Below are 144,179 nucleotides of genomic sequence, written 5' to 3' on the forward strand. Positions count from 1 at the left end.
CACTTGCTTTGCAGGAGCGCATCCGCAAGAATTACATTTATTTCTATCAGGAGGTGCATCAATTTTTGGTCAAGATCTTGTATTGACAATGCAAGAGTCGAGCACTCTGTAAAGTCTATCCCAGCACATCCCAAAGACTTTCAATGAATTTAAGTTCTGGACTCAGATTGTGCCAATTCATGTGTGAAAATGTTTCTTCATGCTCCCTCCCAACCATTCTTTCACAATTTGAGCTAATGAATCCTGACATTGTCATCCTGGAATATGGCCATGGTGTCTTTCTACATGCGGGTTAGAAGAACTGTTGCCAAAAATATGCAATAACGATCCAATCATTGACTCTTAAGCATTTGCCTATTTAAATCCAAACAGCGACTTTTTTTGACCGGGCAGTGTACATTCCCTGTGTGCATTCAATAAACCTGAAAATGTGAAGAATACCATTTTGCGCATCTCAATCTTCCCATGTGGGCCCGCATGAAAAAGATCTGAAGCAGCACGGATGGAACAACAGAGCAAAGTTTGTGGGAAAAGATTAACTAATGAATTAATATTTCATGTATTTTTTTCTCTCTCTCCATATAATGGCAATCAATGAAGTCAAAAACAAAACTGGACCCCACTGACTTCAATTGTATGGATTAAAGACTTGGTAACACTTTAACTTCTTAATATTAGTTATCTAACAATGAGCAATACATTCTTAAAGAATTTGTTAACCTTTTTTAATGCTAATAAAACTGTTCATATTAGGTTACAGCGCATTTACTAATGTTAACCTACACTACCAACCAACTTTTGATCTTAAACATGTATTAGTAAATATTGAGATTAATGCTAACTGAGATTAGTGTTGCTCGTTGTTAGTGCATGTTAACTTTAGATAACTAACAAATGATTTCAAATCATTTTTTGGGTGAACTATCCCTTTAAGAAATACCAGCTAGTTTCGCACTATAATAAAAAGTGGTATGTGATGAAGGGCTAATCTAGAGGATTCTTTGAAGTTTGACACAACACAGATAGCAGAGATGCCTGTTGTTTATTGAACCCTGTCTTGCTGGAGTTAATGGTTAGCCATGGTATAGGATGCCAGATTTAAGTCATTTACAAGCTGAATATTTATATATATCATGTGTTAATTTTGGTTGTAAAATAATTGATACGTGGAACGAATCAGGTACACTCACACACAACATCATTTCACATTAGGTCCTATTGTAATTAGTATATGAATACATGTTTTTCTGTAAAGAGAAATGGAACTGTTACAGACAATACACAGACTTTTAAGCTTTTTTGTCTTTGATTGCTTTCATTTTACATTGCTGTTGCTAAACACAGTACATCATGTCAACTGTGTCTAATTGTTTGCATGTTGAGATTGCAACTACATAGTCTAGACAGGTCGATGTCCTCCATAAAACTGCATGTTCCCCAGAGAGTGACCTTTCCTCGGGAACAGGGTCTCTACAGGATTTCATACAACACCTTGCACTTCCAGTTTTCATGTCAACATGTGCTCTTTATATAAAACCCTACGAGTGAAGATGAAAACAAAGCTGTTAGGTGTTTCAGGTCAATTGTCTCACACCTATACTCTGGCATTTTGTCCTTTCTTACTGTCCACCATTGTGCAGAAAGCACTTTTTTTGCATAATGTGAAGCTTCATGAGTTCACTATACAGAAAGCGTAATCATTTGCCATTTTATCCAAACATTCCAAGCAATCCGAGAACAATTGAGAGGGAGAACAAAGGTCATAAAAAAACTAGGCTAGATAAAAGAAAAAGGAAGCCGAAGCATGAGTGCTTCCAGTTAACATGACGGTTGTGAGAGATTAAGCAGTTCTAGGGAGGCCATGGGGAGAGATGAGGTTTTTTAATTCTTAAAAAAAGTATGCACAAAACCCTGATGTTCTACATGTGACCCGTATAGGAAGTAACGTTTGACACCACAATCCTATTTTTATTTTGCAGAAATAACACATTAAAAGGTGAGACTTTCTTTGAGTTCATAGACAAGCATTCTGCAGTCACAATAAGGAAATGTATTGAAATATCTTGGAAATCAGCAAATAACCATCTCTGGATAAGGAAGAAAAACAACCGGAAATATGATTGTTAGGTTATAGGGAAAAGTCGATGATTGCAATGCATATCAAACACATCTTAACAACTGTTGTGATTATAGAAGCTCAAATAAAACCAATGCTTGATATGTGATATAAAAACATTTTACAATAAGGTTCAATTTATTAACATTTGTTAAAGGGATAGTTCACCCCAAAATGAAAATTAGCCCATGATTTACTCACCCTCAAGTCATCCTAGGTGTATATGACATTTTTCAGACAAATACAATCAGAGTTATATTAAAAAAGTCCAGGCTAATCCAAACATTATTATAGCACTAATAGTTGCTCTGTTTTTGAAGTCCATAAAAAAATGCATCTGTCCGTCGAATAACGTGCTCCACATGGCTCTGGGGTGTTAATAAAGGCCTTCTGAAGCGAATCGATGTGTTTGTGAAAGAAAAATATCCATATTTAAAACTTTATCAAGTAAAATTCCAGCCGATCGCCTTCCGTGGTAAAGTGTTGAAAAGTGCCATCTCGCAATTCAAGATGCGGACGCAACATCATGACGAGCGTACCTGGACGCGTTTGTCTTTCGATCGGCAGAGGCACTTTCAACAATTTTTCCATAAATTGAATACGGAAGGCGATCGGCCGAAATTTACTTTATAAAGTTTTAAATATGGATATTTTTCTTACACAAACGCATCAATTCCCTTCAGAAGGCTTTTATTAACACCCCAGAGCCGTGTGGAGCACGCTATTCGAAGGACAGATGCATTTTTTACGGACTTCAAAAACAGAGCAACAAATACTGCTATAATAATGCTTGGATTAGCCTGGACTTTTTTAATATAACTCCGATTTCCACTGATCTATGCACCCAAACAAATTTTTTTGATTTGTGAACTAATGAACAATACGTTTATTAAACTAAGTTAATGTTCACTTCTACAATTTTAACATATCATTGACATCAGTAAATGTATTATGAACTAGTATATTTATAAATGAACACGCCGGGTTAGGGTTTATTCCTTAAATATTTCCTGCTGTGTTCATTTAGAGTAGTACCTTTTTAGCAGTTGTAGCAGGAGCATCACAATTGTGCTAGTTTGAATGCGTTTACTTTGAACGTGTGATGTGTTTATAATAAGTGATGAAACCGTGCCAGCTCATGCGCTAGAGTCAGGAGCTATGAGTTCACTAAGCTGTAGAGTTACATCAGCCATGTCTGTATTACATTTCAGCTACCTGGGGAAGCAGCACCAAGGGCCTGTCAACAGCCCCAAAGGACTACAAGCAGGAAATGTGACAAGTGTTTACTCAACCTTAGTGACACCTCCAACATCAAGCAATCAGCTGGGGTACACCTGAGCCCCGGGTGTGCATGCAAGTCCTTTGTGTGTGCATTTTAAAATCATAAATTAGATTTTTGATGATAAAACATAAGGTTCACTTCATGCATGGATAAAAACTGCAATAATGTTGATTGTTATATCGAGACGAGAACAGAAGTGCGCAAGAATTGAGCAATAGATTAGTTCTTGATGTTTCGCAAGACATTTCCCATGTTGTTTCCTGTTACCCCCTCCACAAAAAAGCTTTTTAGTGAACTGACCTAGAGTAACACAGATCAGTGCCATCTACACCCCACATCATGTGACTAAGAATATTTTATTCTCATTTAGCCTGCCAAGAGATTGGAGCCTCCTTCACATTATGCTCAGTTGAATTCACTCCCTTCCAGTACCTGCTTGATAAACGTTTCCCCTCCTGCTGGAGTGCATGTTTTTAAAGTCTGACCTGGCAGCCAATGACAGGAGGACACCACATCAGATAGGGGATTGTGTGTAAAGCAGCACTGACTTCATCTGATGACAACACCTCAGCTGATTTGCTTAACAAATAGGGATGAACAAGTGTTTTGATTAAATGATCAAATTTAATGTGCCAGCATAATTTTCCAGCCTGACTGGACTTACACGAAAACTATTGATTCTTTGATAAAATGCAATTTTCCATCATGCAACAATGTTAATTTCTATATTTTATTTTAAAAAACTATTGAACAATTACAATATGCCCAAATGGTAGGACATGCAAAGAGGTAAGTTGTCAATGGAAATCATTAAACAGCCATTTCCTGCACAATTTAAACATACCGGTAATGATTAATGTAATAGTAAAAATGGAAAATGTAACAAAATATGAAGATATTGCATTGGCAATTATATTATAAAAGTTATATACACGAACCAGCCTCTTTATTAGGTACACCTGTAAAACTGCTTCTTAAAGGGATAGTTCACCCAAAAATGAAAATTCTGTCAACATTTACTCACCCTCAAGTTGTTCCAAACCTGTATGAGTTTCTTTGTTCTGCTGAACACAAAAGAAGATATTTTGAAGAATGTTTGTAAAAAAGCAGATAGAGCAACCATTGACTACCATAGTAGGGAAAAAAATACTATATGGTATTCCATGGTTGCTCTATCTGCTTGGTTACAAACATTCTTCAAAATATCTTCTTTTGTGTTCAGCAGAACAAAGAAACTCATACAGGTTTGAAACAACTTGAGGGTGAGTAAATTATGACACAATGTTCATTTTTGGGTGAACTATCCCTTTAACGCGAATATCTAATTAGCCAAACGCATGGCAGCAACTCAATGCGTTTAAGCATGTAGACATGGGCTGAATCTGAAATCGCCCCCTAAACCCTCAATCACTATTCCCCACGTTAGTCCACTAATACAGTTCACTTGAAGGAATGAATGAAAACGAGTGCGTGAATTCGGACAGCTGTTGAGCGTACATCGACTGTACGCTAGTTATTGCAGTGCAATGTGGGATAGAATAGGACACTCGATAACGTCCACTATGGTTTTGGACACCACTACAAATGGCTATCCTCTAAAATAATGCCCTATCTGAGTGTATAGGGGACAATTTCGGATTCAGCCATGGTCATGGTGATCTGCTGAAGTTCAAAATGAGCATCAGAATAGGGAAGAAAGGTGATTTAAGTATTTCAGAAACTGCTGATCTACTGGGATTTTCTCACACAACCATCTCTAGGTTTTTACAAATGGGCAGAAAAAGAGGAAAATATCCATTGAGCGGCATTTCTGCAGGTGAAAATGCCTTGTTGATGCCAGAGGTCAGAGGAGAATGGCCAGACTAGTTTGAGATGAAAAATCAACTTAATGACATCACTGAATAAGAGACAAACCTTCGCCAATTGTCTTTATAAAGATTTATTTTCTTGCAAGAAGAGTCACACAATCATACAGGACGCCAGCAGAGTGTGCACTAACTAGACACAACATCTTCTGCTGTCTTTATAGGTTTCTCTAACTCAAGGTCTCAACTGTTCCCCTTTTGTAATTTTCCACGCTCAGCACACAAATAACATAATTTGTCTTTTGGCCCAGGCCCTCGAAATTAGATCTGCTGACCCTAGGGTCAGGAAAACTCTCAAGTTAGATGTCCGGTGACCTCTTATGGTCAAGCTAGTCACTGGGTCTGTTAGAGTTTAGAAAAGTGTCTTTGTGGCAAAATGTTAACTCATAAAGATGAACTGTAGATGAACTCAAACATACATAATGATTCTTTGTTGTATGAATATATGTAAATCAATCAACTTAAATGCATAATTCTTAACCTCCTTCTATTATTACATTTTCCCACCACAATAGAAAGGCACAATAACCACTTGTTACAACCGAGGTCTGCAGAAGAGCATCTATGATGTCGAACCTTGAAACAGATGAGCTTGAGCAAAGTGTCAATTTGCAACATTCAGATGGTAGGGTCAGAATATGGCATAGAAAAACATAAAAAGCATGTATCCACCCTGCCTTGTATCAACGGTTCAGGCTGCTGATGGTGGCGCAATGGTGTGGAGGATATTTTCTTGGCACACTTTGTGCCCCTTAGTACCAATTGAGCATCATTTAAATCCCACAGCCTACCTGAGTATTGTTGCTGACTATGTCAGTTCCTTAATGACCATACCATCTTCTGATCATTACTTCCAGCAGGATAACGTGCCATCTCACAAAGCTCAGATCATCTCAAACTGGTTTCTTGAACATGACAATGAGTTCACTATACCTAAATGGCTCCAGAGTCACCAGATCTCAATCCAATAGAGCACCTTTGGGATGAATGGGAGATTCACATCATGGATGTGCAGCCGACAAATCAGCAGCAAATGTGTGATGCTATCATGTCAATATGGACCAAAATCTCTGAGGAATGTTTCCAGCACCTTGTTGAAGTTATACAACAAAAAATTAAGGCAGTTCTGAAGGCAAAATGTGGTCCAACCCGGTACTAGCAAGGTGTACCTAATAAAATGATCGGTGAGTGTATATATAAAGGGTTCATTGCTGTTCTATATTGATTATAACACCCAACATGACTCTGGTCCAGAGAAAGATGTTTTTGAACTTTGTGTCTCTCAAAAACAGTTTCAAGAATTGTATAAACATGCATATAAGCGGTTTATCCCTATACACACATTAGCAGGATGTTATCTATCCTTTTAAACCGTAATGACACAGATACACCCTTTGTTCTAAACCCATGCACGTTGACCAGACATTTTTAAAAATCTTTAGCCCTGAGAAAGAGAAACAAAAGAAGAATGATCGGGATGAAGGAAAGGTTTATGTAGAGAAAGTAAGTAAATGAAACAAGAGCCATAAAGAGTACATGCCATGGGGGACTCTCCAATACTCCAAATAAAGGGATTTTTGAGTACTAAATTTGTATTCAAAAAAAAATATTTTCTGACTTGACAATTAAAATGTGCTAATACTGACTAAAATTATTTCTGATCTCTAATCTATGAGAAAAAAATCCTATAAAAACTGTAAAATGCTTGGCATGATGTTAATGACAGCAATATTGGGGACAGTAATTGTTATATTACACAAAATAATAAAACAGTGTTGCTATTACATTTATATATATTCTTTAAAGCTAGAATTTTTTTTTTAAACTCCTTGAAAATCTTACTAGGGGATAGAAATGTTTCCCTAATTGAAGAACCACCCATATACTGCACTCAATAATCATTCAAACCCTTCAGATGAAACTTTTGAAATATTATTTGAATCCATATCTAAGGTAATCATATAGTATCTATGCTAGTCCTTTTGGTCCATCTTGGCCAAATGAGAATATAGGTGGTTAACCATATATGAATAATAGATGGAACCCATTTCTAACGGCAACCTGCAAACAGGATATGTATCAGAAAAAAAACAAGATATTTGGAGGTGTTAAGTGCATCAGTATCTCCTAGTACAACCCGAGACTCTTTTCATGACCGCTTGCTACTGTTGCGGTTAGAGGCCCCTCACTCCACCTCTGAGTCCCTCGCTTAGAGGTGTGAGTTCACAAAGAGAACATGCATCCCAAAACTAGGTCACACACACTTCAAACATTTATCAAGTAAACTACACCAAACATGAATATGTTGTTCTGCTAAATAGCATGTTTATCTCTCTATTGATCATAAGTGTCACATGGCTTTTGTGGTCAATACTGATGACATTAAATGACCAAAAAACAACAACCAATTTTCTAGGTTACAGAATCTTTTGAGTTACAAATATTAAGAAATGTGACCATAAAAACCTATGTTAGACCAACAGAATTCCCCCAAATGTTGTACCAACTAGTCAAACAATAAAGAATTTCATATTGAACAATATTTTTGAAATGTTAAGGGCTCATGAGTTCCCAACATGCATTAAATTGTACACATTTACTGTTATAAGAATATTGTTTTGCTGTTTTATATCTTTATTTAAACTTTTGTTGGTGTTTTGTAATTATTGTTAGTTACCAGTTGTGTTGTGATGTTAAGAGCTCATCTTTTTGCATTTGTTGTAACCGTTCTTGAGGTTTGTGTGTCCAGTGTTGAGGTCCTGAATATGTTTGCTTTGTAGGACGATTGCTCCTTCACAAACAAAGATAGGATGGTTCATTTAACATGTTAAGTGTCCTGTAAGTCTATATATACAAGTATTAAAATGTTCGATCAATTTATTGTGTTATTAATTGAGAATTTGCTGTACAAGAAATTGTCAAGAATTGTGACTTTTTTAGATTGACAAAACAAAGGACTGTTACTTAGGACAATTATTAAGAGAGAAATTTAAGTTGCCTTGCATTTTTAACTGTTCTCAACAGTTTTTGTTTTCCAGTGTAGACATGTCAGTTTCTGATCATCTATCATATTAAGTTACATATTGAGGATAAGCTACCAGTGAAAAAGAGATCCAAAGATTAAACAATATTGACATACAGCTAAGCTGAAATGTGGCACTTACTGAAAAGGGATGTTTTCAATATCGAAAGAACAATTTATTTACAACCACTACAAATAACTATAAATGACAGAAAAATAATGTTTGTTGGATTATCAATGCTATGCCAGCTTTTCATGGCAAAGTCCAGGTTAAATGTAATAGAAGATAGAGTACAAATAATAATAATAGCGATGTGTGGATAACCTTGTGTCTCTTGCCCGCTGGCCCTAGTGTGTTTAGTCTGAGGTCATTCAGGACGGTTCTGGATGTGCTGTTTGATAGTTTCAACAATAGTTGAAACCTCTGCCATGGCACCTTTACCTGTGAAGATACAGAGGTTGGAATGAGGGTCAAAAACACAAGAAAAATTAATTCATTAAAGGGATAGTTCACCCAAAAATGAACATTCTGTCATCAATTACTCACCCACATGTCGTTCCAAACCCGTAAAACCTTCGTTCATCTTATGAACACAACTGAAGATATTTTTGATGAAATCCGAGAGCTCTCTGACCTTCCATAGACAGCAATGACACTGCGTCAACAGCTTAAGAGTCTGACAGATTGTTGAATAAAGTCGTTATTTTTGTTTGTTTTTTGCGTGCAAAAAGTATACTCGTCACTTCATAAAATGCAGTAGTCACATGGATGATTTTAACTACATTTCTGGGCCTTGAAAGTGTTAATTACATTGCTGTCTATGGATGGTTCAGAAACCTTTCGGATTTCATCAAAATTATCTTAATTTGTGTTCCGAAGATGAACGAAGGTCTTACGGGTTTGTAACGACATGAGTGTGAGTAATGAAATGACAGAATTTTCATTTTTGGGTGAACTAACCCTTTAAATCCTTAGGAGCATGCTAATAAAAGCCTGTCAGATAACATCTGTTTGATCTTCAGTTAACGACTAATGCATGAGTGATTTTCACACACTGATGCTAATTTTTTTTTATCTGTTCCATTCTCCCTTATCAATGCAATTGCCTCGTAAAGAACACATGCTTGGAAGATACCTTCGTCTCCGCAGACAAGTTTTTTGGCAATGCATGGTATCTCAACGTAGCCAAAGCCTTTAAGTGTGGCCACTTGCTGTGAAGTGACAGGGTGCTTCCACATGGCTGTGTTCATAGCAGGACAGAAGAGCAAAGGACGGCTGCAGTCCCAGGCCCGCACCACACATGTCTGTCATCAACAAAATGAATAAGCATACTTATATAATAATGCATCTAAAAGAAAATCCATCTAAAATGCCCATTACCTACCAAAAGGTTGTCACATATTCCACTGGCAATTTTGCCAAGTGTGTTGGCATCCAGTGGAGCAATCACTAAAAGATCTGCCCAACGTCTAAGTTCGATGTGTAGCACAGGGTCAGAGCGCTTTGTCCACATCTAGCATAGAAATACAAGGAAAGCCTTTCATGTCGCCTATGAAATTTCTCTTATCAGGTCAGTTTTTGGATTTAACGTCACAGCAGGAAACAATATAACGTTGTTGTTTGATTAGTGAAAATGCATTTCTTCCTCTTCAAAGGCTGTACTCACCTCCCATTCATCCTTATCTCTGTAAACACAAACAGGGACTTCGCTGATATCGTAAAAATGAGTTGCATGATCTGTGGTGACCACACGTACATCAACCTAGAGAACAGAAAAGAAAAAAAAGAATCTGTTCAACCTTAAAAAATTCCTATAAAACGTATGCCATCTTTTAACCTTGACTCATAATTGACCAACACTTAAAATCATTAAAAAATTCACAATAAGGTATGAAGAGGGCTAAAAACTAATGCATTTTATTTGATCAAATGGTATTCATTCATGTAAAGCCAATAAATACATAAATATAGTAAATGTATTTGTAAGCCAAATAAATAAATGGCCAACATCCACTCCAACCTAATGGGCGGAATAAAATTAACCCCTATATTCACTTAATTGTGATAAAAACAAAACCAATATGATTTCTACTTTTGAGTTTATTATTTATTCAATAAATCATGATGTACGTTAGTCATTATAAAATAACTTGCATTGTTTAAAAAAACAGCACTCTCTGGTGGACAAATATGTGAAATGAAAATGACATTGGAGGACATGATGAACTCAGCGACAGCAGTGGCTCTGTCAGCTTAAATCATGCACACACATTTTTGAACAGTCGGAATATAAATACACTTACCCCTGGAATCTCAAGTAGTTGTGTTACCAACAAAGGCGCCTTGAGAGCAGCTACACTGCCAGTCAAACCGACCAGAACATTAAATCCTGTACTATTTGTTTGCAAGTCTAGTATATGATTAGATGGATTAGATTCGGAATTCTGCTGCATTATATTTAAAAACAATCTTCGTGTAAACTATACAGACCTTTCCTATTTGGTTAACTCCCCCTTGCTAAACCATTTCTTTTGTAATGCATGATATTTGTATCACTCATATTTAAATTGTAGTACGGGACGAGGAATTTAATTGAACACTTAAATTGCAAATTTAATGAGCAGTGTTTAGAGTCCGTGCAAGTTAACAGTCGCTCATTCTTCAGGTTATATTTTTGTCTACTTCCGCAAACACAGTGGAGCAAACGCGACGTCACAGCGCCGTCGATGGCTGGAAGTATACACAGTAAAATGCTCTATGAAACAAACTGATAATGTTTCTGGTTTCTACATATAAGAGGATTTACGCCTTTATCTATGGAAATAAATATGATTTCAACTTTGCTTAAAAAATCGTGCCAAATAATAATACCAATAATCCAGAAAGGGCAGGGTAGCTCAATTATATTATATGCTGTATTTCATGCTAATAATAAAAGTCTAGAAATTCATAGTTCAATTGAAATTTTCACATTGGACATTTTCTTGCACATTGTCGTTCTTTTTTTCGATTACGTCATTCCCAGTGCATCATGGGCAGCGTAGTTCATTGGCCCATATATACGTTAATAGTCCAAATGCTGTTTTTTTTTTTTAAACCAATGTTTGAAAATGTATTCGTGTGTATCATGGCTGGGTAGATTGGTTCAAGGGTTAGAACCTATTATTGAGGAGTTTTAGAGAAAAATGAATGGAATATTTCCGTATTATAAAAAAGTGGGCGGCGAGTGTTGCGTTCACGTGCGCGCAAGCGCACGCGCATTCGAAGAATATTCTGGACAAATGACAGAATCCGTGGAAACGTCTTCCGGCTGCTTGTTGGAAGATTTACATTGCCTTTCATTCATTGTTAAATCTGAGTAAAATACATTTTAATGTGAATATTTGCAATGCAGACTCTCACACCTCACGTGTACTGGGCACAGCGGCATGGGGAGATATACCTGCGAGTGGAGATCAGTGATGCAAAGGTAAGAAAAACTTGCCTTGGGGGGTTGTTGTATCATAACAGGCAAGGCATTTTTATCTTATTTTTTCTTTTCGCATTTACTGCATTTAATGTGTATGCAAATACAGGTTGTATGTAACAGAATCCTAAAACTGGATGGGTTTAGGTTAATATTCTTTTGAATAACAAGATCTTCTGTAGGTCTGATCAAACCTAGATCACAGAGAATAAAGATGATTACGGAAAGGGACTTGATCCTAGTGGACCACTAGCCATCTGGTTTAGTTACAATGGCAGGGCATGTTTTATTTACAATCCAGTTTCTGACACAGGAGGATCAAGTGCCCCCTTCCCCCTCATTGCTTTCTCAGGGCAGGATAAAGCATGTTTGACCTGTCCTGTCATTAAGGTAATGAGAGAGAATAGCATTTTGCAACTGAGAGCTCTGGAACAAAGGTGGTATTGCTGTGGTGTACTAATAAGGTTGCTATGACACCTCTTTTATGCAAATAAATTTGTGTATGGTACATCTAAGTTGTTACATTGTTTTCAGTTAGTATGTCTCCATATAACTCACAAGGGCAAAATAAAAGAATAACATATGCCAAAACATAACATCCGACACACTTTTTAATTGGCCATGCAATTAAAGGGACAGTTCACCCAAAAATGAAAATTAGCCCATGATTTAATCACCCTCAAGCCATCCTAGATGTATATGACATTCTTCTTTCAGACGAATACAATCGGAGTTATATAAAAAAAAAAAAAGTCCTCCAAGCTTTATAATGGCAGTGATCTGCTGTTTCTGTTTTGAAGTCCATAAAAGTGCATCTATCTATCGTAAAAGTGCTCCACATAGTTCATGGAGGTTAATAAAGGCTTTCTGAAGTGAAGGGATGCATTTGTGTAAGAAAAATATCCATATTTAAAACTTTACAAATCGCAATCTCTAACTGTCGTAAGCGCGTTCACGAGAGACTGGCGTTCCAGCGTATGACATAGGATGCAGGTGACAAGTGAATTTAGGGAAGTTCCGAGGATTGAGCAAAACAAAACTAGCATATTCTCACCGGAGCATCCTACGTCATACGCTGGAACGTCAGTCTCTTGTGAATGCGTTTACGGGATTTAGCAGAATCCTTAAATTACAGTTTGTTAAGTTTTAAAGGAACATGCCAACTTTTTGGGACTTTGGCTTATTCACCGTATCCCCCAGAGTTAGATAAGTCCATAGTATACATACCATTCTCATCTCTGTGCGTTCCTTAACTCTGTCTGATGCACCCACCGCTAGCCTAGCTTAGCACAAAGACTGGAGGTAAACGGCTCCAGCTAGCCTACTGCTCAATAAGTGACAAAATAACGCCAACATTTTCCTACTTTCATGTTGTGATGTGTATAGTTAAATCTTGTACTAAGACTGACGGAAAATGAAATGTTGGGATTTTCTAGACCGATATGCCTAGGAACTATACTCTCATACCTGCGTAATAATCAAGGAACTTTGTGCCGTACCATGGGTGCTGCAGGCACGATGATATTACGCAGCGCCAAATTAGTCCCCAGCACGCTCTCTGTGCAAGCAGGTTGTCACGTTGGTTATGTTGATGGAAGTTAGCCTATTTTCAGGCGCTGCGTAATATCATTGCGCCGCTGCACCCATGGTACGGCACAAAGTTCCTTGATTACTAGGCTACCTGGAGCCATTTACCTCCAGTCTTTGTGCTAAGCTAGGCTAACGGTGGGTGCGTCAGACAGAGTTATGGCACGCACAGAGATGAGAATGGTATGTATGGACTTATCTAACTGGGGGACACGGTGAATAAGCTAAAGTCCCAAAAAGTCGCCGTGTTCCTTTAAATATGGATATTTTTCTTACACAAATGCATCGCTTCGCTTCAGAAGGCCTTTAATAAACCCCTGGAGCCGTGTGGAGCACTTTTATGATAGAAAGATACCCTTTTATGGACTTCAAAACATTTTTAATATAACTCCGATTGTATTTGTCTGAAAGAAGAATGTCAAATACACCTAGGATGATTTGAGGGTGAGTAAATCATGGGCTAATTTTCATTTTTGGGTGAACTATCCCCTTAACCTTTGCTCCCAATTGTCCACAACATTTTTCAAAGGCACCATGACTTTTCCAGTTTGTTATTTCCTGGATACAATTTTTTTAATAACTTAATTTATACCTGATAAAATTAAAGCTTGGCAGAATAATCATTTTCAAGGTCTAGCAATCATACTTTTATCATTAAAAGGAAGAAAAACAGTTGTTGAGGGGTGAATTCAAATAATAAATATATTCATTTTTAGTAGCGTTGTAAACTTTTGTCCAGAGTCTCTTATTGAAACCTCATAAAAAACAGCAGGATTTTCACAATTGAGGGAAAACTTGCAAAACCAGGCTTGTAAAATATAAAATCTCCTGGTTGAGGGTTATTTGTACACTTTAAATATATTGTTTTCAAATATTGTAATCACTATAAAATTATTAAAAATAAAATAAAAATGTTTTCCAGTAATCATGAACGAAAGTCAGTAGTCAGAAAGTGTGGGAAGCCTGAAACATTCATGCATTATTATTATTTTATAACTATTTGAAGGGATTGTACTGATAAAACAGGCAGTGGGAGGAGGAACTTGAAACTTCACACGTTATTTTCGCTCTGTCTCTTACCGCAGAATCTCAATATTGGTGTAGAAGAGAACATCCTGCACTTCAGAGGTACATTTCACGACTAACCATCGGCTGGACCCTCTTTCTCTTCATTTGTGTGACTTCTGTTTATTTTTCTCTTTTTGAGGTCAAGGGCATGGAGCAAAAGGGGAAAATGAATACGAATTCAGCCTGGAATTCCTAAAACCAGTTAAGCCTGAGGTAACAGCCATCTATGTAAAATGTTTGGTTGCACAATGAAGATTTGCTGTTATGTTCTGCTTATGTTGGAACCACATGAAGATGTTTGTGTCCACAGGTGAAGCATAAATCCACCCAGCGGCAGGTGAATATCACGGTAAAGAAGCAAGAGCACGTCTGGTGGGAACGGCTCACTAAGCAGGAGAGGAAGCCTCTGTTTTTAGCACCCGATTTTGACCGCTGGCTGGATGAGTCAGATGCAGAAATGGAGCTCAGAGAGAAGGTAAAGAGGTTTACTTTTTAAGTTGTACTTGAGGAGCTTCACAGTCTGATGTGTTAAACGGCTGTTTTCTGTTCACAGGAAGAGAAAATAAACAAAGTCAGCATTGAGTCAAGGGTTCGTAAGGACCGTGAGTATATTTTTAATTCTACGTGTGTAAACACATTGGGTCAGCTAACCAAATAATAACCGTGCATTCATTACTCCTTTTTGTGCAGCTTTTCTTGGCTTGAAAAAAGGTTTTCTCTTTATGTACAACTTGGTCCAGTTCCTCGGCTATTCCTGGATCTTTGTCAACATGACTGTACGTCTGTTCATACTTGGGCAAGGTTAGTCTCTTTCTTTCTTTGTTTGTTTTATTTTGTATGCTGATTAAAGATGCATTTCTGTTTGTCACTGTCAGGAAATGCATTTCATTTGAATCTGTATGCAAATGTCTGTATGAACATCTCATTGCACATGAAGTGTCACAAAATTCAGTTTGTTTGGTGTAAAGAGGTTCTCTGAAGTGTGAAAACAGTCTGAGTGTTCAGTATGATCCTTACAGTTTTCTGTCAACCCAACAGATTCTTTCTACGACACATTTCATACCATTGCCGACGTGATGTACTTCTGTCAGATGCTGGCAATTATGGAAGTGATCAATCCTGCTGTGGGGTTGGTTAAGACTGGAGTCATGCCTGCTTTCATTCAGGTATGCCTAGCGCACGCCATGTTTAGTAGTTTTCTTGAATATAAACTTTCATGACAGTGAGAAATATTTCAATGTCTCTTGTTAAAGGTGATGGGGAGGAACTTCATCCTTTTTGTCATATTTGGTAGCTTAGAGGATATGCAGAACAAGCCAGTGGTCTTCTTTGTCTTCTATCTTTGGAGTACGATTGAGATATTCAGGTAATTATGTGATCTGATTGTATAATTTTTAATTTGAGCAGTTTCTGCTAGTGGTGAGGAAATTGGGAGGGAGTTGGTGTTATGGTGTAGTTCGAATATCTTTATCTGCAGGATATCCTCTTCTGTGTATGGGACAGATGTTACTAATAATTCAACTTCATATATGCAGTCCTTAGTTTGTTAAAGTAAATGCATTTTATCTTTCCTAAATATACTGAAATTTAGAACCTAAATCATAATTACAGAATACAAACTATATTAGAAAGCCATTTACAGGTATATCCTTCTGAGCTGCCTTGGTCTTTGAGGCTAATGGTTTTTGCTCTTTCAGCAGTGATGATGTGTGTGTGTGTGTGTGTGTGTGTGTGTGTGTGTGTGTGTGTGTGTGTGTGTGTGTGTGTGTGTGTGTGTGTGTGTGTGTGTGTGTGTGTGTGTGTGTGTGTGTGTGTGTGTGTGTGTGTGTGTGTGTGTGTGTGTGTGTGTGTGTGTGTGTGTGTGTGTGTGTGTGTGTGTGTGTGTGTGTGTGTGTGTGTGTGTGTGTGTGTGTGTGTGTGTGTGTGTGTGTGTGTGTGTGTGTGTGTGTGTGTGTGTGTGTGTGTGCGGTTTACAGCCGCAGTGTTTCTACACATCTACTACTACGATAAAAGAAGTAGCTTTCTTCCTGTGAGCTCACACAACATATCAAAATAAAACATGCATCCGTGTGCCAGTAGGGAAACGCCACACTCATTAACTCAAAACTGTGTTTAAAAGCAATGTAATTAGTTCATATGACAACATAAATGAGAATACATATCTGCAGCTGTTTTGAATGTTATAAAGTATTTTTAAAAGATGCTTATATTTTTTATTTCTAATTTTACACTACCGTAAAAGAAAAAAATATTTGAAAGAAATTATTTTATTTAGCAAGTATGCATTAAATTCAGCCTTGAAAGACATATAGTATTTCTATTTCAAATAAATGCTGCTTTTTCCATTCATCAAAGAATCTGACTTTTGGGACTTTAGCTTATTCACCGGATCCCCCAGAGTTAGATGAGTCCATACATACCCTTCTCATCTCCGTGCGTGCCATAACTCTGTCTGACGCTGCACCGACCGCTAGCCTAGCTTAGCACAAAGACTGGAGATAAACTCAATGTGTGACAAAATAACACCAATATTTTCATATTTACATGTTGTGATGTGTATAGTTAAATCTTGTACTAAGACTGATGGAAAATCAAAAGTTGCGATTTTCTAGACCGATATGCCTAGGAACTATACTCTCATTTCTGTGTAAAAATCAAGGAACTTTGCTGCCGTACCATGGGTGCAGCAGGCACGATGATAATACGCAGCACCTGAAAATAGTCCCTAGCATGCCCTCTGTGCAAGCAGGTTGTCACGTTGGTTATTTTGACGGAAGTTGGTCTATTTTCAGGCGCTGTGTAATATCATCGCGCCACTGCACCCATGGTACGGCACAAAGTTCCATGATTATTACGCAGGAATGAGAGTATAGTTCCTAGCCATATCGGTCTAGAAAATTGCAACTTTTCATTTTTCGTCAGTCTAAGTACACGATGTAACTATACATATCACACAACATGTAAATAGGAAAATGTTGGTGTTATTTTGTCGATTATTGAGCAGTAGGCTAGTGTTGTGAACTTCTGTTGTTTCTTGAAGTAGAGACCAGGAGAACTTGGATAGGTTTTTCAGCAGGATTCTTTATTGAGAAAAAACTTGCTGTCTTTCCACTGAGGTTCCAAGTCTGACTAAAGCCAGTTGAAACATTGTATTTGATATACATTTCAAGGGGAGGGATTATACGGCAGGGGAGGAGACATAGGAAAATAGAGACACACCCCAAACATTCCTGTCTCATTAGCCGTAATTCAATTAGCATAACAGTGTCATTCAAATGCATAGATGCTAATCCAATCACTCAGGCAGTATTGCTCTAAACTTGTCATGGTAAATAGTCAGGAAGTGCATAAAGACAAAATACTTAATGTCTCAACCACTTACACATCCTGACGTAATCTCCTTAGAATTTCCTCAAGTTTACTTCAAAATGTAAAACACAAATATAGATAATGTTTTCAGTTATATTCTATTACATTGGAACCTAGATATAACAATGTATAAATTTGTAATCAAACACTAGCTGGAGCCGTTTACCTCCAGTCTTTGTGCTAAGCTTTGTGCTCAACATTGATAATCAGAAATGCTTCCTAAGTAGCAAATCATCAATGATTTCTGAAGGATCATGTGACACTGAAGTCTGAAGTAATGGCTGCTGAAAATTCAGCTTTGCAATACAGGAAAAAATTACATTAATAATTACATTATTAAAATAGAAAAAGTTAATTGTAGTACTATTTCACATTATTGTTTTTATTGTATTTTTGATCACATAAATGCAGCCTGTGTGAGCATATGAGTGAGCCCTACAGCTTGGTCCTCCAAGTGACTTCTGTTGGATAAAAATTGATATATCTTATCCCACTTTTGTAAAAATGTACCATAGGTATCCTTTCTACATGTTGGCCTGCATTGATACAGAATGGAAGTTGTTGACTTGGTTGAGATACTCCATATGGATACCGCTGTACCCTCTTGGAGTGCTAGCTGAAGGTATGTGGATCTGTAGACTAACCCCTATCATAAGGAAAAAACATAATGGTCTGTTCATGAGATGGTGAGAACTGACAGCTTTTCTTCTGCTCTTTTATGTTGTGATCAGCTGTGGCAGTGATCCAGTCCATCCCAATCTTTGACGAAACCAAACTCCTCAGTATTCCTCTGCCTAAAGCCATCGGCATGTCGCTCAGCTTTTCCTACATCCTGCAGCTCTACTTGGTGCTCATGTTCCTGGGTAAGCTCCACAAAATACATACTACAAACAAAACTAGGGGCCCTATCATAAACCCTGCGCAATGTGTTTTTTGCTAGTTTCAGCCCGACGCAGTTATCATTTTCACATCCAGCGCCACGTTGTTAAAATAGCAAATGCACTCGCATCCATCTGTTTGCTCATGGGTGTGCTGGTCTGAAAACAAGGTACATTGTTGACACGTTGCTATTTTGAGGCAACTGAAAACGACTGCGGCATTGGCCAACAAAAACCTGGTCTAAAGTCAGTGCCGCAGTATTTTTTGTTAGTAATGTGCGCTTATAGGCGGGTCCACAACGTGCATACACTTACAGGGACGTGCAGAAGCACACAAGCATTTTTAAATATTACAAATAAAAGATTACAATGTAAAAGATTAATATTATGTATGTAAAGATAAAAATGCCTACATGTCATAATGAATAGTCATTGCATGTATCGGAATTACCTATTTGTTAGACTGGGTAAATCCAGCCTGATCTGCCGGAGATTTGATTTTCGCCCTGCAACTCAGTCTGGAAACCTGTACATAAATTTCTACTGCTTCTGTTACACTTTTGTGGGAACCAATCACAGACTGGCTTATCCACCTGGCACGCTATTGGTGGGTTTAACACGGTGACGGATAGAGAAGCAATGGGTCGTTGCCCATTTATCACGCCTCTTGTTGTCCGATAGGACTATCCAGTTGCGTACAGAATCATTTGAATAATGCTTGTTTATCACGCCTCTAGTGCAGTAGAAAATACATAGCAGACTCCCCAGACCAATGTTCAGTCTTAAATTGAGCTTGGTCTGGTGATAGCCAACCTATTTGCAGTTATGACGAATTAAATTGGTTACTTTTTTAACCAATCGTGGCAATACACTTGTGTATTTAAACTGACTCGTCAGGTTCAGGGTGTCTATATTCCACCATTTAAATAGCGAATCTGCCATGGTGCAAGCGCAACTGGCTTTTAAAGGGAATGGGAGATGACACTCTGATTGGTTTAATGCATGTTATGCCCAAAACACACCCATGACTCTTAAAGAGACTAGGTACAACTAGGGCTGTACGATTAATCGAAAAATAACCGAAACCGACATTCAGAACCTCTAACCGACATATTTTTCCCATGTCGGTTATTTCGGTTTTCACGTGACTCTGCCCCGTCAGTCACATCAAGTGCAGTTTGCAGGCACACAGAGAGATGGAGCAGTTATCTGTGTTTATAGATGCCCAGAATCACTATAGTAGCTGCATGTTTTACACAGTTTATACTGGTCAGTACAGACACACACGGCGCGCGCACGCCCCGAAGCCGCTTTCACTTTCGTGCTCATAAAGTTTGTCAAGTATGCGTTTAAGGCTTGCCAGTTTCAACATTTAAAGCGATTGTGCACTATTCAAAAACAACAATACGTATCCGTTCAGTGCTCAGCTTCTTTCTGTGACACAGAGAGCCGAGCCGTGTCTCTGACAACACGCGCGCGCGCCCTGAAGGCAGACCTTTCACCTGCGTCACGTGAAGATAGGGCGCAGAGCAGCGCAGAAACGCAGTGTAAACGCTGTCCTGTGACTAAAGTAAAGTCACTAAAGTAGCTTAGAAACTCAACCGTTATATGCATATATTTTAATACCTTTGCAGTAAGTACACACCACATCTTAATAATGAATAGAGACGCTATGAGTAATTCACACACACACCATCACTCTCTCATTGATGCATTCAGATAAATGTAATGTAGGCCTACAGTGTTAATTTATCTGTATCTGATGTACAACAAACAGAAATCTGCCCTATAGACAATAACTGCTGAAAGTGAACCGTTTCCTTCAAGTATTTTAAAATCATAAAGAAATGCACTTTCATTAGGAAAAAAAAATTAATAGTAGAAAATATTTACAGTACAAACCTTATCAGGAACTTACTCAAAAACCTTATGAGGGCAAAAAAAAAAGCAAAAGCAAAATAATCGTTCATTAATCGAAATCGAGGTCAGATGTTCAATTAATCGAGGTTTTTATTTTTGGTCAAATCGTTACAGCCCTAGGTACAACCCTTTTGGACCATTTTTCCCGTCATTTGGACATGCCCTAAGTGCTCTTGCGCTTTAGACCATGTGCTTAGATTGTCAAAATAGGGCCCTAGGGTTCTCTCTCAAAATTGACCAATGTATATCCATCAGTTGCTTGTGATTACTACAGTAGAAGAGGGTCTTTAAAAATCATTTTAATTTTAAAGAATGGTAAATAGCCATTGGCCTTACATGTCCTTAACATTAAATTGTTTGTAATTTCAGGCCTCTTCATCAACTTCCGCCACCTCTACAAGCAGAGGAGGAGACGGTTTCGCACAAAAAAGAGGAAAGCCAACTGAGGGGAAGGGATGCCACATGCTTCATTTCTCCTGCATCTCTCTTTTCTTATTAATTTGCCACCTCCATTTTCTCTCTTAATATTTGCCCTCTCGTCATTGCTGAGGCAAAAATCTCTCTTCTCAGCCAACAACTCAAGTGCATTTACTTTCTAAATACTGAAATACTAAAGGTGACCTGACCATGACTTAGCTGTGTAGAGGATGTAAATGATTATTATAAAACACTAGAAGAAAAAAAAGATCTTCCCAAAATAATTCTAACCAGGACCATGAAGGTATTTATAAATTTCATCTATATGCAGTATGTTTGCAGTTTGTGTGTTTGATGTTGTAGATTAGCTGTATAATGACAGGCTTGCTTTACTGAAACGCAAGCAACATTTTATCCTCCTGTCAATACCTGAGATGTTGTAATAATCATTTCTGTTGGCACAAAGCACCGCTAACAAGACAGACAGACCATTAACCTCAGGGAAAACCTCATAAAGCATTCAAGACACATGTGGGATCTGGACATGAATGTGCAAATGCAACTGAAAACGTTTAATTAAATTTCAGTGAAACAAAACAGATTTTTCAGATGACTAAGCATAAACTACAGACAGTTTTCTATTAGTCAGTGTTAGAAAATGTTTTATTTACACGAACGATTGCTGGTCTGAAAATCCAAAGCCTCTAAATGCATTTTCTTGGAAAACTGATGGTTTTTTTTCCCTCGAATTGAGTGCTCAACGTCATAATTTGTCTCAAAGTCCAAGGTTTCCTCTCGTTTTCTATCTATCCAACCTTCGTGGCACTACTAAAACATTGTAATGCCACATTTGTGTGATCCTGCCGTAGTAACCCATTTTCCTTGGACAGAGTTTTTAGATAAAAATACATTCCTCAGTAACTGATCTGGCGGTTGTCCATTGAGTATTGTTCATCCATCCTCTATATTCTCTCAGCCCCTCCTCCCCCTGAGAAATCAGTGAGCATGGGGGTGATGTTGTGTTCGAAGGCTGCGTATTTAGAGTCTCCGCTACTGGCCAGTTTAAGCTGCTGGGCAGCGTGTGACAGCTGGAAGGCAGCATCAGGGTGGGCGGAGTCAGGCAGCAGAGTGCACTCCCTCTCCAGAAGTTCAGCCATACTCTTCAGAAGCTCCCAGAAACCAAAGGCGAGAGCGGCCTTCCGAAGACGGTTCAATTCCTGCAGTGATGAAAATACAAATGTCATACAAAAACGTATTTTAACTAATTAAAAGGGTCATATATCAGCCCATAATATTCTTACATTTTATTTTTCAATGTTTATATATTCAATTAAATGATACATATTCAATGTATTAAATTGAATCATAATAATTACATATATACCCACCTTATAAAATGTTTGCGTTTTTTCTGGCAATTTCCTTGCATTACGGAGAATTTTCTGTACATCTGTCTGTAAATGTGATTATTAAAAAGTTTAGTTTATGATGACATTTAATCACTGTCCTGTCAGATATATATCATTTGTAGTGTAGTGTTCAGATGTATACCTGCAGTCCACTGGCTTTAATCCAGACAGTAACATTCTGAGCATAGCTTCTCTTGTTTTTCGGCTGTATGGGAAAAGGACTTTTACTGTCATCTTCACCATAGGGATTTTCAGCTGCATCTGTAGGTCACGCAAACAAAGAATCATAGTGAATAGATATTTATAACGTTGGCCAGTAAGCAAAACCTTATGCAAAACAATGAGCAAATGTTTTTATCATCTGCATGTAGTCTGAGAACATCTCTAGTCTCAGAAGGAAGGAAAACATGAGAGAGAAAAAATAAATATTTAATCATGCAAATGTGTGGTACTACCGTTCTCCCTGACCCATGTGTATTTACCTACAGGTTTCCTAACTGAACTCGGTGAACCGTCTAGGTTACCATCTTTTGTTTCAGTGTTTTAATTATTAACTACTTACACACACTGCATATATCATTTTCATTTCATTTTTACAGGCCTTTTAAGTGTGGCTGTTACATAACAATACTGAGCAAAAACTTGCTACCTGAGGCAGGTCCAAGCTGTGACATTCTGCCCAACCAGGGCAGAGGCTCAGAGCCGAGCTCAAAGAGTGACATCATTAGATTGGACTTCTTCTTACTGTCTGCCTGGGAATAAAGCATTCCGAACCAGTCTGGCCTGATAGAGAATTATACACAGGGAAAACTTTAATTTCAGAGTAACTAGATCATATACTCAAATATGTTGGTAAAAAATGAAAAGGTGAAAATAAACCCCTTACATCTGACAGCGCAATTCACTGAAAGCAAGTGTAAAATTTGGAATGCTTATAAAAAGGCAGAGGCGTATTTTTATATTGCTCCTCACCCTAGATGTACAAGTGCCACCATTCCTTCCACCTTTAGGCTGCCATGTAGAAGAACGCAGAAGTTTGGGCTTTTGCCAGCCATCTGATTTGTGGAGGTCTCTTCCTCTGTCTCATCAGAGGTCCCTGTACCCATCTCATCCCCCTCTGCCAATCATAAGAACATGCCCACATATATACACATACATTATTTATACATTCATATAATATATATATATATATATATATATATATATATATATATATATATATATATATATATATATATATATATATATATATATATATATATATATATATATATAAATAAATGTACTTCTCATTTTATTAGATCCCTCAATAATTGTCATTTTTATTTATGAACCAAGATTCCCAGGGTTTTGGAAAACTTAGATATACAAGAACATTTTAAAAGTGTGATTTCTAGACCTGGAAAAGTCATGGAAATATTTATAATGAATATATTTTTATAATATTTTATTGGGTAGAAATGGCGAACTATTTTATTTGTGCGTAAAATAGTAGTAATTAAAATAATCACAAACAACCAGAAAGTTGTCAAATCCATTGATAATAAAAAGTATAAATGCTTAAAAACATTCAGTTATTGAAACTTCTGAAATTATGGAATTACATTAATCATGTTAATTATTTATAGTTTTAATTATACTGACCTTTGTTCACAGCGATGGGTAGGACCAAGTGCCTGGATATAACCGGAGGGCTTGAGATGTCTCCAATCTCAATAAAACCCACAATCTCCAAGTCTATATATAACACAATAAGGTAACTTTTTACCTCATCTAGAATCTAGCATGATTAGCAACAAATAAAAATAACATTTATTTATTTACATTTATTCTGCTAAACGCCTTCAACGTAATATATACAGTAAACCAGCTTACATAAAACGTGTTTGTACTTATTCATAAGAAACACATAACTTGAATAGTTATACGGTGCATCCGGAAAGTATTCACAGCGCTTCACTTTTTCCACATTTTGTTATATTACAGCCTTATTCAAAAATGGATTAAATTCATTATTGGAGTCCACCTGTGGCAAATTCAGTTAATTGGACATGATTTGGAAAGGCACACACCTGTCTATATAAGGTCCCACAGTTAACAGTGCATGTCAGAGCACAACCAAGCCACGAAGACCAAGGAATTGTCTGTAAACCTCCGAGACAGGATTGTATCGAGGCACAGATCTGGGGAAGGGTACAGGAAAAATTGCAGTATTAAAAGTACCAATGAGCACAGTGGCCTCCATCATCCATAAGTGGAAGAAGTTTGGAACCACCAGGACTCTTCCTAGAGCTGGCCGCCCGGCCAAACTGAGCGATCGGGGGAGAAGGGCCTTAGTCAGGGAGGTGACCAAGAACCCGATGGTCACTCTGACAGCGCTCCAGCGTTTCTGTGGAGAGGAGAACCTTCCAGAAGCACAACCATCTCTGCAGCACTCCACCAATCAGGCCTGTATGGTAGAGTGGCCAGACAGCACATGACAGCCCATTTGGAATTTGCCAAAAGGCACTTAAAGGACCCCCAGACCATGAGAAACAAAATCCCCTAGTCTGATGATACAAAGATTTAACTTTTTGGCCTGGATGGCGAGCGTCATGTCTGGAGGAAATCAGGCACCGCTCATCACCTGGCCAATACCATCCCTACAGTGAGGCATGGTGGTGGTGGCAGCATCATGCTGTGGGGATGTTTTTCAGTGACAGGAACTGGGAGACTAGTCAGGATCGAGGAAAAGATGAATGCAACAATGTACAGAGACATCCTTGATGAAAACCTGCTCCAGAGCGCTCTGGACCTCAGACTGGGACGAAGGTTCATCTTCCAACAGGATAACAACCCTAAGCACACAGCCAAGATAACAAAGGAGTGGCTACGGGACAACTCTGTGAATGTCCTTGAGTGGCCCAGCCAGAGCCCAGACTTGAACCCAATTTAACATCTCTGGAGAGATCTGAAAATGTGCACCGACGCTCCCCATCCAACCTGATGGAGCTTGAGAGGTCCTGCATAGAAGAATGGGAGAAACTACCCAAAAATAGGTGTGCCAAGCTTATAGCATCATACTCAAAAAGACCTAATTGGTGTCAAAGGTGCTTCAACAAAGTATTGAGCAAAGGTTGTGAATACTGTACATGTGATTGTTTTTCGTTTTTTATTTTTAATAAATGTGCAAAGATTTCAAATAAACTTTTTTCACGTTGTCATTATGGGGTATTGTTTGTAGAATTGAGGAAAAAAATAATTGAATCCATTTTGGAATAAGGCTGTAACAAGGTAGCCTGGCTCCGTCCTCCTACGTACTTCTGCTCAATTTTCATTTTCCTTCAGTACTCCGTCTGGGATTGCGGTATATTCTCTGGCTTTCTCCGATCAAATTTTAACCGGTCCAATCAGCGAACAGAGGGAGTGACTGAGAACGATGACGTTGATGTTGTGCGCTAGTTTGAGATGACATACGACTCACGACCAAACGTTAGCGACTGGTTATGACAGATCCAGAGTGGCTCTGGGCAGATCCCATAGTTTTAAACTTCAAGAGTACCCGCCTTCAAAGAAGTAAAGGCTTGTCAATGGAGAGTGGCCAGACTCTCTGTACAAATGAAATGTACGAGAGTCTGGTAGGACCAGGCTAGTAACAAGGCTGTAACATAACAAAATGTGGGAAAAGTGAAGCACTGATAATACTTTCCGGATGCACTGTAAATGCTAACATTACACAGTCCCTCCAGAAAAACGCGATTATGCGATCGCGTGATTTAACGCATAATCAGCCAAAGTCCGCATATTCATGCGGGGGCCGCATTTTTTCAAATATGCCGCACTTTCGCCGCATAAATTGCCTATTTCCGCGTGCAAAATATGCGATGCTAGCATGATTTCATAATCCCTGCATTTTCATTGCAAAAAAAGTCATATATATATTAGTAGAAAGTTGAAAAATGTTCGTTTACTTCACACAAGAGCCTCCATTTCCCCCCTATTGCCATGGGAACGCTTTAAAGTGACGTAATTACCTGACGTGAAAGTCATCGAAAAGCTGCAAACCCCGTGGAGAAACATGGATATCGGTGAAACCATGATGAAGCGCAAACTCCCATTTGCCAACAAAAATAACAGCAAAAGACGCGCAAAGCAGTTTCCCAGTGTGCTGACCGGTTTCAAAACACAGCATCATCATGAAGCTTCGAAGCGTTATGAATCAAAGAGTCGATTCAGCGGTTTGAAGCGTTTAAATCAATGAGTCGATTCAGCGGTTTGAAGCGTTTAAATCAGTGAGTCGATTCAGCGGTTTGAAGCGTTATGAATCAATGAGTGGATTCAGCGGTTTGGATCGCCAAAGTCATGTATTTCAGCAGTTTGACCCGCGATCCGAATCAAGAATCGACTCGCTGATTCATAGCATCATGATGCTGTGTTTTGAAATCGGTCATCACTATATAAGTCGTTATTTAGTTTTTTTTTGCACACAATAACTATTATCGTTGCTTCATAAAGTTATTGTAGAACCACTGTAGTGAGATGGATTTTGTAACGACATCTTTAGTACCTTTTATGGGTCTTGAGAGTGTACATTGTGCCAATGGAGGCCTTTCGGAGCCATTGGATTTACACTAAAATATCTTCATTTGTGTCCAACGACATGAGGGGACGTCATTAATGACAGAATTTAAATTTTTGGATGAACTAACCCTTTAAGAGATTGCACTTTGTGCATTGGAAGCACTCAAATGTCTGTTTTGTAAAGCTACCTCTGTAAAACAGGAAGTTATTTATTCATTTCTTCAGAAGTTGTAGCATATTCCTTTTGTAAAGCTACAGAACTTGTTTGACTCAATGTTTTGTAAATTTGAGCCATTATTAAGGTCTTCAATAAAACAAGATGAGAACTTAAATATTCCCAGCACTTTCTGTGATGTAGTGCTTTTTTTCTCTTTTTCATCAAACCGCAGTTTTTGCAAGTTCCCGCAATTTCATCGCATAAAATTGCATAAATATCCCGCAATTTCCCGCATTTTCCCGCATTTTTCATCGCATTTTTTAAGAAAACATGCCGCATAATCAAGGATTTTTGCCCGCAACAATCACAAAAAAAAGCCGCATTTTTCTGGAGGGACTGATTACAACAGCATGGATGGAGGTAATATTTAGAACATGATAATTTCATTAGATTCTCTGGTCGCACCTGTTTGCACTGTTCTGGGCATGGGATCCACTTCCTCATCTATAATCACTGGCTCTGGCCTGGGAAAGACCTGCACATCAGAGGTCAGGTTCCCACAGCGCAGCACCGCATGGAAGGGAGAGTACGCCTGGTCAATCAGCTTTCTGCCAACACAAAAATGCAGTGATGCTGTTTATCACAAGATGTTGCCTAAACAACAATGTGCACTTAAAAATACAAGAACATATTTATATAGTATTTATGCAACAGTAACAATCTCACTCACCCAAACATAGACTGGACACTTTTAAGACAAAGGGGTCCCTCCATAGTGTATATCTGACCCTCTGCGCCATTCAAATGAATCAGCTGCTCTAAGTTATCCATACCATCCGTAGCTTGGAGCTTCAGGGGATATCAAAACAACATAGATTAAAGCACATAAAAGGAAAACGTTATTTCATTACTATCGTTTAAATATGATGTAAAATGACTTAATTTAATACAACTTTAACTAAAATTAAAATGGAAATGATAAAAATAAAAACCATTTTAAAATATTAAAGGTAGGGTAGACAATGTTTGCTCGCACAGACATCAGTGTGTTCCATGAGACTATGCAGAGTTGTAGACAAAATACCCATGACGTTTAATGTCCCCGACAGCCTCTGAAGTCCCATTTAGCCACTTGTTAGCGACTGCCTTTTTCAAAACACGTAAAAGCTTAAAAAAAGATCACAAAGTGTGAAGTATTTTATGTTGTAGAAATGGAATAAAATGTGATCTTGAGCTTGTGTTCACCACAGACCTTATTTCAGTCATTTATCCAAAATCCTATTCAAAAAACCCATTGACTTCAGGGCGATGGAACCAGAAGTGCTAAAATGCCTACTCGTTTCCGCGTTTTGGCCTACAAATTTACGTCATACCTGCACCACTCTATAGTTTCTCAATGACACTAAAATAACACTGGTAAGGACACAGTGAAAACAGACTGAAGTACCTCCTCTGCATTGGCAATGCACATGACATAGAGTTTGGAAGGGAATGGGAAAGGAAGTGGGAATTTCTTGTCCTCCAGACGTTGTTTCACTGTTTGCAGGGAGTGACGCAAAGATCCACGACCAATGCCCAGTGCGCCATCAGTAACCAACACCACCTACAGGCCACCATTAAAACAACATAAACACTGATCAACAATGTAATTGCAGTCAAAGCCATAAATTCAGCATTATATATAAAAAATATTATCTTCTTTTATTATAAATAGAAAAATTCAATGGGACAAACTCTACTGTATATTAAAAATGTAATATGTTTAGACCCCGCTAAGGCGGTTATATGCTCCACTACCATAATAATCTACCAGCATTATAAAAAAACCCTTCCTATCAATTTACAGAACAGATCAATCAGCCATAGTGCTGAGAAATCTTGGCACATAACATATCTTCAACTTCATTGTAGTGTACAATCCATGAAATATCATGGTGTATCAATATTTAGCAGCAAAAACTGTTTTTAATAATAATAATAATTAGAAATGTTTCTAATGCACCAAATAAGCATATTCGATTTTTTTGTAGGATCATGTGACACTGAAGAGTAATGATGCTGATAATTCAGCTTTGCATCACAGGAATAAATTATATTTTAAAATACATTAAAATACAAACAGTATTTTTTAAATGTTATTAATATTAATGTTGTTTATACTGTATTTTTAATCAAATTAAAATAGAGACTTCTTTCGAAAACATTAAAAAATAACTTTATTGTTGCAAACTTTTAATCGGTAGTGTATATGTAAGTGTATGCATGATTCACATTTTGCATATTCCATATAGTATTTTGAATAATTTGATTTTTTTTTTTTACCTGGCATGGGCAAGCGGTTCCCCACTCCTGCTGTACTACATTACTAACACCTTGTAATGCAGCTTCCAGGCAGGTTTTATCATAGTCTTCAAGGTTGTTCAAGGCTTCCTGCAAAACAATGAATGAGAGATAACAATAAGACCCAAAAAAACTAGGCTCTGGTGATGAATTAGGTTTAAGACATTGCATTTACATTGTATTTGATGTAGACAGCATGACACCTGGTCTGTTTTTACCTGCAGAGTATTGTAGTCTCTGGTGAATGGCACCATGAGCTCCCAGAGCGAGGAGAAGGCGACAAGTGAAGTGAACTCCATTCTGTAGTTTGTGGCCATGTGTTCAAACAGCATGGTCAGTCCATGAACAGCCAGGTTCTTTCTCTGAAACTCTTCACTGCCCTCCACTGACACCGGTCGTGTCATGGACAGCGACGAGTCCAAAAGAACCACAGTAGGCATGTTTGCAAATTCTTCTCTTTACACTTTGATACACAGTTATGAATGAACGCTTGAGATATCTGTGTAAAATCAGGAACATGGTGTGTTAGTGTGACAACAGAAGCTTCTGCGGTGGGCATAAAAAAGAACCCACACACATAAAATACTCTGACTTTGTTATGGTTACACTGCTGGAAAAAAACATCTAACCCCCCTCTAAAAACCAGCCGACAGAGCTTTTTTTAATAATTTCCCCATGTAACAGAGCAATCAATGTAAATCAAGTCTGTTGTGTGTTACTGTTGTTGTCAGTGTCCAATCAAGCATTCGTACTTTAAAAATGACAGGAAAAAATAAAATATTCATAAAAGTCTTAAATATAATATGATCCTTATATTTAACAATACAACTCGTAGGCTTGCATACCAATCTTTGCATATTTCAATAAAATGTTAACATTTTACCCATCGCTGAAAATCCCTTCTTCCTAACCATGTGTGCAGCGTGATAAACGGACCGTCTGGAAACAAAAGAAACATGCCACCTCGTTCCTTGTCAAGAACGCGCGCGAGAAAGGGATTTTTAAAAGTTGTATCCTAAAATAAACTCCCTTAAAATAAAGGGGAAAAATAAAGCTAAGTTCAAGAGAGAGCATATACATAAACCTACAAATCTAGATTCATGCCGTTTATTTAAAATCAAACTGTGGGTCAATGTATCACTAATCTGTAATCCATAATATATAACCATAGTTATGCAATAATACAATAGGCTCAAAAAGTTGGTTTAGACTTTAGTTTGTATTTTTAATTAACCAATTTTCATGTGTATTCACTTTTTAAAATTATGAATGAGACATATATCAGCTAAATAATTAGGATAAAACGGTTCAAGACGTAATGAGAGTGTGGGGAGAGAGTACATCTAATCCTCTTAACAGACTTCAGGTATTAGGTATTGTGCTGATCCACGCTGAAGAGCTGTCCTGCGGTGCGTCCTGCTTGACCTATAGCAGCGCTCACAGCATCCGTGCCTCTCCCGACAGCCCAGCTGTGAGACAGCAGCTCCACTCACCGCCGCGCGCATCGCCCTGCAACCGGTAGGTTTCTCTAGCGTGTTCTGAATTATTATTATTTTTTACAGCAGAGGAAGTTTTAATTTAAACTGTTAACTGTTAAAGATTAATTTATCCATATTAGGATTTTTTTTATAGCCCAATGCTGATATAAAAATAGGCTAGTCTGCTGCCAGTCACACTTTACATTTCGGTGTTCATGCTACTGTTGTTTTCTTTTCAAAATACTTAATGTTTTATTGTTTTTAAGCTGCTTCTTGCAATGACACTGCTATTCTTATTAAGGGTTGACAGAAACTATAATAGAAATTAGACTGATATTTTCCATGCTATTAGACTGAAATGTTTCTTAATAACTAATTCATTTAGACGTAGTGTCAAGTTTGTATTACTATTATTAAGGGACGATATTCGTTCATTGGAATGTATTTACAGGGGCACTTTTTTGCCTTTTTATGGCGAGATATTTTTCCTAACCATGTAAACCACGCAGTGTGCCACTCGTTTAGATTTTTGAAAAGCTAGAATTGATCAAATATTATTGATTTAATCCAAATGCAATGTGTTGGTTAGATGAGATAAAAGTATTAGAAGAAACTGTAATCTGCTGATCCTACATTCAGTGTTGTCTGTATACAACTGTTGCACTCAGTATTCCTCCTTTTATCTACTGTAAGGTCTGTGAGAGGAAACCTGCACCACAGAGAAAATGAGATGAAACGGTCTGAGAGAGAGTCCTGCATACCCCTGCATCTTTTGGGGGGAAATTCTGGATGTTCTGGGTGTCATTGCCCTAAAAAACAACTCAGTGCCCTTTAGGAAACATACTAGAAAATGTTCCTGACTCGAAGAAAGAGACTGCAGCTCAGCCGGATTATATTTCTTCTGTCTGGGGTTTTCCTTTGTTCTTTATATCAACTCACTATCAGAGCCAGGCTTCCAGAACCCTGGCCAGAGCCCCAGATATCAGGGGAACCTGATGAGGGCTCTGGACTTGTTCCGGAACCAGGACTGTTGGAGATGACTAGTTTGACCACTGTTGAGCCAAAGAACACCAACCACACAGATGGGGTCCAGCCGTCAGAGTCAGCAGCAAATATACCCGTCCAAACAACATCTACAACAGAGACGCCTACAACAACCACAAACAGGACAATTGTCCATTGCATTTATGTGGATCCAAACCTCCCAAAACCCACCCCAGTTCCTTCTCCAGTAACCGAACCGACCACTCAGGTGCCCAACACTACAGCATCCAGTCCTGGAGAGGCACCACACATAAAGGGCGAATACCCGGAGGACATCTTCTCCATTGAGGAGCGACGCAGAGGCTGGGTCATGCTCCACATCTTTGGAATGATATATATGTTTGTTTCTTTGGCCATTGTCTGCGATGAGTTTTTCGTCCCTACATTGGGGGTTATCACAGACAAACTGGCGATCTCAGATGATGTGGCTGGAGCGACCTTTATGGCAGCTGGAGGCTCTGCCCCCGAACTTTTCACTTCCTTGATCGGTGTCTTCATTTCTCATAGCAATGTGGGCATTGGGACCATTGTAGGCTCGGCTGTCTTTAACATCCTGTTTGTGATCGGAATGTGTGCGCTGTTTTCCCGGGAGATGCTTCACCTCACCTGGTGGCCTCTCTTTCGGGACGTGTCATTCTACATCCTCGACCTCATCATGCTCATCATCTTCTTCTTGGACAACACCATTATGTGGTGGGAGAGTATGATGCTGGTGTGCGGATATGCTCTCTATGTTACTTTCATGAAGTTCAATGTTCAAATAGAGCATGCCTTTAAATCTCAGCTCAGGAAGCACAAGAACATTGTCAAAGTCATCGCGGTGGAAGAACCTGAGAAGGTACGCCTCATTACTTTTGCCAATAATACATAGGATTAGAATTAGTCTTTGGGTCAGATATTTGGGCCAATAGCACAAAACCCTACTGAAAAATCAAACATACACCAGCAGGAATTCCATGTTGGTCCATGCTGATTTATGCTGGTATAGTGCTGGTCAAGCTAGTGGACCTGCATAGTCATGCTGACAACTGAGGTGGTGTAGCTGGTCCTCCAGAACTCCCACTACCCATGCTGGGGACTAGCAACCAGCATCCCATTCAGGTCCCCCCTGGGCGATTAATCGATTAATAATTTTTTAAAATGTGGTTGATTTGAATCATTCTTTTTCCCGTATTTATTTATGCAAACATTGAAAATAATATCTGATTGACATTACTCTTATTTCTAGTCTTCTTTACTACATGTCATCCTTTTATTTACTTTGCGCAACATCGGCGACCTTGTCATTCATTCAGTGCTTAACATGGCGGATGCAGGGGCGCCTTTCAACGTGAAAGACGTTTCGGACAGTTGAAGGAACAAAAGTGTATCATTTGCATGCGTTTTCAAGCCAATTTAAGCATTCAAGCGAAAGATAACTTGCGCGCACCATGTGAGAAGTTTTGTGTGCGCATACATCCGAAGCACACACAACTGCGTGCAAATAATACAATTAATTCTCTTTCACATCTTCTTGCGCCTGAATGGACAAATTCACACAAATTTATCTCAAAATGCTGTCTTTGCGAGTATCCAAGTAAACAGTTATGGCTTAAAAGTAAGCAGTAGAGAAAGAACACATGTGTATCATTATATTGGATCCATGCATTAGTCAGTGACAGCAGCCTAACATTTTTGCAGCTGTCTGTGTTTTTAATGTTAATCAAACTATAAAATACACAGAAATCACTCCCTGCTCTTCACTGAATAACATTTTTGTAACTTTAATAAGGATTAAACTTTATTTAATTTGAGTACTTTATTATAAGTGTGGGGGACTTGGCATGGAGAATTTGTTGTTTGCAGGCTTGCTTTCAGAGCACCAAAATTCACCCTTAGCATTGTCCTAATCTGCCACCTATATATATATATATATATATATATATATATATATATATATATATATATATATATATATATATATATATATATATATATATATACGGAATAATAATGAAAGGTTATGTCAAACTACTACTAAGGTTTTCTTTTCAGTAATTTCATTCTTTTAATATAGCTTTTTCCTGCATTATGTTATCAGGACATTTGTATAACTCTGATATGATTTTATGCACCAAATCAAAATTCATTTTAATTCAGAAATGACAATCATGCTCATGCTCATTGAGTTTGTAAATTATAAAGAAAAAAAGAGCACATTCAGCATTGCTGGTCACATTATTTACAATCATTCATTTTGGAGACCCTTATTTGATTTAATACACATTTTATCAGCTGTGGGATTCAAAACCAAAACACTGTGCATAATTAGCACCATGCTCTACCTTCTTTTGCTTCAAGAACATGGATTTGCATGTTAGAAATGTGCATAGCATTTTAATAATAATATTTATCACAGAAACATTTATTTCTGTTTTGGACAGTGTTGATGATTTCTGCTGTGGTATACCTTCTAGTGATGAGGAACCACTATAATATCTGCTCATGGACGCGGTAGCAGAGATATAATAGCATCCCACTCAGGTGAATGTGAGTCACTTATGTTTATTCATTGAACAGATACGCATGGGTTTGCGTTTTCCTTTGATAAACAGAAATGAAAAGGATCTCTTGTGTCTGCTGGGGCCAGACGTTGTTAATGAGTTGTCTTGTAACAGGCGAGGTATTTGGAGCAGGTGCATTTGGCTCACAGTGACAGCCTCATCTGATTTAGTGACACTATCGCATCACTTAATAAAATTGTGTAGTCATTTTCACAAGTTCCTTTCTTCATCCTGAACATCCCTCAGCTTAGAAGCTGTGGTGAGAGGGAGGTTTAGAGAGATCAACACTTGATAATCTGTCATAACATCTCTGTGATCACACTCACCTGAGAAGGAGATTTAAGCTGCAGTGACAGTCTATGGGTTATTGTAAATGTGTCTCATGCTGTAAAAAACGAATATTAATAAGTTGAGGGATATCATTAATCATCCATGTGATCAAAATAACTGTTAGAGACCCTCTGGACTGGTAAAATTATGACACTCTGGCTCTCTGATCCAAAGACTTTCACTTAATCCTATGAGGGTCTGCTGTGATGTACAAACTGTGTAACATATAGAGTGTTTAAATCTGATAAGTGTGATTGAAGCTTATATAGTGTAAGACGGCTTACTAGACCAGAGGACCTAGATCTCTGTCAAACTAAACCCACTAAATTGAATTTATCACAGATAACTAACAAGTATAGCAGTACTGATAAATTGCAGAATTTCATATATTTGGTTGCTCACGTATGTTGTTATTGTTAACTATTAAATTAGTTTTTGCTATAAATAAAGATGACATGAAATGTAAATATTAGAAAATGTAAAAAAAAAACAATTGGTCAAATTAGAATGTTGCCTTGGCAATTACCTGAAATAAAATCCAATAAAAAGTTTGAAGCACTAAAAAGTGGCTAAAGACATAACAAAATTACTAAAACAAACTAAAATTAAATGGAAAATATAAAAATTAAAGATAATTTACAATATTAATAAACCTGTATGCTACACGCTCTTTGTTAAATAAATGAAATATATTGATTGGTCTCCTTTTAGTCTATGAGGGCATGTGAATGAAAACTTTATCAACTTTGCAACAGAATAGTCACTTTTATTCTTCAAACAGTAGAATGAGAAGTGAAAGTCAAAGGTCAAATCAATCCTCGGTAATGTTTCAAATTGTTTTTGCACACAGGACAATGCGACTGCAGAGGAGGAGAACAGGCCGCCTGAACCAGAAGACAAGAATCGATTAAAGGTTATCAAAAATATGCAAATACATGTTAATGTATGAATAAACATAGCACTATTGTCACCAAATGGAACTTGACTAGGTTGAGGCAGTGAACATAGCAGTGTTTTAATAGCCAACATATATGAACTTTTCTGGGAAACCAGTCTACAAATGGCTTTTTATAGTTGTCAAGCTAAGATATGAGGAAGCATTCTAACATCCCAAAAATGACACATCACCTTTAACAAGAAGACACAACAGATACACACATGATAGTATTGATAAGATTGGATGCATTTCACATGTCCAGTCAAATGAATATGGGATTATTATTTTAAGCAATATACTTAATAACATACCGTTACTGAAATAACATATTTAAATGATTTTTATTCTGAAGTACACTTTGCAAACAGAATTTGCAGGTTCAGATATGAATTATTTCGACATGATCATTTAGTGTGCGATCCTATTTCCCCTGTCTCGTGTAGCTGAAGCCCACACTGCAGCGCGGGGGCAGTTCTGCCTCTCTGCACAACAGCACCATGAGGAACACCATCTTCCAACTGATGATTCACACACTGGATCCTCTTGGAGAGGGTAAGAGCCCTTCAGTGTCTGAACCCTCATAATGATAACTCATTAAGCAAACACTGCACGGAAGCGTTACAAAATTCTATTCTGGTGGTTTAAAGCAATAGTCCACCCATAAATTAAAATTCTGTCATTATTTATTCACCCTCACGTCGTTCCAAACCTGCATGACTGACTTCCTTCTGCAGAACATTGGGAACCAAACCATTGACTTCCATTGTATGGACAAAGAAACACAATTCTCAAAATATAGGTTATCTTCTGTGTTTCACTGAAGAAAGAAAGTCATACAGTTTTGGAACAACAGGAGGGTGAGAGGATTATGACAGAATTACATTTTTTTTATGAAACTATGCCTTTCAGAAATGATGTGAAAGCTGTTCACAAAGATTTTCCATATGTTTTTGAGTAAATGTTAACATTAAAAGATCAGGAAAAGTATATGATAAGAATGTAGTGCTCATTTAATACTTGAATACTCAAAGTATGCTATTTGTACAAAGTGATTGATTGAGCACTAATGGTTTAATGGAATTGCTTCTGAATTTTTTTATGGTTACTCCCCCTTTTACAGACTGTTATGTATATCGAAACAGAAATTGTATATAGATCAAATTCCAATCATATGATGTAGGCCTATATTCACACAGGCATGTGCTGTAAGAAGTTCAGAACTGTAGCAGGAGAGTCCATTTGTCCTTCTCCTAGTACAAATGGATTAGCAAAGCGTGTTCCATATGATGACAGCACTAAATCCAGATTGATACTAAGAAGATAAATAGCTCTTTCTCAGTCTATGGAGTGGAGAGTGATTCATAGTAGTGAGACAAGGGATGGGCCCACCGCAGTGGCTCTATGACATTTTGTCAAGTCAAATCAATGTGTATGTCACTATTTAAGTAATGCACTATATTATTTTCACATTGCACATATGTTCTCTAACAAGAGAAATTGTCTGCAGAAACTGTAATTTTAGCATCACAAAAATGCATACGTGTAAAGCAGAAGCCCTGGTGCTGAGGTCCCGGTGGGTCAGTGGTTTGATGGCTGGGGTTGGTCCCCTTGACCTTCAGCCTGTCCTCAGGTGGCTGCGCAGCACCTGCGCTCTCAGGGTCCTAACAAAAACCTCCTAGTACTGTGCTGCTCCATCATTAAGCTGCTTTTGATTGAGCTCATAAAGGCTGGATGAGAGACAGGCTCCAGCAGCTCAATCCTGTTATTGTGATAGGGTCCCTGCTGTAGTCAATGAGACAAATGTAAAGGTTCATTAGTAGATATCCTCAGTTGGGTTCAGAAATAACTGACAAGCACTTAACATCTAGTTTAAAAGGACCTCAATTGCACTGCCTTAATATACTCTGTATACTCTGATTGAGTCATTTAAATCTCACAAGAAAATGTCTGGGTCAAATTTCACCCCCAAAATAACCGAAAATATCTTAATCTTAAATAAATAAAACTATTGGTGAGATCTATTAGATACATTTTTATTGTTTGTTTTCATGACAGGCAAAAAAAAATAATTCTTAAAAACATCTAAAAATACATATGCTGCATACTCTCAAAAAATGCATACAGTAAACAGTAACTAACTGTCACACACTCACAATATGTGTAGTAATCCAAGATGCGTAACGTAGAAACTAAAGACAGTCTGGGTATGTTTATATGGCAACGATGTACTAAAAATGGAAACGTTTTTCCATAGCATTTTTCGCGTACAGGCATCAATCAACATTGTCAAAATGATCCGTTCACAGTCACACGGATCCACGAAACGACTACAAACGCTGTATTATGCATGACAGGCCAGTAGTTGGCGATGTCACTTTGTGAAGAAAGAGACTTGCAGTTTGAAAACTTGCACTTTAATGCTGCGTTCACACCGAACGCAAATAGAGCGTCAAAATCGCATCTAGTTGGACGCTTGAACATTTTGAATCCATTCGCGTGTCCACAGCGAATTGAACGCACGTAAAAATTGAGCGTTTGAAGCTAAATAAACGCGCATTCAAGGTGCTCCAGGAGAAATATATGTCATAAAACACCTCTGCCTCTTTTCATTTTCTTTAAAAATATATATTAAACATAAATAGCCATACAAATGTGGTCCAGGCAACTCCTACATTGTCTTCACTGCATGTATATTTAAATATCCTTAAAAAAATAAAGTAATGGAACATCTCTTTGCCCTCAGTCAAAACGATTTGGCAGACAACAAATTATAGATTCATGACACCAAAGATTGCCCGTTAGATCCACACAAGACGAACCACTACAGGACATCAGAGCCAGCGGCAAACATCAGAAGGACTGGCCTAGGAAAGGCTGCTCTCGCCGGGGTTAATGAGCGCTGAGCGCCCGGTGATCGCCTGGATCTCACAACTCCAAAAACTAGTGCTGTCAAACGATTAAAATATTTAATCGCGATTAATCGCATTAATGCCATAGTTAACTCACAATTAATCGCACATTTTTATTTATTCTAAATGCCCCATTTCTTTTTGTCCCATTATTTTTTCTTATTTTAATGCTCTTATCAACATAGAAAAGTGGATCGGCTTGCTTTGTTCAAATGTTTGTTTTATTGAAAACAACATTGGCATACTGTAGTGTTCGATTTCACACCAACATTCTCACTTGAAGCAGTCATTCACACTTGGAGCAAATAATCGCTCACACAATGTAGCACTGTCCATCAATAAAAGGGTGAAAAAAATACTTTGTTGCACAAACAGCCCCTTCAACAGCCCTTTCTAAGGGATCAAAACAGGGTGATACAAAATAAAATTACAAAGTGCACATGCAAGGTAAACTAGGACTCCGCCTATAGTGCAGTTAAACCAGGGGTCGCCAACTAGTGAACTCCGGACCGCGAGATGCGTCCATCCGGACCGCGAAGCCTTTTGACGTTATGAAACAGTTAACGTTGCAATGCTCACTGTTACTACCAGTGTTGCCAACTCTCGCGAGACAAATAAGCAACCGCAGCTTCAAAAACAAGCCCAAAACAAGCCCAATATTATTATATTATTTAATTAATTATTTTTTTTTTATCAATAAATGAGCAACATATGAAACTGAAACCTCTCAGAGTGTGAAAAGCAAAAACAGATGTGATTTTACAAAAATCATCAAATTGCAATAAAGGACACACAATATCCTCTGATCAGATGTGAACAGAAGAGGTTTGGAGATGGAAAAAGCGAAAAAGTGACATGAAGGCCAATTATGGTAACCCATAGTCGGAGTTAGTGCACACATATTAGGGGCAGTAATGTGAACACACACACTGCAAACCGTGAAAAAGACAAGCCCTGCGTCTCATTGTGCACACTATCTGCCCTAAATAGTAGGCTACTGAAAATTACTAATGTCACACTATTTAGGATGGATAGTACATTGGGACACAAGCACTAAGGGAGCGCTGCAATATAGCCACATATTTAAAATAAAATAAATTCGAACCATACCTACTGTTATTATTAGTAGACTTGTTTTTTTATAATAGCCTGTAATTTTAAATACATTACAAAAATATTTGTTTAATTAAATTATAGGTGCCTCTCCTCCCTGTTTCCTCTCCATCTCTGTACACTGCTGGTGGTATTGTTTGTAAAAATGTATACGTCTATTTAAGTCTACTAACTATCATTACGTGCATTTATAACGTCACATACCTGCACGTTGAATGTAATTTTTCTTCAATGAAGGGGAGAAGGAAGCGGGATATTTGAGGACGGATTATTACAGCACTTGTATCGTTGCACTGAATGCCTATTAGCTGTGAGAAGACAGTGTCAGTCAATGTATTGGACAAAACAGCGACCATAAATGTAAAGAAACGAAGTTGCTTATTATATTTTCCTAACAAGCAACCACATTTTTTAAATAAGCCCAAAAAACCGCAACCCGCGACTCGTGATTTCTTAACGCGACTTGCCAAAAAAAGAAGCCCAAAGTCGCGTGTTATACGCGGACTTGGCAACTGAGGTTACTACGTTCAGACCCAGACGCGCGGTCAAGCATGCAGTGAAGAAGAGACTGATGGTGCGCTCACACCGGACGCGAATGACGCGACATGCACGCCGCTTAATTCGCGCCGCAGAATGTCTATTTGCGTCTTTGCATTGACTTAAATCACTCGCGCAAAACGCTTCATTCGCGTCCGGTGTGTAGGCTACGCACCATCAGAGCAGAAAGCAGCGCTCAAGACAAGCACTTTTAGTTGAAGACCGCTGAGTTAAACCATGGCTTAATACGTTTCTCATTTCGGCATCTCACGCTTGCCATCCACGTCTACTCTTTTAATGGCCCAAACAAGTGTGGGCAGCCGCAGCGTGCCTGATGTTTTGTTTCCGGTCTAGCTACACCCGGAGTGGTGTTGTAGTTTTTCTAACGTTACTAGTTGTTGCAACAGCATGTGAAAAAACTACAAAGTTTGTTAGACCAAAAAGAACGTTAATCTCGCGATAAAAAAATTAACGCCGTTAAAATAGGTTTGCGTTAACGGCGTTAATAACGCGTTTAACTGACAGCACTACCAAAAACACAAGATTATTTTTTTTAAATAGGCGCTCTCTTTATAAATAAACCACAGATTCGAGCTTTAAACAACTACATTCTCACCTGAAAAAGTCTTAAAACTACATTTTGTGACACAATAGTAGTATTTTTAAATTATGCAGGGTTTCTCATCACGTCACTTTACCACGTGACAGGAGCAAGCAGGCTCTTGATTGGTTAATGCGGCACGAATTGAAGGCAAAGTTCAGATTTTTCAACTCGAATTAGCTTCAAACGCGTGAATGCACAAAAAGCACCACTCGCGCATAACGCACGTATCGTGCAAGACGCTCAATTCACGTCCATCGCGCCGCGCAAACCGCGTCTAACGCGCCGCAGGACCTCCAGACGCGCATCAACGCGCCTTTCCATTGACTTAACATGGAAATCACTCGCGTCAGACGCTCTATTCGCGTTCGGTGTGAACGCAGCATAAAACCCATTTTTAAAAGTTTGCGTTTTCAGGCCCCCAAAATACTGTTGTTGTGTAAATAAAAGACCAAAACACATAAAAAAGTTTTCATATTTTTTATGAAAATGGTGTTGCGTAAAGTTGTAACGCCCCCTCAGTTCTTTAATCAACGTTCACACATCAAACAAATACGATAACCAACAAAGGACAAAACCAAACAGGGAGCATAAATAAACTGAGAACTATATGAGACACAGTTGCAAATCATAAGTAATATAGAAACAAACTAGGGAGTAATGAGCAACCAGGGAAACTGAAACTAAACAGAGCGGAAAAACAGGAAAAAAATTAAACAAAACAGAATGTCAAAATGACATAAACCTGACAATAACAATCAACAATCTTTAAATATAAATATATCAAATAATACTATAGATTTACGGATTGTGAAATAATTTGTTACAAAAAATAATGTCATAATTCAAGAAATCAGACCCAAACATTTCTTGACATTTTTCATGAAATTCACACTTATGCATTTATTCTTTGACCTGTCCACATTTTTCATGCATAAATCCAAGTATGAACTTCTAACATTTAACAATGCCGCTTGTTGGTCAGTGCAGACGAGAAGTTTTGAAGGGCATTTGAAGATGCATTTGTAAAACTCATCATGGTATTTATTGTATATGAATCTACTTTTACTCATTAGAGTCAGTGTTTAATGGAGATGCAAAGGCTAGAAGCGCTTTGGAACGTAAAGGTAAGGGGCTTAGTGTTTGTGATGTTATTCTTGTGATGTGATTGCTTTCTCGTAGTAGCCAGTGAGATGACGTGAGAAAGTGACGTTTTGTATTACGTCTGTGAAATTAGGGCTTTTGTAATTTGTGGTACTGTTATTGTTGACCCTGACAGTGTCAGTGAAAGTATACATTCAAGCTATATTCTTCCTTTCCTGGTTTGCAGTGAAATTTAAAGACAAGGCTCAGATTTTGAACGACATGGCCCGGGGGAAAGTAGAGAACAAAAAGAAGGAAAAATCTGGTGAAGGTGAGATTTTAATAATCTTAGTCTGTTCTATTATGATTGCACAGAGCTTTGTAGACAGGATGGTGCATTGTCCTACCTCACAGATGAGCTCCGTTGCATATTCAAAATGGTTATTAATGTTGCATTTCCACAAGCGCTAACGTACCAGCTGTGTGCTGGATGAAAGGTACAAAGAGAGGGCACGCTGCCAGGAGTTTGGCCCATTTTACCCTCTACACAGCATCCCACATTCCATATTTCCACCTTTTGTTTCTACTTGAGAGCTGCTTTACACATTAGCTGACATAATGACCAAGCTCCATCTCATGAATTAAGCATGAATGGCTTGGAATCAAAGCAGATTATCTTGTGAAGCAACTGTGGCTTTTGAAATTGCCGCCAAATGATATAGCAACATTACTCACTCCTATTGAGGAAATCTTCACTCCACATCTGAGAGGAGCTTGTAGTATTGCTAAAGTAAACGCTAACTTGATTGATATTTTATCATCCTGGGTTAAATAAGGTGATATTCAGACGGTGCAGCCCAAGGAAGACGCGGCTCCAGGAGCCAAGGAAGAAGATGCCAGTCAAAAGCCTGAGGCACAAAAGGTGGGCCAATTGCTTCTCAAAAAAAGTTATGAAGATGAAGCAGGAGCTCTGAGACGCTTGTGTGCTTTTAATGAGCTTATCAATTCTTTACCTTGTTGTAAAGCGGACAAAGATGATATGTCAAACATAGTATGTGATTTATATTTAAGGAATAGTTCACCCAGAAATGAAAAGTCTGTCATCATTTACTCACCCTCTTATCATGACTTTCTTTCCTCTGTGGAACACAAAAGGAAAAGCTTTGAAGAATGTTCTAGAATGCCAATACAATAACGGAGAACTGGAGCTTTCAAGCTTAAAAAAAGGACAGAAGGAGTTGTTATTCTCCATGTTGTGTTTAGAAGAGAAGTATAAATGTCTACTTAATGACCTAATCATTCTTTTCAGTCAGATTTTTGGATAAATCAGTTTTCAGTTTCCAAAACTGGTCTGAATTATTCATTCACAATTTGGACCTGGTTCTCATCTCGAACTCTAAAGCTCTCGTCCCTATTTATTATAATTGCATGGAAAAGAGCGAGCCGTCTGTGTTCCACAGAAGAACGAAAGTCTTAGTGGTTTGGAACAAATTAAGAGCTAAATGAGTAAATTATGATAAAACTTCAATTTTGGGGGGAACTATTACTTTGTTCTCCTTATTCTTTATTTTCTGTGTGGGTATTATGTTATTATGTCTCTTTCTTGCTCTGTGTTAAGGAAGGAGACGCTGCAGCAGAAGGAGGCTCAGAGAAGCCAGGAGGTTCAGACAATTCAGAGGATGAGGATGAGGAAGATGACAGTGATGAAGAGAGCGATGAAGACAGTGACGATGATGATGATGATGATGATGATGATGAAGATGAGGAAGAAGGAGAAGAACCTCTGTCCTTAGAGTGGCCAGACACTAGACGCAAGCAGGCCACATATTTGTTTCTGTTGCCCATTGTCTTTCCACTGTGGCTGACAGTTCCAGACGTCAGAAACCCTGTGAGAACCAAAAGAAAACATCACATGTTTTTCATTTATATTTGTTCCACTTTTTCACATGTGATAGAACTGACATGTATATTGTGCTTTACAGGCATCCAAAAGGTTCTTTGTCATTACCTTCCTTGGCTCAATAGTATGGATTGCTATATTTTCCTATCTTATGGTGTGGTGGGCACATCAGGTCAGTGTAGAAACCAATATTTGTTCAAATGTATCTGGAGACACTTAAATGTCACTGCATTAGCAAATATAACATCAAATCAAGTCAGCATTTATCAAGATTTTCTCTCCTAGGTGGGGGAGACAATTGGCATCTCTGAGGAGATCATGGGTCTTACCATTCTGGCTGCCGGAACATCAATTCCCGATCTAATCACCAGTGTGATTGTGGCTCGAAAAGGCTTGGGAGACATGGCTGTCTCAAGCTCTGTAGGCAGCAACATATTTGACATCACCATGGGGTAAGACTAATTAAATATTAAATATTCAGTGAATCAGGTGTTTGATAGTTGGAAATGATATGCTTGTCGAATGTGATAGGCTCTTTCCACTGAGTAAACTCCACTGGTGTTTGCCCGTTTCAAAGAGACTGTGTAGTGATAGGGATTTTTAGTGACCCGTTCTGCAGGTTACATCGTTTCACCAGTAGGTGGCAACAAGAGTCTCTAAAGAGTGAGTCTGATTTGTTTGACAACACTGATTCCTTCAGGAATTAAACAAGTGTGGACAAGCCCTAGGCTGCGTTTAACTCCAATTTGTATGCCCTTCCCTTGCTAACTTCCCTCTGTCTTGTTCACTCGGATGTACGTCATTGCTTACGTTGCACGAGTGCCCTCTACTGACGGAACTCTTGAAATGTGTTTAAATTGAATGCCTTAAGCCCTTGACCACTTGGAATCTGCAATGGAGCTTATTTAATTTTTTACAGCTTTTTCCTTATGAATTTGACTTATGAACCTTTCTATAGGCCTGTATGTATGCTTGGGCTTTTTGAAGTTTTCAACTTTGTCTAGTGGACGAGGGAAGTTTATTTGGGCAGACCCTCAACCCCTCGATTTTGACCTCAACATGTACACTTCAGGCAGATCCATAAACCACAATGCACGGTGATTGTGACGTCACAGCAGATCACCTTTATTTTACCCCCACCCCACACAACTCTAGTGTATGATATTAGCATTATTTTGACAAGACTGCCCCGGGTCATAAAAATGGTAAAGTGGTAGGTTGCTTCTCAAACGGAAGGCTGCGTCCTAGTAAGACTGCGTATCTTGGATGCCACGTCATCAAGCGTCATCAATTTGAAGGATCCTTGGATGGCAGCCTTCATTTTGTGTCTTTCATTCCGCTAATTTTGAAGGATGCATCAAGTGTATCTTTTGTGTCCTTCAATCACCCACAATTCTACCGAAAGACTAAGGAGGCAAGAAAAACATTTGAATAAGACTTATTTATAGTATCGAATAGATGATAAAGTTCTTTGGCGTAGGCCCCGAGTCCGAATCCGGAGGGTAGCGGATGCTTGCATTTCCTGCCTGAAGATGAAGGCAGGGGTGGATACTACCCCCTGATGTATGGACAGGGACCGACCTGGTGCTGGTGGTGGTTGGGAGGATAGGGGTGAACGCCAGCGTCAGTATCTGTGACCATAGTAATGGATTGGAACAGAACTTATATACTACAGAAGACGAACAATGATTGGCTAGATAGATAATTAGTGAATGACATGACATTGGAGTCTTCCAGGTAGAACTACACTAGAGCTCCCATTTCTTTGCACACATTCCAATTCACAAACTTAACTGACAGAAAACTAGTCGGCTCTGAGCTTGTCTGAGTTTATTATGAAATGTAAGACAAAAATAATGTTTCGGAGATGAAGGCACACATGCATGTTATCTTTTGTTTTGATGTAAATTATTCACTTACTAAACTGCCAATAATGTGAGCCACTGGGAGACCGGTTGTCATTCACTGTATTGCATTAAAAGAAAGCCAGTTAATATAAAGATTTTTTAACACAAAGTATTTGTTTCAAAATTAAGTTTTCATAGTATTTTCATGCCGTGATTGTGGGGCGGGAACATGTGTGACATACTGTACTAGACCGTCTCATTGTAGCGTTTAATGCTGAGGAAGAATCTAGCCTACAAGCCTCCGAGGGGCTGGACTAGGAAGGACAAAGAAGCACCTGCAATCTTCCCAATTGCGATGTATATCTGACTGAAACGACTAATCGAACAACAAAAAATGTAGGACGGGACTTTGATTTTGTCCATCAGGAATTGATTAAATCATTTGATCATAGTTTACTATTGCTGTGATTTCATGTGAGTGACAGGTTGTCCCTCCCTCGTGCTTATCATAGAAGAGAAGAGATGTCATTGCAAGAGTGAAGGGAAGTTATTCCAAGTTTGGGAAAGTCAAAACACACCCATGACTCATTAAGGCACAACCCTCGACCATGCGCCTGGCGCGTCTACCGTATATTTCCATTGTTAAAATATCAAAAGTGGATTCAGACCATGCACTTAGTTAGTTAAAATAGGGCCTTATGTGTGTCCCATCGAATAATCAAAAGTTCACACTTGCGGTCCTACTTTGAACACTTGGGCCAAATACAGGAAATACACTATATTGCCAAAAGTATTAGGACACCCCTACAAATCATTGAATTCAGGTGTTCCAATCACTTCTATGGCCACAGGTGTATAAAATCAAGCACTAGGCATGCAGACGCTTCTACATACATTTGTGAAAGAATGGATCGCTCTCAGGAGCTCAATGAATTCAAGCGTGGTACCATGATAGGTTGTCACCTGTGCAATAAGTCCATTCGTGAAATTTCCTCACTACTAAATATTCCATGGTCAACTGTTAGTGGTATTATAACAAAGTGGAAGCAATTGAGAACAACAGCAACTCAGCCACGAAGTGTTAGGCCATGTAAAATCACAGAGCGGGGTCAGCGCATGCTGAGGCGCACAGTGTGCAGAAGTCGTCAACTTTCTGCAGAGTCAATAGCTACAGACCTCCAAACTTTGTGCGGCCTTCAGATTAGCTCAAGAACAGTGCGTTGAGAGCTTCATGGAATGGGTTTCCATGGCCGAGCAACTGCATCCAAGCCTTACATCACCAAGTGCAATGCAAAGCGTGGGATGCAGCGGTGTAAAGCACACCGCCACTGGACTCTGTCTGGCAATCCCATAGACGAGTCTGGGTTCGGCGGTTGCCAGGAGAACGGTACTTGCCTGACTGCATTGTGCTAAGTGTAAAGTTCGGCTGAGGGGGAATTAAGTGAATTGAAGTGACGTGTGGCAAAGTATGGTGACCCGTACTTGGAATTTGTGCTCTGCATTTAACCAATCCAAGTGCGCACACACAGTAGTGAACACACACCCAGAGCAGTGGGCAGCCATATTGCTGCAGCGCCCGGGGAGCAGTTGGGGGTTCGGTGCCTTGCTCAGGGGTCTCACCTCAGTCGGGGTATTGAGGGTTTAGGAGAGCACTTATTCACTCCCCCCACGACAATTCCTGCCAGACCTTAGACTCAAGTCCGACTCTCTAACCATTAGGCCATGACTGCCCCTCATTATGGTGTGGGGTTGTGAAGGGAAAGGAAATCTTAATGCTTCAGCATACCAAGACATTTTGGACAATTTCATGCTCCCAAATTTGTGGGAACAATTCGGGGATGGCCCCTTCCTGTTCCAACAGGACTGCGCACCAGTGCACAAAGCAACGTCCATAAAGACATGGATGAGCGAGTTTGGTGTGGAGGAACCTGACTGGCCTGGACAGAGTCCTGACCTCAACCCGATAGAACACCTTTGGGATGAATAAGAGCGGAGACTGCGAGCCAGGCCTCATCCAACATCAGTGCCTGACCTCACAAATGCGCTTCTAGAAGAATGGTCAAAAATTCCCATAAGCACACTCCTAAACCTTGTGGAAAGCTTTCCCAGAAGAGTTGAAGCTGTTATAGCTGCAAAGGGTGGGCCAACTCCATATTAAACCCTATGGATTAAGAATGGGATGTCATTAAAGTTTATGTGCATGTAAAGGCAGGCGTCCCAAAACTTTTGGCAATATAGTGTAGTATAGTCAAGTGCAAAAACCTCAAGGGTGGCCCTGTGTGTTTTGAGTGAGTCTTTGAATCATTCACTCAAGTGATTTGCTTAACAGGAATGGATTCATTTAAGAACTACCTTTTTTTAACGGGTGAGTTGTTGAATCATTAACTCAAATTCATTAAAAATTCCTGCTCAAATTCCTGTTGTTACATGCAACGGTTTCTGCATTGACTTTGTTTGGAACTAAAATGGCCCAGCAAAATAGAAAATAAAGTATCTGGTAATACTGTGTCTAAAATATAGGTTAACCTGTTTTTGAACTGTTGTTTATTTCACAACATCACACTTGCAATCGCTCTGTTGGTACATACCGAAAAAATTATTCTTGTTTTTTCTTGTTTAATTATATCACCTCTCTCTGTTACAGGCTGCCAGTGCCCTGGCTGATGTTCTCGTTCTGCCATTCCTTTGCCCCAGTGACTGTGAGCAGTAATGGGCTGTTCTGTGCCATTGTGCTGCTCTTCCTCATGCTCCTCTTCGTCATTATCTCCATCGCTGCCTGTAAGTGGAGGATGAATAAAGTGTTGGGATTCACCATGTTCATCCTGTACATTGTGTTCCTGGTGCTCAGTGTTATGCTAGAGGATCGAATCATTTTATGTCCCGTGTCCATCTGAGCACACCTGTGGTTTTCATACACCTTCACCAACGTTCACACAAACGTTCACCCACCATGAGAATACAATCCTGTCCTTCAAAACTTCGCACATAATGTATCACATTTAAAGCATCCCTGGACTCACTGTGTTGACTTGTTCTGTATTACACAAGATCTTTTGTGAAGGGGTGCAATAACTGCTATCACATTTTTTCAGCTTGTGTTCAAATTAATGCAGTAATGTCACAGAAAAGTCACAGGTCCTGTCCCAAATGGTCACCATTTGTGGTATCCACACTTTAGTGATGTAATGCCATATGGATTGTTGGCTAGTAGACTGCATGTGGGCCCACCAGTGTGGGCTTTGCAAAAGAGGCACACTTGAGCACCCTTTTGAACTGTAAAATGACAAATAAGACACCCAACTATCGCACTGTGGACTTGACAAACACACTATGATTATGATTGCGTAAACAAAGGCCACAGAAGTGTTCCATTCGAGACAGGGCCACAGAGTGCTAAATATGGAAAATCAAATTTTCTTATATTCTCACTTGATAATTTGTGAAAATTGATGATTCAATTCAACTATTGTTTTCTGCATGCAAAACATACGTTCACACTGTCAATTTTTGCGATTGACAACCGCATTTACTTACAGGTGTGAGTCTCGAAATGTCCCGTTCAAACAGCAACTTACAGTGGCATCTCGAATACTGTCTGTATGAATATGAAACGGGAGTCAAGCCAAAGTCCCTTCATATAAGGCAAATAATTTCACTTGGCGGCCATCTTTGAAACGCCTCTCGGGCATGCAAGTGCTGTTATCTCTTTGAATGGGGAAACGTTAAATTCTCCAAAACTGTATCACACTTGCACCACGAATGAAATTTGACAACTGTTTCATAAATTTCGTTTCTAAACGCTCGAATCAGGACAAAAAAATATTTTTTTCTGGCTGGACCAAGCTAATGCGCATGCACAGTCTTAAGCGCGCACCTCAGAACACTGACTGACTGTTTCTATGGGTGGAGCTTATGTCTAGCTCCCCCTCGCTAGACGTCCAGCGAGGAGGAGCGAATGTAAAATGGGTGGCGCTAGAATATTCAACCACACCCTAACCCTACCCACAACTCTATCCCTCCACCCTGTTAGACGTCCAGAGAGGTGGAGCTTGACGTCATTTGATTCTGCAGTGAGCACCACTTGGCTTCTAACGGCAGCTGCAGTGACGCAATGACCAATTGGCGATTGTCTCTTATTCTGTGTTCTTATTGATTCTTATTCGCCATATTGCGCGTTGCATTTTCCATTCATAGTAATATGAGTGCACCATCTTTCTGTATATAAAGTCATTGGTCAAGTCCTCATATATTTTACCAGTAACCATAACGACAGTGACCAAAGTAATATCAAAGATGGCGATGTTCATAAAACTGAAAAGTCTTATCACTTTTGATACGACAAGAGTCCAATCAAGCCGCGAGTTCATCCATCAAGTATTCGTTAACTGGCAGCAGTTTTTATATCTGGGTGGTTGCGTGTTGAAAACACAAGGGAGATGCATTTGTGAGTGGCTCTCTCGAGTCCGATTCCGTTCACACAGGGCAGGTTTTCCGAGAATGCGGTTGTAAGTCCCAAAAATTTAAAGGGTGTGAGTTTGGTTCTGTAACGTGTTTGTCACTCCCGTAAATAACTGAACTGTGTGTGAACGGAACAGTATTAAGAACTCAAATACAGGACTGACAACCATATTCTACTTCTGTGTGAACGTGGCGACATACACAATCACTGGTTACATCAGAAATGTACAATAATAAAAACATTACCATGTCGAGAAATCTCAGTAGGTATTACATTGAGGCATGGTTTCACAAGCAGGGCTTAGATTAAGCCAGGATTAGGCCATAACTCAATTAGAATATGTAAGTAGCTTTTATAAGCATGTCTTGGAGAAAAACATTACTGGTGTGCATTTTGAGACAAAACAATGACAATGGCAATGTAAGTTGCTTTCAGTTAAAACAGCATCAAGCATTTTAGTCTGGGGCTAGGTTTAAGCCTTGTCTGTGAAACCAGGAGTGAGTTTATTGACATAGAATTTATGTTTAATGTGATATTTTCATCCTTACATCTACTATCTAATATGTAAGTCTCAAACATATTTAACATTAGTGTATAAATATACGTAGATCTACCTTAATTATTTGTGTAGCCTACAGAAATTTTGTTAAAGGGTTATTTCACCCAAAAAATGAAATTTATGTCATTAAATACTCACCCTCATGACGTTCCAAACCTGTAAGACTTTTGTTCATCTTCGAAACACAAATTGAGATCTTTGTGATGAAATCTGAGAGCTTTCTGTCCCTCCATTGACAGCTAGGCTATGCTAACACAACTGACACTTTGACGCTTCAAAAAGTTAATAAAGAGATAGTAAAACTAATCCATATGAGTGGTTTAGTCCCTTTTTTCTGAAGGGACACGGTCACTTTATATGATGAACAGAATTTATAGGCTTTTATTCACATAAACATTGATCACCGAACAGAAACAGAAACTTAACTGAACCTGCTTGACACACAAGAACAAATGAGTAACGCCAGAATTAACCTCATATAGGTTCTTGTACATCAAGTGAACATGCTTGAGCTTCCATTGGTTTACCACAACTGATGTGATGTTTATGTGAATAAAAGCCTAAATTCAATCTGTTCGTCATATAAAACTATCGTGTCTCTTCAGAAAATTTTGGACAAAACCACTCAATTCATATGGATTAATTTACAATCTTTTTTTTGAAGCATCAAAGTTTCAGTTGCATAGCTGTCTATGGGCGGATTTCATCAAAAACATCTTCATTTGTGTTCCGAAGATGAACGAAAGTCAGGTTTGGAACGCCATGAGAGAGTATTTATGACAGAATTACCATTTTTGGGTGAACTATCCCTTTAAGGGTGCCAGAGGTTCTGGGTTGTAATCCGCCCGTTTATTTATTAACGGATTTAATCATTAAAACCAAAGATGTTCATCAGTGATTGTATATCAACGGCAGGTACACGTTTGTGTGTGTTTTGTTTTGTGATTTTACCGAAACGAATAGTGTCTCCGCAACATCGTTCAGCGATAGTTTGAAGCGCTCATCTGTTACCCCTTTTCCACCAAGGCAGTGCTAGAGCTAATTCAGAGCCAGAGCTAGTCCCAGTTCATAGTTGGTTCGACTGTGGAGCTTTCTAAGAACCGTTTGCTTTTCCACGGGCTGAGAGCCACAACAGAGCCAGGTCTTACGTCACTGTATACGTCTCATCTCTCTCAGCAAAGCTAGCGAGGCAGCGGCAATGTTGCCAAGTCCGTGGTTTTGCCGCGGGCTGTTTTTTCATGTCCACGGGATGAAGCGACCCCAATTATGTGATATTTAGCCCCATATTGCGAATTTTAGTAGGCAACCATGCCAAAAAACACATATTTTACCCCCAAATGTGATTTTTACTGGGGAATCCCCCCTGGAACGCGATTGGGCTTGTTTTGAGTAGCAATTGGGCGGGTTTGTTGTGAAAACCTAGCAACCCTGCCGGGAAACACACACACACACACACACACACACCAGGCTTGTTCGAGACGCATCAGCGCTTGCCAGACCGATCCACATATGATATAAAAACGCATGAGTGAATCAAAAGCATAAGGAGTCATGTGCTCTCGCTGGACTCGTTATCATACGGCGATCGGTCTCTGCACAGCACCGCTGCGAACAAGCCTTCCATCAACAATGCAAACGTTGCGTTACTATTGATTCACATGGCTTTACGATCCTACATCGGCATCAAAACACAACGCAAACACAGCGAATCCAACGCATTCATGCAGTTCGCCGTAATTTGTATAGACGGAGATTACAAACGAACAGTAGCTGTTAGCTCCATTAGCTGCTATTTCACAATGGCGGATCTCAAGTTTGTGTTCATCTTGTTGACCCCGCCCCCAGCGCCTGACGTAATCGGTTCTTACTTCTAGCCCTGTTCTAGCCCAGCAATGTTTTGGTGCTACTTAAGAACCACTTTTCCTGGCTCGGAGCTAGGGCTTTGGGTGTGGAAACACAAAGAACCGATTAGAAACTAGGCTCTGGCTCCGATCTAGCTCTGGCTCTGCTTTGGTGGAAAAGGGGTATGTGTGAAGACTGTGTACGAGCACCACGAGAACACTGTTGCCTTCCGCCTTTTCCAAAAGTGGTGGGGAAAAGATTGACCTTGGCAAAAAGTGTGGGGACATGTCCAACCCGTCTCACCCTCAAATTACGCCTATATTTTTTGTCCAATTATGAAAAATAGCATTTTACAACAAAGAAAAAGTTTCCAAATTGTTTTGATGAATTTTATATTGTGATTGTATTTGATGTTGTGGGTTTTCAGCTAGCTATGGGTGAGTTCTTTTTAAAGTGTCTGCAGAATTCACTACATTGGGAGAAATTGTGAGCTTATTGTAAATGATGTAATTTAATCATTTTGCAATGGAATTATTTTTGTAACATGGAAAACTGTCATTAGCAAGCATTTTAAATGCAGATATTGTGCTGTATGTAAAATATGATTTCTTTTTCCATCATAAAAGTAGAATCTCAAGCATATAACAAGACTTCTTTACAAATTCTTATGTAATCAGTATGACTGATATAAACAGTTGTGAATTCCCATACAAATGTCACACTGCTGTTTGAACAGTACTGAATAGAGGCAATGATTGTTCTTTTCGAATGTCGCACATTGTGTCAATTTCTCTCTTGAGAGTTGCTCATTGTAAATATTCACTTGTTGGGTCAGTACAAAATTAAACAGAGTTTCAAATGCGACCTTTCCCTCCCTCTCATTCATTGAGCAAACCAGTGGCAGCAACACAAACATACCGGAGTCGATTTAAGTGTGTTTATTTACAGTTCTAAACAATTTGATAGACCTGGCTCAGATCTGACAAAATGATATATACAAATATAAATAGAAGTAACAAAAGGAGTGATATGTAAAGCACATTGCCCTAACATAAAATTATATGTTAAAAAAAACAAACAAACAAAACAATCACCTTACACATTAACCGCTTTAAATTACCGTAGCTTGTCATGAAAATGGTCCGTTTGTTTCACTACCATGCCATTGGACGTAAAAAGCAGGTTATAGAAAAACTGCTTAAGTAATAACAGCAGTGTAAATTGGATATTTTTGTAGTTTTACACAGCATCAGGTCAATAAACAAAGGGTTTTTTCCTCCCAAAAATGTATTAGGGCAGTATTATCTGTTTTTTTTTTTTTTTTGTCCACTTGGGGCATTAACATCAATATGTCATTGTGTAATTACATGTATAATTTTCTTTCCCATAATCCACTGTACTTGTCAGCGATCTCCTTACCAACCACACGGACTCAAAAGTGCATCTTCAATTAACATTATGAGAAAAATGAACAGCGTTAAAATTTAACAGTTCCAGTTACAGCATATTTAATTTGAGAAGAGTTAATGAGTAAATAAGTGCAGGTACTTTGTTTTATGTATCTTGACAACAGGGAGCCGTGTTTATGCATCATTGCACAATATAAAGCAATGTAGTAAAAAAAAACACAAAAAAACAAAAGACGTACCTTCATGTCAAACACTTTTTTATGCAAGTGTGTGTAAAATGCTGACTTCATATTCATATTAACAGTCCATTTTTTCTTCATACTAGCTATGCTCTTTATACCCTGTTGTAAATTTGTCTCCGTACTGTTCTTTGCCCCAAGGTAAGGCATTTCTCAGTTCAAAAATCTCATGAAACATATTTCTCGCCATGTAAACTGTGAGTCATGAGTTTATATTTGGTCCAGTTCTGTACCTCAAGACAACAGTGTCACTGACGGTCACCATACGACTGGTCTCCAGGACCAGGACGACAAACAGCACACGCTCAAAAGAGAAACCTATACACTACGAACAGTCTTTACAAATGAAGACACGTCAATTATAACAAATTCCAGTTTTAAAATATAACTGTATAATACAAATATTCAAAATAATAATAGGCTATGTACACAAAAGACTCTTTGTATGTGAAATATACAAGTGCTCCTAGACGGCCAAAAGAGGACTGTGTTTGTTGGGGTCGCTCATTGTGCTTCTATGCGTCCTAAACGTGATCAGTTTGATTGTTCTACAGCTACTGGTCCCGAATCCACTCCATGATTCACTCGACGTGAACGAATGGAGCGATGGAATGACCTGAGCACAATGATATTGCTCCTAATCTACAATGACCTCTGAACTCAAGTTTACCTGAGCGGTGCTAGATGATTCGAATATGACCCCAAGCTTCCAAACGGGGTCAAGACAATAGGCAGATGGAAGAGCAAAAGTGAAAGGGGGAATATAAGGTAATGAACATGATTACAGGCCATACTCTGCAAGAACAGAGAAAAAAGTTCTCGCTTGGTTTGGGAGTTCTCGCTGCTTGTTCTCGACATATCATCGGAGCAGAACTTTTTTCTTGTGGGCGTCCGAGAACTATTGTGTGATTGGTCAGAAATTTAAAGTGGGCGGGGTTAACGCGGAGAAACGAAATTGTTCGGTACCTGCTTTTCTCGTGAGGTATGGAATGCCCAGGCCAGAACGAACTCTGTTCTCGTTCTTGCCACCTCGAGAAAACGAACACATTTCTCTGTTCTTGCGGAGTATGTACCAAGCTTTAGGTGGCATATTCACAGGAAGTGTATGAAGAAGAACAGTCACATAGACAGACGGGAACGTTTTTGAAGGAGACCTCATGGGAGCCAGAGGTAGCTTTGGTTATGACGAATGTTCAGGATCGCATGAATGAAAGTGTTGCTTCTTTGGATGGGCCCTGGACATCTAGGACGCCTTCCCGTGTGATGGATGTGAGGAGCGAGGGAGGAATGAGAGGAGAAGAATCACAGATTGGGCAGCCCAAAGGTTCTCCTGCACTCCATGACTCCAGCGCTGGGTGGCCGGTCACAATTGTGAGTCATCTTGACCTGGCTGGGCGTCAAACGGTCATATGCCATTTTGTATTCACGGTCGAATGCATCTGTGAGAATAAATGAAGATGTTAGGAATGATGCTAGTGCTCACGTTGAGTGAATTCATAGATGTACATTATCGTTCAAAAATTTGAGGTCAGCAAGATTTTGAAAGAGGTATCTTATGCTTACTTTATTTGATCAAAAAATACAGTGCAAACAGTAATACTGTGTGAAATATTCTTACCATTTCAAATTACTGTTTTCTATTTTATTTTCTGTAAAATGTTATGTATTCCTGTGATGGCAACGCTGAATTTATTTTCAGCAGCCATTCAGTGTCACATGATCCTTCAGAAATTATTCTAATATGCTGATTCAGTGAACAAGAAACATTTAAAGGGTTAGTTCACCCAAAAATGAAAATTCTGTCATTAATTACTTACCCTCATGTCGTTCGACACCCGTAAGACCTCCGTTCATCTTCGGAACACAAATGAAGATATTTTTGTTGAAATCTGATGGCTCTGAAAGGCCTCCATTGGCACAATGCACGGTTCACTCTCAATACCCTTAAAAGGTACTAAAGACGTCGTTACAAAGTCCATCTCACTACAGTGGTTCTAAAATAACTTTATGAATCGGCGATAATAGTTTTTGTGCGCAAAAAAACCCTAAATAACGACTTATATAGTGATGACGATTTCAAAACACGGCATCATGAAGCTTCGAAGCGTTATGAATCAGTGAGTCGAATCATGATTCGGATCGCGTGTCAAACCGCCAAACTGCTGAAATTTGGCGATCCAACCTGCTGATTCGACTCACTGATTCATAACGCTTTGAAGCTTCATGACGCGTGGTTTTTATCACTATATAAGTCGTTATTTAGGGTTTTTTTGCGCACAAAAACTATTCTCGCCGATTCATAAAGTTATTGTAGAACCAGTGTAGTGAGATGGACTTTGTAACGACGTCTTTAGTACCTTTTAAGGGTATTGAGAGTGAACCGTGCATTGTGCCAATGGAGGCCTTTCAGAGCCATCAGATTTCAACTAAAATATCTTCATTTGTGTTCCGAAGATGAACGGAGGTCTTACGGGTGTCGAACGACATGAGGGTAAGTAATTAATGACAGAATTTTCATTTTTGGGTGAACTAACCCTTTAATGTTGAAACGGTTGCACTGCGTAATATTGTGGAAATCATGATAATTTTTTTGCAGAAAGTTCAAAAAGCTGAGAGCAAGATTTTTCAAGAAAGTCTTACAATGTAAATGTCTTTACTGTCAATTTTGATTAATTTAATGCATCCTTGTTGTATAAAAGTCATTTATTTTGGAACACGGACAGTCGTGGCCTAATGGTAAGGGAGTCAGACTTCTCAATACCGGCAGGAAATGATGAGTGGCCCTTGAGTAAGGCACCTAACCCCCAATCGCTCCACGGGTGCCACAGCAAAAATGGCTGCCAACTGCTCTGTGTGTGTGTACGGTTTGCAATGTGTGTGTTCATTACTCACTACTCCTAACAGCCCCTTTCACACTGGGAATTCTAGAAACTTAGTTATAGGAACCAGCCACTAAGGTGGTTCCACTAGGGCGATTTTCTTGATTGCAGTCGCACCGCCAGTAGGAACTCTGAAGTGACGCAAGCCACGCTTGTTGTTGTGATTTTTATTTTAACGGCACGGCGGACATTAATTTTGACGGCGCTGGGAACGCCCGAGCCTGAACACACAGCTCTCCCATTCTCCATCTGTTTAACAGTCCAGTCTAATACATTATTAGAAGAAAGATAGTATATGAAAAAGTATTATCGTTTGCTGTGTGGTTGATGTTCAGTGTCGCTAGATGAGCAGAAATACATAATCATGTTGTTTCGCTTGGTCCCCTCAAAGTAGCATTGGGTTTCCTTATTAGCGTAAAGGTTGAACGGTCCATCTATCACTGTTTTTTATGTTCATGGAGTAAATTTATTGGAAATAATCTGTGTGTGTACACTGCTTTTTTTAAATGGCGGGTGCTGGTGTTTCACGTACATCCGGCCTGGTAGTTCCTATTGTGCTGGGTTAGAGCTAATTTAGTTCCCCCAAAAGGCATTCCAAGAACTAAAATCGTTCCCAGTTCCTGCGGTGCAAACACACTTCCGCCATTAGTTCTAGGAACTGTGAAAAGGTTCCTTCAGTGTGAAAGCCCCTAAAGTGTGTGCAGTAACTTGGATGGGTTTAATATAAATGACAAATACTGAGTATGGGTTACCATACTTGGCCTTGAAACTTCACAGTTAACTCACCGATATTTATGCTACTCTTGCCCAAAGCCACCAAAGACAGGAACAGGATGTCTCTATATAAGCTCCTGCATATGAAAAAATAACAATAAATTAGTCATTAGGAAGAGCTTGTCAAAATTGTTATTTAAACAGATTGTTTCTGTGCTGAGGCATATTTCTTGTTTTCCTACCGTTGTCTGACAAAGCCCAGTCTGGTGCCCAGTATCTGCAGTATCTGACTCATAGGCTGATAGACATCGTTCCTCTGGATGCCCTTCACGACACTCTGCAGCCGCTCTAAGCTCACCACTTGCTCCTCCTCCCTCAGGGCGGCAGATACTGCAGGATTTGCACCTATTAAAAAACATGAACAGAAATTATGTAGATGGCCAGTACCTGCTTGTGATGTTCATGCAAAACTACTGCAGCTGCTGAAGTGTTTTGAGGAGGTTTTAGTATATTTGGTGCTTTCCCTAATGTTTCTATGCAGTTGCTAGGGTGTTCTGGGTGGTTGCTTATTGGCCTACAGTGCTGTTATTGTTCAAGTTGAAGTACTAAAATGACAAACTAAATATAATTTTTTTTTTTAAATGACAAAAGCAAAATTACTAAAATGAAAAGAAAAACAATGAAATATAAATTTATTCTAAAACTACAATACTAGTTCAGCAGGCAGAAACGGCATGTTTTAGGGGACATTTACATGACACCATTTTCAATTAAAAATGGAAAGCTTTTTCTGCGTTTTGGCCATTCATTTAAAACACAATCCTTTGAAAATGTGTTTCAAAGTGCAAGTTTTTGAAACTACAAAAACACAAATTTGTGAAAACGGGGATGTCATGCGCATGTGTATTACGTGTTCAGTCTATAGGCGTGTAGTTTTTCTTTACAAAGTGACAATGCCAACTATTGGCCTGGCTGCCAAATACAGCATTTTTAATAATTTTCGCAAAAAATGAAAAGTTGTCATATAAATGTGTCCTTAGAAAAATAATGCCACACCTTTCCTCAACAAAAAGCCTCATGGTTTATGTTCGTAGCATAAACAGGATCATTCCTTGCAAATATAAATCGTGCACATTGACAGTAACAAAGCTTACTTTTCACTGTGCAAATGAGTTTGTAGGACATATTCTTACAATATGATTTCCAGAGCAAGTAGCAGGGCTGAATGGGGTCCTGATGCAGCCTGGGGTTGTCCCACAGGATCTGGACCAAGACATTTTTACTGTCTTCTGATGCAGAACTTTGCAGAGCCTGCAAGAAAACACACAATACTGATGCAAGCTGGTATGGAGAAATACAGTGGCATCACCAATAGTTTCTAGCATCTATTCCTTCATGGGAAGAGGAACGTCATGTGAGAATTCTTGAGACCCACCTGAGCATCTTTGCTGTAGTGTTTGGAGCTCAGATAGAGTCCCGGCAGGCTGCTGGGCAGGTCCAGCCTACGGAAAAACCACACCAGGTTCCAGAACACAATGGGGTGGTGATCCACAATGGCTGCAGATGAGATGGCCTGGTCTCCCTCGTTTTCCAGCAAGCTCTCCAGTTCTTTCCAAAGTACCAGAGGGCTCAGGTAGGGCACGGTAACTGGCTCCTACAGCAAAGAAAGACTAAAATAACTACTAGCCTAATGAATTTAACCAACGTTTGAGCCACAAACTTATAATTATAATATTACATAATGCCATATTTATGTTTTATTTATGTTCCCGCCTCCTTCTTCCCTTAAGCCTTTATCATTGATACAACATGTATATTAGTTCCCCTAACTTTACAACAAATCCTTTCAACTCAACAGTATTTATAACAGAAAATGAATTAAAAATATAAGTATAAAAAAAAACTTAAATTGTAGTGGCATTAGCACCAAGCCTAAACAAAAAGCGAAACGTAAACTACCAATGTGTGGGAAATGTACATAAACTTAGACTGCAAATAAATTTAGACTCATGTACCTCTCTCATTCGGAACTAAATCAAATGTGTGTTGTGCATGTTTTGGGTCTGTGTACGTTGCGTTACTTCAGGTTTTTTTTTAACGTACATGGACCCAAAACAAATGGATAGTTTCTGCCTGCTAGATGTTATTGCATTATATAATTTGCTCTAGAATATAAATTGCAGCACGTTTCAGATGAATCAAGACTTGTATTCTGGAAAATATGGTACATTGTATTACATATCACTATTAATACCATAATAAAGTGATGATTCCAAAATAAGATTCCAAAACAATGAAATTTAAAGAATTGTAGATTGAGGAACGTATTCTTACAGGGTCTTTTTTGCCATTGCTGGATAGATTGCCAGTGACATCATAAACTTGTGGAAGTTTATCTTCATTGTCTGTCTGGCAAGTATGTACGTCTTGAGAGGGGGATCTGATTAGAAACAGAAGAAAACTGTTAAAAATGGTGATTATCTCCACAGAAATGTCTGCTAATTTGATTGGAGACCAAATTACCTTTCCTGGTCACTCAGGTCTCTGATGTCCACATTGAGCAGGGGCAGAAATGGAGAGCCACAAAACGGGCATGTGCTATTGAGGTTGGAGTCGTCAGCTGTCCAACCAGCCATGATCTCTTCATCATACACCAAACTCTCACAGGTGTTACAGCGTGAACAACTGGACATACGTACCTGGAAAGCCAATCAAAGTTCGTCTCAATACCTCCTGCTACAGTAATACTTAAACATGTGTGTCATTCAAAGTAAGAAAAACTCACTTCAATGGCGTAATTCTGCATGGACTGAGTGAGGCTGGAATCAGAACACACGTCTGAGGTCTGCTGAGCTTTCGTTATTGTCAGCGACGGACCTAAAGGACAAAAGACAAAACAAAAGGCCGTCATTCTGCGGCAAAAGGCGCTCTGAAGAGATGTTTTTCATCAGAGAGCAATCTTCTCCAAGTCATATTTCAAGGTGATTGCCTGCAGGGATTATGAATGCTAATTCTGAATGAGGAGAGAGGCTCTACAGAAGTCTGGGATAAGAGCATGTATGCGGATGTGAGTGATTGGGGAGCACTCCAGCACAACCCCAGTCAGCCTGATTAAAGAGCCCCTCTCAGGCCCCATTACTGCAGAGCCAGACACACTCACAGCCCTGTCTACTGGCCTACTTCGGCAGCTGCTGGACCAGAAACAATGAACGACACACAGCACTCCATATGCAAAAACATGCTTAAAGGGGTACTTCAGCGCTGGGAAGATGAATGTGTATTTAAACTGGGTCATTTATGTAGTAGAAATGTGAAATTATTTTTGAATTTGGTGCCTTGTAGACAGAGAAAAGACATTTATTTTTGTCTCATGTGGATGAAAGACAACAACTCCCAGAATGCACTTGCTTCGCTGCCCTACGAGGCCACTCCCAAAGCCACGGCTACTGGTTATATCACTTGCCCACCGCGGCATCGTTCAGTTAGAGAATATTAAAAACTGAGCGTGTCTTTTCAATAACGTGAGTGAGCCGAACAAAAGTCACGACACAAATGCAGCAGGAGTCAGATTTCATTCATCACGAGATTAAAGAGCTGAGCAGAGCTGAGGTAAGCGCGGCTGTCATTCTCGACGCGTGTCCAGTCTGGCGCGTTATCAGATCATGCCAATGAAAGCTTAACTTTCATAGGAATTCATTGAAAAGTTCACTTTGCTCCGTAGCGCTCCGTTATGAATGCCTGAGCTGAGCGGCCGTGCGCATTTACATTCTGTGAGTGAGATCTCTCCCCTATGGGAGGTTGAAAACATGCGGGACTAGCTCCTTCTACTGGCGGTAGTCTTTAGCCTCTGGCCAAAAAAACCCTCAGATGACGCAAAATGACGATATTTGCGTCAACGGAGGATTTTTTCCAGAAATAAAATGCATAATTCTCTCGTCTCAGGGGGACAAGAGAGGGGAAAAGTATGATAATTTGAATATACTACTGGGTTTCTACTGATACAAGGCTTAATGCTAAATTGCTGAAGTAACCCTTTAATCACCTTCCCAAAGCATCATGCATAATGGCCCGGTAAAGCTACAAATAAGGTCCTCTTTACAATTGAACTGTTCACAATTAGACTTACCCCTCTTTAACACGTATTCATTTCAAACATAACTTCCTTCTCTTGCTTTGCTTCTCTAATTTTACAACACTGTAACCTTGACAAAGGACCGAAATATACCGAGAATTACTCATGAAAAAGCCTGATGGGTAATTTTCTAGCTCACCGTCTATTTTTAGTCTATTTTATTCAGTGGGAACCTCAAAGATTTGCCTGAACAGAGGGGAGGCATTTCAAATGAACATTACTTATCAATATTAAAATGTGCTGCAAGTAATTCCAGCCATTTTGCTAAGTTCCACCATTTCGCTTACTTCATCCACATGTCCTCAATTCACTGTCTAGAAAACCAAATGTCAGATAACCCAAACAAAAAATAAATCTGAGGTAGAAAGAGATTAGCTAAAAAAGAAAAGAAAAAAGTGTGGGTCGCTGTGTTGACTCATTTGGCTAATTACAAAGCCCATCCCATGTGACATCCCATTTTTTATTGTGCGAGATAAATATCAAATGTGAAATTATAAAAACATGTTTTTATATTGTAAAAAAGAAAATTGTTTTAATGCAATATATTATTTTAATGCAACAGTCGCCAAGAGAAACTCCCTAGAAAAATACAACACAAACACATTAAGCATTAAAATATTAAAATATAATACTATTAAAAACTCGGACAGTCAATAATAAAATAACCATGATTAATGTCATAATCTCCGATCAGACTTTAAAAAGCAAAATAATACAGTAAATGTTAACTACATTAATTTGTTTAATTGTTTATATTTATATATTTTATTTTATATTTATGGTTTAATTTTTTGAAAAATGTCAGGAGACTTCAATTCTGTGATGTAGTAGGGACATATTATCAGTGGTATTTAAAAATTCTAACAGCAGATGACGGTTTCTGGATATATTTATAAGAAAACATGCAAAGCATTGAAAGGCGTAAAATAAAAACTACTGTCTGAGATGTAGATAACATTGTTATTTCATGAGTAAAGCGAACAGTGAACGCCACACACTCACCAGTGAGGGAGGACTGGCGGAAGAGTCGAGGTGGTGCGGATGGACTTTCTAGGCAGTGGCTGCCCCTGTAAGGGCTCCTTTTGGGCCGCGTGACGGACTGGGCGGCATCCCGCTGGGGGGAAGAGAGCCCTTCAGGGTCTACACAGGAATCACTCTCGATCAGAGAGGAGCAATCAGGGTCACCTGACCCCAGTGAAGACACACTGACCCGGTCAGAGTTTAAATCCTGGTGAGGGTGAGAAAAAAAAGGTGAATAGAGATTTATGTTCGATGTATGATGTATGATATTAAGGTTGCATTTATTTGATACAGTAAAAACTTCTATTTTAATACAGTTTAAATTGTTATTAATTGTTTGTGATGCAAAGCTGAATTTTCAGGATCATTACTCCAGTCTTCAGAGTCACATGATCCTTCAGAAATCATTCTAATATGCTGATTTGGTTTGCAACAATATAATCAATTATCAATGTTGAAAACAGTTGTGCTGCTTTTTTTTCCTCAGCGTTTATTTGATTTGTAACAATTTAAATGCCTTTACTGTCACTTTTTAATCTATTTAATGCATCCTTGATGAATACAATTTTTTTATTTCTGAAAAAAAGGGAGAGGTAAAGAGAGCCGACGAAGACAAGGCCTTCATTTCCTGAACTTCATAAATGGGTAATGTCATGAATACCTGTGCAATGGATGTCTGGGAGGAAAGCCGTGAATACAGTCGGCTGGCTTTCTCAGCGACGCCCTTCCCAGCAGAGAGGAAGCTGCTCTTGAACACATCCAGGGTCGGGGTGAGCAGAGAGTCCATGGAGAAAGAGGAAGAAGAGGGAGTAGGTGAGGAAGGGGAGGCCAGGGAGGTGGGCCGCTGCTCCCTGGCCCTGCGCACTCGACCCTGAGGAAGGGAAGGCGAGGAGAAGAGTCGTGTTCGTGGCTGAGGTTGGAGTTGGGAGGTGCAGGGGGAGCCGGCCGAGGCGGACATGCAGGGAGAGCTGTGAGGGGACGGGGTTTGGAGCCCCTTGAGGTCCACACTGAGAGACCGCTGGCTTAACGGGCTACTCAGGTTGTTCATATAGTGATGAATCTCTTCAGCCAGGTCTCGGCGGGCGGAGGGGGTGTCCGCGTTATCCCCCTCACCGTGAACGTGAGTCTCAGCCACCATGAGGGATAGAGGATCAAACCCTGCTTCAATACCCGTCCTCTTAACCACACGGTTAAGAGCAGCGCTGCAGCTCACGCTCCTCTCCACGCCGATGTGCTCCCTCTCCATGGCAACTCTCTTCTCCATGGCAACCGTGCAGCTAGCAGTTCTCTCCACAGCAACTTTAGGTGGGCTCACAACGCCCCCCACTGCTTCCATTTCTATCAGTGCTGCAACAGATTCAGTACAGAGTTCTTCTACCGTCTTATCCGGGGTTAGATCCAGTGTACTGGGCCTAACAGGCTTTTCTCCGAAAATATTCAGGGAGTTTGGCCTTTTTGTCTTTGGGAGGGCTTCAGAAAGGAAATTTCTGGTTTCCCCATTGGTTGCAGATGGAAGGGATGAATCCTCTATCTTTGAGAGGACAGTCTGAGACACTGAACATTCAAATGAAAGGAAAAACAAACAGACACTTGTCAAAAAGAAGCAAATAAACAAGTAGTTTAACAACTTGCAGTGCCAAACATTACCACTAGGTGGAAGCAAAGAGATGTTCAGTGCAACTCGCATGTTTACAATCAAATACTAGTCTACTGCTTACTCAGGGGCTCAAGCATCCACGGAATGGCCGAGCACTAACAGAAAAACATGAAACGTTCTCCATTAATTTGATCCAATTAAAAAAACAAAAACGTTTGAGATTCAGGAACTTCTCCGATTGGTGCATCTCACATCAGGTCCCGGGCCGGCAGGTCATAAATACACACAATTCTACCATTATATTTAGCATTACAACATAACAACCTGACACAAAAGCCTGTGCTTTCAGTTTTTTCCACACTGATAAATTGCATTTTACGCAATTAACAGGTATATCAGCAAGAGAGCGACTCGTGACAACACTCGTGGAAAAAAACGTGTATTTTATTTTGGTTGGTAATATAGGCGGAGGGAGAACCAACTCTGTGGTGAGGCTAAGTAGATGCAATTCCACTTTAAAAATGCATACATTTATAAATGGTTTCACATTAGTTGTGTTGAAATTACCATTTTTACAGTATATTTATCTAATTTATAAATCTACTATTGTTCATTGTTAATTCATGTGTGTTCACTTATATGCTAAAGTTTGGGGATGGTAAAAATTTTCTTTTTATGATAGAAATCTTTTATGCTCACCAAGGCTGCATTTATTCAATTGAAAATGCAGATAATACAGTAACATTGTGAAATATTATTGCCAATTAAAATAACGGTTTTCTATTTTAATAATGTTTTCAAATGTAATTTATTCCTGTGATAGCAAAGCCAAATTTTTAGCAGCTATTACTTCAGTCCTCAGTGTCACACATACCCTTTGTGTGTTTAGGGACAAAAGAATTCTCCATTACTCACTTGAGCAAGAGTTTCTGTCCTTCTTCTCTTTCATGTCTGGAGAGGAGATCTGCTCCTCACCTCCTCCTAACCTCACCTCCTCTTTAGACAGAGAGTCATAGCCCTGATCAGACTGACCACCTGGAATCAAAACAATACACAGAAACAAACACTAAGACCGGTGGTTCTCAACTGATCTAAAGTTGACACTGATGGACAAAACACATTTAACATAATCTTGTTTTTTTCCTTCTATCAGCAACTCTTTTGGAGCAGACAAAATCTGTATTGACAATATTGACAAAACAAAATTGACAATTCCAGGCGAATCTGGAAATCTATATTAAATATTTTTGTTTTACTTTACAGATTTTGGGTGATTTGATGCAGGCTGGATAGAGACTCTTAGGAGAAAGGCTTATCATAGAACAGAACATCATAACCCATGATAACATAACATCAAAAAGGAGCTCTAATTTACTCTCCCATATTCTGTAATCGGGCAGAAACACACTGAAAGACTCTCACAGGGTAGCTGCTTCTGAGCCACACTAAGAAAGCAGACGGGGCATAAAGTTCACATCATAGCACTGCCTCCAGAGGTGAGCTAAAATAACACCATTAGTCATTCCTTCTTTCCTTTCCCTGCTCAGTCAGACTCCTGCTACACTTTTGTCTGCAAGTGCTCGCTAACTGTGAGTCTCTTCAGTTGAGTGTCTCAGATGTCCTCCGTGGGCATCACTGCCTATAGCTTTGGAATACTTCAAAAAGCTGTTCGAACATATAGAGGGGCTTTCTTCCCTGTCTTTTACCATATTCTCAGATATGAACCTGTTAATTTATTTTCATTTCATTACTTTGTGGAACACAAAGGAAGATATTTTGGAAAATGTATCTGTATATATCCATATAATGAAAGTTAATAGGGTCTAATGTTGTTTTGAACCATATTAACTTAATTTTACAGATAAAAATCACTTTAAATATACTATGAAAATATTGTACATAAATGTTCAAAAGTTTGGGACTGTAAGATTTTCCAGCAAGGATCCATTCAATTTATCAAAAGTAACAGTAATGCTACAAAAGATTTCTATTTTAAATAAATGCTGTTCTTTTGAATTTACAATCATCAAAGAATTCTGAAGAAATGTATCATGGTTACAAATAGCAGCACCACTATTATCAACATAATTAGAAATGTTTCTTGTGCACCAAATCAGCATATTAGAATGATTTCTGAAGGATCATGTGACACTAAAGACTGAAGTAATGGTGCTGAAAATTCAGCTTTGCCATCACATAAATAAATTACTTTTTAAAATGCATTAAAATAGAAAACATTTATTTTATATTGTAATAATATTACAGTTTTTACTGTATATTTTCAATCACTGCAGCGTTGGAGAGCATAAAAGACTTATTTTAAAAATCTTACTGACCCCAAACTTTTGAACAGTAGTGCATTTCCTAGTGAAATCATTCATTGTAATCACATTTTTGTTTTGTTTTGGAAGTTGCATTCAAAATTCATTTGGATCATCTGAGGGGGCATGTGAATGGGTGTAATGCTTTTGTTCGCTGAACCAAATGTGTTATACTAATGTGTGCTTGAAAAAGAGATAAAAGACTGAAAGCGAGAAAAAAAACGAGGTAGAGATGTCTTTTCACTCCCACAGTGAAAAATAATGACTCTCCTAGAGACTTGTGACGAGTTTGAAGAGGAGAGAGAGGCACGTTCTGTTGTGCCGAGAGCGCAGTGGAGGACTGATGATAGAAGGAGAACACAGACAGATTGAAGGCAGCCCGGGTACCTGTGCTGGATCTGTCATCACTGGAATCCATTTTAGTGAAGTCTGTGTCAATGGAAGCTCGCTCCGCAGAATCGTTAGAGCTGTCCAGACTGCCATGGCTGACGCTGTCGAGATCACTGGCATCTGCTCAGAAGAAAAAGTATGAAAGACAAAGTTAGGAGGAGAGCTAACAAGTAACATATTTCAAAACACCACAATTTGCAACATGAAAAGCTTTCTGCCCAGAGATTGCATCCTTTTTCAAAGTGGCAACAGAGCAAAAAGAGCAATCAAAGAACATGTGCTTACTGACTTTTCTGATCCAAAATAAAAAATAAGCTACATGGTAAAATGATGTAGAGGGCTTTCAAAGTACAGACAATATTCAGTAATAATAATTCCCCCAAAAATACTTTTTTAAATGTACTTTTTTTTTAAATAGTATTTTGATTTTTGTTTACCTAAAAAAGCTGAAAAGTTCATATTAAAAACCCTAACATACTGTACATAACAGCAATATTGTGAAATATATATATAAAAAAAATAAAAAATAAAAAACTGTTTTACTTTACGCAAATAATTTAATTCATTCCCGTGATGGCAAAGATTAACTATCTTTTCAGCAGCAATTGCAGATTTCAGTGCCACAAGACCCTCAGGGATCATTATAATATGTAGATTTGGTGTTTGAGAACATTTATTATTATTATTATATAATATTAATATATTATCAATGTTGAAAACAGTAATGCTGCTTAATATTTTTTTGTTTTTTTTCAGTAGCCTATACTTTGATTAATGGAAATCTCAAAGGTATAGTATTTAACATAAAAAAAAAATTGTATTAATGTTTATGTTTTTGGTGTCACTTTTGATCAATTATAATTCCTTAAAAAGAAATCTTACTGATACCAAACTTTTGAATGGTAGTTTGTATAACTTTAATATAAAGGACTGGACAAATGTATTGAAAAGTAAATGGCTCCAGTAGCATGCAATCAGCCAATTGGGTCTTTAGTCACTTTTGTGCATGACAAGGCAGCAGTTTGTTGGGGGTGGTGTGTGTTGAGGCAGCTTGTTTTAAATTACTAAAGCCCTCTTGTGCACTTCTCAAATATGCTGCTTACAGGGGGCTGTGTGAGAAAGAAGATCACATCAAGTACAGAATGTGAACTGTGGTGGCTGAGGAGGCGGCTATCGACTCATCTTAATTGGACTCATTAAAGCCTCTCTGGTTCAGCAGGCAGGCTGTATCAGGCCCGAGTGAGGAGGGGGGTTAGCTGGGAGATGGTACAGTACCTCCCTCAGGCACAAAACTCAAGTAATCCTGCCTCTTTGTAAAATGATGGAAAGTTTTTCTGACAGTGGGGAATGATATTGAGTCCATGCTCCCTTTTGACTATTGCGTCTCAAAGAAACAAGTCTGGTGATATAACTATTTTGAACAGAAATGTACTGGTGTGGAAATAGTCAGAATGATTATTACTTTGTAGAAGTAATGAATGTAGCTTTCAATGACCAGGCACAAACTCTATGGCCTTTGCCCAAAAATAAACTCTGTTCCAAAATCTAGTGAGCTGCCTTGGTGTCTGAGATTCCATTTTCCTAACCAAAATGGAATCTCAAAATAAGCCAATTTGGAAGGGATCAAATTCCAAGAATAATAGAGACTCAACAGACAATTGATTTCAATAGAGTTAGCCAATAGCATGTTGATTAGCTAAAACGCATTATTTAAAATAGCCATATTTATTTTAAATACAGTCAAACCAAACTTTTTTTCAGACACCTTCAAGATTTTCCTCACATTATCACAGTTTATTCGCTATAGTTTAGAAAATGGTAATAAATTATGACAAGAACTCAGAGTTAAACTGTGTCAGAACAAATTCATCTTGTCCAATGTCAGATAACTTTGATAGAAAGGTATGTAATGGATTACAATCAACCAATCAGCTGTCAGCTGTTAAATTTAAGTACACAATTAGATAATACCAATTTAGGTCAACCAATTACCAAGCAATGCTTAATTTTGTTCAGACTGTGATGTAAAAGGTTGCATTAACACTTAAGCAAAACATGGTCAGGTCAAAGTGTCTGAATAATTTTGGTCCCAAATTTTTATCAATTTTACTGGTAGTCCACTGTATGAAGAATTTTTGGGTATAATATGTCACAGTTTACTTTATTTTGCTATCCTCACTTACATAAATTAACTATAGTGTCTTGCACCCATTAGTAAAAAAATATATCTGGTGTCTGAATAATTTTTGGTTTTATATATAAAATAGTCATAATTGAGTAAATTGGGTAATTTGGGTAAACTCTGTCTCAATTCATTTTATTTAGAGATATGTAGATATGTTGCCTGCTTCGTCCTCTGTCTTGGATGGATTCTGTAGCTTTTACAGGACATTATCAGACCGTCAATGCTTTTTTTACAATTTGTCAATCTTAGAGGGCAGCATAATCATGTGTTGATTTTCTGGATTGGATCTGACTTTGTTTTTGCAGGCCATTTAAAAACTGTGTCCACTTCTGTGAAATGTGTGAAATTGAGTTGGGGATTTTACCAGAGAGATGGGTGTCTTTCGGGTGGGTGGTCTGCCTCCTCCATACTTGTTTGAACAGCACCACACCCCGAACCACATTTCTCAACTTTCCCCACAGGAAGTATCCCCCTCTGGTTGAGGAAGGCCATGTGCTCTCCAGAACGGCCTGGGGAGAGAAGAACACACACACACACACACACACAGATTAACTACATAATTCTACAGTGCAACGCCTCTTATTATCTTAAGTAGATTGTGTTGTCTCTCAAGGACTAGCTGTAATTACACTGATAGAATTGGAACAACACTCAGCTGCCCAGACTTATGTCTCTGTGAGTGTGTCCTCTTAGTATTTTGGGACAACTTGCAAAGCACAAGGGAAATTATTGCCAGTTACACATTTGTCTAATGATAACAGGCATGAGAAACAGAGGGATATGCCAGATCTGCTGCCAGCTTGAGGCCCTCAAGCATCAGCATATAATACACCTACATAGGACAAATTTGTTCTCTCTCTATTTATTCTGAAAGGAATTACACAAATCTGCTGTTGGTCAGTTTATTATGAAATCTACAGTGGCTTTTCAGATTTCTGACATTCAAAATGTACATAAAACGTACATTCTGACATTTAAAATATACAAATGTTGTTGCCTTAGATAACAAAAGATCAAACCCAGTGGCTTTGGCACACAAATTATATCAGGGCAGTGGTTGGGTTGGGACCCAAAAATGGGTTGCAGATCTGTCCTGATTCTGTCTGTTCTAGTTGTGGCTACTAGAAAAAGCGCTAAATAAATAATATAATTAAATTGCAAATAACTATATAATTGTGCATATGTTTTATAACAAAATAAACATGTTTATTAACTTTTAAAATGAGAAGAAAATAACTTTTTGTTGTTTTTCCACTCAAACACTATGGTATTTTGGCACAAATTAATGTGTCACTTGGTAAAAGCTAATCAAATTAGGCACATGCAACATGGACAGGTTGTGTGACATTTCTTAAACCTCAAAAACCATAAAAGCACCAGACAGAAAAGGAAGCACTGCCCATAGTACATTAAAACTGGTTCACTTAGAAGGATAAACATGTAATTTTGATATTGATCTAATTAAAATTCATTAAAAAAAACTATTTTGGGGTGACTGCATGTATTTGAACAGGAAATGGCATCAAAATCTAGATATCTTGTATCATGTGGCATATCAGTAATTATGCCTTGAATAGATCTTTTATGAACATTTATTTATGATTATTTAGATTGCAATGTATCTCCATGACGCACAAACGAAAACTGCACTCACCCTGTTGTAGTATCCATAGGTTATGGCATTAGGCTGCACTCCGGCTTTCTTCATCTCAAAAAGAACCCGGACAGCCAGAACAGGCTGTCCATACTGCCCACACAGCTGCATCAGGACCCGGTAACACACCTCCATTGAAGCAGAAACAAACCATTACTTACAAAACCACAACACAGGCGGAAATTTCCACTGTCTAGATTCAGTCCAAACTGTTCTCACAAATGACCAAAACCAATCAATGGAGACTGTTAGGCGACTCTACCTCATCAGGGGGCTGCAACTTTTTGTCCTGCATATTTCTCAGCACGTCGTACGCAGTATGAAGCACCCGGACCTTAGAGTGACAGGCACTGACATATGCGGGCAAGCAGATGAACCACAGACCGTGACAATGCCTGAGAAGACACTTGGACCACATCTGCGGGATGGAGGAGTATGTCTTAGCCATCCTCTGGGCTGATTTGATCTCCTACAGAGGGAGGATCACAGCGAGGACAGGCATTAGAGAGAAGGGGGAGAGACTTGACAAGTGGGATCATGGGGTGTGATTGGGATGAGATTAGCGTTTGAAATACCAACCTGTAGGGAGCGCCTGAAAATGGCAGCTGGGCTGATGGGACTGATGTGTCTCACGGCTGATGTTGCTTTGGGGACTCTGGGACCATCCTGAAGCTCACAGAGTTGCGGGTTCAGTGCAGGGAACCCACTGTAGCTGTAAGACATCAACAGTTTTGCCTGCAATTAGTGCTGCATAATGTTTCTGCAGCTTCAGAGAAGATACAAGTTAAGATAGGATTGCAGATTTTAAAACATTGCTAGGTGAGGTTTAAGTGAAAATAGAATATAATTAAGCATAAATGTGTGTAACAAATAAACAGTGAAGAATAGTACACAAAATCTAATTAATACATTTCAAATAAAATAATTTAATTTAATATAATATAATATAATATAATAACATGCTCTCTGAGGAGTGTGTATTATTGCTGTAGTCAGAGTTTCTGTAGACACAGGATTCTTAGAGAGGTGTATTCTACATACTGCATCCCGGGAGAGGTTTTGAAGGGGATTACACTAGTGCGACAATGCCATCTGTGGTGTGGTGTATTGTTTATATGCATAGTGTAACGTGTTGATGGGAGTTTGTGAGCCAGAATGGCAGAAGCGCCTGTTGTACCTATAAACCGTAGGTGGCTCCTCTCCTTCTGGAAGTGCAGGAAGCTCAGGGGGGGTGATGTAGACCGTGTGCTCGCTGCGGTGGGATTTGTCAAGTTCAATAAGCCTTGTGTCCTCTGGCTTATCGCTGTCCACCTAGAGTAAAACACACTTCATCAGACATGGACTGGACTTCCACAAAAACACATAGTATAAGCAAATGACCCATGGTTGAGAAAATATCGTGTTTTAGTTAAGAGGCTACATGTTTGCTAATAGTGCTCACTGAGGTCATTGAATAAAAAGTGGGATATATTAAGTAGAAAGAGGAACTGGAGAGAATATTTATGGCATCTGCAATCACACGCTAACTTACTCCATATTACTATGTTTTTAAACAGACTCATCACATGTCAATCCAGAGCTATATTTTGGTCAGAATTGAGAACTGAATCTGGAACAAGACACACATACAACCAGGCCAAGGGATTTTCCACTGTCTGGACATGATGCAGTTAGCCAAGAGACTTTAAGCGCAGATCATCTGACCTCAGATCAGATGGAGCACAAGTTTTAGTGTAAATGAGCCTGATAATCTCCCACGTCGCTCTGTCTGACTGATCTCACATCTGCACCAAGAAGCTTTGATCCTCCTAGACTCCATCCAATCCTCCCCATCTGCCACAGATGCACTACAAGTGCACTGACCTGGACTTAATGCTTAATGTTGTATTGCTCGAGGGGCGTGAAACCGTTCCAGTGCAATTTATAGGCTAGCCAAGGCTTGGAGGAGCCACTGTGCATTTAGCCTTCAGACAAAGTCTGTCTACAAGCCCTGTAAATGGACTATAAATGCATCATAAAGCCCATGCCACTGTACTACACTGGAAGCCGCTATCAAATAAAACATGACTTTATATCTATTGATAGAGGGGAAATCAGTTTAAGCCTCTGTAAAGCATCCTCAGCAAAGGGGGGTTTGGATCATATTGTTACAAAGTTATCAGACAGACAATAAGGGCAACAGGACAGAATCGAGCTCTTCCCGGGCTTGCCAAATGAGTTTCCCCGAGAAGGTTTTAGATCAATCAGTGCCTCTTTTTACCAGAGAAAAACTGCATCGATGACTGTGGCATCAATGAAAGTGCTTTGTAATGCACCAGGATGCCCAAAGCCACTTTCCGTGAATAGGGTACAAAATAAAGTCTGAAACCCTAGTTTTTTTCCCCGCTTTCAGCAAGTTGTAAGTTTAAGCAGGTGTTATAAATGCTATATTAACCGTTTTATTAATAGCCTAATTTGTCATTTTCATATAATCAAATTTACAATAAGTAAATAAATATAAGATGGAATACATATTGATATAAAACAAAATTTTTGGTAATATTTTTTTTTCATCTGTCAATGATATGTAAACAAAATAAACAAACTTTAGGACAATGTAGGTCAGATCCTGATTATTATGTGGATTACTAAGTATAAACATAAAAAGTTGATTCAAGTTATTTTATTATGTTTTTTTCATTTCATTTTCATTTATTTATTTATTTAAACAGGGACAGTGTAAAATATACATTAAACCTTAAAAAGGAGAGATGCATTTTACCAGGTTGTAGCACTTGTGCTAATTTACACCTGCAGTCCCTGGACAGGCTGATGTAAACAAATCAAGTTAGTAAAACATTTATCCCAGGACAACATTAAAATAATCAAACCCTACATTCACTCTACAACATACATTTACAAATACACTCTCACCTACACATCAACTACTAAACATCATGTTTGTTGTGAAAGAAGCCATTTTTTGACCCGATGTGAAAAAATGTAAAAATTCACACATATGATTAACTCTGTTGGCAACTTATTCCACTGTCTGACGGCTACGCTTGAAAAAGCTGAGCTACCAAGTGCTGTTTTACATAGTGGAATCCTACACTCGCCCCGAACAGCCGACCGAGTGGCTCGAAATTGATTTTCTGAGCTCAGTAAGATAAACTTTTTTAAGGGAGGAGCTGCAGTACCATTTATTATCTTAAACAAAAGACAGAGATGTGAATATATGATTATATTTTCAAAACTTAATAAGCTACGTTTTTTGAGAATATGACAATGATGAAATAACCGAGATTTCTTATCAAGAACCTTAAGAGAGCTTTTGTACAATGATTCCAGAGGCCTCAATGTTGTTTTACAGGCCTGTGACCAACTCGTCATGCAGTAACGAAAGTGCGAGAATATAAAAGCATTTAGATATAAATTAGATGCATCTATGGTCAAAGAGTTCCTAATATATCTAAACTGTGCAATGTTCATTTTCAATGTATTAGTTATCTTTTTAATATGTTTTTTAAAATGTAATTTTGGGTCAAGAGTAACTCCTAAATATTTAATTTGGTCAACCCTTGACATTTCTTGACTTTCAATTATAATTTTTGATTCAGTGTTGCATGACGAAAACTTACGTTGATTTGTAAAGAACATAGAAACCGTTTTATCAACATTCAACGTTAAGTGAGAGTTTTTCAGCCAACTGGAAATCTTTTTCATTTCCTCAGTTAACTGTCGGGCAACATCTTTAACAGTTTGACCATGAATATACACCACAGTGTCATCAGCATACATTATCATTTTAGCATTAGCACACACAGATGGAAAGAGATGGTGAGAGGAAAGAGAGCACAGAGTGCATCGGCATGAATCTTGCATTGTAGGTGATTCGGTGCCAGCGACAAGAGTGAAATTTACAGTTTAAAAATAGTTTTAATAATAATATAAAAAATAATCCACAGCAGAACACTGCGATTATTCAATTAAAATCAAGTACACCAGAGAGCTGTGTAATTACACACTGTGCTGCAGAATACATTCAAACATACACTCTGTGCCTTTAACGGCCTCTGTTTTAAAAACACTTCCACACGTGCGTCATGGCTGTCAGCCAATCATAGTCATCACCAGAATCAAAAATTTCACTCAGATGGTCAGAAACCGGGTAACAAAATGGTTATGTATTACTACATTAGGATGACCTTTAAGATGAGTTCTGGATCACTGAGGTGTCACACTATAACCAAGTTGCTTTCAGGCTACAGCGGTACATGGTTTGTCCTTTACTGCTCCAGTTCCTTAAAAATGTTCTCTGTGAGCATAACCCACAAACCCATGCCAGTTTAAATCAACTCAAGCTGTCATTTTCATTACCACCACACTGCTAAAAACTGTCCTCCAAGGTTCTTTCGAAAGGGAAGGACAGGCCAGAGCAGGATAAGTGTGACTTTCACTGATGGCAGCATAATTGAAAGTGTAGGCAGAGAGCTGCACATTCATCTCTACAGGCACACTAAACACTAAAGCCTTGTGGGGAGGACAGGTGAGAGATGGCAAGAATAAATTGTGGGCTCTTGTCGAGACAGATATAAATGTACTACAAAGGTACCCAAATATCATCCAAGAATATATTTGTCAGCTCTTTTAAAAGGAGACAACTTGAAGCACTTCACTGAAGATATAACTTCAGATCCATGTGCAGTCTGAATCATACCGAGAATGGGGACAACAGTTGCGAACAAAAGAAGATGCAAAATGGTGCATGGCACAGAAAAATTAATTATGCATGCAGAATCTCAGTGGTTCTGCAGAGACTCTGATCTAAACAGCAATGTTGTTAAATAATAAAGGCAGACAGCACACATCTTCAAACCCAAGATTCATACTACTATATCACCACGACCATGGTGAGACCACATAACAAAACAGGTCTGTCAACTGAGGTCAACAAAATAAAAAATAAAGAAAATAATCAAATCAAATAAAAGACTGTTCCAAGCAGCCTGGAATGTAAAGGTCATTTTTGTAACCAAGGTAAATTATTCTGGCGACCATTTTCAGTTCTGCTATACACATATTAGAAGTTAAAAGAATTCAGCAACTCACCTTCCCTCCTTTCTCTGTGCCGAACAACTTTCCAAGCAAGCAAGTAAAGACAAGAGTTTAAAGAGGAAAGAGAAAAGAAAGTTGTGAGAAAATTTAAAATAATAGGAAAGGATGAAAAGCCAGAAAGGAGAAAATAACTAACAAGAGAACAATACCCACAGAAAATTAATAACCTGACATAAGCAAGCCCAAGGGATCATAACACCGCAGCTAGTAATGACAACATTTCCCCATTAGTGTTCTCACAAATCACGCTGTATGCACTCCCTTGAACTCTTTGCATTTTTCACAAGCTGTTTGCTAAGAGCCTGGAGTGTAGTTTAAAATGGTAACTTTTTGAGAGCCTTGTAAAAGCTGACACACTGTAAAAAAAAAAAATTTCAGCTTTAAAACAAAGTGTTTGTGCTGCCTTAAAATTTTAAGTTTAGTCAAGAAGTTGTACTAAATGACAAGGATATTGGCGTTGACTAAACCTAAAATTAAGGCAGCACGAACACTTACTTTAAAACTTTTTTTTGTTACATTGCAGTTAATGTTGAATCTAGAAGAGCCTATAATCTGGATAAAGTCTGGAGATGCATTTCTTAGCAGGTATATAGAAAAAGGTTTCATACCTTGTCAACGCAGTCATCAAAGAAAGCGAGGCTTGCATCCTTATCGCTGACAAAAGAGCACTCTTCGATGAAACGAATGAACATCTGAGTCTTGGTCATGAGGGAGTAAAACTTTTGATGGGATCGATCACGACTCTTCAAAAAGCCTGAAAAAAGAAAAGAAAAAAGCCATATTCAAAGTCATAGACATCAAGCAAAGAGTCTAAAAGGTGCCGTTACAATGAGAAAAGGTGATCGCATTCATTATTTGATTCCTTTAATTCACTGCCACAGTTGTCAGTTGCGATTAAACATTTAATCAGTCAAATTTAGGAGGACATGTCGCAAATTACGTGTTAGTTGCTAGAATGACGTCAATGAGAAAGCCAGGGCAGAGTGTACACAGTGTGAAAGATGCAACAGACTCTAGCTCAGTGCTTACATAAGAGGCTGCAGATGTGTTCTCAGACATTCTATTAATCACTGCAGTTTGTTGGACCTGTCAGGCATGTCTAATTTCCAATGGGGCTTTATCAAAATCGCCACAATAATTTCAAGCCTGATTTAAGCCAGACTCCACAAGCGCAGGGCCAGATTTGAGTATTCTGAGCAGCTGCTGAGCTTCAGCATTCGACTAATGTACCACAGTGGACACTCTGCATGTGGTCAAAACAAAACACTAGAATTTGAAATGCATTGTTTTTCCGTTTCGACACAGATGACGCAACTCTATTACAGCTGTCCTTGACGTTCACAAACAACTATAGCTGTCCTGATAATACCGGGACAGGAGAAAGATTATTCAAGCATCACGTCCATCTAAGCTGCTCACCTTGCAGATCAAAGAGTGAACTGGCGTCAGTTGCTTTCTCAGATGGAGCTTGTGTGATGGGCAACAGGTACGAGCGGTAGCCCTTCAAGATTGCCGCCATGAAGCGAAGAAAAGCCTCCTGGATCTCCAGCTCCAAGGTTTCCAGACTTTTCCCACCACTGCCAGGTTCCCGCTCGGTCATGAAGGCCTCCATCTGTCCTTCCTCACGGCTCAGCTGATAACCTGTGGAAAATTGATGCTTAAGTCACACTACCATTCAAAAAGATAGAAGTAATACTATTGCATTAAAATGATTAATAGTGACAGCAAAGACATTTATTAAATTACAAAACATTTCTATTTCACATAAATGCTGTACACTTTCTATACATAAAAGAATCCTGAAAAAATGTATCACGGTTCATTTTCAAGTCAGCACATTAGAATAATTTCTGAAGGATTATGTGACTGAAAACTGGAGGAATTATGCTGAAAATTAAGCATGGCTGAATTTTAAACATTAAAATGGAGTTATTTTATGTTGTAACAATATTTCCCAATTTGACTGTATTTTTGATCAAATAAATTTAGCCTGGGTGAGCATAAGAGACTTCTTTCAAAACATTTAAAAATCTTACCGACCCCAAACTTTTGAATGGTAGTTTATACAAGCCAACTTTAAAACACAAAGAGAAATGTACTGATATACATTTAATTTGCAATGTCCTATATATGTAGCATATCTCAATAATGAAGATATCATAGGATCAATTTGAGATATAGGCACATTATATAAGCTCCTCTCACGTCACTTCGAAAAGGTCAGCGAAAAGATCATAGGCTCTGTCTGTTATTAAACATCCATATCAATGGACACATAATGTTCTCCATAAAACATATGGGATCACAGTCACTTAGCACAGAGTAATACATCATTTTTATCAGTTTCCCTCTAAATAATCTCAGTGTTTTTCCTAGTTCTAAAAGATGGTACATTCCATACGGGACATTTTGGAGAACCAAAAACACACTGAATAATTGGGTCCAAAGATTGGTTCAAAGAGACTAAAGCATCAATCAGCTCATAATATCCCAGCACTTGAAAAAAGACTTGTCTGTGCTTTGCTCTGCCTCTATTCAGCCAATTGCCCCATCTCTAAATCTCATCACATCTCAAGGATGACTGCATTTTGCTCTGACTCCGTCAAGCATTCATAAAACATTGTTAGGTAACAAAAATGATACTGTCAGAGACCAAAAAGGACAGTAGAAGACCACTTAGAATGGCATTTCCCGTGCAGTCAAGTGAACTAATATTGCCTTGAAAGAGACAGAAAATAAGTGAACTCATTTCTCTTTTGACACCACAGTGACCCGCCCTCACTAACCCTCATCCAATTGCTGGTGGAGATTGCTGAGGGTGTTGATCAGATGTTTACAGGCTTTTCTTGGCAGGATCTTCCAGGTCAGGGATCTGCGCTCTTCTTTTCTGAAATAGGCCACATAAGTTTATCATTTCAGAGGGTAAAAAGCAAAGGGGTCCAAGCGTTCCACGTGAACAACAGAACTGAGGGCTGCTTAATGTTTTAAATGTATCATTTACAACATCTGCAAACTTTTAGCTGCATACTGACAGACAAACAACATAGGAGCATGTGTTCAACACATGGTATTACTGAGGGTCCTATCTTTATTACATTCCTCACTGCTCATATATCTCTATCCTGATCTTTTAACCATCTGCATCATGATAAAGATCATTATTACTCAGAATTTCACTTGAAAATATTTATTCTGTGAATTTATGTGGTAAAAGATGACTTTAGCTTAACACCATTGGTCAAAGGTCAGGAGAGGATCTTACAGGAACTCACAAACTATGTCGCGGTCAAAAGGTCACTCACTGAGTTATAGTGTTGGTGTCCAGATCCACACAGCTTATGTCCGTCGGTGGCTCATAGAGGTCAAAGTACCGCGAATCCACCCCTACGATAAAAGGGCACGGAGCACTGAGCACATCTGCCAGGGCCAGCGGGCAGAGAGGAATGTACGGACATGGCCAGTGGAAGGGAAAAATCATCTGTAGGACACGTAAAACAAGTTATGACAAGACAAAATCATACAGGACTGGTAAAGGCATGAGTGAAAATCAATAGTGTTCCACTCACCGATACCAGGGCCTCTGTAACGCTGGTAAGAACAGCCGGACGTAAGGAGTGCACCAGGATCTTGTGTTCAGTCACAGCTAACACCAGCAAAGTCACTGCATTCTTCGGGCCGAGGTTCAACAGCAGTGTAGAGAGCCTTCCGCCACTGTGTGCAAAAACAAAGGGCAAGTAAACAACACAAACAAAACAAAACGCATTAAAACAAAACCAAACACATCAAAACCAAACACAATACATCAAAAACCAAACACAATACATCAAAACCAAACATAATACATCTAAACAAAACCAAACACATCAAAACCAAACACATTAAATCCAAACAAAATACATCAAAACCAAACCAAACCAAACAAAATACATCAAAACCAAACCAAACAAAATACATCAAAACAAAACAAAAAACAACACTTTAGCTGCTTCCTAATCTACTTTTCAGTTAAATCTGGCATTGTATATTATGAATATTGTTGGATCTTTGATGAATTTGTTTTGTTTCTATTTTGTACGTTGCTTTTGATAAAAGCGTTCGCTAAATGTATAAACATAAATGTGATGTAAATACAAAACAAAACACTATCAAAACAAAACCAAACACATCAAGACAAAACAAAAAAAGTTGCTTTCAATAAAAGCATTTACTAACTGCATAAACAAATGTAATGTAGGTGCAAAACAAAACAAAAGCAAAAACCAAACCGAACCAAAAAAATACAACAAAATGTTACATTATTTCAACAATCCATGGAAAATGCAAAAGCCTTCTAACTTGACTAGTTTAGAACCAAATTTAGACACGTGAACCTGCCACAGTGGTTTAGATAAACACGTTTTAACTTACATTAATCGTTCGTTATCTGTCAAGTTAAGTTGTTCGAAATTATCACAGATACATTTTTTGGAAGTATTCAACTTCACTCAGGTTTCTGCAATGTGTGATATTATCATCTGCAATGAGATTAGGAAATTACCTGATACAGGCAATCTCAAAATATTGCATTAGGAGTCTCAACTCACATTAATCATGCTACAAAGTTCTCACACTTAACCAGGTCCTGCTGAAGTATCATTTCCACACTTCATGCTTTGATCAGCATTCATCTGACATGTTCAGTGTATCTTGTGTCCGACTTACCTCAGAGGGAGCGGAGACGAAACAGGCTGGCTCAGCATCAGGCTATCATGTGGAGACAGCTGTGAAAAACAAGCACACAAACAAGCGGTCACAGTGAGATGAGGGCCAGGGTTGGCAGCTATTTGACCACATAATGTCATTTGTTTTGATACATTCAAGAAGGACAGTGTTCAAACAAAGACACGATGTGCACAAAACTCACCTGCACCAGGATACGTGGCCTTTGAGAGGAAGGAAAAGGAACCTTGTGCATGAAATGGGAAATATGCCTGAAAGAAAAACCAGGAGATGTAAAACAAATTACTTTTTAGTGGCCGCAAAATGTTTTTTGGACATTTCAATTTCAGCTCTAGCCTGGCAACCTTCTAAATTGTCCTCAGAACTCACTTCTCAATGGGCAGCGTGTGTGGACCTGAGATGGAGTATCTGTAGAGGAAGGTCAGGAAGTTGCGGAAAGCATCAAAAAAGGGCCAGTGAGAGAGAAGGCAGATGCTTTTGTTGGTGTGGACAGTCATGGATCCATCGGGCCTGAGCCCGTTTGCCTGCAGACCTAGCTGAGATCGCTGCTTGTCGGTCAAATTTTCTTCTGGGTAGGGCTCATAGAACTGAATGGCGGCACCATAAACCTGAGAGCACGAGACATACACCTTCATGAGACATGAACACCTTCTAGGAATTGGGTTGGTTTACATTTTATAGAACAAAAAAAGATGTCTTGATTCTAAAGAGCACAATGGCAACTGTTATCCTACTTGAAAGGAATCTCAAAACTCGGCTTTGCACAGATCTACCCAGCGAAAAAGTGATTTATTTTTGCAGTTTTAGATCCGAAATATCTCAGCTCTCTCTCTTTGAAGCCGCTCACCTAAATGAATAAATTATACAATACTGCAGCACAAATAGCCCTGAGACTTGTTCAGCTGTGAGGAGAGTGAGCTGAGTGTACTGATGTGTTTGACATAATTGAGCTGACCCAAACAGCACTTTAGCAATGCATTATTAAACAGGCCAATTACACATGTTCATCTTATTTTCAATTCTTTTCCGAGGCCCATTATTCACGGCCGCTTTTGATATTCCGCCTGCGACGGTTTCTAGCTGCTTGAAATTCTTTGCACATTGCTAAACCAGACAAGACAATTCACCTTCCACTGATTTTCCCAAAGAATGATGATGGTGCTGCAGTGAGAAGAAAACCTGCAGAAAACCACAATGTTTGTGTGTATTTGTGCGTGCTCATGCGTGGATTTTTGCGCCTGTACCTTTTCTCCAGAGGCGCCTGTGAGAACGAATGTTGAAAAGACAGGAAGAGAATATTTGGTGTGAGAGGGCCAGCACTCAATGGACACTCCCATCGGTAGGCAAAATAGGGGCACGGATTCAGGCAAAGGAAAGGAATCATAGTCCTCTTCTGGGTATCTGGACAAAAGACCTAAACATACCAAACAAACCCTCAATTAGGTTGTAGAGCTCTGTTAAAGACAACAATTATTATAGGTTTGCCCTGTAATTAATTGCTTGACCCAAACTTCCATATGACAAGCTAATCACAGGCAGCAGTTAAAGCTTAGATCTGTTTGCCGCTGTATACTGTGAGTACTAAGCCTAACAATGGCATCATGTTGCTCTTGCTACTTGGGAGTATCAGGTTTCATTCATCCGCAATCGTATCTCACTGCTCTGATGGGCTTCGCTATAAACGCATCCTGCCCCTCCTGCTGTTCATTGCAAAATGCACAACAAAACACAAAACTGTGAAAAACAACTCAAGACTGAGATACAGTACCTGCTGTGAACGCAAGCGTGTTGGTTTTGGCCAAAGATTTTTTGTAGCACATGTACACAGAGGATCCCCACTGTAGAAGCAGGAAAAATAGATTTAAGTTGATTTCAAATTATACACAGGTATATATAGGTCTGCTTCTTGTGGTCTGATGTTATTTCTCATTATTTTCTAGATAACTACCCGACAAACAAGTTTTGAACAGGGATGCACCATGGTTAACATTCTGGCCAATACTGACAAGCCAATAATAATTGTATTGTTATGACTATGTTAGGAAATAATATTATACATGGGCGTCGGAACCATTAAATGAGGGTGGGACAAGACCCACCCACTTTATAAGACCAATGATATTGGACCCACTCATTTTTACCGTCTCTAATTCATGGCATGTCTGTTCACATACCCCTAACCGATAAACACTTTATTATTAAACACACGTTAGATGCTTTATTTCCACTTTCCGAATATTTTCTTCATTTTTATTGAAAATAAATGCCTTTCCGATCTGATATGTAATGAGAAAAGGGAGTAGAGTGAGTTCGGCAAAAGGCGGATTCAAACCTCAGATCTATTTGGGTCAAAACTTTCTACCATGTGCCTTACCCCTAAACTATTACCACTGTAAGTAATTTGGTGTCTTCCGTAATTTTATCTGTCAAAACCAGGCGTTTATAGTAAACAAGGCGAGCTATTTGCACTCAATGTAAATGGCATCTACTCCAGTAAAACATTTTGGACCCACCCAATTTTTTTTGGCTTCCGACTCCCATGATATTATAGGATCAAACTTAAAAATACAAAACTAAAATCAATTGTTTGAAATGACTGAATTGTTTAAATGATTACATTAAATTGAATGTACAAGTGAATTTAGGCATCACAACATTATAATGTATCGGAAGAAATTACTATACTTTTATACATTTTCAGATTTGTGTAAGATTGTATTTAACAGAAACTGTTTTAAATGATTTTAAAGATGAACTTTAGGTGCATACATCCATATGGAAGTCCATTTCCGCCACATAGGGGGAAATCAAAATTATGACATAAAAAGTCACAATTATGACATACTAAGTCATAACTGTGAGACCAAAAGTCAAAATATGATTTTAAAAAGTGAAATTATGACATACTAAATTGAAATAATGGAATAGCAAGTCATAATTATGAAATGAAAAATCAAAATGATGACCAAAAAAAATCTAAATGATGAGATTAAACAGTCAAAATTATGACATACGAAACTGAAATTATTACATAGGGTCAAAATTATTATTTAAAAATCAAAATTATGAGATTAATGTCAAAATGATGTCAAAATTATACTAAATCGAAATTATGACACTAAATCAAAATTAGGACTAGAAAGTCAAAACTATGAGATTTTAAATCGAAATTTCATCATAATTTCGACTTTTCATCTCATAATTATGACTTACTAGAGCATGATTTTTTTCGTATGTGGCGGAAATGGGCTTCCATACACACACACATATATTATATATATATATATATATATATATATATATATATATATATGCCATGGTGATGGCTTCCGCAGAATAGACCAGTTTAGACCAATCTAAACTGGTCCTTTCAGTGGTGTAGTGCGACTGTTGCACTCAGTGCTCACCATACTGCTGTTGAGGTTCTTGTCAACCTTACAGAAAGCATGTGGTGGTGTCTCTCCCTTGCCAGGAATAATGACACAGATGTCTGTGACAGCCAGCGTGGAGTGAGAGTGATTTTCAGAGGCACGCCGATATGTGATGTAGATCCTTTGGGAGGAGGAGCTACTGATATTGGCGGGGCGGCCAGAGGGTGTGGTCTGTATTATTTGACAGTCCGGCTTCAATTTCTCCTTCCACTCATAGAGGACACTAAGAATAATTGAAGAAAGGACAGAAAAGTTAGTGAATGTCTAGTGATAGTGAACAAAAGTGAAAGCACAACAGTTTCTAAAACCAACTGAGCTGGCCTACTGTCTCGAACGCCCTACAGGGGCAGCAGCTCTGCTAACAGGCATCTCACAAGTAGCATGAGAGACATGACTTACAGTTGATCAAAATTATATAAAATAAAATATAAAATTTTTCATTAGAGTGAGCTTTTTTGTGATACTTTCTAGCATTGAAAAGAATTCCAGCGCACTGTTATACACAATACACAATGTTATTGTGCTTTGGTGCGGCATTAATATAGTTATCATTATAGTTATCTTTACAGCTATAATTATTGGTGTGAATGACCCTTACGTAGGCAGCTTACTAGGTTTTGGTACAAACACATCTGAAGCTTAGACGCCTTACCCCAGGTCTGTGAGCGGTGGTTTGTCTCTGCCTCTCCTGTAGCAGAGGAAGATCTGCGGCCCCATGAGACTTCCTCCATTCAGTTCGGCACAGAGTCCAGAGGGGGTGCATTCAACACAGGTAAACCCTCGAGGTACCTCCTCTCCTAGGGAGCGAATCACCACCGCCACATCAGTGATGGGCGCCTTGAGCTGTGCTGAGCTCCGGTGACCGCCATCTTCAGGGTGGACATCTTCATCAAGGGGCTTAGAGGACTCGGTGAGTCCTGCCACAACAAAGTAGTCTGCTACGCGAAGGCTTTTCTCCTCCATTTTCGATCATCCCCATAGAACGAGGACTATATGTGCTGGGGAAAACAGAGCGACGTGAATAGGGTGAGGGAATCATGACATGCTGTAGTCTATAATACTGTTGCTTAATAATGCCAGGTGCTCCGATTCAAGCATCCTTACAAATGAAAACATCCTTCTTCAAACCGGGAGGGAATTTAAAGAAAAATCAGCACATGCAGCAGAGTGCAAGTTATAAAACACTCCTAGGAAATCCCATTTTTACATTTAGTCCCTTATGTGTTTAGAAAAGGATGTGACTATTACACATCTACAGATGCAGAGCACAACCTCATGTAACAATCTTTGTGAGAAATATAAACTAGGCATACGGAAGCAATTACCCGTTCCTGCTGGGGATAAAAGAATATGTCCTATTATGCTTTTGAATCATGAGTCAGAGTTTGTGCCTGCAGAATAAATGCACAGGAAGGAAGAAGAAAAGAACTTCAAAAACAGCTCAGACAATTGAGGGAATTCCTTTTGCTTGCATCAATGTGAAGTTTGTCACTACAAACCTCACTAACACTAAAACCACTGATATCTTAATTAGAGATTCCCCTCTCTTCCAGAAGAGGCCTGGGGCTTTTACAACACTCATGTTGGCACATATACTCGCTCGGAGTCATTACGAGTGACTGATGCTCATGTGGCTTCGTCGTACCAAAAATAGCAGGGCACCCGCTGGTAGGCTGTGGGTTAACTTTATGTTTCTGTACAGGTAATTTATGCTGACATCACGTGCTATCGGAAATGCCCTACTTCCCACTTAAGAAGTCGTGATTACGAGCTTGTTGCATTCAAGTGCTTTGTTGTCGGAATGAACAGGAATCATGGTGGACACCAGGTTATTCTTGCCAATTTTTTGGGAAAATGTTATTAAAACCAACATCATATGTAGTCTCCCATGCACTGACAACCATATAAACATTCCAGATTGTCCGCTTTCTGCCGATTCTGAAATCTCAGTCAAATGCAGGCTATTTTCGCTGTGTACCAAACATACAATCCGCTTCAAATGATTACTCGTACATATGCACTACATTAATGTCAAGACAAGATGACCTAGCTGTTTTGGGGGGAAAAAACTAATAAAACCACACCTGCCACAGCAGTAGTTCTATGTTTAAAGTTTATGGCACGTCCATCTCGGGAATTGGAGTATCAAAATTATTTCCGAACTTCCCAGTGGTAAACACGACATCAGAGGGCATTCATGTGCAATTTTTACCTAGGAAACTCGTATTTACGATAATTCCGATAGCACGTGAAGGCAGCATTAGTCCCTTCAAATCACTGATAAATAAGCTAAATAAACAGTTATCCCCAACCTTTTAAAGGTGCAATATGTAAAAAACAATTCTATAAAATATCCAAAAACCACAAGGCCAGTGTTATATATTTTGTTCAGCTGAGTACTTATAATATCCCAAATGTTTCAAACTATTTGTAAATCATGAGAAAATTGCTATTTTAACCAAGGGACCAGGATGTGTGAGGGAGTCGCCTGTCAATTGCGTGATATCTGAGTTACCCTCGGTTTCCGGTTTAATTTTGCAGAAACACTTTGACTACGTTATCAAACAGCTAATAATGTGTTGCTAATGTTACACAAACCATGTTCCTGTTTGCCATCTCAGAGTCACACAGCTGCCTTCTGAAAATCAATTTATCCTTAGAAACGCTTTGAACAACTTAGAACGTCTGTGGGAAAAGGCATATAGTTCATCATAACATCGTAATATACATATACATAATTCACGGTATATTGCTAAAAGTACACAATCACATCAACAGAAAAAATATACCGGGATAACCTGGCTTCTCGTAAGACTTCCCTACTTCGCAGCATAGTAATGATGATTATGCTAAAGCCTGCCCGCACATTGACGTGATATAAGGTAGTTTGTGACGCAAGAAACACAGCGATTTCAACGTTTGTGAGACTGTCTTTTTTTCACTACAGTTTTAAGCATAAATACTCAGCATGGTGTTGACTTGTGAATTTGCACATGGTTTGTCTTAAAGCATATTAACACCACATAGACATATAAACAACATTAAAACCTAACTTTAAGTAAGCTTTTAAAGTGATTTTTACCTACTAAAGAGTATTCTTACTTTGGAATTAGTAAACAACAGTAGTATTTTTCCCTGAACAAGTCCTACACTGTACCAAAACCATTCATTATAGTAGGCAGACACCAACTAAAAGGTCTTTCTAGCCATTGGCTTCTCTGTGATTTACAGTAATGGCCAACAGAGTCACGGGACACGGCTTAAGAGCTTAGGAATCGAAACTGACCTACTGACTAGTTCTTTTGCCGTGATGAAGTGTTGAAGTGTAGAAGTTTGTCTTACAGTATGAGGAACCGGTGACGCTGATGGTGTAAAACGGGAAGTTGCTGTTTCTAATCAAACATTTTGGAAATGGTGACAACTGACAAGTCATCGGCAGATTTCATGATCCCGGTTAGATTCTGAGAATCAATACAGGCCTTAAAACTCTAATCCTTCTCATCCGTATAAACCTTTTGGCTTTGAAGGAGGGGTCTCTACAACACTCTCTCTGTCCCTTGCCCAGCAATGACAAAGACGCTGATGCACACTGTGTTCCAGATGTCTCTACTGTAGCCGTTTTCACATATTCTGCTCAACAATATCACACAAGGCAAACATAAAACCATCAAACTGCCTGCATAAACAATCCAACATAAGATCTAATCGTACCCACGTTGTTCTAGAAAGATATCACATAACATCCACCAGACAGGGTGAGGAGAAAATGTAGCAGATGTGTCACATGTTACGTGAGAGATTTAGGATTATATTTAGACATAATCTCTCGGTCCAACAACCACGCCATCCACAGAGGCTGGCTGTGCCCTCTCCACCATCAGTAGAGAGAAATTTTAATCCTCACCATGGCAACCATGAAGAAAAGCCAGAGAATATTTATCATTTGCCTTCAAATGTAAGGGGGAGAGAAAATACGTACATAAAACTAATAAAAAACGAGTCAGAGATGAGCAGAAAGCTTACTCTTTTGATAGAGATAATGATGCAGTAATGAGGACATCAAAATCACACATCAACGGTTAAATAACAACTGCTGAGGAGGAAAAGAAAAGAAAGCTTAACTTGACAGGTTAGAGCTAAATTCTAGGCAAATACGGATAAAATTGCAGAGAATTATACAGTTATAATATTATAGTCAGGCACTGGAAAGCCCTGAGGCACATTTCATAGTTATGTGATGCAATTAAAGACACTCTTGCACTGACTCAACACTTTTCAGACAACTCGTAGGAAGTCACTCCCGTATTGAGAAACACCATGGTAACGTAAAAATAGAGACTCAAAAAGGCACGGAAGTGCGTTGGAAATGGCTGTTACATCAGAGAAATCCGCATGGGTCCTACGCAGCGGAAATTCATGGAGAAAATTACACTGCATGTCTGAGCCTTACCAGAAATAAGGAACTCCTTTAACAACTTCATACTCATCATTCCAAAGAAGTGGAGTAAGAAATCGATGGTTCCCTTTTCCAGTGTAAATGAATGGACAGTTCCAGTATACGCAGCAAAGAGAGCACAACGCAACTGAATGACGCCTCAGAATAGGAAAACAGCTTCATAAAATGGATGTAAATCTGAGAGTTGCAAAAAGCTGTGAGTGGATCCATGATGTGATCTAGGATATGCACACAAAGTACTGGTCCATTATTACATTACATAAAATTCAGGAGGAAAAAATCTAAAAGAATTTACGCAGCATATAAAGAACTTCATAAACACGTGTTGTGTATGAATAATAAGTATAAAAAAATACATAAATTAAGAATAGAATTACATAATATTATAATAATAAATGATATTAAAAATAAAATATCTCAAACTGTGTTCTCAAACTGATGTTTTGCCCAATCTGGGCCTTGAACTAAAACGACTTTGACATCTCTGCTTTGCATTAAAACCTCTTGAGTAGCTTTGCATGACTCATTATAACAGGGAAAACGTCTTGTCCCAAACAAAACACCCACAGCATAACAAAACACCATTTTCTAATAATTTTATCTAGTGCTGCTGCATTCTTACAGCTGTTGACACGATAAGGCTTGCCCTTCTTTCACCAACCTGTGGCGTGTAGAAGCCACAGGATAAGCCAATTTAACAGCCTGCCCATAAAAATGAGCATGATCTTATCCAGCTGTGCTGGAGCTATGGGCTGTGGCCCTGAGTAAGGGCTCCATGGACCAACAGGCTCCTGATACTGCACAGCTCAGGGACAGCAGGGAGGCCTGGAGGAAAACACAAGAAGGGGGAACTATTGCAGCACATTTGGCTGAGCATCTGGTCCTGCTTAAGACACGGGGCGGACATTTGATTCCTTTGCACCATGCCGGGAAACAAGCAGACATCTGCATACTTTGGATAGGAGGAGGCAGGCAAAGCTATTTCTATGTGGAAATGTTTTGTCAGGGAGACTTTACTGAGGTAGAACAGGCAGTATTTATTCTCCAACTCAATCTATTATAACTTTTGGGTTTAAAGAGACAAACTGGACAAATTCTGTCAAACAGCTGAAGTTTCGAAACAACTTCTGCCTGTGCAAGAGAAAATAAAAACAAACAAGAATTTTATTAGTCAAAGTGTCTCAACAGACATTTACTGTATATCATGATGTTTTTTAAAAGAACACCCAACTAAAAATAAAGCATGCATTGCAAAAATACATTGCTGAAGTTGGTCAAGCACCGACTGTTAAACTTAATTACAAAATATATTATTACAGCTGAGTGAGTGATGGTGAAATGCAAAGGATATACGGGCAAATATCACACTTTAACATTAGGACAAGCCCATGAATCCTGCAAATTTATCTGAATTCAGACATAAATCACAACCGACTCTAAATCCAGGATCAAAGCTAAATCACCACAGTATGATGGATGCTTTGAGCAATCTTCCTTAACCTCTCTGAAATACCATTGCTAATTTGTCGTGGTTTGCTCAACTACAGCATTACATGATCACATCAGACAAAATACATTAATCTCTGTCTTTCTTTTTAACTCTGATAATCTGTATTTGAGCCTGGCACTTTGTTGCGCACCTATACCCAGACCCAGACTACATGTTTAGGGTTGGGGGGGACAAAATGTACTAATTTAACAATGACTATATATATGTAGCACACATTTCCTTCAAAGACTATGGTAGTTATGTCCCTGCAAATCAATACATTACACCAGTGCTTATCATCTTTTCCATTTTAGATCCATTTTAGGTGTAAGTAGCCTAATGATAGAACATTGCATGTTAAGATACACTAATAAACAAACATGAGAACATGGTGTAATAAATAAATATGAAGATGATGCACTCTAAAACATGCTGTGTTGTTTTAACTCATCATATTTGACCCACATTTGGGTTGAAACAACCCATCATGTTTTAGAGTGTACTGCATCCAGACAGCTGGGCTGGGTCAGTCTTACAATAACTCGTAAATCATAAGGGCCATTGTATTTAAATCAGACGCTAAAATCCTGAATTATTAATAGACACATATTTCTAGCTTTACCGAAAAATGGTGTTAAGTGAAGACTATGATCACATGGTGTGTAAATACACGATCAGGATCAAAACAAGCGCACAATCATCGACGCATGATGACAGCTGCCACTCCATCGCCGGTATCTTATATGTTTATAAAACATATTGAGTTAAAATTCCTTACATGTATATTTTTATCACCCGTTTACGCTTTACATTTCTAAAAGAAACAAATGTCCGTAAGCATTAAATAGATATGAGCATAGCACACTCACTGTTTCAGTAGGACGACGATTCAGAGGACACGCTCATTGAAGCACGCGCCGTTATTCTGATAATGTTTCACAGAACAGAAGAAGGGACTTGTGTATTTCCATTCATTTTCATCAGACAGATGAATTATTCCTCCATCACGTATAAACATTCCCTCTGGGAGGGCTGTGCCTCATCATCTTCTCTATTTGCTTTCAGAGATGCGCTCAGCTCGAGACTCGCGCAAGCGCTTATCAAAACCTGCCACCGGGGCACGTGACTGCCAGCAAACCGTGACGTCATTTGAACATTCCGGGGACTGTCGGTGATTTAATGTGGGGGCATCCTGACAGGTAGTCCATATAAAGCCTGTAGTGCTGAATGTTATTGACACAAAGTGTTTTAAAGTGTTGGTCTTGGTTGTTAGATTTAAAGATACAGTGATAAAATAACAGCTTTCAGTGTGATAGATAGCCAGTAACTAGATCAGCAGATATTTGGCCAATTAACAGAGGCAGGGGTATTTTTGTATCATTGAGATACCTACTATTATATTTGTTATTATTAATTTCAATTAGTTTTTATCTTTATGTTTTCTGTTTTTATTTGAACGCTTTTATAGAGATCACTACAGTGGACTATTCAAAAAGCATTTTCTTGGAAATGGTTTTGATGGTATAGTTGCACATCAACCTCTACAGTGCATCATCCTATACCAGGGGTCTCCAATCCTGCTCCTGGAGGGCCACTGTCCCGCAGAGTTGAGCTCCAACCCCAATGAAACACAGCTGAACCAGCAAATCAAGGTCTTACTAGGTATACTAGTAACTAGAAACTTCCAGCAGGTGTGTTGAGGAAAGCTGGAGCTAAACTCTGAGTTTGGACACCCCTGTCCTATACATGGCCACCAAGTGGCAAGCCGTTGTATGCCGATTTTTCCCCCTCCAAACCAGATCAGAAATGCCAAATTGTTCCGGAATATGTATCCATTCCTTCAAGACTCTTGCAGGTAAAAAATGTTGTAGCATCAAGCAAAATGAGTCACATCACAGTTACATTTTGTATTGAATTTTGTTTTTGAAAATACTTAATTTGTAGTATTTTTTTTTTTTTTTAAGACAAAAACATAAAAAAGTTATGTGATAACGTAATGTATGTGACTTGTGATGTGTTACTTTACTCCTTACATCAAAATGTTAGCCTATTCATATTACTTGTGATGCTTGACCCCCATTTCAGATGAGATTGAAAACACCCGATCGCTTTTCCCAGAGGAGAGCTATGGTAGAAATGTGTCCATCTTGAACATAATCAGAATTATCAGCTAATAGTGGTAAAATGACATACTCTGGAACACTGGAGGGAGCATCTGAGTTGGGTTTCCACAGTTGTACCTTGACAGGTTGCAGAGATCTTTGATGGAATCACATCCTCATGTTCTGATATCAAAGATACGCGAAGTTCAACTTGTATGAAGTTCAGTTGCGTTTGCAGTATTTCGCATTGATATATTTTGTATATATTTTATAGTTTTCACATGATTTTATATAATTTTATTCATTGGTTCGGTTAAATACACACAATTTTGCTGTATTACTGTATTATGTTTAAATACAGTATCTCTTCGGTTAAAACCATAAACGCATACTGTCCACTCAATCTGAAAATCTCAGAAAAATATGTGTAAAAAATTTTTTTCATGCCCTATAATAAATAAAAACACAGGAAATCCTGAATGAGGTTATCATAATTCATGCATGAAATGGTTACTTTTAGTTATTAGTTAGGTTTTAGTGATTTTGTTGTGTGATAATAAAATAATACATTTTACTCTTAGTGATGTTTAGGCCCCACTATTAGAATTATATAAACCATTCTGCTCTTTAGATAGTGGCCTTACCCATTAAAAACCCCATCAATTGACCACTAATTGTTGCATTTTCATAAGATGGCAAGTCAATGTACAGTATTTCATTCCATTTTGTACTACTATTATTATTGCTGTTGAGCATTAGTTATTGCGAGAGGACATATCACCATATGAATGGTTCAGTTTATGGAGGCAACGTCCTGCACATTTGAACCAAAGACAAAGTTATAGAGACTACGGCCTTGTGGGACTATGTTTGTTTGGAAAAAAACGGCCACACTGATAGTAGGGCTTTGAAAATGGTGATACAGCCCTTACAAGACAGGTTGAATCCAAAATCGCCCCCTATACCCATAGGGCATTATTTGAGGGGACAGCCAAGTGGTGTCCGAAACCATAGTGGATGGACGCTATCGAGTGTACTCATTCTATCCCACATTGCACTGCAATAACGACTCAATGTTTTCAATGTTTTCATTCACACCTTGTGAACTGTATTAGTGGACTAAGGAATAGTGATTGAGGGTTTAGGGGGCGATTTCGGATTCAGACGGAGAGTTTGCAGACATTTTTAATGGTGTGACCGCCAACAAAATGTGCCATGGAGTCTGACTCAGATGTTCCATGCCATTCTAGGTGGTCTGATGTGGGTGGATTGCCAATGTAACTACATCCTCAACTAACTACAGCTCCTCAGCTTGTTCAAAAATGTGTCTTAACTCAATCTTAACTGACTCTAGCTGCAACGAGTTCCTAAAAATAGCAGGATCTGTGCACAAAATGGCCACTGACAAAAGATGGAGACTTTTTAAGAGGTGATGTTGGGAACGATATATTTGGACATATGCAATTCTACTTTAGAAAACATGTGAATGTTTGTTTAGAAGGTTCAGAGGTTAAAGAGTGCAGGAACTACTGAAGGACAGTCTTCAAAGTGCTTCAGCTTTCTTCATCAAGAAGACACCCAGAACACTTCTTAAACCCAGATAAATGATTTAATAAAGCTATTTAAGTGGATGCCGACTGGCCACCCGGCTGGCTGTGCAAAGCCATAAACATCAGAAGGATTAGGACACCAGCCCCTCGTGTACTATGTGGTCCCAAAGGCCACATGCTGGCCACCCAAATGGCAGGACTAGAGTTTCAGACATCAACAGTCAACGTAGTATGTGCCCAACTAACAGGGAACATTCACAAAACATAACATTTAATATAGAAATAACATTTTTATAACGTAATGGGAACGTTAGCAAAACGTTCTTAGAATATCTTTTTGTTGGCTGGGTGGTCATTTTGGGAAGAAGCAAGCTGTTTCTTTGCCGGCCTTGTGAGCGTCAGTCTACTGTGGAGTGGAACATTTTTGCTCTTCTGTAAAAGCCTTTACCAAGAAGTTTTCGGTTGTATCGTCTGAAGTCAAATCTGGAGTTGAGCTTAATACATTTGTCATGGGAGCAGCTGAACAAACTGATTAGGGCTTGAAGGCTGCTGTCGCTGGTCTCCATCAGTGTTGGGTAAGTTACCAGAAGTTATTAATTACTAGCTACTAATTACATTTTCAACAGTGTAATTAGATTACTCTCTCTAAAAAGTATCGGATTACTTATTACTAATTGCTTTCGGTAACTATTTATTTTAAGGTGACGTAGTTACGCATTACTACATGTACCTACAGTAAATTATGCAATTACAAGTAACTAAACCCAAACCAAACCCTAACTGTAAGTACATGTAGTTAATTAATATTACTCAGTACTTATTTGAGTCAGTACAACGTCACCTTAAAATAAAGTCTAACCTTCTAAATCCCATATCAACCTTGACCAGTTTAACAATACAAGGACAGAGATAAAACTGCTCTTTTAATTCTTTCAAATAAACAACATTTTAACTGCATAAATCATTCTTGAACTGACCAAAGAAAGATGGTTACATTAAAAACATACATTAAATGTTAAATCCACTCTTGTTTTATATATATTTGGTCTATAGTCTATAATGCAATTACATCACTGTAAAAAATTTTATTGTAATCCCTCCCTTTACTTTTTCAAGGGAAAAGTAATCAAATTACAGTAATTAGATTAATTATTTACACCCAACACTGGTCTCCATTTACCACAGAGTTTGATGATGTCCACAGGGGTCTGGCATTGCAAAACCATTGCTCGAGATCCACTGACATTCAATATGTGGCGCATTTCAACACGACTTCACAGGATTCTCCATTTGTTTAGATGTAGCAATTATGTTTGTTGGGCTACACATTGCGTTAGTCTGAAACAGAATTTATACACAGCCCACTCAGTACTGCCATTAGGGATTTATCTAAGGCACAATTGCAAAATTATGCCCAAAATTGAGAAGACTGTACCTACTCTTAATTCTGCAATGCATGCTGAATAAAATTTGTATATGTGTTGCATGTATTCTGTTTGTGTCTACCTCAGTGTCTCTATAATTTCCCTGAGGAGCTGAAGTAATGGTATTATGTTTCACTGTCTGCTTGTGTTTGACTGGAATGACTAATAAACCCAAACTTGAAATGGGAATTTAAGTAAGTGGATGACATTTTTTAGTTAAATGCATGGAAAATCAGGCAAGTAAGTACTTTAAAAACATTTTAAGACTCTTAGAGGATTCTAAAGTAGGCTGACAAGACTGTTTTTTGGATTCCTGTTTAAAAACACCCCGAAAACGTGTTAAATACAGTTTTACTGATTATATGTTCTAATGTTTATTGTTTTATTTTTTTGAAATGTGTTTTAATAAGTCATCATTTTAACAATCGTATTAAATTGTAAAAACCAATAGGCTAATGATAGTATATGGAGTGTGTGTGTGTGTGTGTGTGTGTGTCTTACCCTGATTAACTATGGTGAGCCTATAGCTAATAAATGTTATTCTTTAGACCTGTCGGGTGGTTTTCACGGGAAAGTGCACATCGGGAGTGGCTTACAATGAGCGCAAAAGGTTGATATGGAGCATAAACTGGAACCTCCATCACCGTTAAAAAAAGGCAGAATAGAGGAGAGTCTGCTGGCAAAAAGAGAATGCAACAAAGCTTGTAATAGAATGACAATCAATACTGGCTTGGCTTTAAGGAGATGGCGAGAACTCAGGTGAGTAAGGTATTTTATTGAACAGATAAATTTCCATATGTAGCAGAGCTCATTGTAAAACATTACCTATTGTTAAAGGGGTACTTCAGCGCTGGGAAGATGAATGTGTATTTAAACTGGGTCATTTATGCAGTATAAATGTGAAATTATTTTTGAATTTGGTGCCTTCTAGACTGAGAAAAGACAGAAAATGCATTTTTATCTCATGTGGATGAAAGACAACAACTCCCAGAATGCACTTGCTTCGCTGCCCAACGAGGCCACTCCCAAAGCCACGGCTACTGGTTACATCTCTTGCCCAGCGCGGCTCCACCCCACCGTCGTTTTGATATTCATACAATCATTTCGTTCAGTTAGAGAATAGTCACTACAATTAAAAACTGAACGTGTCTTTTCAATAAAGTGTGAGTGAGCCGAACAAACGAAAGTCACGGCACAGATGCAGCAGGAGTCAGATTTCATTCATCACGAGAAGAGCTGAGCTGAGGTAAGCGCTACAGTCATTCACAGCGCGTGTCCAGTCTGGCGTGTTATCAGATCACGCCTATGGAAGCTAAACTTTCATAGGAATTCATTGAAAAGTTGAAACACTCACTTTCCTCTGCACCGCTCCGTTATGAATGCCCGAGGCCGAGCCGAGCGCATTTACTTTCTGTGAGTGAGGACCCACCCCTGTGGGCGGGTTGAAACCATGCGGAACTATCGTCATCGGAGGATTTTTTCCAGAAATAAAATCCATAATTCTCTCGTCTCAGGGGGACACGAGGGGCGAAAGTACCATAATTTGAATATACTACCATGTTTTTACTGATACAAAGCTTAATGCTGAATCACTGAAGTATCATATTCAACCGCATAGTCACGAGCACAACCAAAACAATGTTTTGTTTTTTAAAGGTCCCATGGCATGGCATTTTTCTATTATTTTATAATGTTTCCTGAGGTGTACTTATATTGTTAGTATGATTTTTACATCATAAAATGTCATAATTTAGAAATAAAAGGCATTTTTTCAATACTGATGTTTGTCCTCTGGCTGAATGCCCTGCTTCAAGAGGCGTGTCTGCTGTGAGACTTCAGTAAAAACGCCCACTGTTGTGATTGGCTGACATCTTTGCATTTTAAATGAGCGGAGGGGGCGTGGTTTAACGAGGTCTACGAGGCACGAGCAGGCACGAGCTGCGGCCAGAGAGACGGATGGACCTGAGTTCACTTCACATCAGTTCTGTCAGTCTCAGTTCAGTGCTGTTGTTGTTACAGCAAATACTTCAGGTTATTAGTTTATTTCTAGTCGGAGGGACTGTCACTCATGTCAGAAAGTTAGTAACTTTAGTAAATTATGGATCAGCGCTGACTGGAGACGCGAACCGTTTAGAACGATTCAGTCCGATTTGGTGAACTGATTCGGTTCACTAAAAAGAACCGGTTCAAAAGAATGATTCGTTCGCGAACCGGACATCACGGAGACGGAGCGATTACTAACAGTTATTTATAGTAATTAACGTTACTGAGTTGTGAGAGCGCTGTCAGTCAGCGCGAGTTTATTGTGTTTGTATCTGAGAGTTCTGAATAAACACGAGTCCCAGTCACACCGAGTCCGTCTTCATCATTATTACCAACTTTGTAACACATGCAAAGTACCATTACAGCTGTCGAGACGAACGAGTTACGAGTAAGTGTTGATAATAGCATTATTTTTAGACATGTTCCTATCATATGAAAAGCGTCAGTGACGCGCATTGAGTACACAGCGCAAACAAAGACACAACAGCAGTAATCGAATGTAATCCAGTTTATTGTGGGAATAGCTGGCTAGCCTAGCCGGATACCCTCATGCTTACCCCCCTTCTGCTTTATCTCGCGCCGCGTAAGGCGCCTCCGCTGTGGGCCAGATGCAGTACTGGGGGTCGGGGATGTTGAAGGCCGACCGGTCAGCCCGAGCTTCGGCGTGTGTGAGGTTTATCTCTAAAGATGTGGCTCTCTATGTTGAGCAGAAACGACTGTATGCACATTTTAGAACCGATAGACTCGACGAGGACGTACAAAAACACTGACTCACAAGATAGAAAACACCGTTCTGTCTGTCGAGAGAGAAAGAAGCCGCAGTGTGTGCACGAATAATAAATAATTAGCTACACATAAGAAATCACTGATCACAGATCAGAAGGAACTGAAAAAAGACTTCTGTTTTCATTTGTACATCCAAACACTGAGAAACTGCCAGCGTTCACTCGTTCACAACCCATGATCTCTCGAGCGTTTGCATGGGCGGCGTGCCAGATTCTCTGGGTGGAGGAAAGGGAGGAAACCGTTCCTGCTTGGACGTCAAACCAGGAGACTTCAGGATTGGCTCGTCTGGGCTGTCATTTTCTCAAAGGCAGAGAAAGACAGCCAGAACTCGGGTTTACACCGATCAACATTTCTATCCACTTGGGGACAATATTCAGGCTAGGGGAACTCATATTAATGTTGAAAAACCTCATAAAATGAAAATTTCATGCCATGGGACCTTTAAGATGTCCATGTCTTTCTTTCTTCAGTCGGAAAGAAATTAAGTTTTTTGAGGAAAACATTCCAGGATTTTTCTCCCCATCATAGACTTCAATGGCAACCAAAATGTTGAAGGTCCAAATCAATGCAGTTAAAAAGCACTTTGAAGGGCTTCAGAGGTTATGCACAATCCCAGACGAGGAATAGGGTCTTATCTAGCAAAACCATCAGTCATTTTCAATTTTTTTTTTAATTAATACTCTTTAACCTAAATTGCTCATCTTGTGCTGCTCTATGACGTGCCAAGGATTGTGCAATCACGTCATAAAGGTCACGCTATACATAGGCAGATGTACCACCCCCGTGTTTACAAAGCGCACATGCGAAGACTAATACAAACGTCCTTTAGCAAAAAAAGGTATAACAACTATGTCAGATGATTTTGAAGTTGAAAAGGGCGTTTGTATTAGTCCTCGCATGTTCGCTTAGTGCGGTACTTCCGTCTACGTCTACTGTGACCTTTCCGACGTGATAGCGCAATCCTTGGCACGTTGCAGAGCAGCGCAAGATGAGCAATTTAGGGTAAAAAGTATATTCATTTTTGAAACTGCATTTATTTAGACTGTCAACATTTTGGTTGCCATGGAAGTCTATAACTGCACAACGGCTGCTAAAAAAGAACCACAAAGTAAGCAAAGCTTGCAGTTCCATCTCTGTGTTATTTACAAATAATACCTTTTCTAAGAGGAAAACACCTTAAATATTACAATACTTAAGTGGCACAAATGAAAGGCATTGCCCACTGGTTGATATAAGAACATGTTTTGCAGTGAAGGAAACCCCCCAACTGTCCAACAAATTATTCTCTTCAAAGATGAGTCAGCAACACTACATTACAAGAGTACATTACTGGCAGGCTTACAGAACATACATCAAAAATGCAGCTCTGATTACAGTCCCGTAAAGCATCTAAGAGATACAGTGGGGCTTACTCATCTTTTGAGATGAGTCTGGGTGAACAAGTAAACATTTAGTTAAAAAAAGGTACTTTATTTGTTAAACATGCTGGAATAGTCATCTAAAAAGTACAAAACCTCATAATTATAACCACAGTCACACTGTTTGTGTAATCAGAGCTTTTGATGTGAAAACTGTAAAATTCTGAAAGAAAAGAAAAAAGATTATTAACCAGTATTCAACAGAGGACAGGCTAGCTAAACAGAACTGAACTGGGCATTTACCAGGTCTGGTAAAGCATTGCCAGGAAATGCATATGGCTGTCTATTATGAGTCACAGGCTTGGTTGCTATGATTGTGTAACCAGGTATGGAATGTGATTTATGTACATTTATGAGTAAATACCTTTGGTGGCATCAAAAGGTTAAGACTGTTTACAATGTTTTGTCATTTTAAACTATCCAATATGAATTAAATATATATGTACAGGTAGCTAAATATGAGATGAATCTGCACAAGAATTTCAAATTTCATCTGTTTTACTGTTATTACAAAATTTTATTTTCAGTCAGTGTGAATCATGGGGACTTTCCCATCCCACTGCAACACATATTTGGCTTCTACGTAAAGAAGGTACAACTCATTGTAATCACGTGTTCAGTAGCCTACATTTCAACCATTTTGGTGTTTCTGTGTGACTCAAGATACGCACAATACTGCACCCTAGTGGTCGTAGGTTATGTTTAAATTGATTATGAATTTAACCCTTTTTATGAGACGCTTAATGCTTTTTTACTTTAGACAAGTAAAATCTATACACCTTTAATGTTTATCCTTGGAATAGTGTAATTTTTAGTAATAAAAAAAAACAAAACATTTAAATAAATGTAAATAAGGCGCGTTATACGGATTTATCACCCTGTTTGAACTACCTATTGGCCTTTTAGAAGAGTCATAATTCAGAACTGGCCTTTTCATGCTCCTGTCAACTATTATCGAAAATTATATCTGTAAAATATTTAAAAACTTAGGTTCCACCGAGATTTGAACTCGGATCGCTGGATTCAGAGTCCAGAGTGCTAACCATTACACCATGGAACCGCCCTGGCTGATTAAGGAAATCTACAGTTTTAATAACTAGTTATGATTTTTTTTTTTTTAAACGTATCCTTCGTTGATTGTAGGTTGCTATGCTACATTATCTCTCTGCTTCTTAAGATATTAACACATTTCAACGTGCCCCCCTATGGTGCTCTTCGGTCATTTCTGACCGGAAAATGTTTTGTTCTGTTTTTAAATTTTAAAAATCACTGCTTCATCGAAATTATATGAAACTTGGTGACTTTTCTAGCATTAGGTATATAAACACACACAAAAATTGGGGTCATGATTCGAGCATGCTAATTGGTCGTAAAAGAAAAAAAGTAGCGTTCATTGTCTTCGTTCATAAATGACCGACCATAGGAAATGAATGGGAAACCGGCAAAAACACAAACAATCTCCGAATATTTGTGTGTACAATCTACAAATCGGCCACGATGCTGAAAAAAAGTACACAGCAGTAAAGGGGTGAAACATCATGAGTGTGATATTGACACATCCACACACACACGCACGCACGCACGCACGCACGCACACACACACACGCACACACACACACACACACACACACACACACACACACCCCCCCCCCCCTATGAAAAACTGAACCTATGAACCACATTTAGAATTTTTGAAAAACCACAGCTTCATCAGAAGGATATGAAACTTGGTGACTTTTCTATCATTAGGTATGTAAACACACACACAAAAAAACATTGAGGCCATGATTCGAGCATGCTAAGTGGTCCTAAAAAAATACTCCCACTTGTGCTCTTCGGTCAAGAATGACCACCATAGGAAATGAATGGGAAATCTGCAAAAACACAAATTCACAGAAAAAAACTATATTTCTAACAAACAAAAAAATATCTAAAACTTTATAATAAATAGTCTTTGAGATTTAAATATATATTAAAATCCATCAACAACAACAACAACAAAAAAATCATTAAATGTGTTCAAAAGAGAACTAGGGAATCCTCAAGCCTGTCCATAGAGACCTCTAGTGATTACACCCATTGTTGCATGATTTCTTAAATAATTCCAAAAGAGGGCGCTAATCTGCCTTCAAAAAAAATATTTTGAAGGCCTAGTCCAGGGGTCTCCAAACTCGGTCCTCGAGGGCCGCTGTCCTGCAGAGTTTAGCTCCAACCCCAATTAAACACACCTGAACCAGCTAATCAGTGTCTTACTAGGACCATATAAGCATAGATACATAATAAAGGTTAGATGTCTCGTCCACGCTGCTGACCAATGGAGGTCGACGTCCGCACCTGGCGGCCATCTCGTCACAGTCAGCTCGCTCACTCGTAACATTGTGTTTTCATGGTGCGTGTACTTTTTAAATAACCATAACTTGCTAAATTTTCTACCGATTTTCAAACTGTTTGGTTTGTTATAAACGTCAGAGATGTAGTTATGACACTGACTGCATACTTATGAATAATTATTCATAATTTGTTCAAGCATCCATAATTATAGCCACATTAATAACGTTTGTAAGAAACCAAACCATTTGTAAATCCGTCAAGATTTCAGTGAGATAAGAGTATATGTTCATGCAGATCACTCATCTTACATCAGGTACCACAGAGCCCTGCCTGTGACAAGATGGCCGCCGGTGATGACGTTAGAGACTCCGCCGTAAGACATCTAGCCTTTATTATGTATATCTATGCGTGTAAGACCTTGATTAGCTGGTTCAGGTGTGTTTATTTGCGGTTGGAGCTAAACTCTGCAGGACAGCGGCCCTCCAGGACCAAGTTTGGAGACCCCTGGCCTAGTCTCTATTTTAACCTGAAATACTGCAATAATAAAAAAATAAATAAAATAAAAAATTACACTTTGTTTTTATTTTTATAATTTTCAATGGCAAAAATAGACCATAATTATTGCATAAATATAAAAAAATACCATCAAATCATCTCAAAATACAAAATTAAAAAAAAAAAATATATATATATTATTGAAGAAAAATAAATTGCATTGGTTTTACTGGGGTGGAGGAAATTAAATTTTTAGGTGTCCGGTCACTTATGACCGGGAAGACAACCAATGCAACCCCTAAACAAAGAGCACCAGAGGGTTAATGAAACTACAGTGTTTTGTTTTTCTGTTCTACAAAAATTATTTGTTTTTTGCCAAAGCACGTTTTATATTAAAACATAATAAACAATAATATTAGCATTCTAAACACGGATGTGATTACTCAAATATTTAGTTGGCTTATAGTCATATCAGTATCACGATAGATACGGTGTGATAATTAGGTTGCATTATCAGCCAGGCAATAACACTAGTGTACAGTAGAGAGAAGAGCATTTAACCTACATTAAATGCAATAATTACAGGATATTAAGGTATATATTATAAACAATATAGTTACGCATAATACACCATACATATTACATTCCAATGGTAAAGGCATATTTTTGTTAAAAACAAAACAAACAAAACAAACTTTGTAATAAGGCTTTTATTATGGCCGTTTGTAAAGGCCCTAACCCGGAACACTTCAGGAGATGCTCACTGGTTCGCCTGCTTGCTAACCCGTTAGCATGGCTACTGCCTAATCACAAATACACTGCAGTGCAGCAGCGGAGAGGACAGGGACGGGTCGGCTCCACTTTTGCTTCACATTCTTCCATTGTTTGCGCTTTTGTTTTAATCGAAATGGGGACGCGAGACGACGAATATGACTACTTGTTTAAAGGTTAGTACAGACTACATTTGTGTCGACAGTAACATGTTAAAGCGGCGCTGATGGTCGTGGTTATTGTTAGTTAGTGTGGTTTTATATCAAACACATAAAGGCCAGCTAACCGGCTAGCTCACTTCGAGCAGCCCAAAACAAACTCCTGCTCCTCGGCTGGAATAGTATCATTGTAGTCTTTATCGATTTGTGTGAAATATTACTCAGTTACGGCGCTCTCTGTCTATACAGCTGTTGGTTAATTTATCACACAAAGCACAGTTTACAGAGGATCGGACCACACCTTGAAGCGGCTAGCTGAAGTTAGCTGATACTGTCGCTGGAGGGGTTTAACGGAGCAGGCGGAAATGGGAAACGGCCTATATTCCTAAATGTTTTTCCAAGCCTGTACGACTGACTTCGGTGGAAGACAAAGGAGATATTTGGGACAACCACCGTTCAATTCCATTATATATTTTTCCATACAATGAAAGTGAACGGTGACTGAGGCTGTCATTCTGCCTTAATGTATCATTTTGTGTTCCACCGACATAAATACAGTCATCCTGTTTTGAAACACATTTTGGGTGAACGGCCCTTTAAAATAATTATTTGTGTCAGCTTATTGTTATGGTATTTTAAGGTATCAGGGTGATGCGGCCTCTCTTTGCGTGTCGTTGTTTTTTTCTTGAAAGCATGTAAAATGTATCTTTTTAGAATGAGTCCATGCTTTAGTCATCTTTGAAATGCATTGTTTTCCGTTTTGTGAGGTTTCGCTTCTGTCTGACATGCTGTCATTAAGAAATTGCTTGCTGACGTGAATCGTAGTGATCGTAAACAACTTCTCTAATCTAGTAGTTTAGTCATATTCTGTGTACGTCTTCAAATAAGTCTACGTTATCCACCAAGTTCATTGCCACACCAGAATGTTACCAAAAATGGTCATGTCTCCCACATTGTGACATTTGTTTTACTTATTTAAATGCACTTCACTTTTAGATTAGGTTGTGTGACATATGCGCTCAGTTTCCGAATGTGAAGAGGTTTGTTCCTATATTTTATTTTAGGCAGTCTTTAATTTATCACTCACACTCCTATTTAAAGGGCTAGTTCATGCAAAAATTAAAATGGTCATAATTTACTCACCCTCCTGCTTTTCCAAACCCATAAGACTTTCGTTCATCTTTGAAACACGAATGAAGATTGGGTGAGCTATGGTGTAACGATACACTCATGTCACTATTCGATACATATCACGATACTGAACTCAAAATATGATATTGCGATACTCCAAGACCAGGTAAACGTTGGTAAAAATGCTAAATTTGGTATTACATTGGGGGTGGAAATGAATAGGCTTGGACTTGGTGCTGGTAACCCAATGCACAGGACAATGGTGACACCAGAATAAAAATATTCACGATTCTGAAGCAGAAAATACTGAATTATTTTAGATGAATATGCTTGCACTCTGTCACTGAGTAGATAAAATAATGTTGGCCACTTTTTACTGGTAACCTACAACATTTGACATTATCAGGTCCCACAAATATTCCCCCATTTCATTATTATACATTATATTCAACATTATATATTGTAGTTTAATGTAGTACTGACACTAAAACTCTGTAAACTTGATTTTTCATTTTGGGTGAACTATACACAATAAAGATTGTCACTGTCCACGATACATATTGTTGCATTTTTCTATTGCGATATATTTTGACACCCTTAATGTTGATATAATGTTGGATTTAAAACCATGATGTTTTTTTGTTTGAAAGTGGTCCTGATTGGAGACTCTGGTGTGGGGAAGAGTAACCTGCTGTCTCGTTTTACCCGCAATGAATTCAACCTTGAGAGCAAAAGCACTATCGGAGTGGAGTTCGCTACACGTAGCATTCAGGTGGATGGGAAGACAGTGAAGGCTCAGATTTGGGACACAGCCGGACAGGAACGCTACCGAGCAATCACTTCAGCGTAAGGATCACATTTCAAATGTTTTTCCTTATAAAACAGATACTAATTGACATTTTTTTCAAAGTTTAGGTATTTGGTGATTTTAGTTTGATAAAGCCTAAAAGCTTGTTCACACCAAGGGGTATAAACTTTTAAAGATCTTAGGGAAGTCCACACCACAGATAAAGCAATAACACAGACAAACGATACTGTTGAAATCACTTTCAGAACAATTTTTAAAGAACGAGCCAATTAGAATCCACCTGACTTTTATAGAGTTCCAGTATTTATAGCGGCAGTCAAAAATGCAAGGTGAAGCAAGTTTCTATATGCTGATAACTATTATGAAGACAAATGGATTGAATCATTAACATTAGAGTTTCGCTTTCATGTTTAAGTGTACTCATTGTGCACTCTCTTCAATTTGTTCCCTGTGTCCAGGTATTACCGGGGAGCTGTAGGGGCCCTCCTAGTGTATGACATCGCCAAGCACCTGACATATGAGAATGTGGAGCGTTGGCTTAAGGAGCTCCGAGACCATGCAGACAGCAACATCGTCATCATGCTCGTGGGTAATAAAAGTGACTTGCGTCACCTCCGGGCCGTGCCCACCGACGAAGCACGTGCATTTGCAGGTAAAGACTTAGACAATAAAGACTTAGAAGTGGACTTTTAACTCCTGATGCATTACAGGAAATGTGTACAGTTAACTGTTACCATAAACGTGTTGTTTCCCATGTTTCCAGAGAAAAACGGTCTGTCCTTCCTAGAGACATCAGCTTTGGATTCCACCAATGTAGAGACGGCTTTTCAGACCATCCTGACTGGTGAGTGTGCGTTTCAGCATATGCAGCTGACACTTACCATCGTGCATTTTCGTAAAAGGTGGAAAAATGCACGAATAAAGAAATGCACATTAAACAGGCTCGTTTGTTTTGTCTAAAAGGAAAAAAAAAAGAAAGATTGTAAATGATTGGCTGGAGGCCATATCCTTATGAATGACTCATCAAAAGCCCTGACTTGGTCGGGTAGGTTTCTCTAGCCTGACGTGACTGCAATAGAGAGTTCCCGTCGTCTTTTGCTCCTCTGTTTGGCTCCTGGCATCTGCAGAGGGAGAACAAATAATAAATTTTTCAAAGCCATCGCAGTCCGTTGCAATGCCGCGATTGTGTTTGCCCTGACATCCAGTAATAACTCTAGGGTTTATAGGCCACACAAAGTCTGTATTCATTGTCACTGTGTACATTGTCTTAGCATCGATATCTTTTTCTGTCCTGTAGAAATCTATCGGATCGTATCCCAAAAGCAGATGTCTGACCGCCGAGACAATGACATGTCACCTAGCAACAATGTGGTGTCCATCCAGGTGCAACCTACTGAGAATAAACCAAAGATGCAGTGCTGCCAGAGCATCTAGCGGCCCCCGTACCATAACCCCCAACCACCCACCTGCAACACCCCTCCCCCCTCCCTCCTTCAAGACTGCTTTGGGTCTGAGATGCAGCTGCACAACTAGGCTTGAGCACAGAGGCTGGTTCCAAAGCTGGAATCTCAAAGGGTCACCACCTGCAGTCTGGACTAAGCTTGTTTTTTTTTTCTTCCCCTCCTTCCTGCCATGGTAGGCTTTTATATTGCAGAATTTTAATAATCATTTGTGCCGATCTTCACTGAAATGTCTTAATATATAATTTCATTCGCAAACGTGTGAGGTTCGCTCATGTATGTCTTTAGTAGCAGCCCCCTCGTCACTGTCGTGTCTGGGGTGGAGGGGAGAAACGTGCAGTATTGGAGGTTTTGCTATATTTAATGTTGTGATTGTAGAGAGATGATGTACCTGATAGATGTTAGATGATGATTAGGGCCCAAAGACCACAGTCTTCACCTTTCAGCCATCTTCCAAGTGCGGTTTTCATTGCATGTACAACTCCCTTCATGCATTCGGCACGGGGCGGCATCGCATCGCATCGCGTTCTTGATTTTTCCCCCATCGGGCCAATGGAAGAGGCCTCAAGGCACATAGCTACTGCGCTGTTTTCTCGTCGCCATCACGTGCTTCATTTGCATCGAGGTAGAATAGTGGTTTTAGTGCCTTTTTGGATGGACCGTTACACACGGACGCTTTCATGCATGTGCTTAAAACGCAACACAGCCGTCCGTGCCAGTGCGGCGAGGCCTTCATCACACGCTAGAATCACGCTGTAATGTAGTCCTTTTCTTTTTGTGTTACCAGCCCTTTCAGTTGTTGTCTTGGTATAGCAAAAGTTCAATTTGTAATAAACAAGAATTGATGTCATATAATGCAGAAAGATTATTTCCTCAAGAGGGGGGACAGTACTACCAAACGGGCACACGTTCTCTTTGAAACACTACCACAAACCTAGTCAGTATGAAACGAGGGAATAGACTTCCCCTCTAAACGTAACGTTATCTTCTCGTCACAACCTCAAACCCATTGTACTTTTGCAGGTCACGCTCTGTCGTTAAAGTCGGGACAGGAAAACCACGCAGCGGTGAACGGGATCACATGAGAGCACTCTAGGGAATAGACTGGATACTTTCTCTTTTCTTTTTTATTGCACTGAATGTAAAATATCTCCCGCCACTACAGTTAATGATCTTAAGACCTGTAACTTGTATTTATTCTGTGGTAGTCACTTGAATCGAGTTGTTAGCCTTTAATCTTCGTGGCGAAGCGATGGGACTCTTAAGCGTTAAGACACAGTGTGATAATTTATGAATGTATTATGTGTTTTAGCCTACGAAAAAAAGTCTTTGTCCTGATTCCAGCAGATGAGGAAACTACCACAAGCTGTGATGCTCGTCTTCGCTTAATGGCTGTCTAATAAAATTTACTCAGTGTGACAAAATATCAGTAAAGACTGAACTAATAATGCATGTTATATAACGGTCGCCGCGGGTGACCTCGGTGTGGAAGAATACTGTAGACCTCAGCAGTGGTTTATTTTTCTGGAAATTTGACTTTATCAATCCCTTTGGCTTTAATTATTACCCTAGCACTAGGTAAAACAACGTAGTTTGCTAAGATCATTCCCAACAGTATCAGAACACATTCCAGGTGGAATTGAAGGCCCTTAAAGGCTGCAATGTAATTACTGAATCAGACTGAACCGACATTACTGCATGCAAGTCATTTGACTGTTTTTAGTGAGTCTCCTAGATCTTCTAAGCAGCACATACAATACTTATCGCCATCAAAAGGAAAAGACCTGGTGATTATACAAGCGTCAGGGTCCGTTTCTGTTCTTTTAGGACCCTGACTCTGATTGTATGACTGTTCTCTTGAGGCAGGGGTCTCTGGTGCTAACAGGGGCCAGTGCCAATGATGTGAGGGTACAGATGGCACAACTATGACCTGCCCATGCACTGCACACAGCTGGTGTGTCCTAGCAAGATTACCCAGATATTACTTTTCTGACTGTCGGATCTTTCACGTATTGCCTCGAGAACCTTATTTTCTTTTTGTTTCTTTTGTCTGCACTGTACTGTGATTTTATTTTGTATTGTTATGATTATTCTATTACTCTGTCCACTGTAATTCCAATTTAAAAGAGCAAATAAAATATGTAGTTAATTCAAAGCTTTTCTGTTACTTATAAATTCTTTAACCTTTGAGTTGTCATGTGACGGTGACTGGCTCACCCTCAAGTTGTTCCAAACCTGTATGAGTTTCTGTCTTATGTTGAACACAAAAGATGTTGGTAACCAGACAGTTGCCATTGATTCCATAGTAGCGGGAAAAAAAGTTATCAACATTCTTTAAAATACCTCCTTTTGTGTTCAACAGAAGAAAGAAAATCATACAGCTTTGGAACGACTTGAGGGTGAGGAAATGACAATTTTCATTTTTGGGTGAACATTAACCACTGCTGATATGACCTGTTACTTTATTCCTTATTTTTCAACATGATATTTATTTCAGTTCCGTAAGCATGACCACCGTCCTAATTCCTAAAGTTAGTAAAAGTGGTACGTTTATTTAAAAGGGAGCAGTTATACGTGACAGATAATGTTCAGTACAGACGCACCAAAGTATTATTTTTCACTGTAAATGAACGATATCAAAAACCTACACCGTTTTGTCAAAATAAAATAAAATAAAACACTAAATGAATCTAGCATCACACTATGATGTACAATATATATATATAAAAAACGATTCATTTAGACATTTGCTAAAGAATACATTAAACAATTTTAAACTATTAACGTTTTTTAAAGTTTAAAGGGTTAGTTCACCCAAAAATGAAAATAATGTCATTTATTACTCACCCTCATACCGTTCCACACACATAAGGCCTTTGTTCATCTTCGGAACACAAATTAAGATATTTTTGTTGAGTGAGGCCTGCATAGCCAGCAATTTCCTCTCTCAAGATCCATTTATGTACTAAAAACATATTTAAATCAGTTCATGCGAGTACAGTAGTTCAATGTTAATATTAAAAAGCGACGATAATATTTTTCGTGCTCCAAAAGAAAACCCCTAAATAACGACTTGTATAGTGATAGCCGATTTCAAAACAATGCTTCATGAAGCTTCGGAGCGTATGAATCAGCGGTTCAGAGCGCCAAAGTCACTTGATTTCAGCAGTTTGGCGGTTTGACACGCGATCAGAATCATGATTCAACACGCTGATTCACAACGCTTCGAAGCTTCATGATGCAGTGTTTTGAAATTGGTTATCACTATAGAAGTCGCTATTTCGTCGCTTTATAATATTAATATGGAAACACTGTACTCGCATGAACTAATTTAAATATGTTTTTAGTACATTAATCGATCTTGAGAGACCAACGGATTTCAACAAAAATATTTTAATTTGTGTTCCGAAGATGAACGGAGGTCTTACGGCATGAGGGTGAGTAATAAATTACATTATTATCATTTTTGGGTGAACTAACCCTTTAACTTAAGGTAATAGCAATGCAAAAATGTCTTGAGAGAGTCAATTATACAGTTTAGTGGTTATTATACAAAAATATGTGACTGCCGTACAACGGGATTAATCAATTAAAAAATTAGGACTTTATGTAAAGCATCAATTAAACAGTAGAACATTAAATAAATTGGGCGATTCATAAAAGTGCATGAGGAACCACTGCTGAGCTGTAGAGCTGATCGGATTGATGAAATGCTTCTTCCTTTTATTTAATTTATGAATGATTGTCACTATGTTATTGCTATTCTGATGTTACGCAGCCACTTTAGAACAAAACTCAAATCAAAGCTGCAAAGCTGTACTCATCAAACAAACTGAAACACAAGGAATGGGACACGTCTCCAAATCTATTTATACTGTTTAACACGTATGAGGTCTCGTCCTGTCTATTTTGACATAAGAGCTAACATATAATGTCGACTTTATATATTAATACTGTGCACGAATAGCACAAGCACATGAAAAGAATCGGTCACTATGGGTATCATTTGTTCATGCTACTTTTTTCCCCTTTTAAATATGTTTAACTTTTACTCTAGAAAGAAAAACATCACTTGCACATAAATAAACATCATAAATACATAACCACAAAATAAAAACCTTTCAAGGCCTGCTAACAGATGTTTGAAAAATGTAAACATACAAAGAAGAGAAACGAAACGTGATAGCTTTGAAAAGTGTTACACAACTTAATCCCAATTCATAAGACACACACACACACACACCCTATTAACTGATAGCAACAGTCATAAACGTCTATGTACAATAGAAAGCACCAGGTTACACAAATGAGCAGTGTAGTACAGTTTCACAGAGCTCATGTTGACCCCAGGCTCTCCTCATACACCTTTATAAATATTTCTGAGTGGTAGAATGTATAAAGTCCTGGTCGGTACTCCCTCGTCTCATAATGGTAACCGTCTTTATACAATAAGAATATTTCTTATTTTAAACCATGCTTTTGTCTCTAAGGTCCAGACTAAACGCTCAGGGGTGAAAAAAGAGGACTGCCCTCCTCACGGTCACCCCGGCTGCCAACTCCAAATTAAAAGTTCTGGATCATTGAGTCACATTGATTATCTGTTCCAGTGTGCGGAGTTCTAGTCTTTAAGAATCAACATAGTGAGTATGTTCCCATGAAAACCTCTCAAATACTTCTTTATTCCCTCCAAATGTCTTTTTATAGACCTGTAAGCAAAGAATGCTTTTCTACCCTTGTATTTCCTGATTTTATATGCACGGCTTGCTATAAAACGCCTCTGAGAGGGGTGATGAATAATCGCTGGTGTCCAAATCTGGAGCTCTTGTTCTGGTAGTCCATTTCCCACAATCCTCCTTCACTCGACGGAAAGAGGAATACGGACTCCACCTGTGTCTTGTCCAGGGTAATCTACTCATGCATCTGTCCTTGAATGTGTATGTGTGAAGAGAGATAAGAAGAGAGAGAGAGGTTGAGATGGTAAAAAAACGAGGTCTCGGAGCTGCCAGTCTTGCGCCCGTGTTTTCGGGGCAGGACTGGGCTCTACAGCAGGGAGCTCGGGGGGCTCTCTGGAGGGGGCGGGGTGTGTGTGGGGCTGTGGCGCATGGGCAAGATGTCGTAGTGGCTGGGAATGTGGCTGTTCCGCGGGAGGTCGTAAGGACTCTGGGAGAATCCGGTCGCCAGGCCGTTGGGTCCCTGAAGAACACTCACTGTCGGTTCTGAGAAGGAAAAGTGGATAGAGAGGTGAGCGGCTCAACTTCTGAAACTCTCTGAATCTTTAACACACAGCTCTCTATGTGATATACATTACGTTCTAAATATTTAATATGATTCCCATGAGATATTTTAGAATCATTTGGGGAAAATAACGGGATATTGCCATATGACAACGTTGTACTTCAGTGAAAAATGAATCCTTTAAATGTATTAATTGATACATAATACAGTCAAACATTTTAACACTAAAATTGACCGAATTATCATTTACACTGTAATATTTGGTCTCACTCACTAATAATGGCTCAGAACATGAAGCATAAATTACAACTGTTACTTATGCATAAACACAAATATATTATAAACCTTACAAAATAAATAATTGATATGATAATATATTATATACCACCCATACATACATACGTGTGTGTGTGTGTGTGTGTGTGTGTGTGTGTGTGTGTGTGTGTGTGTGTGTGGGCATGTTTTTGTGAAATATCAGGACACAAATGTGTATAATGACATGGGTATGACACAGGTATTACAAAAAGAGGGTGAAATATGAGGACGTTCCCCATGTCCTCACTTTTCAAAATGCTTATAAATCATACAGAACAAGTTTTTTTTCACAGAAAGTGAACTGCACAGTCTCCTGTGAGGGCTAGGTTTAGGGGCAGGGGCAGTGTAAGGGGATAGAAAATACGGTTTGTACGGTATAAAAACCATTACGCCAATGGAATGTCCTCACATTTCACAAAAACAAACGTGTGTGTGTGTATGTATGTATGTATGTATGTATGTATATATATATATATATATATATATATATATATATATATATATATATATATATATATATATATATATACACATACATACATACATACATACATACATACATACATACATACATACATACACACATACACACATACACACATACACACACACGCATATACATATGTGAATAATGACATATTATTCACATATTATGAATAAATAAGCCTTTTGTTCTGAGTTAAGCAGTTGTAACTTGTTTTTATTTATAAATGACATATGGCAACATTCATATTTTCTGTAAAACTATTCTATTAATTATCTATGAGCAAAAATGAGCAACCCCCGAATGTGGATTTCCAATAGAAATTACAAAGCAATTAGTTTTTCTCATTTGTGAGAAAGTGATGGAAAATGTAGTTTCCATACCATGCTAACATCATACTAACAACATATACTAACAACCCTGGTGCTTAGAGAGAGAATAATGAGGAACCTGCGGAGCTTATATAAGTAGCGAGTACTCATTTGCTTTCATCAGACTCACCCACGTCATAGACGTTCCTGCTGGCAGTGGTCAGGGTTGTGCTAGTGCTGGAGCAGAAGGTCAGGTCTCTGTGCGCTGGAGACTTCATCTCCACGTAGCTGCTTTCAGTGTGCTTGCAGGCCAGGCTGGGCGGATCTCGGATGGTGGCATACGGGTTCTCACTATTTAGGGAGCACGAGCTGGAGCTGCACATGGAGGCCTTTATGTAATCTACACACATTACAGAAGAGATATTACTCACATATCCATTTTATTGCAATCACCACATCATCCTCTGGGAGAGAAAAATGTAATAAATGTTATTATATATACAAAGAATTATAGGAAAATTAAGTTGCGTTCAAGACAATCTCTCGCCAAAAGATGTAAAATAAGCACTTTTCCATGATGTACTGTTTAGAAACAGCATCCCAGGGTGGATTTTTCCAGTGAAATCCTGTTAGACTGCGCTGGAAAATCTTGTTACAGCAGTTAACATATAATGTCGCTGAAGAAGAGTTTGTGTAGAGAGTAAAAGATAGACGTGGCTGTATTACTTATGTACATCATCCAGAAATATAGAGGAAGAGATTAAGTTGTGTACTGTAAAATGAAGGAAGTGATGACACAACAGACTATTTATAAATCTGTTACACAATTTAAAGAGTAATGCATTTGCGAATGAGGCACAGTATGATCACTATATTACTGACTTGTCATTCTTAATTTTAAAAAATCGAAGTGAACGCATGGTCCTTGTTAAGGGACCACCACAAAAATGGAAAAGGACATCTTCTCAATGTCAAGGAAGGATCCTCGGAAGCCAGAATTCCGAGGATGCTACGTCATCGACAGCCGTCGAAGGGCTGTTCCAATGTCAAGGATCCTCGGAATTTCAACCAAGGTCTGAGTCCTTCGTTCGAAAAATATGCCATATACAGGAAAGGATGCATACGAGTAGACTTCGCGCACTTAGCGCTCTCAAATCACCCACAATCCTATGCGCGCAGCTTTGCCATCTTGTTCAAAAAATACAAAATATCGGACGTTGGCGGAGTCGGAGCGTTAACGGGGCAATATGCTTTCAAGTGTAACGTTACCAAACATTTGTTATAACCGTAGTAAATATAAGTAAAGTTTAACTTTTGGTGACAGTTGGTGGTGGTTGAGGAGATTCCCCCCTTCTATGTAAAAGCGCTTTGAGTTAGTGCCTAGAAAAGCGCTATATAAATGTAATTAATTATTATTATTATTATTATTATTAACTTTTAAATGCCAGTACAAATTACAACCGTATTGATATTATACAAATGACGTTATTGATGGCTAACGGACCTTTTCACTGACGTAATGAGGCTGACGCGCACTTGCAAGCCTGTTCCATTTACATGTTCTCCGAATGCTAAAGAGGAGCCTCGCCTAGCCTCTGAAGGAAGTGACTTGGAAGGATTAGTCCTACAGAGGAAGGATCCTTGACATTGAGAAACACCTCTTGTGTATAGTTTGGTGCCCATTTATAACATGAGCAAATGTCCAACATAGTCATTACCTTTGGCCATTCGGGTGGTTTTGTTGTCCCTCAGTGTAAGTGTGTCTCCTCTTGATACTCCTAATGAGGCACATGAACACATTTTCAGTAATTCATAACTCAGAAACAGTATAAATAGATGATAATAAATGGTATATATATATATATATATATATATATATATATATATATATATATATATATATATATATATATATATATATATATATATATATATATATATATATATATATATATGATGGCCAAAATCATTAGAACACCTGACAGATCTGAAAATATTGACCTTTTGTTGCCTCCATTTTTTTAATTTCATAATGTTCATGAAACATGCAGATGGTTGCTCTGATGAATTGAGTCGTACTGTTTTTTTTATCCATTTTTAACTTTAATATTTGGTTTGTCCACCTTTTGCAGCAATTACAGCAGCACATCTCTCTGGCATAGTGTCAATATATTTCCTCTGAGAACTTCAACACTAATGTTATCCCATGCCAAAGACTTCCCTTTAAATGTACAATAGATCTGTCCAGTTAATTTCCCCCCAAATGTGCTCGATGGGGTTGAGGTCCGGACTTTGTGGGGGCCAGCCCATCATTTTCAATGTTCCAGCAGATTCCTTCCGTCGCAGGTGGTTCCGGAATAGTTAGAAGAATGTTTTGGGTCATTGTCCTCTTGAAATGCCAAGTGTTCTAATCATTTTGGCCCCCACTATATATGTGTAACAGTTATGTTAGTTTCGTTTTTGATGGACTTTTAGTATGTATTCGCTAGTTCCCGTTTTCCTTTGTTTGGCTTTGTTTCCCACTACTTATGAGTTGCTGTGCCTGGAGATTCATTGGTCATTAATTACCCTTGTTTTCCTTTGTATACAAGTTGTTGTGTTTTAGTTCTCTCTGTCGGTTCTTACTACGGTAAGTTTAGTTGTTTTTTGTTCGTGCTAATAAAGCTTGTTGTTCATCTTGTTCCTGTTTAACCACGCTTTGCCAAGCGTGACAGTATTCTCATATAACATTAATTTATGTGATGGCAAAGCTTAATTTTCTGCATAATCACTTCAATCTTCAGTGTCGCATAATCCTTCAGAAATCACTGTAATATGCTCATTTGGTACTCATGAAACATTTATTATATTAATATTTTTGTGGAAACCGTAATACATTTTTTCAGTATCTATGAAGAATAGAAAGTTCAAAAGAACATTTATTTGAAATAGAATTTTTCATTCATTAACATTAGTTAACATGAACTAATAAACATTTACTAATACATTATTAAAATCAAAGGTATTGGTTAACATTAGTTAAAGCAGTGTGTAGTAACATGAACAAATGATGAACAGCTGTATTTTTATTAACTAACATTACCAAAGATTAGCAAATACAGTAACAACTGTATTGCTCATGGTTAGTTTATGTTAGTTAATACATTAAATAATATTAACAAATGAAACCTTATTATAAAGTGTTACCTAAAAGACTTTTAATCAAATTAATGCATCCTTCCTTAAAGTATTAACTTCTTGAAAGGTAGTATACATATATATATATATATATTTTAAATGAATGTTACATACCAATATACAACCCCAAATCAGAAAAAGTTGGGACAGTATGGAAAACGCAAATAAAAAAGAAAAGAAGTGATTTCTAAATTTACTTTGACTTGTATTTCATTGCAGACAATATCAACACAAAATATTTCATGTTTTGTCTGGTCAACTTCATGTCATTTGTAAATATGCATCCTTTCCTGTCATTCAGACCTGCAACACATTTAAAAAAAAGTTGGGACTGTAAAGCATTTACCACTTTGTAATGTTGCCATTCCTTTTCACAACACTTAAAAGACGTTTAGGGACTGAAGACACCAAGTGATGAAGTGTTTCAGGTGTAATTTTGTCCCATTCTTCCTGCAAACAAGTCTTAAGGTGGGCAACAGTACGGGGTGTTCTGTCGATTTGTCCTACCTTGTCAGATTTTGCTACCTCCCATTAAAACAGTAGGTAGCACAATTCGACAGCAAAAAATGCTGCCTATCAGATTGTGCAACCAGCATCATATTCATCTGATTTGAGGCTTTATTAATATCCATACCTACTCCTACCCTGAACCTACCCTTAAAACTATGTAAATATTTTAAATAAATAAATATTAAATATGGATGTAAAATGCTACCTATCAGATTGTGCTACCAGAATCATATTAATGTGATTTGCTTTATTAATATCCATTAATATCCATACCTACCCCTATCCCTACCCTAAACCTACCCTTAAAATGTAAATAAAAAATAAAAAATGTTGATGTGGGCATGCGCAGTAAGCCTTGGTAGGACAATCTGATGGGTAGGATGAAATGTCAGGACACGGGGTCTTCGTTGTTGCATTTTGCGCTTCAAAATGCGCCACACATTCTCTATTGGAGACAGGTCGGGACTGCAGGCAGGCCAGTCAAGTACCCGTACCCTCTTCCTCCGCAGCCAGGACTTTGTAATGTGTGCAGAATGTGGTTTTGCATTGTCTTGTTGAAATATGAATGGACGTCCCTGGAAAAGATGTCTTCTTGAAGGCAGCATATTATGCTCCAAAATCTCTATGTACTTTTCAGCATTAATGGTGCCTTCACAGAAGTGCAAGTTACCTTTGCCAAGGGCACTGACACAACCCCATACCATGACAGACCCTGGCTTTTGGACTTGTTGCTGGTAACAGTCTGGATGATCCTTTTCTTCTTTGGTCCGGAGCACACGGCGTCCATTCCTCCCAAAAAATACCTGAAATACTGATTCATCTGACCACTGTACACGTTTCCACTGTGTGATGGTCCATCCCAGATGCCTCCGAGCCCAGAGAAGTCGACGGTGCTTCTGGACACTGTTAACATAGGGCTTCCTTTTGGCACAGTACAGTTTTATCTGGCATTTGTGGATGTAACTACGTATTGTGGTACTTGACAAAGGTTTGCCAAAGTAGTCCTGAGCCCATGTGGTGATATCGCTTATAGATGAATGACGATTCTTGATGCAGTGCCGCCTGAGGGATCGGAGATCACGGTTGTTCAGCTTAGGCTTGCGCCCTTGTCCTTTACGCACTGATATTCCTCCAGATTCCTTGAATCTTTTAATTATGTTATGCACTGTTGAATGTGAAATATCCAAATCTCTTCCTATCTTTCTTTGAGGAAAATTGTTTTTAAACATTTCAATAATTTTCTCACGTATTTGTTGGCAAACTGGCGATCCTCGGCCCATCTTTGCTCCTAAAGGATTAGACCTTTCTTGGATGCTGCTTTTGTACGAAATCATAATTACAATCACCTGTTGACATCACCTGTTTCAAATCACATCATTATTTAACCATTTTACCTCATTACTAGGCCTAAATTGCTCCTGTCCCAACTTTTTTTGAAATGTGTTGCAGGTCTGAATGACAGGAAAGGATGCATATTTACAAATGACATGAAGTTGACCAGACAAAACATGAAATATTTTGTGTTCATATTGTCTGCAATGAAATACAAGTCAAAGTAAATTTAGAAATCACTTTCGCATTTTCCATACTGTCCCAACTTTTTCTGATTTGTGGTTGTATAAAATAGTAGCACATTTTCTATCATAAATTAACATTTCCTGAAGTTGTTTCCAACACACACAAGACTCTACTATATACTATAAGCACCCAGGGGAAGATCTAGTATTATTGTATGGTTGGATTATCTGGCAGGCAGGTAAGCAAGATGAATGCCAGAGTTCAACTGAAAAAGACAACACAGGAAGGACTGTCTTTCCATCACAAGTAAAAGCAAGCGCTTAACCAATAACTAACGTATCACTCTTATGAGTATAATGAGTTAACCTTCAACCAAATCACATCATTGCTCATCACGTTTCTCAGCTGACTACCAAGAGATATGGACATGTTTTTAAGGTGACGTTTAGATTGATAAATGAAAATGCTCAAACTGTGCACTGATCCCTCACTGCAATATTAATCCACATAAAAACAAACAGAAAGAAGTGGGGCATGTGTCAGTTCAGCACCGTGTCACAAATGGAGAATATTTCGCTGTCTATTTCTTTTGAAAATTAGTCACCAAATATGAAAACTTTGAAAGCTTTCAAAAAATATATAGTTTGTCAAGATTACTTAAGGATTAGACTAAGATATTATTGTTATAAATGTGTAATGGCACGTTTGGGCCATCTTAAAAGTAGTGGTCAACAACATTTTTACTAATCATAAATTAAGATATTTATTCTTCGTAATGTGTGAAAAGTATTGATATTAAAAGTGAATTCTACCCGATTCTCTGTTGTTGTTGTTTTTTTTCCTTAGTGTAATTTTTGGGGAGTTGTATTGAACCTGAAGGGGTGGATTCTGGAATCCACTGCCACTTCAATATTCAATTCAATTCACATTTATTTGTATAGCGCTTTTCACAATACATATCATTTCAAATATTCAATAGACAGTATACCCTAGGACACTGAGGTCAATTCTTAGTTAAAGCATTTACTTTACTTTTTATCTTCAATCACTGGAGAATAAAGACAAATATTGTCTGAACCTCTTACTGAGAGAAAGTACTGAGAGAACCTCTTAAGGACATCTTATCAGTATTTTTAAAGAAAGTTTCCTGATCAGAGCTAGAACTCGACCAACTCCAACCTTGAAAAAGCTGTGTATCTGTGGGTGTGTTTCAATATCCTTTGTTACAGGACCGGACGTTCGGGAGGTGAGCAACTGGCACACAGGGGAGACGAAATGACCATCCGAACTCAGGTTTGTGACCTCAGTGGGTCACTTTGTGCCTAAACTGGGATTTTGGTCATCATCCTGATAATCAATGGAGATATGTGTCTGACTAACTGCCTATATGTGGAAATGTTCTACGTTTATCTATGCCTTAACCACTTAGAATCATTCTACTTGATGTGATGACGTAGTTTTGTGATCGGTGTTAGAGAAAAACTGCTGCTGTAATGATTGTGTACACAGAGCGGCCTATGAACTCCTTGCTGAGTGTGGAGCTGACTTCTGCTGATGAAACTGCAAACTATTCTTCAGTAAAATACTCTTCAATTGATTGCATCTCTGACTTCTGGTCTTAATTCATCATATCTGGTCCTCGGGTCTTAACTGTAAATTCCCCTACAAATCCAATTGGGGTCAATTTGACCAACTCCAACAAGATTGTATGCAGAATTCAAACATAACATGAATGAAAGAAAACGGCCATTTGTACTTTCACTTGATTTGAAATCAAATCAGTCATCATTTACTTGAACACAGATTCCTTGTAAACAATGAATCAAGAAGACAACGTCTGTAATTAAACGTCTGTAAATTTTGGCTTAGGCTTTGAAATAACTTTCCATTTATAAAACAGGCTGTCATTTACAAGTTAACATTACAATTCTTTTCAGCACTGTTATCAGAAATCAGGGAAATTTCCAATAACAAGGTGAAATCAATTTGAACTTGTGGTCACTGGCCCTATTTCACTTCCTCTACGGGCTTGCAAAAAATGATGATGGAAATACCCAACCTCGAACCCGAGTCTCTGAGGCCTTCCATGCTCTGCCGAAGCCTTATCAGCAGACCTGCAGGTAGACATAATGGGGTGAGGTGCCTTGGGATGGGAAGTCAGAGAGTTAATGAACTCTCTCCCCCCTAGTCGGAGTGACCTTGAATAATACAGGCAAAGCCTGACCTTCCACCACATGCATGTGGGCTTATTAAAAACGCAGCAGGAGGAGGTCTTGCTCCAGTGCCAGAAGCGCCGTCTGGTGTTCGTTGCAACCCCCCCCAGGAATGAGTAAGTAGTTTAATTCTCTGGTGCCTCAATAGAAAACAAATGTCTTATTTGTTTTGTAGAATAGGATGAGCGGAGAAAAGAATGATATATCTAATCCATTTCAAATTGCATGAGTACTTTTGTCTGACGGGAACAGATAGAAGATGGGTTGAATAGAGGGTGAGATAAGAAATTAAGTGAGGACACTGACCCAGGTCATTGAGATTGCAGTACGCTCTCCATTCTGAACTGTTCCTGTCTCCTTTCTAAAGGGAAAAAGAAAACATCAAAGACACTCTGAGCGACCATTGTCTTGATAGACTTGATGGAATTGTGCAATGCAGGGATTCATTAAGGCCGATTTAAGCTATAAAATGTATCTTACTGGCATGATTACATATATTGAAAATTATTGTCTTAGGAAAACAACAAATTTTACTAACAAGCCCATTTTACTGTTACAAGAGCTTTAACATATCATTTGGTCACTAGTATTAACCCTGTCTAATGTACACTACGGTTTAAAAGATTGGGGTCGGTAATATTTTTTTATGTTCACCAAGACTGCATTTATTTAATTAAAAATACAGTAAATATTGCACACTTCCGGTGCGTGAGGTCTGTACAGGATCGGGCGTAGTTTACGCAACATATAGTGTACAGACCTCACGCACCGGAAGTGATGGTGCACTCAAGGCTGTTGGACATAGTGTTGTATTAGAGGTAAATAATACACCCCCCCCCCCAAAAAAAGAGGCACTTTTTGATTAAAAAAAATAAATAAATTCTTTTGAAAGTGTGAAAGTTTTGAAAGTGTGTAACTCAGGCCCTGTGTGCTCTAGCACCCTGCAGACAGTTTGGGCTGTTTCCACTAAATTCCAGAAAATAGTGGAAAAAAATATTTTGTCTGTATCATGTTGTATGCAAGATTTATACAAATGGATCTGATGGTAGGACCAAATTCAAATTTTCAATTTGGGTAGGCCAAATCCAGACGGAAATGGTACCAGAGTAATTTAGTGTAAATAAGTTACTTTGTGTAAAACAAATGCCAAAGTGATGCATATCTCCAGAAAGTAGAGACTCTAAGGAGCTTTCAAATGGTACCACATATGAGGTCAGAGCTCCTCCACAGACATTTAAAATTGAAAGTATATACATGATGATGTCATTCCGGACCCTGTACCCGGTCCGCAGAGTTAAGACATCAATGTGTCGTCACAAGCCGCAGGGTTTAATTTGGATTTGTCTGTGCATGTTTTTTTTACTCTCATAGATTTTGTCACCATTTACAAGCATTATATGACTGACAGACGGCAACGGTTGGAGTTAAAAATCTGCATTTGTGTTCTACTGAAGAAACAAAGTCACCTATATCTTGGATGCCCTGGGGGTAAGCAGATAAACATCACATTTTCATTTTTTGGTGAACTATCCCTTTAACTATCCCTTCAAATGGTAGTGTATCACACAGCTTGCCAAAGTCTGGCATTATAGCTGAAAATGCACAACTTTATATCCCTTGTTTCTTAGTCATGTTGTGGCATACATTTTTTTAAATGTAATATTCTAAGCACAAGAGCAGCTACTTCGGAAATGTTGTGAACTTTAGTGAACTTTTGAAAATAGCTAATCTAACAAACCTACATGGAGTCGTGACCCGAATGTGCTTACCTTAAGAGTGAGAGTGCCGTCCAGGTTGTTTGTGACGGAGGATGAAATGTTGCACTGCGCCACAGTGTGGTAGCTGGGATTGGAGAAACACTGGCCACTGCTGCTGCTCTGAGATGTTTCTAGGAGTGATAGCAAGACAGCAATGTTCAAAACTCCTACATATCACACTGCACAAGTATACAAACTCCTGTCTGATAATGCATGACATCCTGCTCCTGCAATAACAGAGTAGACAAGGGCAGTTTAATGGACAGAAATTCATGATACTTAATGGAATTTGTGGAGTCACTTATAGCCATATCAATAGAACTAGCATCTATGCAGCTGACATACAAAACTACCATAAATATGCAGTATTTTAAAATATACTTGAGAAAAAGTTATCAGTATACAGTGTGAAAAGTGTGGTAGCACCATGGTAACCATAATACAATGCATAATACACACTCTTCAAAAATATGTACGATTATAAGCAGAGGTGTCATGCCCATACAAACCACCAGATTTTTGAGCAATAAAACAATATTTTTACATTTGATAATGAACCCTTTGAAACATACGATCACACCGGTGTGATAAGAACGTTAAGAGCATCATGATATAAACTACTACATTCAAATCTGCGTTTGTGCTTTGGTTGGCACTGAGTATGAGATGGACGCACTCAGTGCTTGTCATATATCACAACTCTTCAGTGTTTTCAACCATATAATGTTTATTTTATGTTTCTGATATTTAAATACAGAAAAGTACTAGCAAAAAACATTAATAGTTTCTACAATATACACTCTTGTCTATGGAAGCTGCAATAATCCTTTCAAATATACAACATGTTTTATTGATATCTTCTACACATTGCGTAGGTAACTATAAAGTTTACTCTTATCTTCTAATATTGTAGGTACAAAATTAATAGAGCCCCAAAGTTGTTGTCTTTTGGTGAATTTCTTAGTTTTTAAGCTAAAATGTGTCACACAGCCTATAGGCGGTTCGTGCTGAACCATTGCATGCGGGTGGTTGGGGGAATCCGTCCAAAATATTAGATTTTTTGCCATTTATTGATTGACCAAACTCAGCATACGCTAGGCAATAATGGAGGACATTAGGTTTGCACTTTACAGGACTTCAAAGAACAGTCTGATTCACAAAATGTGGTTTGCAGTTTGCCTTGCGGTGTCAGTGCTTATGCATTAAATTTGTTTGTTTCTATGAGCTGCAAAACATGTTGAAGACTGAATCGATACAGGATTTATAGGCCAAATATTTTTAATATTCTGGAATAGCGACAGTAAATGCGTTAATAATGTATGTTCTCTTTTTGATGATTCAAAATTATAATCGGATATGATGACATTGCAGTAATTATTACAGTGAAAGCTAAAGTAGTTTTATTATAAATAATATTATGTATTTTTATACAGGGTTTAGTTTTCATGTTTAGACTCAAAGGAGGTTCTCACCAGAGAGCGAGTAGTCAGTGTTGGTGACACGCAGGGCTGGTGTGTACGAGACACTAGGCATATCCTGGCCTTTGTCTCTCTGTCTCTGCCTGAACCAAACAAACAAGCTGAGCATGGCCATGATGATCAGGAGCAGGAAGATGATGCCCATGACAGCACCAGCGGACTGGCGCTCTGAACCCAGAGCGGGACTGATCTTAGTGTAGGGGTTCAGCTCCTCCATCACTAGAGCCGCTGGGACACAGAATATGATTATGTTGAAAATGAAATTAAGTAGAGTAGATCAGAGTACTTCATTCCCAAAAGTACAGGTACAACAGAATTCTCCTATGCATACTAATCTCTTGTTTCACCTACAATAGCAGACATCAGAAAAAATGCATGGTGCACCACTCACATTTTCTTCATAAAATATCAAAACCTTGTTTATTGTACTTGCGGTTGCCTGGCTATGCAGGCGCTAAGGGTTTGAGTGGTTGTTAGTGTGTTGCAATGTAACTGTTAAGAGTATGAGTGGTTGTTGGTGTTCAGTGTTGGGGGTAACACATTGCAAGTAATGCAGATTATGTAATCAGATTACTTTTTTCAAGTAACTAAAAAACACATTACTTTTAAATTTACTACAAAATATGAGTTACTTTTTCAAACAAGTAACACAAGCTACTTTGTTTTCCCATTATTTACTGATACCTCTCCTGACCCCATGTTGAGAGAAGTCGTGAGTAAAGGTGCAGAGGCGTTGTGTGTAAACATGATGGTTATTGTAGTTATAGAATAAATGTGAGCATGCATTAACTCATCTCACTTGCACAAAAGCAGATTCATAAGTGAATAAAAACAGTGATTACGCAAAAATGCAATAATTAAATATGTTAAATGACACAAATATACTTTATGCATTTAATCTCACTTTATTAAGCAATGTCTTTGCAGCTGACCTTTGATAATCCAATTCAACTATACTAATAAGCAAAATGACTTTAGACATTTTTTTTTTATTGCTGAAGTAAGAGTGTTGAACTTTCTTCTCATGCATTCTATTCTTCTGCAGTCCAGAATGGCCAGGGTTGCCAGATCTGTGCAACAAAAGTAGCTCAATGGGCAGTCAAAAGTAGCCCAAAAATGAACGGCTCATGCATATGGCACACTTTTCTGAAAACACTTCAGGAGTTTCGAAGTCGTCATCTTTTCAAAAGTAAAAGTTTGCGGCTCCATTGTTGCAGTAAACTTGCACAACGCTCTTGAATGAACAATTTATAGATGCATGCCGGTCTGTCATTGCAGGGACATTGACTTTACATTTTCACGCCCCTAAGCATGACGCGGAACAAAACGAACTGTGATTGGTTGCATTACATGTCAGTCAAACGCCCTCTTGGGCAGTCCTTGACCAATGAAAGCTCAGAAAACGTCCAGACCTTGTGCCGTAAGTCTGAAGGTCTGGCTACGTGAGAATACTCAAAAATAGCCCAATGCGAATTTTCTCCATCAGGCGGTCGAATAGTCGACTGAATTTGTACGTCTGGGGGTGTGTTTTGGGGTGTTGGAGCTGAAATCGTACATACAGGGGTGAAAATCAACCCACAGGAAAAAAACATTACCCGCGGTAACAACTTAAAGGTAGCCCAATTCCGCAGGAAAACTTGGCAACGTGGCAACACTGAAAATGGCAGCACAACTGAAAGGTTTGTTTGAGCTGCGCCCTCTGTACCAGCGTGAATTTGCATTTCCTTCTGACCTGAGACTTATACATTTCACTTTTGGTGTGAAAGTGCCTGTACACTTGCCAAAGATAGACCTTTTAAAATTTTTGTTAATAAAAAAACAAACATCATGCCCAGCCCAGGTGAGAAAAAGTTACACAAGAGTACTGTAACATTAATTGCATTAATAAGTTATTTTTATGGAAAGTAGTTACTTTTTTAGGGAGTAACCCAATATTGCAATGCGTTACTTCAAAAAGTAACTTTCCCCAACACTGTTGGTGTGTTTATATGTAGTTCCCAGGATATTCTGTGAAGTTGCTAAAAGTCTAAGTGGTTGTTAGTGTGTTACTATTTTGTTGCTAGGGTGTTCTATGTAGTTGCTAAGGGTCTTAATATAATGGCCTCAGAAGTAGTAAAAGGGTGATTTAACATGAAACTACAGACTAACGCAGACTAAGGATGTTTAGGTCAAAGACCATGTAGACTATCCAAAAAAGTCATATGATTACAAACCGATCACCAGAACAAATCACAGTGAAGGAAACTTGAGTGACATTGATTTTCACTCAAACTGTGTTGTTTAAACGTACACGTTTCTTTCTGTTCGAGAGACTCATTTTGGTTGTTGTGACCAGTGATCTCCCAGCTGTTCATTTCAGCAAAGAACAACTTTGGAGTCGTGTCAGGTATATATGCAGCGTAGCTGAGGAATAGAAGTACTAAAGATTCTACGCTCAAAAGATCACAGCAGAGACGGTGATAGTGTTGGAAGACTATAGAGCCGTTCTCAGGGTGAGGCTGTAATACGTTAGTATTAATGATCCTGCAGAGACCAGCGTACACCTGAGAAGGACGGTGAGAGTGTATAGAGATGCTAAAGACCTGTGTGCTCGTGTGTGTTTGAGGTAGTGATAGTAGTTTCTCAATGGGACGCCGTCACCTTACTTCAGGAGGGGAATTACCTTGAAGTGTTGAATTGTATTAGAAGTATTCGAGAAGGGAATTACCTCGAGATACTGTAGTATTATATTAAAAACTGGGAGTTGTTATGAATTGTCAGATATTCGTATTGAGAATTTTCTAAGGTTTCTTTGCAGATGCTAAGGGACGGATTGGTTGTTAATGTGTTGCTATGTGGTTGCTAGGGTGTTCTAGGTGGTTAAAAAGTCAAAAGAACTTATCCGGTTCCTTCGTTTAGTATAAATGTTTGGAATTTATCATCAAAAAGGACATAAAAAAGAGAGTGTTACCCTGGTCACAGCGGATTCCTTTGTACCCCGGGCTGCAGTAGCACGTTCCGGTCACATAGTCACAGGTGGCGTTGTTCATACATTCACACAGCTGCTGACAGCCATAGCCAAATGTCCCGGGAGGACACTCTGTACAAAAACACATACACGAAAACAATTATCCAAACAACTCCTGCTAAACACTGTGTAAAACAAGCCAAATGTTGTGATCGACTGCCTGAGATGGTGGATGGGGAACACACACACAGATTATCAATTCCAACCATCATCAACATCATCAGGGCAGCTAAACGTCTCTTTCGAACTGACATTCTCACAACCCCCTAACAATTTTTTAAAGAGGCTACAACACTCACTCTGTTCACAGTTGGTCCCAATAAAGCCAGTCCGACAGGCACACTGGCCAGTGATATGATCACAGTCAGCTCCATTTTGACAGCGGCACACCTCTGCACAGTCTCGCCCATAAAACCCTGAGGGACAGCCTGAAGGAAAGAGATATCCTGCTACATCACATTAACCTACAACACACAGTTGGTGTATGCTTATGGCACCGGCAACGGGAAACCCAGGGTTAAAGAGAAGCCGCAACATTCCAATTCTGCAAATGACCAGAATTTATTGTAACGTGTACCTAATTTAACTGTATTAGCATGGCAGTGTTTCCCCTTTCACAACGGCCACAGACACTAATAGCAATTCATAGACAAACACAAGTACAGTACATAAATACACAAACACGCAAAGACAGTCTGGCCACTAAAGATAACAAGCCTACTGGAGCAAACATTGCAGCGAAACGCAAACTGATTTCATCACTCTCAAGAAAGAGTTTATATCACTGCTGTAATAAAAAAAAAAGAAGTTTCAAACAGTGGCAGCAGAGGAGGGATCAAGAAATGATTGACGTAATGAATGAAAGATGGATTTCGTTTTTAGCAGGCGTGATGCTGATGGTTTTTGATTTCAGCCTTGAGCAAGGTCATATAATGAGTTAAATGACTGACGTGAAAAAATGTGCATTTATTATTAAGGACCACTCTGTGGCATCATAACATCATGAGATTTCACAACTCTCAGGTGCAGTTCCGAAATACTGCCAACAGATGTCACTGTGTCACTTTAGGTTCATTACGTGTTTGTATATGCGTATAATAGAGGTTTGTTTAATTGTACATGTAATAACTTTGAATGTGAGTGTATTTGTGTGTGAGGGAGACTCACGCTGTGTGCAGTAGAGGCCGGTCCAGCCCAGGCTGCACCTGCACTCTCCGTCGTAGGCACTACATTGGGCTCCGTTGTGACAGTTACATGAGTTCAAGCAGTCAGGCCCCCACTGGCCTATTGGACAAACTGCGGAGCCAGAGACACCGTCAAATGAAGACTAACACACATGGTCTACTGTGTTTAAATATAAAACACGTGTGTAAACGCACATTTACAGGCCCCTACTTGACATAACATGTATAAAAAAGGATGCATTTGATGTAAAATTTGCATGTTTTGCAAATAAAATGTGGTACAGCCAAAATAAAACGGAAATCACATTGAAATGAGGGCCGTAGCAACAGTGTAATCCTTTTAGTCAATTTAAAGCTCAAAATGTCACTGTTTGGAATTAATAATAGAAATCCCTCACTTTTCCCACAGCCAATCCAACACCCCTTCACTTACAGCAAACAGCGTTAGATTAACAGCTCGAGAGGGGAGGGAGGAGAGCGAATAAGCGATAAATTCTCCGGGACATTGTTGCTCTCGTCTCTATTTCATATTGCTGCTCTCTTGCGCTGTGTAAATTATTGAGAGTGTGCTATCAAGTAATTTATTGAGGAAATTGTTGGTCTCCATCAACGGTGCTTGTGGGGTATTTGGCAAAGAAAAATGGACGTGGTCATGATTTACATGGCACTATGACATGAGACGCCCATGAAAGAGAAATGGATGAAAGTGGATGGGGCATGATAGGACTAAACACACAGAGTGAGAGAAATAAAGAAAGCGAAACTGAAGACAAAAACTGAGAGAAAGACAAATTGATTCGTACTCTGTGAACAGTCGTCTCCAGTCCAACCTGGGAAGCACTGGCAAGAGCCGTCAATGGGGTTGCAGGTGCCATTGTTAGTGCACAGACAGATCTCACCACAGGCTTTCCCGAATTTGCCACTGGGACACACTGATGGGACACAAATCGCATAACAAAGACACAAAGCACAACACTTAAACCTGTGAGTCATTTTGTCAGTGGTAAATCACAGAATATCTGTAGCATGCTAAAAATGTTTTTTTTTTGTCCACAGTAATGTGTTTTCGAGTCAAATATTTGCATTCAAATTACAGATCCTTCCAAAATAGCTTTTGCTTTCTCAGTGATGTGAAGGTGAAATGTGTCAGGAGCGGTACTAAGCAAAATTATTGAAATGATGAAAAATAATAATGATTATTTCACAAACTCAACCACACAGCACCATCCCTGTCTACTGCTGTTTTGAAAAGACAAAATGCTCGCATGCTCACCAAGGCTGAAATTATTAGATTAAAAATACATTAAAAACAGTAATATTGTGAAATATTATTACAATTTAAAATGACAGTTTTCCTTTAAATATATTTTAAAATAAAATGAAATCATAAGATGACAAAGATGATTTTTGTTGTCACGTGTACTGATATGGAGCTTTAGAAACTTTTTTTTTTTTTAATTTTTAAATTTTGAAAACTGTTGTGGCAAGTAACTATGGAATTTTGTTCTTAAATGTGGTTACTGTCACTTTTGATCAAATTGAATGCATCCTTGCAGAAAAGTATTAATTCATTTAAAAACAAAATCTTACTGACCACAAACTTCTGAACAGTTGATCTAGTGATGTTAAATACAATTTTTGACTCGAATAAAAGTAATTTAGAAGAATTTGGGTTAATTGTTTAGTGCACTAAAATACTATAGTTTGCTGAATTTTAAACTTTACTGTAACATCTTGCAATTCACCATTCGAAACTTTTCACAGATCACAGATGTCATGCTGTGTGCTTTTATGTTCTATAATAGAGCTGCATGAGAAGTAACTGATGATAAACCAGAGTGACACGTGCAAGAGTGATTCTAAGTCATGTGTCTGTGTGCACTTCAAAGCTGAATCACCCTTCAAACATGTGCTTCTGTCACACAGTCTAATTATCCGCCTTTGCCAGCTTCGCACGGCTCCATCAAGAATAGGGTCGACTGAAGTAATACAAAATTAAAAATAGAGCTTGTGTACATTTTTAATAAAACGAATATTTCACCACACTCTGACACTTGCCTCAATTAGAAATTTCAGTTTAGTTTAAAGCCCATCATGTTTTGCACACCTCTCCCTTCTTGCTTCGTTGAGTTCACAGCAAGGTACGTACAATGGGATACTATTTCCTCCCTTGTCGAAGAGGGAAATACGGTCACACAACGGAATCAGATGTTCCAATCAGATGAATTGTCCATTGAGGTGAAGCTGAAGCTAAATCTTTGAGTCACTGGGTTTTAATAATTATATTTCCACACTCTTCTCATTTTGTGGAAGCTCTTTCAACTAACTCAAAGCTTCCTCTTATTAGCTAGTGGCCCCCTCATGTCACGGGCTCCGTTTCATTCCGACTGTGACTAGCCGAAGTTCATTAGCTCGCTTTGAGACGGGTGAACGTGGGCTCAAGACATACGAGGACGCCGACATAGAGCAAACTACAAAAAAGTAGGTATGTGGGCTAGCCACGATCCCCCGGAGGCACGCCTTTCTTCCAGTAATTATGATCTGGACAAATTAAAACAAGCCTTTTCTCGAACCTTCTCCTTCTTCTGCTTTAACATATTAAATATTTATTCACGAGACAGTTCTGAAAGCAATGAAAGTGAATTCTATATATTCATGCAGCCTTTCCTTAATTCATGAAAAGACTGGTTAATTATTATGAGATGGTCTATCTATATTTCATCTGGATGTCTCAGTTGGGTGCTGTGGTGTGGGAAGTGTGTGTTAGGGTTTATTAGTTTGAGTTGGAAATCTGCCTCATTGACCTGAAACTTAACTCACAATCCCATAACTATGTCTATATAACAGTCAACCGGCAGTCAATATTTACAGCGCTCCTTTAGTGTACGAGGGCAGTGAAAGGCTTCATTTGACTAACTTTGGAAAAAGTGAAAACCAGAGGAGTGATCCCTTGGAAAAGTAAATCAAGTGCTTGGGGGTTTGGCTGATCAACCCCTGCTGGTAGAAAGTTGTAACTATGACATTTTCATAGCGTCCCGGACAGCCATTCAAATGTTGCCATGCTTTCTGACGAAATAAATTTGTTTTGCAAGCAACATATACAGTTTATGGCAGATGTGTCATTATATTATAGTAGATGTTTTGCCATTAGCCAAAGATGGTAGATTTCAAACTTCTCAGGTTTATGCCTAAGCAGCACAACTGTCATTGTGATGAATAAGAATGCTAACGGATAGCTCTCTCCAGGTATTATAGACCCCCTAGACATAAATCTCAGAGCATGAAGTATATTAGTGGAAATTAACAAATTATTGTCTCTACACCGTCTCTGGTTTTCCACAGGAGCTAAACAAAACTGGTGATATTGACCTGACTCTTCAGTGTTTGTGTCTCGCTCAGAAGAATGAGCTCAGCAATATTCAGATTTCCTCTGAAGGTTATTTGTCAGAGTGTCAGTGATAATGCCAATTATTTTCAGTACGGCGGAGGAACCGAGTCAGCGTGGCGTTCTGCGGATGGGCATGTTGCCAATAGTAGCACACACACACACACACACACACACACACACACACACACACACACACACACACACACACACACACACACACACACACACACACACACACACACACACACACACACACAGAATGGCATGGAGTGCCATGCGGGTCGAGCACAGCTCATTTTAGGCGACAGGTAGGTTGAGAGGGGTAAATCCTCATGTATGTGCAACATTCATGTCTATAATCCCAGAAAGAAGTATCTTTATACACCAATCAAAATACATGAAAACAATACATTTTTGGCAGTGTCTACGTAAAGTAAAAATACAACTTCCTTAAACATACACAATTGTGCCACATTATTTTATCTACATAAAAATTGATTCTGGTTCACTCTGGTTCATCAGCAGGGGAAGTAGCAACTGGAAGGGAAGACCTTTGGTGTGATATCATTACAGTTTGTGTGAATTGCCTCAAGAAGAATTACCTGCTTACATTTGGTTTTCAATCATGCATTTTCAAAATGTGAAAAAAATCTCACTAATGATAATAAAGGATTTTATTTTAAGCAATGCATTTTTATATATGTTTTTAAATATGCCATTAAAGATTTTATTTTAATGATAAATATTGGAATAAAAAAATTATCATACCAATTTTCTTAAAAATTAAAACATTACTACGGAGCCCTGCACATGACATTGTGTTCAATGAATTCATTCTCTTTTTTTAGTAAATCGTGGCCACGTTGTACTAATTCGTTCCCTTGTTTTGATCGATTAAATGAACTAAAACAAGGGAATGAATTATTATTTTGTGTGCACAATTTAGGAAAACAAGGGAACAATTTATTATATTATATTTACTTAAAGGCAGCGGCTATTTACACCAAGTGAAAATAGCCATATTCTATTCATATTCTATTTACATATGTAAAAATAGCAGTAGGCCTATTTTCTTTGCAATAAGTGTAAATAGTAGTTAGATGCTATTTATAGGCTGCTTATAAATAGTGACAGATACTGTTTGCACCTCAGTTTTGTTGTACATTAAACGGTATGCAATAATAAATGAGTGTAAATGATTATATTTATTAAAATTATAACATGGATGACACCTTATTGGGACACTAAAATCCTCCCTATACCTACACCTAACCCAAACCGACAAATACTTTATTATTAAACACACGTTAGACACTTTATTGTTATTTTTATTTATATTTTATCATTTTTATTCAAAGCAACTTCAAAGCAACCACAGGCTCTGCACCAATAGACCTAAACTCGCTTGTTCAGACTTACACACCCTCCAGAAACTTGCGTTCTACAAGTGAACGACGCCTCGTGGTGCCATCCCAAAGAGGCATGAAATCCCTCTCACGGACCTTTTCTTGGACCATTCCCACCTGGTGGAACTCAATTCCCACCTGGTGGAACTCAATTCGAGCAGCCGAGTCTGTAGCCATTTTCAAAAAACATCTAAAGACACATCTTTTCCAGCAGCACCTGACCAATCAAGAATAGCACTTTTCATTCTATTCATTTTCTGTATGTTTATTTATAAAATAAAAATAAAGTGTCCTATGTGTTCTGTGCTAGATTAACTGAGACTTGTTACAGCACTTGACTGTTTAAGTTGCTTCTATTGCTCTCATTTGTAAGTCGCTTTGGATAAAAGCGTCTGCTAAATGACTAAATGTAAATGTAAATGTATTGAAAATAAATGGCTTTCCGATCTGACATGTGATGGAAGAACGGAGTAGAGCAATTTCGAACTTGCCTTGATTTGCGTCAAAACTTTGTGCCACGCGCCTTACCCCTACTGTATTGTTACTGTTGACAATTTAGCGTCTTTTGTAAATTGTCTGGACAACCAGATGTCAGTGGGTGGAGTTAATGTTAATAGCCTCTGCCAACAAGTGTAAATAGACACTCTGTTACTTAAAACGAGGGAACAAATTAGTAATACATGCTGTGTATTACTAAAATGTGGGAATGACTTGTTAATTTGTGGACAAAATATATATATTTTTTCCATATGTCATGTGCGGGGCTCCGTGCATTACAACTTTTTAATATAAATATTTAAATAAAATATAATATAATATAATATAATATAATATAATATAATATAATATAATATAATATAATTAATATAATATAATATAATATAATATAATATAATATAATATAATATAATATAATATAATATAATTAATATAATATAATATAATATAATATAATCATATATTTTAATACAATATAAAAAATATAAACACAATACATTTATGGATTATACATTACACTATGCATTTATCCACAACAGCTACAATTCATGAGCACACTATTACTGCAAAACAAATTGCTGTAATTTGACTTTTTACCGATGCTTTCAAGATGACAAGTTATTAACGCAATCTAAACAAAACCGTGTTAATCCATGTCAGCCAACAAGATATGTTACCTTGGTGACAAGTTTAAAACAGCAGAATTTGCAACAACACTGTTCAATGCACAAAAAAGTTTTCAAGGCATAATAATTATTGTAAGTGACAGTTCCGTCAACTGGCCCGAAACACTCCCACATTGGCCCCTGAGAGTAATGCAAAAAAATCCACCAGAACTGCAAATCGTGTGGAACCAACAAGAATGTGTCAACAGTTTTGCAGAAACTGTGTATTTCTGGCACTTTATCATGAGAAATGGATGCCTTGGCGTATTGATTCAGTTATAGTGTTATAGTGTGTCCAATTGAACAATACTGTAATTATAGTAAAGATAGTCAAACAGTGGTGTGACTATACTTCTCTTGTACCTCTCTCCAAGCAGAACTAGCCTCCAAGGATCTGAGGGGGTCCATGGGTGAGGAAGAGAGAAAAAATAGAGAGAGAAAGCAGAGAAACAGAGGGAGAGGAATGAGAGCTACTTGCCTTGGTTGCAAAGTGAGCCGAAGAAGCCGGCCAGGCACTCACAGTGACCCGTGACGTGGTGGCACGGCCCAGTGCTGTGCACACACTGTGGGCATGACTGGCTGCAGCGGTGCCCATAGAAACCAGGAGGGCAAACTGTCACGGGCAAAGGACAGGAATCAAAGGAGAGGAACAAAACAGAAAGGATGACATGTGGAAGGAAAGATTTAGTGGGAAAGCAAAGAAAGACAAAATAGAGATTAGACACAAATGGAAAATATGAATACAAATTCGCATTATCACATAGAAGGACATACAAGCAAAAACAGTTAGAAAAATAGTGTACAATGCATTGCACAAAGCACATTCAGTAACACTTTAATATGTGGAACACATATTCACTATTTACTATGATTTTTGCCTCAATCAACTCCTAATTTACTGCTTATTAATAGTTTAAGTTTAGCTATTGGATTAAGGAATGTAGAATAAGGTCATGCAGAATAACTAAGGCATTAATATGTGCTTTATACACAGCCAATATCATAGTAATATGCACGCTGATAAGCAACTAGTTCATATCGAGAATTTAACCCTAAAATAAAGTGTTACTGCACATTCATATAACCATTAGAATTGTCAACATTTTTCTCGTCACCTAGTAAAAACAATATTATATACTGTACCGTGCCGTAAAAGTTTGTCAGTAGCCGAGTCAGTATGATTATTATAATTTTTTTAAATAAACTTTATTCCGCAGCAAGGATATCCATTCAATTGATCAAAAGTGATAGCATTTATAATGTAACAAAAGATTTCTATTAAAAGAAAAACACTTTTCTTTTGAACTTTCTATTCATAATCTTGAAAAAATATATATCATGGTTTTCATACAAATATTAAGCAGCACGGCTGTTTTCAACATTGATAATAATAATAATAATAATAATAAATGTTTCTTGAACAGCAAATCAGCATATTAGAATTATCTCTGAAAGATCATGTGACAATGAAGAGACTGGAGTAATTCAGCTTTGCCATCACAGCAATACATTTGAAATATATTAAAATAGAAAATAGTTATTTTAAATTGTAATAATATTTCACAGTATCACTGTTTGTACTGTTTTTTTGATTGAATACATGCAGGCTGTGTGAGCATAAGAAACTTCTTAATAAAACATTAAAAAAACGTACCGACCCCAAACTTTTGAAAGGTAGTGTATATAAATATAATTGAGCACTTCATTTAACCATCTATGGCCAACTGAGATTTGAAACATTACTCCAGGTACTATTCTTTAACCCTAAATCCCCTGTGCAACTAATATAGGCAAAACTAATGAGGGGGTTTTGTCGGCCTCATGGTCAGGCTCATTGTTTCACAGAGCATGAGGGCTCAGTCTGTCTCTGTCACTCAGCTCTGTCCGAGATAGGAGCTCCTGTGGGTCATTTTTCTTCATTAGAGTCTTAATTCGCTTTAATTGCTGTAGCTTTGTGTAATGCAGGAGAGTAGTGTGTGCTGACCTTTCCACCATGGGTGGTGGGCCTTTGTAATTAAGATAATTGTACAACAACGAACAGTGTGGTGAAGATTAATCACATTCTCTTCTTTCCCTTCACTTTGTAATCTTCAAACACACACACACACACTTGCAACTCCTTAGGTGAATCTCATGAAACATGGCCAGATCATTCTTCACCCCAAAATCTAAATCAAGAGAAATAAATGATAAATTATATTTTGCTTAAAGCATTAGTTTACCCAAAAATGAAAATTCTGTCATCATTTACTCACACTCATGTCGTTCCAAACCGTAAGACTTTCGTTCATCTTCGAATTACTGTCCCACCATTGATAGTCCACGCAACTACAGTACCACTTTGTTGCTTCAAAAAGTTAATAAAGAGATTGTAAAACTAATCCATATGAATTGAGCGGTTTAGTCCAAATGTTCTGAAGAGATTTGATCACTTTATATGATGTGTATATTATAGTGCCTAACTAAGACCTGTTGGTCGAAAGGTTGCAGCAATAAATTGGAGCAGTTATATCAGTGTGCGGACATCACCTTCGTTTTTTGCTTCACTTTATATGATGAACAGATTTAATTTAGGCTTTTATTCACATTTAAATATTAATCAACACACATCAGATATGGTAAATGGAAGCTCAAGCATGTTCGCCTGATGTGCGAGAACCAATGAGGTTCATTCTTGTGTCCCGCGGGCACATTTGAGCTTCCGCAAAAACTACTGAGGTTCATTCTTGTGCGTCAAGCAAGTAGGTTGAGCTTCTGTTTATGTTCGCTGATCAATGTTTATATGTGAATAAAAGCCTAAATTCAATCTGTTCATCATTTTGTTTTATGATCTCTTTATGAACCTTTAGAAGCGACAAAGTTTCAGTTGTGTAGCTGTCTATGGAGGGATAGAAAGCTCTCAAATTTCATTTAAAATATCTTAATTTGTGTTTCAAAGATGAACAAAAGTCTTACAGGTTTGAAACGACATGAGGATAAGTAATTGATGACAATTGTTTTCATTTTTGGGTAAACAACCCTTTATAGAAAAATCCATTAAGATTTTTTGCATTGTGACCCCTCTCCTTAACTATTAACTATTTAGCCAGGGGCAGACAAACTCTTGAAATAATATATCATTTAGTTGTATTAGTCCATCTAAAAGTATGTATACATCATGTTAGTAGACGTTGTACTTCCATTTGAAAAAGCTATTTATTCCAGTGTTATTTTTCTGTAATACAGTAAAATTACTATTAAAATAAAAATTTGAATTTAAAGAGAATCAGGTTCTGTTTACACTAGTGCGTTTTCAAAACATACATTTTGTTACGGTTATGCCTGACGTCCACACGACTCAAACAGAGAAAGGCTGCAGACCTCGTTTTACTTTGAAAACTCAGTTTACACTGAAACACTTTTTTTTGCATTTCAATGTAAAGGGACCAAAATGGAGACTTTTGAATATGAATGTGTGGCTGCCCACATTTGCTCCCTGATTCGACCTTCTGGATCATTGTGCATCCTTCCCTGATTCGTCAAGCCCCTATCATATGACCATTACGCTACCGGAATACGACAACAACAGACCAGCCTTGACGGTGAGACTAATTCGTAAACAATAATGGAGACGGAACTGCAAGCTTTGCTGACTTTGTTGTCCTTTTTAGGGACTGCATTTTATAATATGCAATGCAAGCTATCAGAGCAATAGGCACCAATTGGCAACTGTTTACACTATGTGCATGCCCAATGTGCATGAATAGTCATGTGACATGCGTTTTCGGTTGTGCAGAGTGGACCGAGATCTTTTCTGAAAAGCAGTGGAAACAGCGGTATGGACGAGGATCGTTTTCATTTTAAAATGCAGTGTATGAAAATGAAAAAAATGGTCCTGTTTACATAATAACCCCCCCCCCCCCACCCCAAAGTAAAACACCCAGATGCATTCTGGTAATGAAACTTTTTCTTGTATTTGTATTTCATAAAAACAAACAGTTAGATAGATAGATCGTAACGTGGACATGTTTTGTGAAATTCACCTGCCTCCTGCCATCTACAGACTAACCATTGTAGTATTTTGTGTTTTTGATCCTTGAAAATGACCAGCAATCAGTCGGCTTATCTGTCGAGGGCACAGTGTGTGTAAAGAGAGACAGCAAGAGCGAGACAGTGTCTAAAGAAAAACACCCCTGAGAAGCCGAGTAAACACTTCTCCTCATGGAGAGGCTGATGAGAGCCCCACATGGACACTGCATCTCTACAGCGATCCAGGGCTGAAGTGATTAAGATGTGTGTGATTAAAGATTTGTTCATGACTCTTCACTAAGTGCTTCCCTCTTCAACCGTCCCCACTCCACTCCCAGAGGGTCACCGTCTGGATGTAACAGTTGTGACCCCCTCTCATTCCCACCAGTTGTTTATCATCTTGTTTGAAGTGTGTTCAAATCAAACACTTATGAGACGAGCTTTGAGAAGGTGACAGGAAGGAGAAAGGAAGTCGAGAAGAAGCTTACTTCTCTTGCAGGAAGTGCCCCGGTAGCCAGGAGCGCACACGCATGCCCCGTCTTCAGGAGAGCAGGATCCTCCGTTCTGGCACGAGCAGGTCATGGAGCAGTTAGGCCCCCAGAAGCCTTGAGGGCAGATGCTGTCACAGTGGATGCCTGTTAAAAGAATGAGAGGAAGTATCACTGCTTGTTCTCCATGTGCTTCCATATTTTCTATCACAGCAGAAAACAGAAATGGGAATAGATGCAGACAAGTGAAATAAACAAAAGCAAAATAAATCAGATGCTTCTTTGAAAAAGAGGGGGCATGCCTGAACCTTAAGGGTACTGCTTTTATAGTAAGCTAGTATTACATTTTCTACTGGGACAGCAACAGAGCACCAAGCAGTCTTATCTGAGAGCAAAGTCCTGGTTTCAAAAGCTTGGGGTGTGTGTAGGTTCAGGCATCTCTTGGCCGCAGCACTGGGCCGCTCTGTGCTGCGCTCTGTATGTATTTTTGATCAGGCTGGGCCTCCCTGCCAGTGTGGAGTGTTCATTAACAGGGCCAAGTCCCTCGAGTGGTTGAGCCTCCTCTCCCATTCTCTTTTAGCTGGTTTGTGTATAGAGTTCCACTAGGGACATGCTCAAGTACACACGCACAAAATATATAAAGAAGAGACCTACTATATTGTCTCAAAGTGTTGTAATGTAACAACATTATCTGGTCATATTGACGTTACAACACAAACAGGAAAACAACAAGGCACATGGACACACACTCTCACAAGCTTACCACAGAACTACCATAGTAGAAAAAAAGCTAAATACATACTATAAAACAGATAATAATAATAAACAATAAAAATGTATAAAATATAAATATACTGTTTATGACATATTATATAACAGAGCACACTGACCTTCAATAAATAGATTCATATTACAAATATATGACAGAATAAAGAAATATGTTTGTAATATATGAATCTATTGAACACCATTGTGTGTGTGTGTATATATATACACATACAGTGGTGGCCAAATTATTAGAACACCTGACAGATCTGAAAATATTGATCTTTTTTGGCCTCCAAAACATGTGCAAAATGGTTCAGGAATGGTTTGAGGAGCACGAGTTTGAGGTGTTGACTGGCCTCCAAAATTGCTCAGATCTCAATCCAATCGAGCATCTGTGGGATGTGCTGAACAAACCAGTCCAATCCATGGAGGCCCCACCTCGCAACTTACAGGACTTAAAGGATCTGCTGCTAACATCTTGATGCCGTATACCACAGCACACCTTCAGGGGTCTAGTGGAGTCTGTGCCTAGACGGGACAGGGCTGTTTTGGCAGCAAAAGGGGGACCAACACAATAATGATATTTTATGCCTGATCAGTGTATTGATCATTGGTGTTCATAAAGTTTGATAAAGACTGATTACAGTCTCCACAGTTTTAATCATGTTACAATTCATGTCACAATTCATTTCAGTTCATAAGGTCTCATTAATTTCTACCACTTTCTGAGTTAGCAACAGTAACCACATGCAGAGATTAGTGAAGTGTCAACTGGCAGAACTATTGTTTATTTTGTGACTATTAATATCCTAACTATAGATAGATATATTTATTGAACACTGGTGTCGCCGCCGGCATTATAAAAGCAATCAGCACTCATGGTAATGAACTACAATGATTTGTCCACGCCACACGGTTATGCCTACATTAAGTACACCATTTACCTTTAATAAAATCAGTGTAATGCTCAGCCTCGAGTGGCTTACTGCTTTAATAATACAACTTAAATAAATTAGCATCTATATATTTCACACTCACTAAGCAAGATGGCATAGATAGGAGAAATGATGTGCACACACATACATGCATATTCTCACACACATCCTTTCAAGCAGCAGCTCAGGAACCTCATTTGCAATTTCCTTTGACAGAGACTTTTCTGAGCGAGTGGCACTGCCCATTAAAATGGAATTAGTCCCAGGTCTTTGAATTAGACCAGGTCTAAACTTCAGGGACAGGCATCATAAGTTCTCCACCTCTGTGGCAGAACAGAGAGGTGGCCTGATGGGGGGGCAACAGGGATGTGCAATAAAGACAAGCCCAGCCACCGCACATCAAAGAAGGGGCGACCCTGTTTGAGCTTCTGCTGGGCTGGGCGGAAAAAAGTCCTGCACTTCCTTTATTGTCAGCAATGAATGAGAATAGAAGAGTGCCCTGAAAGCCTAATAGTGACAAAAAGAGGGGCTTTTGAGCAGAGCGAGAGAGAAGAAAGAGGAGAAGTGACTGTCTGCATATGAGACTTTTCTAGAAGAGAAATGCCAGGGGGACCAGCAGCCAATTAATGAGCGAAGAGCAAGTACCATCATACACCATCCCTTTCCACCACACTTTACATGTTAAGTGGACACACGCGCACACATGCCTGCTCACGTAATGCAAGGGTTTCTGCAGGACACTCTGTGTTATACCCATGATCATTCAGTCTAGAGCCCCTGGAGCTCCTAATATTGCACGTCCACGTTTTTTTGCTTCCTCAGTCTATCTCTCTCCTGGTTATTTTGTCTCTTTCCCTTCCTCCTTCCATTAGACGCACGCACAGTTTTATTGAAAGTGACCATTTAATTCTCGTCTCACACATCCCTCTCTTTCTCTCTTTTGATAAAACACACTCTCAGGTTGTCTGTCCTTGGGCGCATCTTTATATTTTACTCTTCTGTAGTAACTCTTTTCCTTTGTATCACAAAAATCTACTGCTCTTCAAGACTTTCTTTTTATTTCATCGCCCAACTGCTTCAGAATTAAAAAGGTCATATACTTTTTTCTTTGTGATGAATCTATTTAATTTATTTATATATGATATTATTGTTTTTCTGTTTGTTTTTTTCACAAAAATGTTCACTCTCTTTCTGGTCCTTAGAATGCTGAAATGATTTTGGGATCATATTTTTGGCCAATTTCCATGACCTTTCCGGTTTGGGATTAATATTCCTAACAATAATTTTGATTCAGGTGAATTGCAATTTTATTTGGCGATTTAATGAAAATAACCAAATCAAAAGAACAAGTTAAACATTACTATGACTTGCAAGTTTTACTCTACACAAGAGTAATATTTAGCCAAATATTTCAGCAGAGAAAATCTTAAAATGTATATAGTGCTGGGCAATCGATTAATCGCAATTAATTTCAAAAAATGGTTGTTTTAGACTGGGGAGAAAGTTTTGAGAGATACAGTTACAGATAGTACAAACTCCTATTTCAAAAATCAAGTCAAATTTAATGATAGGACCTATTTAAATAAACAGCCTCAAAAACCCATTTAGGACTCTGTGTGAGATTCTTTATGACATGTTCTGTTGCAATCTCTTGCTCTCTCTCCATCTCATGTGTAGCTCATTCTCTAAAGTCTTAGACCTGATGCTATCTTCTCACATATGTGTGCCTAGCTCTGTCTCTCTCGATAGCTTCCATAAATCACCGCTCTGCATAGTCTCTTTGTTCAGATGCTCGGAGTCTCGGAGGCCTATTTGCACCCTGGTGACTCCATTAGGCCCGGCAGATGGCGGGGACCTGGGCAGGATACAGAGCATGAGATTTCTGCGTAGCTGGCTCCTTCTTGCAGATAATGAAAGCCACATCATTTCCCAGTACACATGGCCAGAATTTGGAGACCTGAACGGAGAGAGTTATGGAAGGCCTGCAGGCAAAGCCACATCGACCAATTCAACCTGCTCCTTTTCTCTTGTTGTAAAACATGTTCACATGCTATAGTAATGCTGAAGAACTCAGCAGACAGCCCTTCTGTGATATTGGACACACAGTGCTGAGACCACTGCAACAGAAGGTGTAAGCACAGTGTGAAAGCCGTATAAGCAGTCGACTACACAGAACGACTGCTTCATTCTGGGTCAGTGCAATCTAATTAGGTAACATGTTCAGCAACAGTTATTATAAATGCTTCATGCTTTGAGAGATTTCATATTAATCTGCCTGCAGGCTGTGTCCTGCGATAACATCTTTTGGAGTCCTGTGCAGAATAATCTGAACAACACACACACACATATACAGTCAAACCAAAAATTATTCAGCAGACACCAGATATAATTTTGTACTAGTGGGCGCAGGACACTATAGTTCATTTATCTAAGTGCGGATGTAAAAAAAATAAAGTAAACTGTAACATATTATACCCAAAAATTCCTCATACAGTGGACTACCAGTAAAATTGATAAAAATTTGGGACCAAAATTACTCAGAGACTTTCACCTGACCATGTTTTGCTTAAGTGTTCTTTCTTCAATTGCTAATGCAATCCTTTTACACCACAGACTGAACAAAATTAAGCATTGTTTGGTAATTGGTTGATCTAAATTGGTTTTATCTAATTGTGTACTTAAATTTAACAGCTGACAGCTGATTGGTTGATTGTAATCCATTGCATATCTTTCTATCAAAGTTATCTGACATTATCAAGATGAATTGACGCAGTTCTTGTTATATTTTATTACCATTTTCTAAACTAAAGTGAATAAACTGTGATAATGTGAGAAAATGTTGAAGGTGTCTGAAAACATTTTGGTTTGACTGTATATAGAATTAGTTTAATTTAAACATACAACATTAACAGGAGCTGACATAAAAATGTGTGATTGCTTTGCTATTGAAACAAAATGAGATTTCAAAAATACCATGCATTTCCCACTGGATGGAGTTTAAAGATGAATACTTTCCTGATTAAAAAGACAGACAACATTGATTTGATTATTTCTTGTTTACTTTAAAAGATAAAATAGATGAATACGGCAATATTTGTTGGAAAAGCCATTATTATAACAATAAACTACAGCAGATGTTTCTAGGTGGATATTACATATTATATTTGTCTCATGAAGACATACTGTGGTATCTTGAGAGATCTCAATATCTTAAAAAATCTGCCAGCTGACTCTTATAATGATTAGCATTAGTAAGACTAGTAGTAGTAAGTCTCTGTTTCCACACAGTTTGTGAAGGGAGCGCTGCAGCGTAACTGTAACAGCAGGCTCTCATTGTGCTTTCACACTGACTGTGTTTCTCCAGCGTAACAACTGCAGCTCTATACAGAAAGTAAAGTAATTTCTGGGTAACCACACTTTGAGTATTTCCTATAAATACAGCCATGATATATAAAATGGGCTTCTGATATTTAGTACTTCATCATGTTGAAAATCATCATGAAGGATGAGGAGAGGGGTCACATTTACCTCCAAATCGGGGTAATTAATCTACATGGAACAAAACCCAAACCTCAAAGTGTTTACACTATAGTGTTCAAGGTTAGTCTCTTCATTAATTTGATCAAAAATACTGTAAAAATAGTACTATCGCAAAATATTACTAGCAGTGTTGGGGGTAACGCATTACAAGTAACTTGAGTTACATAATCAGATTAGTTTTTTAAAGGGGTGGTAAACCACGATTTCACTATTCTAACTTTAGCTAGCGTGTAATGTTGCTGCTTTAGCATAAACAACATCTGCAAAGTTACAACGTTCAAAGTTTAAAGCAAAGGGAGATATTTGCTTTTAAAGAAATCCATTTCTAAGAACTACAGCAAACGGCCAGTAGGCGACTACACACATTCCTCCAGGGTTGGTGACATCACCAGGCTCAATATTTACATAAATCCCTCCTCCGAGAATATTAAATAGGGGGGTCGGGG

At 38.6% G+C, this 144,179-nt stretch overlaps 7 protein-coding genes across 11 annotated transcripts in view; 3 read left to right on the forward strand and 4 right to left on the reverse strand.

Moving 5' to 3' along the window:
- Window positions 1-5,323: 5,323 nt before the first annotated feature.
- Window positions 5,324-10,980, reverse strand: ppcdc (phosphopantothenoylcysteine decarboxylase). Of its 2 annotated transcripts, XM_079824710.1 has the most exons (6): window positions 10,590-10,980; window positions 9,953-10,048; window positions 9,671-9,799; window positions 9,422-9,590; window positions 8,611-8,727; window positions 5,330-8,054 (listed from the first exon to the last, which is right to left on the reverse strand). In XM_079824710.1, exons 1-5 carry the CDS (start codon window positions 10,737-10,739, stop codon window positions 8,654-8,656), a joined length of 618 nt encoding a protein of 205 aa, XP_079680836.1. In that variant the 5' UTR covers window positions 10,740-10,980; the 3' UTR covers window positions 5,330-8,054; window positions 8,611-8,653. The 2 variants fall into 2 exon arrangements, with proteins under 2 accessions (XP_079680835.1, XP_079680836.1); XM_079824709.1 differs by having other exon boundaries at window positions 5,324-8,727.
- Window positions 10,981-11,543: 563 nt separating this feature from the next.
- hacd3 (3-hydroxyacyl-CoA dehydratase 3) lies at window positions 11,544-22,488 on the forward strand. The gene is made up of 11 exons (XM_079825738.1): window positions 11,544-11,755; window positions 14,425-14,467; window positions 14,547-14,620; window positions 14,718-14,882; window positions 14,961-15,009; window positions 15,098-15,208; window positions 15,446-15,573; window positions 15,661-15,773; window positions 18,292-18,398; window positions 18,508-18,639; window positions 20,944-22,488. The coding sequence occupies exons 1-11, from the start codon at window positions 11,675-11,677 to the stop codon at window positions 21,018-21,020; spliced, it is 1,080 nt and encodes a 359-aa protein (XP_079681864.1). The 5' UTR covers window positions 11,544-11,674; the 3' UTR covers window positions 21,021-22,488.
- Window positions 21,530-30,567, reverse strand: ints14 (integrator complex subunit 14). The gene is made up of 12 exons (XM_079825737.1): window positions 30,341-30,567; window positions 29,676-29,956; window positions 29,440-29,547; window positions 28,565-28,720; window positions 27,848-27,966; window positions 27,583-27,725; window positions 24,045-24,137; window positions 23,373-23,517; window positions 23,050-23,183; window positions 22,543-22,661; window positions 22,380-22,445; window positions 21,530-22,208 (listed from the first exon to the last, which is right to left on the reverse strand). The coding sequence occupies exons 2-12, from the start codon at window positions 29,895-29,897 to the stop codon at window positions 21,954-21,956; spliced, it is 1,560 nt and encodes a 519-aa protein (XP_079681863.1). The 5' UTR covers window positions 29,898-29,956; window positions 30,341-30,567; the 3' UTR covers window positions 21,530-21,953.
- A 280-nt stretch (window positions 30,568-30,847) lies between these two features.
- Window positions 30,848-53,502, forward strand: slc24a1 (solute carrier family 24 member 1). Of its 2 annotated transcripts, XM_079825754.1 has the most exons (10): window positions 30,848-30,975; window positions 31,629-32,817; window positions 35,703-35,765; window positions 36,233-36,341; window positions 42,280-42,363; window positions 42,869-42,954; window positions 43,651-43,920; window positions 44,015-44,104; window positions 44,218-44,384; window positions 48,424-53,502. In XM_079825754.1, the coding sequence occupies exons 2-10, from the start codon at window positions 31,786-31,788 to the stop codon at window positions 48,671-48,673; spliced, it is 2,151 nt and encodes a 716-aa protein (XP_079681880.1). In that variant the 5' UTR covers window positions 30,848-30,975; window positions 31,629-31,785; the 3' UTR covers window positions 48,674-53,502. The 2 variants fall into 2 exon arrangements, with proteins under 2 accessions (XP_079681880.1, XP_079681881.1); XM_079825755.1 differs by lacking the exon at window positions 42,280-42,363 and having other exon boundaries at window positions 30,869-30,975.
- Window positions 53,503-53,562: 60 nt separating this feature from the next.
- On the reverse strand, window positions 53,563-91,479 carry dennd4a (DENN/MADD domain containing 4A). 2 transcript variants are annotated; one of them, XM_079825752.1, is made up of 31 exons: window positions 91,241-91,479; window positions 85,079-85,424; window positions 84,403-84,649; window positions 82,764-82,833; window positions 82,240-82,409; window positions 81,365-81,603; window positions 81,180-81,246; window positions 80,978-81,036; window positions 79,843-79,987; window positions 79,579-79,754; window positions 79,063-79,163; window positions 77,696-77,917; window positions 76,885-77,030; window positions 76,271-76,297; window positions 72,357-72,490; window positions 71,759-71,891; window positions 71,442-71,648; window positions 71,180-71,308; window positions 69,890-70,034; window positions 67,338-67,460; window positions 65,545-65,664; window positions 63,694-64,586; window positions 63,015-63,240; window positions 60,666-60,757; window positions 60,404-60,579; window positions 60,215-60,320; window positions 59,316-59,534; window positions 59,074-59,191; window positions 58,123-58,285; window positions 57,953-58,017; window positions 53,563-55,726 (listed from the first exon to the last, which is right to left on the reverse strand). In XM_079825752.1, exons 2-31 carry the CDS (start codon window positions 85,387-85,389, stop codon window positions 55,590-55,592), a joined length of 5,166 nt encoding a protein of 1,721 aa, XP_079681878.1. In that variant the 5' UTR covers window positions 85,390-85,424; window positions 91,241-91,479; the 3' UTR covers window positions 53,563-55,589. The 2 variants fall into 2 exon arrangements, with proteins under 2 accessions (XP_079681878.1, XP_079681879.1); XM_079825753.1 differs by lacking the exon at window positions 76,271-76,297 and having other exon boundaries at window positions 91,241-91,446.
- An 11,784-nt stretch (window positions 91,480-103,263) lies between these two features.
- Window positions 103,264-109,507, forward strand: rab11a (RAB11a, member RAS oncogene family). Of its 2 annotated transcripts, XR_013817231.1 has the most exons (6): window positions 103,303-103,467; window positions 105,231-105,426; window positions 105,847-106,040; window positions 106,152-106,232; window positions 106,686-107,023; window positions 107,872-109,000. XR_013817231.1 is itself a non-coding variant. In XM_079825739.1 (5 exons), the coding sequence occupies exons 1-5, from the start codon at window positions 103,428-103,430 to the stop codon at window positions 106,820-106,822; spliced, it is 648 nt and encodes a 215-aa protein (XP_079681865.1). In that variant the 5' UTR covers window positions 103,264-103,427; the 3' UTR covers window positions 106,823-109,507. The 2 variants fall into 2 exon arrangements, 1 of the variants encoding a protein (XP_079681865.1); XM_079825739.1 differs by having other exon boundaries at window positions 103,264-103,467; window positions 106,686-109,507.
- Window positions 109,508-110,696: 1,189 nt separating this feature from the next.
- Window positions 110,697-144,179, reverse strand: part of megf11 (multiple EGF-like-domains 11) — a gene marked incomplete at its 5' end in the record, with an annotated part of 127,869 nt that continues 94,386 nt past the window's right edge. Inside the window, 12 exons of the mRNA XM_079826160.1 lie at window positions 110,697-112,064; window positions 113,384-113,593; window positions 114,912-114,971; window positions 120,918-120,972; window positions 122,381-122,499; window positions 123,841-124,074; window positions 126,797-126,925; window positions 127,153-127,281; window positions 128,021-128,149; window positions 128,841-128,969; window positions 134,473-134,607; window positions 138,491-138,637. Coding sequence (XP_079682286.1) covers window positions 111,889-112,064; window positions 113,384-113,593; window positions 114,912-114,971; window positions 120,918-120,972; window positions 122,381-122,499; window positions 123,841-124,074; window positions 126,797-126,925; window positions 127,153-127,281; window positions 128,021-128,149; window positions 128,841-128,969; window positions 134,473-134,607; window positions 138,491-138,637 — 1,652 coding nt within the window. The 3' untranslated portion in view covers window positions 110,697-111,888. The remainder of the gene's footprint in view (window positions 112,065-113,383; window positions 113,594-114,911; window positions 114,972-120,917; window positions 120,973-122,380; window positions 122,500-123,840; window positions 124,075-126,796; window positions 126,926-127,152; window positions 127,282-128,020; window positions 128,150-128,840; window positions 128,970-134,472; window positions 134,608-138,490; window positions 138,638-144,179) is intronic.

Source organism: Gobio gobio (genome assembly GCF_949357685.1).
Source record: "Gobio gobio genome assembly, chromosome: 9".
NCBI classification, from domain to species: Eukaryota; Metazoa; Chordata; class Actinopteri; order Cypriniformes; family Gobionidae; genus Gobio; species Gobio gobio.

What these genes read in the sequence shown, in the direction of transcription:
- ppcdc (XM_079824709.1), bottom strand. Translation starts at nt 10,739, where the DNA reads ATGCAGCAGAATTCCGAATCTAATCCATCTAATCATATACTAGACTTG. An exon ending in AACTACTTGAGATTCCAGGG is followed by an intron (nt 10,049 to 10,589) that starts GTAAGTGTATTT and finishes TCTGTTCTCTAG; the next exon opens with GTTGATGTACGTGTGGTCAC. An exon ending in ACTTGTCTGCGGAGACGAAG is followed by an intron (nt 8,728 to 9,421) that starts GTATCTTCCAAG and finishes GTATCTTCACAG; the next exon opens with GTAAAGGTGCCATGGCAGAG.
- hacd3 (XM_079825738.1), top strand. Translation starts at nt 11,675, where the DNA reads ATGCAGACTCTCACACCTCACGTGTACTGGGCACAGCGGCATGGGGAG. An exon ending in TGGAGATCAGTGATGCAAAG is followed by an intron (nt 11,756 to 14,424) that starts GTAAGAAAAACT and finishes CTCTTACCGCAG; the next exon opens with AATCTCAATATTGGTGTAGA. An exon ending in TAAAACCAGTTAAGCCTGAG is followed by an intron (nt 14,621 to 14,717) that starts GTAACAGCCATC and finishes TTGTGTCCACAG; the next exon opens with GTGAAGCATAAATCCACCCA.
- ints14 (XM_079825737.1), bottom strand. Translation starts at nt 29,897, where the DNA reads ATGCCTACTGTGGTTCTTTTGGACTCGTCGCTGTCCATGACACGACCG. An exon ending in GCATTGCCAATGCAGAGGAG is followed by an intron (nt 27,967 to 28,564) that starts GTACTTCAGTCT and finishes TATCCCCTGAAG; the next exon opens with CTCCAAGCTACGGATGGTAT. An exon ending in AAACGCAAACATTTTATAAG is followed by an intron (nt 22,209 to 22,379) that starts GTGGGTATATAT and finishes TCATCACTGCAG; the next exon opens with GAATTGAACCGTCTTCGGAA.
- slc24a1 (XM_079825754.1), top strand. Translation starts at nt 31,786, where the DNA reads ATGTTCCTGACTCGAAGAAAGAGACTGCAGCTCAGCCGGATTATATTT. An exon ending in AAGACAAGAATCGATTAAAG is followed by an intron (nt 35,766 to 36,232) that starts GTTATCAAAAAT and finishes TGTCTCGTGTAG; the next exon opens with CTGAAGCCCACACTGCAGCG. An exon ending in GAAGGAAAAATCTGGTGAAG is followed by an intron (nt 42,364 to 42,868) that starts GTGAGATTTTAA and finishes GGGTTAAATAAG; the next exon opens with GTGATATTCAGACGGTGCAG.
- dennd4a (XM_079825752.1), bottom strand. Translation starts at nt 85,389, where the DNA reads ATGGAGGAGAAAAGCCTTCGCGTAGCAGACTACTTTGTTGTGGCAGGA. An exon ending in GGACAGAAACTCTTGCTCAA is followed by an intron (nt 64,587 to 65,544) that starts GTGAGTAATGGA and finishes TTGAATGTTCAG; the next exon opens with TGTCTCAGACTGTCCTCTCA. An exon ending in GACCTGAGTGACCAGGAAAG is followed by an intron (nt 60,321 to 60,403) that starts GTAATTTGGTCT and finishes GTTTCTAATCAG; the next exon opens with ATCCCCCTCTCAAGACGTAC.
- rab11a (XM_079825739.1), top strand. Translation starts at nt 103,428, where the DNA reads ATGGGGACGCGAGACGACGAATATGACTACTTGTTTAAAG. An exon ending in ATATGACTACTTGTTTAAAG is followed by an intron (nt 103,468 to 105,230) that starts GTTAGTACAGAC and finishes TTTGTTTGAAAG; the next exon opens with TGGTCCTGATTGGAGACTCT. An exon ending in TTTTCAGACCATCCTGACTG is followed by an intron (nt 106,233 to 106,685) that starts GTGAGTGTGCGT and finishes TCTGTCCTGTAG; the next exon opens with AAATCTATCGGATCGTATCC.